At 41.9% G+C, this 144,179-nt stretch overlaps 6 protein-coding genes and 1 pseudogene across 7 annotated transcripts; 5 read left to right on the top strand and 2 right to left on the bottom strand.

The window, feature by feature from the left end:
• Positions 1–1,163: 1,163 nt before the first annotated feature.
• Positions 1,164–2,108, top strand: LOC101975103 (vomeronasal type-1 receptor 4). Its single transcript, XM_021721127.2, has one exon. It carries the CDS (start codon positions 1,164–1,166, stop codon positions 2,106–2,108), a length of 945 nt encoding a protein of 314 aa, XP_021576802.2.
• A 9,427-nt stretch (positions 2,109–11,535) lies between these two features.
• Positions 11,536–13,846, top strand: LOC101975386 (vomeronasal type-1 receptor 4-like; annotated as a pseudogene).
• Positions 13,847–28,058: 14,212 nt separating this feature from the next.
• Positions 28,059–98,061, top strand: Ppp2r1a (protein phosphatase 2 scaffold subunit Aalpha). Of its 2 annotated transcripts, none has more exons than XM_078033043.1 (15): positions 28,059–28,223; positions 39,993–40,083; positions 43,478–43,578; positions 44,643–44,875; positions 45,631–45,778; positions 45,897–46,052; positions 48,092–48,206; positions 48,313–48,383; positions 48,996–49,130; positions 52,650–52,823; positions 53,140–53,200; positions 53,837–53,991; positions 54,905–55,047; positions 57,327–57,418; positions 96,212–98,061. In XM_078033043.1, exons 1-15 carry the CDS (start codon positions 28,146–28,148, stop codon positions 96,226–96,228), a joined length of 1,770 nt encoding a protein of 589 aa, XP_077889169.1. In that variant the 5' UTR covers positions 28,059–28,145; the 3' UTR covers positions 96,229–98,061. The 2 variants fall into 2 exon arrangements, with proteins under 2 accessions (XP_077889169.1, XP_005341840.1); XM_005341783.5 differs by lacking the exon at positions 96,212–98,061 and adding an exon at positions 57,537–57,989 and having other exon boundaries at positions 28,060–28,223.
• LOC101975671 (vomeronasal type-1 receptor 4) lies at positions 75,836–76,788 on the bottom strand. Its single transcript, XM_005341801.4, is given in 2 exon segments — positions 75,836–76,071; positions 76,074–76,788. Coding segments are annotated over 2 exon segments (933 nt in total). The 5' UTR covers positions 76,771–76,788.
• On the bottom strand, positions 89,748–90,863 carry LOC144371004 (vomeronasal type-1 receptor 4-like). Its single transcript, XM_078033066.1, has one exon. It carries the CDS (start codon positions 90,752–90,754, stop codon positions 89,804–89,806), a length of 951 nt encoding a protein of 316 aa, XP_077889192.1. The 5' UTR covers positions 90,755–90,863; the 3' UTR covers positions 89,748–89,803.
• A 24,094-nt stretch (positions 98,062–122,155) lies between the features above and the next one.
• LOC110597241 (vomeronasal type-1 receptor 4) lies at positions 122,156–123,233 on the top strand. Its single transcript, XM_021721241.3, has one exon. It carries the CDS (start codon positions 122,258–122,260, stop codon positions 123,152–123,154), a length of 897 nt encoding a protein of 298 aa, XP_021576916.2. The 5' UTR covers positions 122,156–122,257; the 3' UTR covers positions 123,155–123,233.
• Positions 123,234–127,855: 4,622 nt separating this feature from the next.
• On the top strand, positions 127,856–128,811 carry LOC101967657 (vomeronasal type-1 receptor 4). Its single transcript, XM_005342838.2, is given in 2 exon segments — positions 127,856–128,306; positions 128,309–128,811. Coding segments are annotated over 2 exon segments (954 nt in total).
• The last annotated feature ends 15,368 nt before the right edge of the window (positions 128,812–144,179 follow it).

Genomic DNA, 144,179 nt, shown 5'->3' on the forward strand with positions numbered 1-144,179 from the left:
TTTCCATTTTTAAATATAAAAGTTTTCATGCCTAACTTTGGTGCTTTGGGTAGGTGGTTTCCATTGAAATACCATTCCCCAACCTTGCTTCCTGGGAAGAGTTATACCTGGCTAGATATTAATGAACTCATATGTAACTTATTCAATAAGTGAATATTTTATATTTAGACTACACATTTTTATTCCAAGTTAATTCTTTGTGCCCCAAAGCTGAGGATGTGGCCTGTGAAATGGGCAGCATTTATGTGATGAGGGCCATTGAGCTTGTGTTCCTAATACACAGCCAAGTGAGTTACAGGGTAGCTGTCCTGATGTGGAGCCAGTCCTGTCTCATTGCAGGTGACTCACTGTGGGACAGGTGTCTGCTATAGTTCCCTCAGTGCACCTGCAGTTACTAAAACATCTAAAGGTTCCCCCATAATTGCTGTAGCATGTACAGGAAATAAAACTTTACAAAGAAATGGAAACATCAACATAAGAAGCTACAAAATATGAGTTTAGAAGATATTAGAAATATACAAAAGTAATAGTAAAAAACAAGCTAGAATGATAGAAGAACCCACCTCGTTAGCTTTAGGAATGCTTGGGGATTCATCTACCCTCTCTGTAAACAGTCAGCCAGTTTCAAGACCCCTCTTGGCACCTGATCAGAGTATGCATATGGACAGAGACTTCATCTCTGTGTTCATAAATTCTCCTGGTTGTCACTCAAAGCCATCTCAGCACCTGCCTATACTTGTGAAAGAATCACCATGTATTGCCTTCATAGGTGGAATTTATACACACTTCATGCCTTAACTATTTATACAAACCTCATTAAACCCTGCTAGTGAACCAGTTATGGTTGCACACACCTGTAATCCCAGGGACTCAGGAGGCTAAGGCAAGAGGATTGAGAGTTCAAACCCAGCCTCAGCAAATTAGCGAGGCCCTACGCCACTCAGCAAGACCCTATCTCTAAATAAAATTTAAACAGGGCTGTGGATGTGGTTTAAGTGTCCCTGGGTTCAATCTCTGGTACAAAAGAAAACTGATAATGAAAATAAAACCTTAAGTAAAATTTCACAGTGGGAATGCTGGATTTTGTTTGAGAGGACACATGCAGCCCAGGCCTCCTGTTCCCCTGCAGGACCCTCCAGCTGGGAAACCAAGGAACTGGCAGGATGGCGGCCAGTGATGTGGCTCTAGGCATCATCTTCCTGGCACAGACTGTGGTTGGAATTCTGGGCAATTCCTCTCTTCTCCTCCATTACCTGGTCCTTTACTTCACTGGGTGCAGAGTAAGACACACAGACTTGATTCTTCATCACTTGATTGTGGCCAACTTGTTAGCTCTCCTGTGTAGAGGAGTTCCCCAGACAATGGCAGCTTTTGGAGTGAAAGATTTCCTCAGTGATTTTGAATGCAAGCTGTTTTTCTATCTTCACAGGGTGGGCAGGGGTGTATCCATGGGCAGCACCTGCCTCCTGGGTGTCTTCCAGGCCATTAAGATCAGTCCTGGTGACTCCAGGTTGGCAGAGCTTAAAGTGAAAGCTCCCATGTACATTGGCTCCTCCATATACCTGAGCTGGATCCTATATCTCCTTGTAAATGTTATTTTTTTTATGTTCATGACTGGGAGAAGAAGCAACAAAAACTTCACAATTCTAAAAGATTTCGTATACTGTTCTAGTGTTCGTCATGACGCAACCACAGACTCACTGCATGCAGCATTGCTAACCTTCCCTGATGTCGTGTGTGTGGGGCTCATGATCTGGGCCAACAGCTCCATGGTGCTCATCCTGCACAGGCACAAGCAGAGAATGCAGCACGTTCATAAGTCCAGCTCCCTCAGGTCCTCCCCTGAGTCCAGAGCCACCAAAACCATCCTCCTCCTGGTGAGCACCTTTGTCTCCTTTTACACACTTTCCTGCATCTTTCAGGTTTGCTTGGCTATTTTGTATAATCCCCACTGGCTGCTGTTAAACACATCTCTGTGGATCTCTGGGTGTTTCCCAGCTGTCAGCCCCTTTCTGCTCATGAGCAGAGACTCCAGTGGCAGTAGGCTCTCCTTTGCCTGGAAAAGGAATAGGAAAACCCCTGGGCTGGGGATGTGGCTCAAGCGGTAGCACGCTCGCCTTGCATGCGTGCGGCCAAACAAACAAAGATGTTGTGTCCGCCAATAACTAAAAAAATAAATATTAAAATTCTCTCTTTCTCTCTCTCCCTCTCTCACTCTCTCTTTAAAAAAATATTTATTAAAAAAAAAGAAAACCCCTGATCTGTGATGCATATGTCATCTGTAAGGTTTTGCTCAATTTTTACTTGTATTCATTCTTTACCACAAAATTGTAAGAACAGTTATGCTAGGTCAAATCTCTTGAGAATACACAGCATAGACACTGGATATTAAAAATGTGTGCATATGTACCTCATGTGGGTGTGCACATGAGTTCCTGGCCATGCATTTCACTTGAATTATGTTTTCTATCCATCAAGCAGTAATTCTGGAAAGTTATATTTAACAAATGTAAATTTAATATTTAAAAAACAATGCCAATTACAACAATGGAAAAGTACTTTAGTGTGAAAACATTTTCTTTGATTGCTTTTATATTCCAGTTGTTAACTTATTGACATATGTGGAATGCATTTTTATTGATCAGAATTTCTCTATATGTCTTAGCTATGTTTTCTGAAGTATCAAGGCAAATCTACTCAAACAATATTTGCCTTTAGTAGGTAAAATCTTTTTATATATTTCACATAATATTGAACATAATAGGAAACCATTGTCAAGTTAAGAAACAAGTAGTATTTAATTTTCTTATTTGATTTCTGCTGTCTTATATTCAGAATGCTGTTGCATCTTTTCAAAACATAATCGTGATGTTAACTTATTTAATACATTTACTGTATACTTTGGCAATATATAGTATTTAATTTTAAATTTAAAATTACTGATATGTATCTTTAAAATATTTTTATGTACAAGTCCAGCATGCATTACCAAAAGAAATTTTGCAAATTGAACACATACCTTTGCATATAGCTCCTTTGTATAAAGACATTATGCTTAGTGTCTTTAGCATCTTCAAGAGTGACCAGCGTGTGACATCTAACAGTTCAGTTCACTTTCATCTCCTTTGTATTTTATAAAAATGAATTAGTTCAGAATAAAATATTTTATAAGTTTTTTAAAAATATTTTTTACTTGTAGTCAGACACAATACCTTTATCTTATTTTTTTTTAATGTGGTGCTGAGGATTGAACCCAGGGCCTTGCACGTGCTAGGCTAGTGTTCTACCACTGAGCCAGAACCCTTTCAGAACAGACCTGAGAAGACCTTAAGTGTTCACTGTGGATTCATCCCCATCTTTGGAAAGACAGCCATGTAATGGTTTGGATGTGGTATCCCACAAGAGATCACCTGTGAGGCAATGAAGGAAAGTCTGCAGGAGAAATGATTGGGCTTAACCTAATTAGTGAATTAATCCCTGTTGGGATTAACTGAGTGCAACTGGAGACAGGTGGAGTTTGGCTGGAGGAGGTGGTTCATTGGGAGCATGGCTATGGGGTACATATTTTTTTTTTATCTAGAGAGTGGAGTCTCTCTCTCTCTCTCTCTCTCTCTCTCTCTCTCTCTCTCTCTCTCTTCTTCCTGATCATCAGGTGAGCTGCTTCCCTCCACCACACTCTTCCACCATGATGATCAGCCTCACCTTGAGCCCTAAAGAGTGGATCTGCTGTCTATTGATTGAGACCTCTGATATCAGGAGCCCCCAAATAAACTTGTCCTTCTCTACAGTTGTTCTGGTTGGGTCTTTATCATCACAGAAGTGAAAAGGCTGACTAAAACAGACCACTACAAGAAAAAATGAAGCCAGCAAATTCTGGGACCAGTGAGAACATAATTTCAAGAGTTATTGCATTATTATATTCATATGTCTAGTTTTCAAATGCAGTGAAAAGGCACATATAGGAACAGGAAAGTGTGATCCATTCAAAGTGCAAATAAACCAACAAAATCCACCCTGAGAAAGGCCATAAGGTGGAACAAGCAGGCAACAACTTTTGAAAAACTATCCTTAAAATGTTCAAAGTACTAATAGCAAACTTGCAGAAACCCCTCAAGGTTATGTATGAATGAAATGGAAATGTCCATAGAGAGACCACTAAAAGAAAAAGACACCAAATAGAAATTCTAGCCTGAAGCAATGGTGTACACCTCTATTCCCATCAACTCAGAAGGCCGAGGTAGGAGTACAGTGAGTTCAAAGCCAGCCTTAGCAAGCTTGGCAACACCCTGTCTCCAAATAATTTTTTTTTAAAAAGGCTAGGGATGAGGTTCAGTAGTTAAGTGCCCCTGAGTTTAATCCTCAGGGAAGAAAGAAAGAAAGAAGAAAGAAAGAAAGAAAGAAAGAAAGAAAGAAAGAAAGAAAGAAAGAAAGAAAGAAAGAAAGAAAGAAATTCTGCAACTGTAAAGTTAAATAATCAAAAACTTCAGCAGATGGATAGTGAGATTTAAGCAGATAGTATAATGAGCAAACTTGAAGATAGGAAAATAGAGTTTTTTAAGGAACAGTAAAAGGAAAGATTGAAGAAAAGTGAACAGAACCTGTCAGGTCGACTATTATATGCACTGTGGATGCCCCAGAACAAGGAGAGAGAGGAAGAGGAAGACAGAGTATCCCAAGAAATAATGGCTACAGACTGCCCCAAGTTGATGCCAGCCACAAGTATAAACCCAGGGCTAAATGATCTAGGGAAAAGGCAGATGTGGGGTGTGGAGGGGGAAACACACTAGTTGTTGGCAATCTGTGACTGAGAGCTGGAATTTCTAAGGAGAAGAAGACACAGGAACTGGGCTGAAGTCACTGGGCTTGAAACAAAGAGTCCTAAGAGAGGACAGAATTTGTTGCGTCTGTGGAAGATCAGGATCATCAGGCTGAGGTTCCTGGAAATGCACAGGGTTGGAGTTGGCAGAAGGAGGAATTCACAGTGGGAGCAGAATGGACATGGGGTGGGGGGAGTGGAATCTAGAAGGGCTGGGTGCCGGCCAGGAAATGAAAATGGCAGTCAAAGAGTTAGAGGGAAACAGGGCACAGAGAGACCTTGAGCATGAATAAGGGTGGAGATGACAGGGCTGGAGACGCATCTGCCAGGGGCCTGTCAGTTCACATGTGAGGAGGTGGGGGGTTCCGATTTCAACATACAAACTTTGAAGGTACACAATTCAATCCATAGAGAATTGCAGATTTATGCCATGTGATCGCATATTCTCAAACTGCAGACGTGACTCTTCAAGATGAGGAGAAAGGGACTAAGAAAGCATGATCCTATTTCTCAGGCAAATACCAAGTCCCAAGTCAGAATCTTGCCCTCTCTGCATCAGAGATACTGAGCCCAGACAAAATGTTAGGGATGGGTATGTGTGTGTGTGTGTGTGTGTGTGTGTGTGTGTGTGTGTGTGTGTGTAGAGCAAATTCAGGTAAAAGAGCATATGTATCTCAAAAGTGCAGGAGTACATACCTTAGTGATGAAAATCATTAGTGCCAAAGATCAAAATAGTATTGATCGCAGAATAAAAAATGGCAAACATGTCTTTCATTTTAAGAATGCTTCACCATTAAATTTTTTTTCTATGTGTATTTTTATATGACTTCCTTGACTTACCACAATCTAGCAGCTTATCACAAAAGCCTTGTTTATGGCTCATAGATCAGAAATCTGAGGGCATTGCTTCGCCCTCCCATTGCAGTATCAGAAGGCTGAAATCAAGGGTCTTGAAAGCTCTGTTCATAAGACATTGGGCAAGCATTCACTTCTCAAACCTTTTAGATTGTTGGAAAAAATTTATTTCCTTCTATAAGAGGACAAGGACACCCACATTCGCCACTTTTATTCAACATAGCACTAACAGGCTTACACTGAGGAATTAGGCAAAAGGTAGAAATAAAGAGCATCCCAATTGGGAAAGAGGAACTAGATGGTCATGCAAGAACATGGATAAAATTGGAGGTCACTGTGATAAGGAGAAAACTGAACGTTTGCACACGATTGGTGGAAATGTAAATTATGACGGCCATCATGGACATCAATGCAGAGCTTCCTCAAAAAATTAATACAGCTTACATATGAAGAGCAATCCCACAGCTGGGAACTTACCTCAAGGAAATGAGGTGGACTCATTGGAGGCATTTCCGTATTTATGCAGCACTGTTCACCATAGCCACAGAACAGAAACAAGCCAAGAGTCCATCTACTGAAGAATGGATAAAGAGAACATGGTACCCACACATAGTGAAAATCTATTCAGCATGAAAGTGGATACAACCCTGTAACTTTCATGAACAAATGACAGTATTGGAGGGCACTATGTTCAGTGAAATACAAGACACAGCAAGAAAGGTAGCACACGATCTCAATGTCAGGAGGGAAATGAAAAGGTGGCTCCACAGCTGAAATGATCCTAGTAGTTCTGAGGGTAAGAGAGGTCACCAAAGCCCAGACCTTCATCTCGGGGCCAGCTGCTTCTCTGCCTCAATTCTGGCTCTCCATACTTCACACTGAGCCCACCGTGTCCAGAGGGAAAGAGTCAGGTGAGTGTTTTGTATTTCCATCTGGGAGGCAGAGTGGATAATGACAGGCGGTCTGGCTAAGTGCTCATGTCTGCAAAAGGGATTCCAGGGTAGAAGCAGTCCCCATGCAGAGAGGGACAAGCAGAGGAATATTCCCGATCCCTGGGCTCAGCTAGCGGGGGGAGGTAAGGGTCTGAGAGCCTACACCAACCCTTGATGGCGTCTCCCAGAATTTAACACTGAGGAGGTTTGCTGGCGACTCATCAAGTGATGGAGGGTTGAGATTCCACGGCTTACGTGGAATTTATCTGTTGTTCCAATTAGCCAACATGAATCAAAGGGCAACTTGACAGGATTAATAGTATTATGCTTATCTTGCCTTAATGTATATAAAAGAGTAAGGATGAAACCATGTGATTTACCTAATTTCCTTCTTAAGTTGAAATCATTTGTGCAATGAGAAATGTGTATTTGGAAATATACTTCTGCATAAATGGTGCAGATAGCAGAGACAGTGGTTGTCATCTGCTGAAAAACCTGTGCTCTTCTGCACCCATATAACCATGTACACACACCTGTGTCCTGTGACCTATCTAATACTCATCCTTCTGTGACCTATCCTACGGACCTCGACAGCCCCCCCACCTTCCATTACTTATACAAAACCTATCATCAGGATCCTTCTTTTTTTCTGTGATAACTACTTCCAATTCCAATATCTTAGGCTATTCCCCATGGCCTCTAAGCCAATGCAACCAAATGTCTAATCTTTAATTTTCAGGTAGAAATAAAGAGCATCCCAATTGGGAAAGAGGAACTAGATGGTCATGCAAGAACATGGATAAAATTGGAGGTCACTGTGATAAGGAGAAAACTGAACGTTTGCACACGATTGGTGGAAATGTAAATTATGACGGCCATCATGGACATCAATGCAGAGCTTCCTCAAAAAATTAATACAGCTTACATATGAAGAGCAATCCCACAGCTGGGAACTTACCTCAAGGAAATGAGGTAAGTTTAATTTTCAGGAATCCCAACTCTCAATTCAAATCTCAAACCAATTACAGTCAATCCCATTATCCTCCATTTTGCTTCAGGTGCACTGCTCTTTGTATTATTATTTCTTTCATGTATGCATGGTCCTAAGTCAAGACACCTTCCTGGGTTTCACTGGTATCTTTTTATATCCTCCAGTCATACCACAGGGTTGTAAAAACCGTACCCTCATAATTAGTTGTAAAATCTGGAAGTGAATATCTTTTTACCGGGATTTTCTGATGTTTCTCTTGTTCTTCTTGGTTGTCACAGCCTTCTTAGCTCTCTCCACCTACTACCCCCCCACCTCCCTCTGACCTGTGTCTAATTAGTCTCCCTCTAAGGTCTGCTGCCTCTACTCAAACTCACCCTCTCTTTTTGACACTCTAGGCCTGTTTGGACAAATACTTAATCCAGGACATCCTACCCCATGTGTATTTACAACTCACCACCAAATGTATGCACAAGTGCCTCAGAGACCGTGAATCTTCTAGGAGTATTAGGAATCAGTGACCCTCAATTTGGTTCCTTCCTACTCCCCTTCCACAGGAGCCCCTGAATTCCCTTGTAACCATGCATGCCATGACTCTGTTGCCTGGAAGACCCATGTCCTTAATATCCCTTAGCTCTTTGCCTCCTAGGCTGAAACCCAGCCATACACCTTAACTTTTTCTAGATATTCTATAACATTTTGCCCTTCTTACCTCTACCCACCCTCCTTGTGCTCTCTCCTCAGCATCCCAGGATCCTTAACACCACTTGTCCCCCGTATTAGTCAGGGCTCTCTAGATGAACAGAAACATGGGATGGGTACGTAGGGATAATTGGAAATGGGGACTTAATAGATTGGCTTATAAAACCAGAGGCTGAAGAGGCCCAGAATGGCTGTCTCAGGCTGGAGAGCTGGAGGCACCAGGAGCTCAGTCCAAGAAGCTGCTTAGTCCAAGAAGCTGCTTAGTCCAAGAAGCTGGAGCCTCACAAAAAGGAGGACCAATGATACAGCCCCAGCCCAAAACCAAAGGCCTGGAAACCCCTGGGGAGTCGCCAGAGTCCACTTTGGAAGAGGGAAAGAACTGGATGCTGATGTCCTCAGGCGACCACAGCAGCAATGGAAGCGCCAGCTCATGAAGAGTGGAGCCTGAGCCTGCACCTGCATCTGCTTTCTCCTTCCTGCACTGTCTTTGATCCATCCAGGTCCCCAACCTGTTGGACTGTGCGGCCCACATTTTGGGTGGGTCTGCCTTGCTTTGCTGTCCTATGTGCCAGTCATTGCTAGAAACACCCTCATTGACAGAGGGAAGTCTCTTAAACAGATCTTAATCCAATTTAGTTGACAATTCAGATTAACCATCACAGCCCCATGTCCCCTTGCCCATGTCCTCTTTCTTCCCACTTCTAACACCATGCAAAGTAACTGCCCCAAACTTGCCTGCTTTCCTACCACAGGCGTGGACCTGAATTATAAGCCTTACAGCAATGATTAAGAGGATGCATTGTAAATATGATCCTTGCGGGCTGGGGCCATAGCTCTGCGGCAGAGCAGCTGCCTAGCATGTGGGAGGCACTGGGTTCAATCCTCAGCATCACATAAAAATAAATAAAGACACTCCATCCATCTACAACTACAAAAAAATGAATAAATAAATATATATATATATATATATATATATATATATATATATATATATATATATATATATGGTCCCTGCAGGGTTGGAGGGATTTCAGTAATAGAAGGGGTACCTTTTCTTTGGTCACCCCTTGAGACTGTTGCATTAGTTTTAGTAGCACCAGCCCATGTGATAGTTACAGAATTGGTACATCTTGCCTGTAAAACCATCTCATCCTGCCACTGCCAATGGCAAAAGACCCTTGAAAACATTCCCTGTTTCTTGTATGGATTTTTTTTTGTTTACCCTTCCTGTCAAGAATGGGTAGAAGATATTTTTGGAAGATAATATTGGTAGAAGATATTTTTTCACAAAAATGTGGTGTGAATTGGCATTGAATTGTGCAAATGATCAAAATTAATAGACACTTATTTGTACTGATGAATCCCAGGGCTTTCAAGGTGAATTATTAGCATTATTCTCTCTCTATTTGTGTTCATTCTAAATCCTTCACACATGTTGTCTCATTCTATTTCTATCCTATACCTTCCATGATGGTGCCTCTCATGAAGATAAAGAACGGGAAGCCTTCACACCATTGCTGCTACAGGCACAGTGATAACTGCAGGTCTGAGGGGAGGGGAGGTCACAGAGTCAGAGACCCGTATCTCCGGAGCTGGCCACCTCCCTGCAACACACATCCTGGTCACAGAGCTCTGTGCACTAGGATCACCATTCTGTCACTGAATTAAACACTAATTTTCAATGTTCGTGAGGATTTTCTTCTTAAATGAATCTTCTGCTCAGGCTCCATGACAAGAATCCTCATCTAAATCTTCAGGATTTCTAGAGCTGGACCCACAATCTCTTCATGCTTGCTGTAAAGACGACATAGAATTTACAGAAACCCTCTAGTCCTTTGTAGAAAGTGTCATTGAACAGTGACTGTCTGAGAAGAATTTTCCTCTGGTTCTGGGAATGATGCAATTCATGGGGACAGTAACTGCACCAATTCTGAAACCATCTGTGGTCTATGCTGATGGTGAGGCTCTTTCCCTCTTCTACGTAGTGAGGAACGTGTAGGAAATAGTGAACATGATCATTACAGTTTCCGTCTCCACCTGTCACATGAAATATCTTCTTGTTTTCACCTGATTACACATAGTCCCCTGATTGTAGTAAATATAACATCAAGCCTAGGAGTTTGATAGTGGAAGAGGGATGAGTGTTCAGGAAGCAGATAGGAGATTTCTTCACCTTCTCAGTTTTTCTGTGATTCTGAATTTACTCTAAATTAAAAGTCTGTGAAATATATTCATTTGGACAACAGGTGATAATCTGATATTTGAATTTTTAAAACCACAAGACCTTCTGCACATTTGCAAGATAGCACACTGGACTCCTGTTGTAATATTATACACCAAAAATTCAGCTTCTTTGAAATAGTTGTGCTTAAGCAGGTACTAATAACACTTGAGTGTATCACCTGAAATCAATAACAACTTTTTCTACCTTGCACTCTTTTATCACATGTTGGTGCTTTATGTCTCAAAGCTTAGGACATGGCATGTGATCATTACCAGTCTTTTCCGAGGGTGCTCTTGTGCTTGCTTTCCTAACACAACCAAGTGAGTACTGTGATAGCTGTCCTGACGTGGAGGACATAACTCATACTGCACATAACTCACCAGGAGACAGTGCCTGCTGGATTATAGTTCCTTCACAGCTTCTTCAAATTAATACAAAGTCTCAATGTTCCCTCCTAATTGACATTGGCCTGGAGAATAATTATTTCCAAGCAAATCAAAACGTGTTTCAATGAAAGCTCAAAACACCAGCAGTTTAGAATATGATAGGCATGTAGGAAAGGAAAAGCTTATATAGAACTGGATTCTTTGAAGAAGGCTGCTCTTGAGCTTTAGAGAAGCCTGTGGTTGACTGTACTGTCTCAGATACCACTCGGTGCCAGGATCCTGCACCAGCCCTCACAGGAGTATGACAGTAGACAGACACTGCACCCCTGCACCCCTAAGCTCTTTGTCATTAGGCAAAGCCATTTCAACACCTCCCTCATGTTGTGAAGATCCACGTGCTGCCTTCACAGCAAGGATTTATACCCACTTCATGATTTTAAAAACTGACACAGGCCTCATTAAAATCAGATTGTAATGGAAAAATATGAATCAAATATTCTGAGTGGGAATTCTGGAGAGTAGGGCAATGCTCGGTTTTGGTTGACAAGACACATGAGCCCAATCTTCCTGTTCCCCTGCAGGACCCTCTAAATGGGACAGCAGGGAACTGTGTCCCAGTGATGTGGGACAGGATGGCAGCCAGTGATGTGGCTGTAGGCATCATCTTCGTGGCACAGACTGTGGTTGGAGTTCTGGGCAATTTCTCCCTTCTCCTGCATTACCTGGTCCTTTACTTCACTGGGTGCAGGGTAAGACACACAGACTTGATTCTTCAGCACTTGATTGTGGCCAACTTGTTAACTCTCCTATGTAAAGGTTTTTCCCAGATGTGGAAGCTTTTGGAGTGAAATATTTCCTCAGTGATGGGGCTGGAGATGTGGCTTAAGCAGTAACGCGCTCACCTGGCATCTCAGGGCACTGGGTTCGATCCTCAGCACCACATAAAAATAAATATGTTGTGTCCACTGAAAACTGAAAAATAAATATTAAAAAATTATCTCTCTCTTCTATCCTTAAAAAAAAGATTTCCTCAGTGATTTTGGATGCAAGATGCTTTTCTATCTTCACAGGGTGGGCAGGGGTGTATCCATTTGCAGCAACTGCCTCCTGAGTGTCTTCCAGGCCATTAAGATTAGTCCTGAGGACTCCAGGTGGGCAGAGCTTAAAGTGAAGGCTTCCAGGTGCACTGGCTCCTCCATGTACCTGAGCTGGGTCCTGTACCTTCTTGTAAATGTTGTTTATCTTATATACATGACTGGGAGAAAAAAGCAACAAAAACATCACAATCCTAAAAGATTTTGGATACTGTTCTGGTGTTCGTCATGACACATCCACAGACTCACTCTTGGCAGCATTGCTAACCTTCCCTGATGCCCTGTGCGTGGGCCTCATGCTCTGGGCCAGCAGCTCCATGGTGCTCATCCTGCACAGGCACAAGAACAGAATGCAGCACATTCACAAGACCAGCTCCCCCAGGTCCTCCCCTGAGTCCAGAGCCACCAAAACCATCCTCCTCCTGGTGAGCACCTTTGTCTCCTTTTACACACTTTCCTGTATGTTCCAAGTTAGTTTAGCTGTTGTTTATAATCTCCACTGGCTCCTGGTGAACACAGCTGCAATAGTTCCCTAGCTGTCAGCCCCTTCCTGCTCATGAGCAGGGACTCCAGTGCTTCCAGGCTCTCCTTTGCCTGGATAAGAAATAGGAAAACTCCTGATGTCATGATGAACATGTATATTTTAAGGTTAGGCACAATGCTTGTTTATTATTAATATCCATAAAATTATAAGCACCTTTGCATAGTCATATAATATGAGAGTGGTGATTTTTATACATATGCATGTTTATTAGAAACATCCGTATGTAAGAGTGTGTATGTGTATTTTTGACATGAGCATGTATGTATGCATTTAACTGGGATTATACTTATTATCTGTCAAGTAAAAACTCAGGAAAAGGATATGTAACAAATGTAAATTTCAGATTTAAATATAATACTAATCGTAACAGTGGCAAGATACTTTGGCATTACATTGTGTATAACCAGAAAAATGACATGTTGTGCTCTATTTGTGTACAGTAAATTGAAATTCATTCTGCTGTCATGTATAACTAAGTAGAACAAATTTTAAAAATAAAAATAAATTATGTTATTATTCTCACTAAAAAAATACTTTGGCATAAAAACTACTTTCTCTTATATTTTCCTGCTGTTCTGGATGATTTAGTTATTAAAACAAGTAGAATGTTTTTCATTTATCTACATACATGTTTGTTTCTTAGCTTAGACTCTTGAAAGAAAAATCAAAGTGACCATTATCAAACAATATTTGCCTACAGAAAGGGAAATCAGATTTATATATTCCATATAATATTGAAATGGGCAACAATGATCTACTAACACTCTCTTTATGACGTGTGTTATTTTGCAGTTCCTCTGTTGGTTTCAGAATGCTACATTTTATCCTTCCAAAACATAATCAGGCCATAAATTTATTTAATTGATTTACTATCCACCTTGACATTATACAACATTGGAAGTTAATGTATTTTTGTTGCAACTGACTTTTAAATCCATTGGTATTTGTAAAAATTTTTTTTTGTATAAGTTAAGCATTCCTTACTAGTGAAATTTCACAACATGCAGGTCCTATGTGGGAAAACAATGTCCAGATGACTCTCTCATAATTGTCCCCAAGAGTGACCAGTATGTGACATCTAACAGCATAGATCACTTTCACCTCTTTTATATTTTATATATGTTGGGAAAAGTATAAACGGCAGCCGTACCCCAGAGAAAAACCCTAACATGGCGCCTAAAGACCTCTTCTTCCTACCTTCCTCTTTTCTGCAGTGGCGCGAAAAGTTCCCACCCGTGTGAACTCTCCTGCCAGCGCCAATTTCAAATCTCGCTGGCAGGGAACCTTAGCCCCAATAAGAACTAATTCCTGGGCTCCGGAGCTGATATCTGGAAGAACTTGCCAATAAATGGGTGGCCTGCCATTTATCTAAGCCCTACCATTTCCCCCTTAGATCTATATAAGCACATAGCCTTTTGCAATAAAATTGGAATTCTCCCAGCGAAGTGTCTTTGTGTGGGGAATTCTTTCAATATAAGGGAATGGTTTGCCCTGAACTCTTTCATATTTGACTGAGAGAATTTCATGTGCTTGAAAATTTGTATTTTTTTCATGTTGTTGGTGACAGAATTCAACTGAAGGAATTTCAAACAATTAATTCTAGCATTCCTCTCTTGGTGCACAGGTGCGCTAGTTTGATTATGATTTATGTTTTTCTGCCCTCATTTCCATGTGTTGGAAGCTTTGTCCCCAGTGGGATGTGTTAGGTGGTAGGATTTTTGAGAAATAGAGGCAAGGAGAAGGGACTTGGGTCCTGGGGCAGTCACTCTTGAAGGGGCAAATGCTGATCTCCTGGGGCATATCAGCTCCCATGAGAATGGGCAGTCCTACAGTGAGTGCAGGTGTCTCCTCTGTCTCTCGCTCCCTGACTTGCTCTGTGGTCTCTTTCACATGTGCTCCCACCATAGAGATTCCATCTGCTGTGAGACCCTCCCTAGAGCTGAGCAGATGCTGGCACCATGCTCCTGAATCTCCAGAACTGTAGCTAAATAAATGTATTGTCTTTATCAAGTATCTACCCATAAATATTTGGTTAAAGCAACAGAAACAGATTAATACAGCATGTGAGTGCCACTCAGCTTGGAGGATCGTGAGCAGCACTGGCATAGAGGTTCCTCAAGAATTTTGATGATACTTGTATGAGTTCTGTTGGTACATATATAGTGGGGCCCTTGCTAGTCACAGTTAAACACTTACTAGCTCTAAGATATATTGCTAGGGTTTGCCAAATGTTTGCATAAGTTTCAACCCATTGGGTGCTCCTATTTTTAATTTTATGGTTTTGTAGGAGAAGAAAATACTTTTATTAATCATAATGTAACACTGGTCCACATTATGCTTTGAATATAGCCCTTGCTGCTCTGCCACAGCAACTTATTTTTTAAAAGGTCGAGTTTCTTTCTCTTTCTCTCTCCCTGCTCCTCCCTAATCTCTCCCTCTCCCTAATTTTAGGGAAAACAAGATTATCTTTCGTCCTCCTTTTAGGTAGACTTATCTGTACACACCCACCATAAGAATGAAGTAATTGGCCTTGGAAACTGGGAATATAACCCAGGGACAGTAAACCACTGAGCCACATCCCAGGCCCTTTTTATTTATTTATCTATTTATTTTGAGACGGTGTTTGCTAAATTGTCTAGGTCCTCTCTAATTGCTATGGGTAGTCTTGAACCTGCGATCCTCCTGCCTCAGCCTCCCAAGTCGCAGGGCCTACAGGTATTTACCACTGCACCCTGTGTTGATCCTGTAGATAGTCTCTTGGGAAAGATCTTGGAGTTGGAGTTGGTTTGTCAGAGGAGAAGTATATGGAAAAAATTCTGTCTGCACAGGCATTTATAGGATCCCACTATAAGGAGTCTGAACAGTCAGGAACTAAGTTGAGGATGCACACAGGCGCTGCCTCTGGAGTACAAGGTCCTGCCTCTGGTGTTCAAGGTCCTTGATTCTCAGCCTGGCCCCAGGTAGCTTCCAATCTGCTCCCTGTGGATCAGGGATGCCAGCCCTGGGATGGGGAATAAAAGTCTTAGAAAAGCTGCCTGGGATGTGGAAAAATGGTCAGAGAGAATCTGACTTCCAGCCCTGACTTTCAGCCCCCTTTGCTGATGGGATTTAGAGGCTGCTGGCCACAAAGAATGTGGCAACACTTTCAGCACTGTTTATAACCTGGGCTAGTCTCCTCTTTTAAGGTCTAACGGGACACCCCATTTGGCCAGGAGATGTCCATCACCAGGGCAGAGCAATTTTGCTATGACAGTACCCATCAAACTAAATGTATGGGGAGACTGGGAGGATAAACAACTGCACCCAGAAAAGATAAAAGCAAACTAAGGTCAACCCACATTTTGTTGGCAGCATCTACAAAGGGATCTTCAAGGAAGCCTAAAGAAAAGGATGGAAAGGGCCTCCCCCACCGCATACCAATATGTCTAGCCTTAAAAAAGAAAAAGAAATGCTCAAAGGAGTCTCTGGGTACAAATGACAGTGGGGAACTCACTTAAAGCATTGTGATAATAATAAGGGAGACTGGTTAGAATCAAAAATATCCTGTGCTCCAACTCCTTGAATGCAACCTTGGAAAAAAAGACCAAGGCATGGCTTTTGTTCATGTCAGATTTTCTGATCCCTCTCCTGAGAGAAAATTTTTTGTGTGTGAATTAAATGCACAGATAACATTGATAACAATTATTTCAGAGTATGAATTTAAAAAGGGTCTAAAACTAGAAAAAAGATATAAGAAGGTTGTAGACATAGAAATATATTTTAGTATGGAAAATTAGAAGGTTAAAAAAATGTTTCTGGATGAGAAGAGTTTTGTATGGCCAGGTAATATTATGCTAAAATCCATGATGAAAGGGAGGATAGAACTAAGGATGGAAATAAGCGTAGTGTGTGAAAGTAAGTTGCAGAGGTTTGTAGTACATCTCAAAAAGCTTGTGTGTTTGTGTGCTTATATTGGCTATTTAAATTTAAAATTTAAAGCTATTTAAATTTTAACATACTAATATGAAGCATAGTCTGAAACATTGATCTGCTCTTATCTATTGAGGTAATTTTATTTTTATCTGTAGATTTTATTATTTAGAAAACTAAGTCTTAAAGGAATTAGAGTTTGTATTTTTTAAAAATATCTTTTTTTTTTTTTGGTTTTAGGTGGACACAATATCTTTACTTTATTCTTATGTGGTGCTGAGGATCGAACCCAGTGCCTCACGCAGAGTAGGCGAGCACTCTGCCTCTGAGCCACAACCCCAGCCTGAGTTTGTATTTGTTTTAAAGTCTTGGGGCTGGGGATGTGGCTCAAGTGGTAGCGCGCTCGCCTGGCATGTGTACGGCCCGGGTTCGATCCTCAGCACCACAAACCAACAAAGATGTTGTGTCCGCCGAGAACTAAAAAATAAATATTAAAAATTCTCTCTCTCTCTCTCTCCTCTCTCACTCTCTCTTTAAAAAAAAAATAAAGTCTTTCAAATGATTACTTCATAATTGGTTAAATAAACAACAGTTATTTTAGGTCATGAAAATATAGTTATGACTTAAACAGGGGATAATATAGTTATCCCCTAAATATAAGTGACTAGATATATGTATACATCTGAGAACTATATCTGTCTTAGCCTTGTCTAAGTGTCATATAAAAGTTTATGTAGATTTACCATGAAAGTAAGTAATACGTGATCTCCTTGATGCATTTCATCTGACATAGAAGGGCCACACTGCCATTGGAAGACCTGGCTTATATCTGTTTGCCTTGACTAAGTCTATCTTTGATCATTAATGCTTTTCCAACTGTATAAGATTTAAGGCTATCCTTTGATTTTTTGCTGGTATTGCTAACCTATGCAGACCTGTTATTATTGTTACCAGTTCTGTGATCAGACCAGTCCAACCTTCTAAAGAAGACAATTTCTAAGATTTCCAGGCACTTATGTTATGTTGTTCCATTATCATCTAAAGGAAACAGTGTTGCTGGATTTAAGGTGGACACAATTTTAAAATTGACATTGGGGTTGTCCAATAGCATGGCTTGGTATCTCCCTATTCTCCAGCTGTTAACCACTAGCTACCCTGCTGTTCTAGACTTGTTGAAGGAAAAACACAGGGATGGGTTGTCCTAGAGTGACTTTTCAGCCTCTCTAGTAAATCACAAGTGGCAGTAACTGCCCACGGGCAGGCAGGGCATCCCTTTCGCCGTGTGGTTAAACTGTTTTGACAAATAGGCCATTGGCTGTGATGTCTCACAGTGTCTATAAGAGAACTCCAAGGTCTATACTTTATTTCTCATGCACATATTATCTGAATTCCTTTGATAAGTCAGGTAGGTCCAGGGCAGTACCTGTCATGAGACTATATTTTAACTCTTCACGCAGCTTGGTATTCTGGGGTCCAAGTCCTGTTTATGTCCCTTTCAATGCCTTATACAAGGGTTTTGTTATTAGTCCAAAATTAGGGATCTAGATACAGTAGAATCTTGCCATTCCTGCATAATTGCCTCTGGGTCCTCAGTTCTCTAAGTTTCAAGATAGCATGTTTTCAACCTGACATCAAACTTTAGGTTTCTTGGCTAATTTGGAATCCTAGATGAGTGACTTGTTATTTGCAAATCTGAGCCTTTTTAGTGGACATCTGGTGTCCCACACACCAGAACACACCTATTCCTGCTATAAGCTCCCTTCCCATACTGTGGGAGTCCTATCTCTTCTCACTTAAGAAGATTCTGCTCCGTGTATTCTTCCCTTCTATTATTGTGCATGGATTTTATTCTTCAAATTTGTAAGACAAGAACCCAGAAAGAAATTGGTGAAGCAGAGAGCCTAGTTTCATCTCAAAACTCCAACTTCAAAATGAGGGAGTTAAACTGGGTGTGGTGGTACAGCCCTCTAATCCCAGTAGCTTCGGATGTTGAGGCAGGAGAATTACAAATTTAAGGACAGCTTCAGCAATTTAGTGAGGCTTTAAGTAATTTAAAGAGACCCTGTCTCAAAATAAAAAGGGCTGAGGATTCGGCTCAGTGGTAAAGTGACCCTGGGTTTAATCCCTGTACTGAAAAAAAAAGAGAAGATTATCTTTTTTGATGTTGGCAGGAGGAGGTTCATTTGATGAGTGGGGGATCTTGCCGGATCTAGCAACACATAAAATGCACCATCCTGGATACTGGAGACATACAATTTAAGGATCAATACACCCTCTTTCTGTGCCACAGCCACATACACCGGGAGGAACTCAGCACATGGGAAGATGCTCCTCCGCTTCCCACCACACCAGGGAGACACAGTAAACTCCTGCAGGAAGCCTGCAGGAGACATCTCTGACTCCTTTCTTTGGGCCTGGTCTCCCTGCTGGTGAAGCCCACACAGGCTGCAGCAGCGGGGAGCTGGGCAGCACTGGGCTCCCTTCAGGGCACAGCCTGGCCCTGACCGAACTGAACCACAGCACAGCCCCCCTAACCTCTCCTGGGATCCCAGGCTGAACTCAGCCCCCAGGATGGAGGACACAGGTCTTTGGTGTCAATGCCAGAGACAAGTCAGAATTACCTAGTTATGTTAGATATTCCTTAAGCTTGGTTCCCACCCTGACCATAAAAATGGGAATTTCTGACAAAAGGACATAGAGAGATATTTTCAGAATGTCTCAGCACTCCTATGAGAATCCAGGGTTGAGCACAACCAGGGGGGCAAGTCACGTTCACCTCCCGTTTTCTGCCTTCTCTTTGAAACTTTGCCATCAATCCAAAAGGAAGAAAGAAACAGGCAGCAGCTGCTGTGTGGATAAAGGTTTGGCAGGGTGTGGCTGCAGTGTGACTGTAGCTGGGGAGTCACAGGAGTCTCCATGGAGCAGGTGATGTCAGAACAAAGACCTGAAGGGTAGGCCACCTGCAGCCCAGGGGCCACAGAAGGCTAGGGAGAGGGACAGGACCCAGTGAAGTTCCTGAGGCTGGAGAAGCTTGTGTCAGGAAAACGAAAGCGGCTTGTGTGGCTGGAGGTGAGTGAGCAGGACACAGAGGCCCTGGGGAATCACAGCAGGCCCAGGTCTTCCCAGTTTTTGTCTCCATACCTTAAAAGAATTTTGGACATCATGTGTTTTCTTACTCATTTTAAGGGAACATACAATTTTTTATCACATAAATTAAAACACTTATAAATAATTGAACATCATCTGTATGCTAAATACGTAAAATGCAGAAGGCTGCCCGGGGAATGCACATGAGTTAACTCAGGAAGTCACTTTGGATATCTGCAAATGCAGATGGCTAGTAGACACCTAAGCAGAGATGTCCAGGAACCCAATGGACACAGGACCCTGAAGTCCAGGGAGAAACCAGGAGAAGAGGAGAAAAGGAAACACGTACGTGTTCTCAATGTCATGAGATGAGCCGATCTGGAGAGAAAGTGGGTATAGACGGGATGAGAAGGGGTTCAAGGACTCAGCCTTTGGGACATTCCATATCCAGAGGCCATGGCCAAGAAGAGGGTGCACTGATTCTGAACATTTAGGATTGACTTCCAAAGACTCATGTTACCTGAGGAAGAATCCCAGAGAGTCAGTGTTCAGGAGACACCAGCAGAGGAGACTGAGGTAGGAAGGAAATCAAAACTAGTAGAAAGCTATTGTCAGGAAAAGAAAAAGAGAGAAAACTAAATACCGGATTTAGAAACGGGGGGTGAGGGTGGAGCGGGGGGGGCCACTGGTGACTCTGAAAAAGAAAGTATCAAATGTGAGTGGGACACATTGCTGCACTCCTGTAATCCCCGTGACTCAAGAGGCTGAGCCCCCCCCCCCCCCAAAAAAAAGAGGCTGAGGCCAGAGGATCACAAGTTCAAGGTCAGGCTCAGCAAATTAGTGAGTCCTTGTCTCAAAATAAAATAGAAAGGGCTAAGGATGGATCGCAGTGGCAGGATGCCTCCCCTGCATTTGTGTAAGGCCCTGGGAGAAAGGAAAGAAGAAAGAATGGATAGCAGTTGTGAAAGCTTGATTGGAAGGTCCAAGTGAAAATTGGAGGCAAGAATTGAAGACAGTATAAGCAAATTTTTTTTGTCTTAAATGAAACAGAAGAGGTCTACTTACTACAAGAAAAAACATAATTAATACCTCCCAATAATATCCTCATAATGCTAGGAAACCCTGCAAACCCCAATAACTTGTGAATCCATAAAGGTACCAACGAGGTATAATGATCTTGGTTCCAACATAGGTACCATCAACATCTGCTAATTCAAGAGAAATGAGGCACATACTCAATGAGACCCTGACATCACCAGAGGAAACACTCCAAATTGCCCTTTCTGTCTGCCAAAATGTATCTGAACCTTGAATTTCATCTGCAAACACTTCAAAAGAACAAAGGTAACCCCTAAAATGATCTCTGAGATTTTCCCCTTACTGTTTCCACAAGTTTCCTACAGAAGCCACCACATGGAGTCCATGCTGTGGTGTGTCTGTAATTCACCTTCTCAGGGTTAAAGTGCCCCTCCTCCTGCTGCCCAAACTCCTTATAGGCTCAGCTTAGGTCTTGGTTCTAATGAAATTACAGGATGACTTTTCTCTCTGCCTAATTTATCTACTACTTCATTCCTCAGGTGTGACCATGAATTTCCTGATTCACCTGCTGCATGTATAGCTCAGTCTGAGCTAAGAAACTATAGCACTCCAAAACAATCCATGCAACCCACATCCACCCACGAACCCACTTCCAGGTGCACCAGCCACATCTGAGACATTTCTTCCTTTCAAAGATCCGAAAGAACAAGTTCCAATTAAAACCAGTAGGCATAGGCCAAGATGACCTAGTGTTGCCTTTAGGTCTTTGGCATGTCATTATAATAGTAAAATCCACTCCCCCTCCACCATGGGTTTTGCTTAGGGTACCCACGGGTGAGACCATGCATCATAAGGACTTAAAGATCTGATTCAATCCTAATGTCAATCAAAAAGTGGTACTTGGGTGAGACTCTCTAGAATCTTCCTTAAGATGGATAAAACTAGGAAACAAAGGGGGCATTATTTAAAATGTTATTTAAATAACATCTATTTTTCTCCTAATCCCCTTTTTCCTCCCAAGTCAGGCCACAGAGATTAGAACCCCACTCTCCCAAAGCCAGCCATAAAACCTAGGAATATTACTCCCCCCACAACTTTTTGTGTAAGAGTTGACCATAGAGAAATTCTCTGACCTACCTTGTTTGATAATGGATCATAAGACCCTCATTCCAGAACAGATTCTGCTTTGTATCTGGGAGGAAGGATTGTCACACAGAGAGACCAGGCCTTTCTGGGTTTCCCTCTTACTCTACTACCATTAGATTACAGCCTTTGTTCAGTCACATTTCCACACAGCTACCTGCTCGTCATTGAGTCTAAGTGTAAAAATAGTTTGAGACTTTGGGTCTTAAATTTTGAAGACTCCATGTCATGTAAAACTGATTAAATAAATGTCACGTTTTCCTCTTGCTGACCTTTTGTTTTACTAGTGCTAGCTGTGACTCTTAAAATAGGTGGGTTAGGTGTCAAGGTCCTGTCCCCCACCCCTGCAGCCCCCCATCCTTGACCTCATTGTGCCTTCTATCCATAACCCAAGCTGACTTTCACTTGCGTTCCCCTTCAGGGTCAACCCCAGGACACAAAAGAGGCCGTAGAACCGCATAGCCCCTGGTTGGAAAAAGGACATAGAAGGAAAATTGAAGACACTGATCTGCTTTTTCAAAGAAAAAAAAAAAGAAGGTCCCTTGTTACTTCAGGCGTTTTTTTAGCAAGCCCTCCAAAGAGGAATGTAGGAGCCCTAGTTACATGTGATAAGATTAGGAGCAAAGGAATGTTGTAAGAAAGGAGAAGAATGGTCCCCTGATAGTGAATTCCTGCAAGATTAGACTCTGAGGAATTAGTGTGAAAAATAGGAAATCCACTGGTCCATTTTCAGAATATAGTATTTGGCCTTAATTGGTTCAGTTATAACCATTTTAGTTATAGCCCTTCCCTTTGCCCACCCCAATTTCAAAATGAGCAAATCACATAGATTATAACCACAGCTCCTCCCGTCAGGGCAGGGGGACTGCCTCCCCATGTGTGCTGGCTCACTGGACTCTCTCTGGGGGACACTCTTCTGTAGAAGAATGATTTTTGGGGGCAGGGCTTGCTGACCCACTTCAGGGCATGTGTTTGATTTCTTGTGGTACCTTGATATTTCTAACATCATGACACAACATCTAGCAGAATATGCTTATAATAGGAAGACTCACCTTTGCATCATGATTTCCAGGTACACATGACCTCGTATGCAGTAAGTCCTGAGAGAATCCCATTGCACCTGTGATTGTGCTGGTCAGGAAAGGCGGAGTCCATGACTCAAGAAGTTCCCCAACAACACACCCACGTCAGAACCTGAAGTTCTAACTACTACATCTCATGCCACCTGCCGACTGGCAAGACTCATCCCAGGCCACCACTGTTCAATTCTGGTGGCCCTGCAGACCACACCAGGGAGGACTGTCTGGGGCTCTGATTCCTTCCCATACAGTCTGCTTTCCAAGAGGCTCAGGCCCAGAAGGTGGCATCCTCAGAGACTTGGGATCTGGAGCCCATGGAAAGGGCAGGTAAAGAGGCGGCCCCAGGACAGCCAAGGACTGAATGGGCAGGATTTTAGAGTTCCATGTTTGACTTATCCTGAGAGATAAAGATAGAAGACTGCAGCCCAATTCTCAAAGTCCTCTCTCTATGCCAAGGGAAGATTTTTCTTATTCATGAATGCACCATTTTTCTCCATCAACTCATGAAGGTCTGTATTCTTTCTCTATTATTCCTTTTACATGTATGTATATGTGCGTGTGTATGTGAGTGTATATATACATACATACATATATACACATATATACACACATATATACATATATACACATGTATACACACACACACACATATATATATATGTGTGTGTGTGTGTGTGTGTGTGTGTGTACACGATTTTTATTCCTTAGGGAACTCAAAGAAGAAAGCTGATATACATGTGAGCCTCAATTGATTTTTCAGTCAATGGTCCTCTGCTGTGACCCACCATGAGCATCATGCTCCATGAGATAGGATTCTTCTCCCTGAGACCACAGTGTCTTTCTTTCCCCTGTGATCCGAGGCTTCCAGAGGTTCTTCATTGCTATGCACATCAACACCTTCACAAATACAGCCTTCCTAACACAGGAAGGTGGCCTATGAATAGTCAAGGTTGGACCCTTCCTTTGCAGGGATCCTATAACCACTTAATAACCTCCTCCAGGACCACTAGAATAGGCTAGAATGTTTCCCAGAGCTATCTACAGCACATACAAACGTCAAAAGTGTAGGACTAAAGCTCTATTCCTCACTCTGATCCCCATCCTGCCCAACCTTATTCTCTAGAAGAATGACCTTCACCCTTTCCGAGAGTCTGATCTCAGATATCTCTTAGATGATGTCCATGACTAGGTATGACGTGCAATAGGCAAACATAGCTTTTTCTGGTTGCAGGATCTAGGACTCTCTTAAATATTTCTGATTTCCTCAAATACTGGTTAAAAATTGATTCTTCTCTAGATCGTAGAAAAACAGAAGCGCCAACCCACACAGCAAATATAGAATTTATATAGAATTTATGCCCCATGGAATCCAGCTTGAGTTCAACTATGGGTGCTAAATGTCCTCAGAGCAAAGAAACAGTTTTCTGATATTTGAAGTACACTTGCTGGCACTGTTGCCTGGAGCTTCCAAATGAGTGGCATGTTCCTGACGAGAGTTCTGTGGCAGCATCACAGAAAGAAGAAACAGCACAAAGAGTTCTATAGGGTGGGAAAAGAGATTAAAAGGAGGTCCCATCCAGCCTGGGTTACCAGGCCTCACGTCTGAGGCCTTTCACTCTTCCCTGGGCCTTCTTTTGTCCCATGTCCATCCTCATATCAAATGTAGTCCTTGGTAGAGCTCCATTTATTCTACATGTAACCCAGATACCAGATGGTCCTAGCATCACTATTGGAGAGTTAAGAGTTTAACCCTGCCAGTATCAGTACTGAAAATCCAGAAATATTCTGCAAATTTTTGTTAATTCCCAAATATTCAGAGTCTTGGATCTACCATGTCCTGTTTGGGCTTCCCTGTATGATACACTTTTACTTTAACTCAGCCCTTTCTTCTGGTGTACCTCAAAGAAACCACTTCCATAGATGCCTCCGTGAGCCATTTGGCTGCCTCCTGGGGGCCGAGATCCATCCAGCCCCAAGGGAAACACACCAATAACTTTAGTGTAATCACTTTTCTCCAGAGCCCTTCCTGGGCTGCTCTGCCAGTTAAGGAATCACAGTTCTTTGCTCTCTACCTATGTAGCCTCTCATCCTGCTATCCCACACTTCTCTCCTCTGCTCCATCTCACCCATCTCTGCTTCTGTAGTCTCCATTTTTGTAGATAAATTCTTGTCTCCCAAGTCCATTCCCTAGTCTGTATGCTTGAACCCATCCTGATCTGGTGAAAAGTGAGTCGTCTACTTTAATGCAATCCAACCTTTTTTTTTTTTTATACTGGGGATTGAACCCAAGGGTGCTTTACCTCCTAGCAACATCTTTTTACTTTTGGTTTGATACAATATTGCTGAGACTGGCCTTGAACTTGTGATCTTCCTACCTCAGCCTCCTGAGTCACTAGGATTCCAGGGCTGTACCACCATGCCCCACTACAATTCAAACTCTTAAAGAAAATTAGTTATATACAGCATTACAGTATGAGTTTTCTGTTTTGTTTTAAAGACCACTTTCTTGGGGTATGTTTGACATATAAAAAGTCATAGATGTTAATGTATATAACCTGAAGGGAGGTAATTTACTTCCATAAAACTATTATCACAATATTATAAACACACTTAGCACCTTCAAAAGTTTCCTCCCACTCTCTTCATTTTCTTGAGATTTTTTAAAAAAATTTCTGTGGTAAAAGCACCCATACAATCTACCTTCTTAGCAAATTTTAAGTGTATAATGTAACATTGTTAATCAATGCCCTACAGGTACAGTACCTCTCCAAAACGTATTTATCATGAATCACTGAAATCTTGTACCCTTTGATAAACGCCTCCCCATCTCCCCCTTCCTCCAGATCCTGCCAACCATCACCATTCTCCTTTCTGCTTTTGTGAGTGTAACTAATTTAGGTTCCACTTCTAAGCAAAACCATACAGTATTCAACTTTCTGTGTGTGACATTTCAATTTGTGTGTCTTTTCCAGGTTCAGAGATGTCCTTGCAAATTCCAGAATTTACTTCTTTCATAAGGTTGAATAATATTCCCCATGGTGTGCACATACAGGTGTGCTCGTGTGTGTGTGTGTGTGTGTGTGTGTGTGTGTGTGTGCGCGAACACTTAGACCCGTCTTCATGTTCACTGTGACAATGAACATGAAGTGCAGGTATCTCTTCAAGGTACTGATTTCATTTACTTTGGATATTTACTTAGAAATGGGATTGCTAGATCATATTACTGTTCTCTTTTTAACTTTTTGAGAAATATTCATTCTGTTTTCAGTATTAGACTTATCTTTTACATTTTCTTGTTTGTGATGTTTTTGTTGCTCCATTAGCAAATCATATGCACAGGTAGAATGATATTAACTAGCACATTCAGAGCCTGACACAGGGTATTGGAGATGCTTAAGAACATGGCAGATTTTAGTTTTAAGTTCTATCAATTTATCTTTTACCATTGATTCAACAAATTATTTTTTAATTTAATTTCTCTTTTATTTTAAGTTCTATTAATCTGGAATTCCTGGGGCTGATCATGATCAACTGACAAATACCCATGATACTTAAGGTAGTACCAATGGAAATGCTTCTGATCACTCTAAGAACATTGAACAAAGAAAAGGAATTCTAAAATGAACAAGTTATATCAAGATGGGGGAATAGCCATTCCAAAGAATTAATTTTTTGTTGTTGTTTTGGTATCAGAATTGAATCCAGGGACTGAGACACATCTGCAACCCTCCCACCCCCATTTAAATTTTGGATTTTAAGACAGGGTCTTGCTAACTCACCAAATTGCTGAGGCTGGCTTTGATTTTGAGATCTTCCTGCCTTGGCCTCCTCAGCCACTGAAATTACAGGCAAAGGCCACTGTGCCTGGCAAGAACTTTTTTTAAAACAATTTTAAAACGCAGTGTTTTGTCTACACATTCCAAGTGGGAAACTTCTTTCTTCTATTTTTGATACCAGGCACTTGACCATTGAGCCACATCCTTGGCCCTTTTTATTTTTTAATGAATTACTGGGTCTCGCTAAGTTCCTCAGGGCCTCACTAACTTGATGAAGCTGGTTTTGAACTTGGCAAATACTCTTCCTTCAACCTCCCAAACCGCTGGGATTAGTAGCATATACCACTGAGAAAGGCGCCTAAGTGGGAAATTTCTTAAGGGCAAAGGAACTATTTGAAACTATTACACATATATTTTATATATTTTCCTAATTATAGATAAATACTAAGTTTTTTTTCAGCATAAGAGGAAAAAGGAGTATAAACATAAAATTGGAACATGGCAAATGAAGATCCCATAAGTTTTCATTTGAATTGGCATATTATTAAGATGAATTCATGATTAGAAATGTAAATGTGCAATTTATAAAATGCACATTTCCCTGAACTAGCAACTGAGAAGTCTAGATTTGATGGACAACCTACTAGCAACATACACCCTAGCCCCCAAATGCATTAGCTAAATAACACTCACGGTTCAAAGGAAATAGGGCTTCTTGAAGAAATGCATGATCTATGATAGTTCAAGGACTTTACTTCTGACAATAAGCAGCCTGTCTTAGGGGAGGGGCCTGAAATATGTTTGAAACGAGGGGAGGCAGGGAAGGGGGAGATTTTCGCAGAAATCTGGCGAGTGGTCAGGAATGGCACTCCGAGAAGAGTGCAGCTTGGGCAAAGAGGCTTGTTGGCGTGAAAAGGCAAGACTACTCCGGCAGCTCTAGTTTTCACCCATCAAGGGTGAAAGGGGAGTAGGAAGCGCCTAGGTAGGGGCTTGAGCGCCAGCAGGAGAGAACAGGGTTTCACCCCAAGCTGGGCTTCTACAAAAAGCAAAGACTTTCCCTCGCCCTCCCGCACAAGGGCGCCGGGAGGCGGTCCTCCAGCCAGACGAACCGCAGCTAAGCCATCCAGGACCCGCAAACCTGCGGGCCTCCACAAGACAAGCTACGCCTGCTCCCAGAGTTGCCAAAGGACAGACCCGCCTCCTCCCGCTCCCGGGTCCTCATTGGTCAGAAGCAACTGCTCGTCTCAGCCGTTGTTAGCAGCGACGTAGGCGGGTACAATCTTGGTCGCTAAGAAACCCCGTACTTCCGCTTCCTTTCCCCTATGGTAGGCTCGGCAAGCCAATCTCTTTCGTTCGCTCAATGGTAAATGGGCAGTGGGCGGGACTTCACTTGCCCGGACCAAAGAAGGGCGGGCTTGGCGTCCCGTAGCGCGGCCAATGACTGTGGGGCAGCCCCTGTAGAGTGGCTCGGGCGCCCCCACGTCTTCCTTTCCTCCTCCTCCCAGCTCTGCCCCTCCCTAACCCCGTAGCACAGCGCTGGCCGCAGTCTGACAGGAACAAGACGGAGCCAAGATGGCGGCGGCCGACGGCGACGACTCTCTCTACCCCATTGCGGTGCTCATAGATGAGCTTCGCAACGAGGATGTTCAGGTCCGGAGGCTCCAGGGGACTTGGGGAAGACGGGGAGGGGGTCACCGGGGCGCGGGAGGCCCTCGCGGAGAGGGCTGAGCGTTCGCTGGGAGTGGCGGAAGGAGACGGGGGCCAATCAGCGTCCCGCTCTCAACGTTCCCGGTCGCCGGACTCCAAGAGACGGCGCCCTGGATTGGGTGTCGGCCCGTGGAGGGCGGGGGCCGGCGAGCCTCGAGGGTCCCGGGCCGCCGCGCGCTCCGCAGGCCTGGGATGGGGCGCCGCGGTCAGGGCGCCTCGGTGATTGGCCGCGGCCCAGAGTGCCCCGGTGGCTGGGCTGGGCGCGGGACTGGCGCGAGGCGGGCCGGGGGTCTGGGCAGCGCGGGCAGCTGGGGCCTGAGAGCGAAGGCTGCCATCCCCTTTCCTGTTCTCCCTCTGCGTCTAATTTTGGTGTAGATCCCCGAGGGGAGGAAGGCGTGAAAGCACTCCACTCCCGAGGGTAGGACTGGCCAAGTTCAGGGGTGATTCACGCCGAAACCCTGCTGCCCCCCGCTGCCCCTTAGCACAGTTTCCTTAGAGGACTAACATTTCTGGTGAGTGGGTCAGGGTGCCCCAGGCCCCTAATCCAGGCCGGCTTAGGTTTGAGCGGGTTTCAGACTTTGGTCCACCTCCCACCCTCCGAATGACCTTGTGCACGTTATTTCATGGCCCTGGGCTTCTATCTTCCATAAAATTGGGGCTAATAATAGTCTTCCCTTTATTGGGAGGTTGTGAGGAACTGAATCCGTAAAATAGAACGGTGCCTGGGTGCTTGGAAGGGCCCAGTAAATGTCACCTATATTATTAGGATTGGCAATTGAAGAGGTCCATCCTCTAGTTAGGCCTGTTTCCCCTCTTATGAAGTTGTGCCAAGTGCACGGGGAAACCTGCTGAACCTGGCCCTGCCTTCTAGGTTCTGTTGTCAGGTAGAGTGCACTTACACATCCTGACTCTTCCACTTCTTGCTGATTGACAATGGGCAAGTTAGTTAATCTCTTTGAACCTTGGCTTTCTCTTTTCTCAAATGTGGATAAATATCTAGTTAATTGGACCACTGTATGAATTAATTTGTTCAGTGAACACCTGCCATGTATAGTGTTGGGCATATCATGGTCACACCAATTGCTGTCAGGATACAGGTATGTAGCAGGTAAACAGAACTAAATATACAGTATCATTAACATGTAGGAAATGGTGAGAAGGAAACAAATGGGGTGATGTGATAGTGAATCAGCAAGTATTTGTTGGGCCTTTACTCTGGGCACTGAACTGGATACTGTTGTATAGCAGAGGACAAGACAGACAAAAACTTCTGGCCATGGGAGTTTACCTTGTAGTAGGGAAAACAGACAATGGACATTAGGTGAAATGTATGCTGTATTAGTTGAGGATATGTATGTGTGTTGGAGGATGTGATTTAAAGCATGGTCAGGGGAGGCTTTGATGTTTGAGCAAATACCCTACCATGAAGGCAGGGGAAGAATCTGTGGGGCTTTCTGGGCAGAGAGCACAGCAAGTACAGTATGGGGTGGGGGAATAGGCCAGTCAGGGAAGGTGCTTCTGAGGGTGCATAGTTGAGGATGGGACTGGATGAAGAGCCTCCAGAGGGAGCAGACTGTAATGGCTGTAGTTCTCATCTTGTGGTGATTTTGCCCACCAGGGGACATTTGGTGATGCCTGGAGACATTTTTGGATGTCATACCAGGGAATTGCTGCTGGCCTCAAGTGGGTGCAGGCAGATGCTATTAAACATTCTGCATACGTGGGACACTGACCCCAAAGCACAATAAAAAAATAATCATCCAAAGTATCCTTAGTGCTAAGACTGAGAAAAGCTGATTTATGGGAGATTTGCCTTGAGGCAAGAAGGAGCTAGGTTATCTTTGGTTGCTGTAACAATTGCTATAAGCTTGTGATATTATAGATCACAAATTTATTGTCTTACAGTTCTGGAGATCCAGTCTGTCATGGGTATCACTGGACTTAAACTCAAGGTGTGGTCAAGGCTGCATTGCTTTATGGAGACTCTAGGGGAAAATCTAGTTTCCCTGTTTTTCCCCACCTTCGTAAGCCTGTCACATTCCTTGGCCCATGACTCCTTTCTCTATTTTGAAGCCAGCCACATTGCTTCTCTCCAGCCGTTCTACTCACATCTGCTTCTGACCACAGTCAGGAAAGGTTCTCTGTCACTCTCAGATAATGTCTCATCATCTCCGCATCTCAGCATCCTTAACTTTGATCACCTCTGCAGAATCTCTTTTGCAGTATAAGGTAGATAGATACTCACGGGTTCTGGGATTAGAACAGGGATATATTGATGGATCTCATTCTGCCTATCACAGTTACTATAATTAGAAAGTAGAGATTGAGGGGGAAAATCATAGGAGATTGAAGATGGTTCTAAAATATTTTCTTTTTGCTTTAGTTTTAAGTAATTAAATTTTTTTGTTACTTTTTTTTTCCTTGAGGTTTTTGAAGGGGTGCTATTCAGCAAGTATTTATTGGAGTACTTAACTGTGGGGACACAACAGTGTACCATGAGCAAAAAATGCTTTCGTGGAGCTCATTTTTTTGAGGCAGACAAGAAACCAAGTTCAATATAGAGAATGGTAGATGGTGATCAATACTATGGAGAAAAATGAAGTAGGGTTGGGTTTGGAGGAGATTGGAGAGTGTGCTGCATGGAGTTTTATATAGGACGGCCTGTGTAGGTAACATTTGAGCACAGAGGAGGCAGCAGGCCCCATGGATATCTAGGAAACAGCATCCCAGGCAGAGGAAATTAGTGTAAAGGCCCTAAGGCAGGAGTAGGTAGAAGGCGTTATGGATCAGAAAGAAGGCCATAGGAGCCAAGGGAATAAGCTGTTTATGATGTGAAATGACGTTGGAAGAGGAAGCTCAGGTCAGACCTTGCAAGAACCTCATGAGCCATCTTTAAGCCTGGGCTTGACAAACAGCTGCCTGGCTGTATGCTTGCTTGCTTTTTTAAATAAAGTTCTTTTTTATTAATTTTAAAACTCAGATATACCCATATGTATATTTACTATCTGTCTCTCTGGGGGGGAAAATGTCAGTTTCTGACTTAAACCATCACTGTCAAATTACTGGATGTTTGCCTGTACAAGGTGCTGTACAAAAGAATCATTTTTATGTTCTCATTGAATCTCACAACTTTGAAGTAGATCCCTTGCTTGTCTACATTTTCCAGATCGGGGAAACTGAAGCACAGTAAAGGGAAACAACTTGGCCAAAGCCTTGAAGCTGAGGCGTGAGACAGTACAGGATACTGGAAAGAACATGGAATACCAAATCCTATAGTCTCAACACATTCTTTTCAGGAAATATTTATGCAGTACCTACTATGTAGGAGATTCTATTTCAGATACCGCAGATACAGTAGGGAGCTGCTGTTCTTGTGGCGTTTATACTTTAGTAGGGAAGACAGATGATGGATCAGTAATGTGATGTCAGTGGCAGTGTTTGCTAAGAAGGAAAACAAGGTAGCAACAGGGAATAGAGCAAACCCAGGGCTGATGTTTAGGTCAGGGAAGGCTTCCCTGAGAAGGGATGTTGAGCAAGGCCTTGAATGAAAGGAAGGAGAATGAACAGGTGAGGGAAGAAAATCTGGGCAGAGAAAAAGTAGGTACAGAGGCCACAAATGGGAACACATTTGATGCATTCAGAGAGCAGCAGGAAGGCCCACGTGGCTGAAGTTGGGTGAATGGGAAAGTGGTGGGATGTGGGGACCGAGATGAGGCTAGATTAGGTGAGGCCTTTGAGCAGAGGATCAAAATGTTTTAAAGGGTCCTTCTGGCTGTTGGGGCAGGAGATGTGCAAGAGCTTATGAGAAGCCATTGCAGAACACAGGACCAGTGTTAGCACATAGATGGGGGAAGATGGTTGGATTTGGGACATGTCAAGCAGGACTGATGGGTTGCATGTGGTATGGTGGGTGCTGTAGAGACAGGAAGCGAAGATGATGGAAGTTTGACCTCAGTTCCGCCAGTTTGTTCTGTGTGTCCCTATAGTAGCTCCTGTCTTTGGGCCCAGACCCCTCATCTGTAAAATGTGTGCACTCTTGACCTCCACAGTGCACACTGGCAAAGAATCTGCATCTGCTGGTTGTGGGGATGCAGTGGAATGGGGGTATGGTAAGTGGCTGCCTAGCAGATGTGGGAAGGTGCAGAGGTTTAGTTCTTCATGCTCTGCCTGCCATAGATTCACTAGGTTTACATGTCTTGTCCAAGCCTCCCCACACAAGCCGGTTCCAGGCAGAGGCCAGAAAGCTGTGTTGGCAGTGTCTCAGCTGGTGAGAAGTACTGCTCACATCTACAGTAGAAGCCAGCAATGCTACACTGTATCCTGCTATACCCAGGATAGCCCCTGACGACCAAGGACTACCGAGCCCCAAAGGCTACAGTGCTGAGTCAGAAAACCCTGCTATGTGCTGCACAGTGTGCTGAGTACTTGGTATGTGTTAATCAAATCCACACAGAAGACTTTAGATAGGTAATCATTTTCTTTCCATTAATTTTTTTAATCATTAACTTTCAAAAATACATAGAGAAAGTAATACTAGATACCTAGCTGCAGCAGTTTCTGCAATATTTGCCACATTTCTTTCACCTGTTTATCTCCTTTTTCCCTGAAGTATTTTAAAAATAAATTCTAGGCTTCAGACATTTCCTTCTATGTTATTCAGTATGCAACTCTAAAACAACGTACACTTTTATAACCACACTGCCGTTAACACATCTAAGTTAACAGCAATTCTTTGGTATCATTTGATTTTCCTGATTGTTTCAGAAGCATCCTTTTGTAGTTGGTTTGATTTAAATCAGATTTGGCAGTGAAATATAATTTAAACCAAAATTTAAAGTCTGGAATTCTTCCCATTTAATAAATAAGGATACTCTGCCCGTATCGTACAATCTAGTGAGTGGCAAAACTAGAATTAGCCAAGGGCTCTGGGCTTGAGGGCACATCCACCACCCAGCCTTGGCCTCCCTGCAGAGAGAGTCTTGCACATCAAGGTTCAAATTCCAAATTGGCTTCTGTACAAGTTACTCAACCCTTTGGGTCTTTGGTTTTCTTCCTTTTTAACGCACTGGTTCTGGGCATAGAACCTAGGACCTTTGGCATGCTAGGCAAGTGCTCTATCACTGAACTACATCCCCAGCCCTAGGACCTTGGTGTTCTTGTTAAATGAAAAAAGGATGCATCAAGGTTTTCCAAATGAATTAGATTATTATATAAAGACAGAGCAGTTACTAGCCATCTTCTGAGACATTGCAGAATTCCCCTGTGTCTACATCTTGGAAACATGGTGTTCCAGATTTGGCTTCTTTTTATGGAGTGTCTTGGGATTTGGTAAAGCAGAACATAGAAAAGGAGTTTGCCCTCTAAGAGCTTACAAATAAGGAGTTGGAAGAGGGCAGTTGCGAAGAGCACAGGTTCAGTCTAGGCTTTGCCACAAATTCACTGAGGGACAGTTTCCCCTCTCTGTGCCTCAGTTTCCTCATCTGAGGAAATGAGTGCAGAGTAGTGTTTGCCTCTTCCTTTGCTATGAGAGAGAACACATTTAAGTGTCTAGTTCTGAACCTAGCACATAGAAAGCACCCTGTAAATAGTAGCTGGGGTTTTAAAACCTTTAAAATCTTTGTGTGTGTGTGTCTGTATTTATGGTGAAAAAAACAAAGTTTAAACTAACCAGCTGGACTAGTTTAGATGAGTTTGATTGTTTTCAGCACCCAAAGCATCACAATCAGGAGCCAGCTGAACATAACATTCCTTCTGGCTGTCAGGGCTGGTCAGCCTGTTGACCTTGGCCATGTGGTGTAATAGAGCTCTTTTCAGCATGGCTTGTCTAGTGCTCTTGGCCTTGACCTCCAGAGTACACACTGGCAACAGAGCAGTGCCTCCATCTGCTTCATGGTAGAGTCCTTGGTCAGGAAATCTTGGTGGATGCCGTCAGTGTGCTTCTGGGCGGGGGTGGGGTGTCTGAGGATACTTGGGCTGCCTGAGGGTACTTGGGCTGCCTGTGGAACTGCAGTGTCTTGGGCCCCTGAAGGTGGGTGTTATGCGGGTGTGTGGGTGTGACTGTTGAGGCCTTTTGGCTCTACCTTTTTGACTTTCAGAGCCTTTGCTTCAGCCTTGGCAGAGGCAGGAGCTTCCTTGTTTGCTTTTGGTACTTGCCTAAAGCTCTGTTTATGTTTTTCAGTAGGGCCAGTTCTGTACTGGATTCTAGTTCAGGAATCCTCATTTGGTACCAGTCCTGACCCTTATCCCAGAGACAGGTTGTCTTCCAAATGGGGGAACATGCATGTGTGTAAATAATCATAATGCCAACCAAGCAAACTGAGAAGTGTTCCTAGGTGCTGTGGCTTCCAAGGGGGTAGGGAAATTACTCCCCCGCTCTGCTTTAGTTTACTTTTTTTCTTTCCCCTGTTTCAGAAAGTACATGAGAATAATAACAGGCAATATTAAGTGCTTATTATGTGTCAGGCTCTTCTCTGTTGTCCTTACTTTATCATCCTAGTGAGCGTAGGATGTTAGGTCTTATATTTTTCATTTTACAATGAGGAAACTGTAGTTCCAAAATGCCTGGGACTGGCATGAGGATCCTTAGCTAGTAACTGGTGGAGCCAGAGTAGACTCAATGATTATTAAAAAAAAGAAAAGAAAGAAAAAAAATCGGTTGCTGCAGAAATAGAGGTCACATTGGCTGTTCTCACTTTTCAGTGATGATTCTAAACAGTCATCAGATGGGTGCTTAGTATTTCCCACACACATCCACCCACCCACATTATTTTTATTTAAAAATTTGGTCCTTCATGGAATAAGGAGGAAGGATGCATAGACTTTAGGGCTTTCAAGTGGGGAGACATTCTGTCATTCATTGAACATTGTCAAACCATACACATCCCAGACACATCCCATCTCCATTGTTGGCCACCGTCTTTACCAAAGCAACTGTTTTGAATATATTCCTCTGCATATACTAATATCTGTATTATGTTTATTTTACCAAAATTAATCCTGCGAATATTTATTGGGTACTTCCTCTGTACCAGGCCCTGCATTAGGTTCTTGGAGCAGAGTGAAGAAGGCAGAGTCCCTTTGCCTTAGCCAGGCTCATGCTCTCGGAGGGGAGGAGAAACAGTAAACTAGCAAGTTCATGTTGGGGCATGATAGAAGTTAAGCTGTGCAGAGTGCTGGGGTGGGTGCTGGGATACTGTTGTGTGTAGGGTGGTTACCAGGTGAGGTTGAGCAGAGACCCCAGGAGGTGAGGGAGGAGCCCCGGGCCACATGGGGGAGAATTACCAGTCCAAGGAAACAAGCCAGCAAGTGTGCAGACCTGGACTGGGAGTGGCTGTGGGTTGTTTGTTGGTTGACTACTCTCAAGGAAGCCATTGCCCGAGGTACTCAGGGAGCAAGGGGGAATGTGGATCAATAGATAGGCACTAGGTCAGCCAGAGTAAGGCTGCTGACTTTTTATTCGGATTGTGAAAGGAAGACATTCTGTGTGTGGGATCCTGTGGAATCATACTGCACTCACTCATTTCAGGGAAGGCTCCATGGGTTGCATGTGAGATGAGTCCTAGAAGTGGGTAGTGTTTCTGCAGGTACAAGCAGAGGGAAGGAGGATTTTATTTTTTAGATTTTCATGTGCTGGGCTTTGTGCTGAGGCTTTTGGAGACAGGTCTTTGGTAAAAGTACAGACATGGAGCCCAATGTGTGGACTGTGGTAAGTGCTGGCGGCAGCACACTTGGAAGACAGTACCTAAGGAAGTTCTTTTGGGATATGACATGATGAAGAAACAATAACTTCTGTCAAGAATGCTGCAGGAAAACCCAGTTGAGATTGGTTTAAATAAGGAGGTTCATTATTTTTTCTCATAAACAAGTTCAGCAGTTCAGGAATATCAAAGAATTGGGTCAAGCACACCACTCTTGACCAGCTTTATGATCACAGGGTGGCCATAGCATCTGCTGTCCTTGGAACCACAGGGAAAGAAGGGCCAGCCCAGGACATAGAGGGACTTACTTACTTCCTCCCTTGAGTCAAGGAGGGGTTCTTTTTTGGACTCCCCAGCAGACTGCCCTTAGATCTAGTTCACAACTAGGCCATGTGCTGAGTCAGTTGGGATCAAGTTTAAGACGATAGGAAAACTCTAAGTAATGGGCTTAAATGAGCTTGAAGTTTATTTCTGACTGATGATTAAAATGTCTGCTGGTAGTCCAAGCTGCTGTGACACTCCATGATGTTAGGTTTCCACTCTCTTACCATTAGGGTCCCACTCTCCTACCATTGTACTCTGCATATTCTTCCCTTACCACCACCTTCTAGGTTACTTCAAGGCCCTGAGATGGCTGCTGAAGCCCCAGACATTATGACCACATTCCACACAGGAAGGAAGGTGTCGCCCCATTTTACTATAAACACACTTCCCAGAAGTAGCATATACCATTTTCACTTGGGTTTTACTGGCCAGATGTTGATCTTTAGTAGCACATTCAGAATTAAGGTGACTTGGAAATGTCTTTTCCAAGGTGGTCTTGTGCGTAGCTGAAAACCAAGGGATGTGAGCCACAGTATAACCAATGCAGGCAGGCGCTCTTGACCTGGGGCTCATCTCTGATCTCTAGGCAGACCCATGAATTTGAATGGGAAAAGTAACTTAATTTTCACTAACTTCTAACTTACATCTAACTTTCCTTCTATTGGAAGTGTATTATGACAGAAGACTTATAAGTAGAACCTGTCACCAGTGGGAATCACAACATATCCCTATTTTATTTTATCTGTTGTATGCATCGTTTAATATTATTTATGCTTACCTCTATTTCAAAATTATGTCAGTGTTAAATCTACTTACGTTGGACACTGCCATCAACTTCCCTCCCCCTAGAAAAAAGCAGAAACTTTTGATACTGGTAGAGAGCCTGCGGCTGGACTGTGTCTTGGCTCTGCTGCCTGTGGACTGTGTGAGGGTATTCAGCCTCTCTGTGCTTTGTTTCTCTGTCATCAGATGAGTGTCCTGTGTCCCTTCGTGGGGATGTGAGGGTCAATTGAACTTGAAAGCATGCAGGACTGGAGCATAATAAGCATTATGGGAATAATTTGCCATCATTATTTGGTGGGCAGTTGCCTAGCCGCCTCCTGTGCACTTCCCGATTACTCCAACAAAATTAGGATGCTGTCAGCAGGGGGAGGTGCCACAGCTGCTTTTACTGATCTTTCTCTGGTGCTGGGGTATTCTAGAGAGTGTGTCACTTTGTACTCATGATAACCTCCTGAGGTTCCCACTTCCAGGTAGAAAAAATGAGGCTCAGAAAGGTGGAAAATTTTCCCAAGATCCTACAGCTTATGTAAGTTTAGCCTTGAATCTAGGTGGCCTGCTCTGAAACACCACTCTGTTCCACCTCTGTCATGCAGTCGTGAGCCCTCTGCCTGAACAGACCGGAGGACATTATTAATAAAACCACAACTAGAATGTCCAAGGACAGCTCTCCATTGTGGGAGAGGACTGGCTCTCCGAGCCTGCCTCTTGGGCATCCCTTAGGTACTGTGGTGTGGAGATTGAGTAACGCTGCCTGGGCTCTGCCTGTGGCCTCCTTGCTTTCCAGCAGGTGGCAGCCTCTCCAAGTCAGCAGCCTCACCTGTAAAATAAGTATTCTAGAGACAAAACCTGTGAGCACAGTTCTGGGGTTGTATTGATTATCCATGTCGAGCTTTTAGAAGCACACAGGATACAACTAACAGATGCTGGTTGGTACCTTTGCTGGAATAGTTATGGTGATTATTGTGATTTGCCCTGCCACCATCCCATGGTCCTCAGGCTGCTGCTCACTTGAGGCCCCAGCCCACGTTTGCCTTTCCCTAAAGTCCAACTGAGAGAACTCAGATCTAGCTTAAAGACAAAGTGAGGAAAGCAGGCAGCTAGGGCAATACTCCCCACTGTATTTTATGAAAAAGTTCAGACATGAGAACATTGAGAAATTAGTACAAGAGTCAGCAAAGTGCAGCCTGTGGGCCACATTCAGCCACTACCTGCTTGCACAAGTGTGCTTTTGTTGGAACTCAGCCATGCTCGTTGGTTTATGGAATGTTGGGTTCTGTGGCTGCTCTTGTACGGTGAGGGTAAAGTTGAGTGTTTGGGACAGAGATGGGGGCTCTGCAAAACTGAGAATATTTACTGGCAATTTATAGAATGGTTTTGCTAACCTCTTGGCTAACACACTGAGCAGCTATATACTTAGCACACAGATTTGGTGATGGATTATTTTTGTCATCTTTGCTTTTCTATCATTTCATAGGTCTGTCTCTGTGTACATCTTATTCTTTGGTAGAAAATAAATTGTGGGTCTTTCAAGTCTTCATCATTAGGTTCTTTTATTGCCAAGAGGCATGATCTTGTCACAGTCTCTGGACAGCCTTGAGAGACTCACCCTTGTGGAGATGGAGAAACTCAAGGGGAAGGTTTCAGTCATCCTGCCCCAGAGTGGCTGGTCTGGGCCTCAGTTGCCTAGGTGGAGAGGGTGTCAGTGGTGCTTCCCTCCCAGGCTGAGAGGCTCCATCGAGGACCCAGCACATAAATGCTTTGAGAGTGACCTGTCATGTGTGTTAACCAACATATCCGTTCTTTAGGGCTGCTGCAGCAAATCACCAAAAAGAAGGTGACTTCAGCAATAGATTTGTCCTGTTACTCTTTGGAGACCAGAAGTCTAAAATCAAGGTGTCAGCTGGGTTGTTTCCTGTGCAGGCTCTGAGAGTTCTGATCTAATGCTAGACTGGGTGGGAAAACCCATCAAGGCCTGTGTGCTCAGTGCTCTCAGCCGCTCTCAGCCTCTGTGCAGTATTCCTTTCTCCAGGGCATGGCCAGGACCCATTCTGAAGTGGGGGGGGGGGGGGCTATGATCCACTGTCAGATGAGGAATTCCAGAGAATTCCATTATGGGCAGCTCCAAATCAGATTGAGGAAGGTTACAGTTTCTGTGACCCACCTTGAGAAAGAGAAATTCTGGTGTCTATGACCTGCCTTAAGGAGGGAGTTATAAGCCAGGAACCGTGGACAAAAAAGAAAAATATGTATTGTAATATCATGGGCCACTGGCCAATCCACCGTGCTAGTGGTATATTACTACTGCTAATGCTGTTGTTCATAGGAATGTTCATAGGAATGTTATGGTACTTTCAGCATCACTGTTAGCTAGCAGCTTGGGTTTAAATGCCTGCTCCAGGCCATCTTAGCTCTGTGACTCTGAGAAAGCACTTCTGCTCCCTGAGTCTGTTTTCCTCCATAAAGGGGGACTTAGAATCTAATTCTGACCTCAAAGGGCTGTTGTGAGGATGAAGTGAGATCTTAGTGAGTGCTTAGTGTAGGACCTGGTCCAGAGTAAGCTTACTGTACCAAGGCTGCTGTGGTCCAAGGGCACGCACAGCTTGTCATATGATACTGAGTGCGAGAGCGGGTCCTGCAGGGGGAGTGGTGTTGGAGAAGCAGGTGCAGTCTTGAGAAGTGCCCCTGAGCAGTGCTGGGCTTGGTGAGACCCAGAGGGTGCTCTGGCACTTGTTGCCTCTGCTACCATTGTTTTTAATGGTCCATTCGAGGCCGAAGAACACTTGGTAGATCATGACTACATTACTGCTGAGCATCTTTATATGTAGATGTTTCTAGAAATTGATTGTTTCCAGAATTGCCTTGAGTTTGGGATTACTAACTTTCTCACCTTTTCTTGTTCTCTGGTTAGCTTCGCCTCAATAGCATCAAGAAGCTGTCCACCATTGCCTTGGCCCTTGGGGTTGAGAGGACCCGAAGCGAGCTCCTGCCCTTCCTTACAGGTAAGGAGGTAGACTCCTGGGACCCTGGTGGAGGGTGACTACTGGAGGTAGTTCCTCCTAATTGAGATGGAAGTGCATCGTAGATTTCACATACTGTGTCTGCTTCTTTGGAGTGAGGACAGGAATTCAGAGGAATCAAAGTGCAGCCCTACTGAGAGAAGGTCTGTGGCGAATGGTGGTAGGCTGGCAGCGGGGTCTAGAGACACAAGGAGCTCATTCTGCATTGTGGCGCCAACTGTTATCTGGTGGCTGTACATAATTTTTTTTGCGGGGGGCGTACCATGGATTGAACTCAGGGGCACTCGACCACTTAGCCACATCCCCAGTCCTATTTGGAGACAGGGTCTCACTATGTTGCTTAGTGCCTTGCCCTTGCTGAGCTGGCTTTTAAATTGCAGTCTTTTTGCCTCAGTCTCTCAAGCTGCTGGGATTACAGGCATGCGCCACTGTGCCTGGCTAGACAGTTTTCCTTACTTGACTCTTTTTACCTTTTTAAAAAATTTTTCCTAATCAACCATTGGGATAGTCATCCCTGCACTATAGCACGTGAGCATTAGAGATTAATGATGATTACTAACACTTAGGATACGCTTGCCATGTGCAAGTGGTGTCTAGACTGCGTTGAGTGAGATGGAATTAGTTCTCATGAAGTGTTCATAGTGGTACCTGTACTTGTATCCCTTTCCCTCGCCATTCACTAGTCTTCTAGCAGTGCCAGTCTTCTAGCAGTGCCTTATGGCAGGTAATACTACTGTCCCCATTTTGTAGATGAGGAAACTGAAGTGTGGAGAGGTAAAGTAATTCATTTGCCCAAGGTTGTACTATTAGAGAAGGAATGATTATAGTTATTCTGTCTCCAAACTTGACAGCATTTGTTAATGACCAGTAACACAAACTTGGGGTCCCTACTACCTGATTTCAAATCTAAGCCCTCCCACTTTCCAGGTGTGACTTGGACTTGATATTCCATGTTTCCCACCCTCAGATTCATGATGTGTGAGTGGATGTAGGAGTATAAGGCAACATGAGGATTGAGGAAGGCTTCTACAAAGAGCCTGTGATGGCACTCAGTGTGTTGTCCGTGCGCTTATGCTGGTGGTAGATTGCTTCCATACCTGCCGTCTGTGAAGATGTGTGGGAATTGCCCAGCAGTGTGTCTGGCACAGACTGGATCTCAGTTGATAGTAAATCCTCTGGTGTCACTACTTACATGACTTTCTGAACTTTATGTTTAATACTAGTTAAAATTGCAAACTGAAGGTTTAGAGAGCTGTCATTGGAAGTGTTTCCTCTCCAGTCATCTCACCTGGACCTAGTGATGATCCTGGGAATGGAGGACACCAAGACTGTTATCCCTCCCTTCCAACGTGGGGAAACAGGCCAGAGCAGGTTCAGCCAGTTGCCCACAGTGACACAGCTATGACTGAGGAGCGCAGGTGTGTGAGACTCTGAACACCACCTGAGGAGTAGATGTCTGCTTGTGATGGTGAGCCCAAACCAAGTGGCTTCCACTGTGAATTGTTGGAGAGACTTGAAAGCACAGACTACTGAGATAGGAACATCTCCTGGAGCAAGGGGGTAGCTGCGCAGGATAACATGGGTCAAAAGGTTTAGAGAGTGAAGTGGAGGGCCTGGCTTGAAACATGCAGCTGGGAAAACCTACTGTGCTCACTCCCCCTCCTTACCTCAGTTACCTTCTCTATAATGGGATCTACAAAAAGCACCTAACCAGAGTTGTCGGGAGGATGAGGTACTTCTCATATAGCCCACTGTGTCTGTGAGTGGGTGGTGTGAAGGCAACTGCCACCCCACCTCCACTCACTAGCAGGTGAGTGTGGTGAGTAACCAGTGAGTGGAGGTGGGGTGACCGAGGTGACCAGAATGAGGGATACAAGGCAGCTTTGGTTTGATTTTGCTGAAACAGGAGGTTTTATCCTATAGAGGAGGGCGGAGCACCATTGTAGATGGCTGCTGAGAGTGGAGCAAATTAGATGTAGAAGCACCTCATGCACATGCAGAATTTGTATTGAGGGTTGGGTGGAGGAAGAGAAAGACAGCTGGAGATGGTGGTTAAGAGCAGAGACCCTGGAGTCTGTCTGCGCGAGTTCAGTCCTCCCTCAATGTGCTTTGTTTCCTCCTGTAAATCAGTGATGTGTAAGCCTCAGTGAGAAGCCTCAGTGAGTTTTATGCCTAAGTATTATCTTTGTTATGTGGTGAAACCACACGTAACGTTATAATGTTAATAATTCAAGTGGGAAGACGAAGGGTCACAGTAATGTGGGAGCCATAGACTAAAGAGGTCTGGTGATTCAGAGAGGGACTTTTTTGAGTTTTTGGAGTCCCAGGTGATGTCATATTTTTCTGCTTTGGACTTCAAACTACTGGAAAATGTTTGGAAGGGCAAGTGTCAGGTACTCTGCGTTTTTCAGAAAAGGTGGTGGTGTTTCAGACAAAATATGCTTAAAGCCCTCTCTGAGCTCAGTCCTACAGAAATTCAGAATCATTGTTATGAGAGGAAAATCACCACATAGTTTTTGGCTAAGGACAAAATACTGCAGACCAGATGTCTTAAACATCAGAAATTTATTTTCACAGTTCTGGCAGCCGGAAGTATGATATCAAGGTTCTTTCTCCTGAGGTCGCTCTCCTTGGTTCCCAGATAGCAAGAGTCTAAGCTCAAGGGTGTCTAAATGCTGATGGATGCCAGGGACATCGTACTTTCTGCCAGTGATAGCAGGCCCCACTGCCTTGGGGAGAAACAGCCTGAGCTCAGGGAGCAAGGCCTTTGGGTTAGTTATAGGCAGGGACAGTTTTCCCATTCCAGAGTCAGTCATTCTTTCAGTAAATCTGAACAGAGCTCCTCTGCTGGTCTTTGGCAGGAGTGGGTATGTGCAGGGGCCAGCCCCGAATGAACACAGCCTGTGGTGATAAAGGCAGCATGGGACACAGGGGGAGGGAACCCAAGGAAGGGGCCTGGCTTGGTCTAGGGCCATCCTGAGATTCCTGCAAAAGGTGATAGCTGAGCCAAATCTGAAAAGATGGAGACGACTTTATTAGGCAGAAGAGGAGGAAGTTCCTAGCAGAACTTCCTGGAAGTGCTTGACCCACACAAGTAAGTTTTCATTGACCAAGTCCTGCACTGTATATATATATATGGTCTTTGCTGCTCATGAGAGGCAAGAGTGACTGAGCTCTCTTTTTGGGAGCAGGAACTGAGAGGCTCAGTGGCTGATGTGCTTCTCCCATTACCCACACCTAGCAAAGTGCAGGCCTGAGACTGGGTGCTGACAGTATAAGAAGCAGAGTGGAGCTTCTCTGTTCTGAGCTTGGGTTACTGAGGGGCTGGGGTTGGACTTGGGGTAGAACTGTAACAATATCTGTCTTGACCCCACAGACACCATCTATGATGAGGATGAGGTCCTCCTGGCCCTGGCGGAGCAGCTGGGAACCTTTACCACTCTGGTGGGAGGCCCAGAGTATGTGCACTGCCTGCTGGTGAGTCCGGAAGTGCTGAGATCCTCTTCCCACCTCTCCCTCCAAGTCTGACCTGTGGTCCTTCCTGTCAGGTCCGGGAAGGGGAAGATAGAGGAGAGGCTGGGGACCACCTCAGAACAGACAGGGCTTGACAGCACTTTAGTCATCAAGTCAGTAGTGGTATGTGGTATGGTATTACTGAAGGGGCACTTGCCATCCACACTGTTCCCCCGACACCTGACTAATGCCAGGGTTTGGAGTTGGGCTGGGTTCTACCACTTGTTGGGTGACCTGTAAGAAAGTTATTTGATTTCTCTGTGTCCTCTTTTATGAAGTAGGAATCATCAAACCCTACATTATAACTGACTTGAGAATCCCATGTCATAACATTTGGCACAAAGTACTGCAGTTGTCATTATCACTGTCATGTCTACCCTTTGGATAGCGAGAGTCTCTTAATAGATGAACCCCGTGGAGCACTAGGAAGTTGAGCATCCCAACAAAGTCACACAGCTAGTAAGGGGGGATTCCAGGGCTGTCCGTTTGAGTTTCTGCCAGACCCTGCCCTGCTTCCTGCCTGTGTGTCATTATCCTGGTTGATGGAACACAAAGGGGGTCAGATACTAACAGGAGCTGCAGTTGAGGAGGTTTTAGGTCCTAGATTATAGCAGTTGCCAGCTTGGACAAGTAACTTAAGCTATCTGTGCCTCAGATTTCTGCTCTTTGAAATAAGGCCAATATCAGGACCTGTTTCACACAGTTTAATGACACAAGGACCCTGCTTCAAACACACAGTAAATAGGTGTTTCTACTCAATGTCAGTGAAGATCGTTGCACCTGGAGAGCAAAGGACAGGTGATACCCTTTCCTAAAAAGTGCCTAGTATAATTTTAAGATTGATGGGTCCCAGTGAATATCTTTCAAGGGCCATTCAGTAAGAGCCTTTAAGGCTCACTGGATGAAGGATGGGATGGGGTGATCAGAGATGGAGTTTCAGAGATGAGTCCACCTGGAAGCGCGAGGTGGGGCTTCCGAGCTAGTCTGCAGGGAGGGAGCTGTCCAGTGACCTCATGTTCTTGCCACAGCCACCCCTCGAGTCGCTGGCCACAGTGGAGGAGACAGTGGTGCGGGACAAGGCGGTGGAATCTTTGCGGGCCATCTCACACGAGCACTCACCCTCAGACCTGGAGGCCCACTTCGTGCCGCTGGTGAAGCGGCTGGCGGGTGGCGACTGGTTCACCTCCCGCACCTCGGCTTGTGGCCTCTTCTCCGTCTGCTACCCCCGAGTGTCCAGTGCTGTCAAGGCAGAATTGCGGCAGTGAGTCCCTCCTCTTCCTCCCTTGTCAGCAAGCCTCCCTGTGAACTTGGTTCTCTTCTCTTGAGCCTGAGCCCCTGTGGGTCCACCCAGGGCCCTGATAATCCCAAAGCTCTCCTAGCTTCTCCCCTCAGAGAGGCCTGTCCTTGAGAGTGGTCTCTGGACACCATGGCAGTAAATCCACAGACTCGGCCTCAGTGGGAGTTCTTCCTCCTATTGGCTGCCGAGAGGATTTAAAAGAATTGTCACAAATAGATGCTTAGAGTAGAATCTGGCACATGGAACACTCGATGAATGATGTCTCATGTTCCCTCGGGCCTGTCCTCAGCAGGCCTGCCCTCAAGTTTTGACCATCTCTATCACGCCTCACATTGCTGCCCCATTGCTCATTCCATGATGCTGGCTCACAGCTGTGCACACATGCTGAAAGGTGTGCGTTACTCCCCACACATCTCTGACATAATTGCTGCTGGAAAATGAGATCCTTCAGTGGCATTTTGGTTCAGCACTTTATATGGCCTTTACCATGATTGTGAGCTCTTGCCATTGTCTGTGGATGTGCTGTGTGCAGACAGGCCCTAAGTGTCTCAAACATGTTGAAACCTGGTGCCAATCCATGTGGGAGGAACTGTTGCTGTCAGCCCCACGTGCTGGGGCTGGGGAGATGAGAGGGGCCATCACTTGCACAGTCCCCCAGCCAGAATTAGCACTAGGGATCCTAGAGTTCCCCCTCCTAAGCCCCATTCTGGTCACCCCAGGTACTTCCGGAACCTCTGCTCAGATGATACCCCCATGGTGCGGCGGGCCGCAGCCTCCAAGCTGGGGGAGTTCGCAAAGGTACTAGAGCTGGACAACGTCAAGAGCGAGATCATCCCCATGTTCTCCAACCTGGCCTCTGACGAGCAGGTAGGTTTGCCCCCTGACCCCCTGTCATCCCTGCTTCTGGTGAGCCCAGTATCATAAAGGGAATGCCAGGGCTCAGTGGGGCCCCTGCTGCTTCCCACTGCTCCAATCTTTTCCCCAGGACTCGGTACGGCTGCTGGCTGTGGAGGCGTGCGTGAACATTGCCCAGCTTCTGCCACAGGAGGACCTGGAGGCCCTAGTGATGCCCACCCTGCGCCAGGCTGCTGAGGACAAGTCCTGGCGTGTCCGCTACATGGTGGCTGACAAGTTCACAGAGGTAGGTGAGGTATTGCCCACGTCCCATGTGGGTGAGGAAATGGGTTCCCCTCCAGAGGGATGGGCTGCTGAGAAATAAAAGCTAAGAAAAGTAGTACTTCGAGATAACCACAGGACACAGAAAAATAGTTTCAGAATGGGGCCAGCGACGGGCCAAGCTGACCAGAAGAGTTCAGCTTCTAACAAAGAAGGGAGCCGTGCTTGCTTTATTTATATCGGAATACATCAAAGACTTTGGATAGAAGAAGTTCTTCACCAAAACAGGATAGAGGTGGGGGCAGGTAGGCCACTCAGTTCCTAAGGGGTCCTGCCCATCTCTGGTGCTGTTCAGGACCTTTTGGCAAAGCAGAGCAGGAGTTCGCTTGCATTGGGGTCTTAATAGGGGAAGTGCCACTATAAGTCCCCAAATACCAGATATATCCGCTCGCTGGCTCAATGCTGAAAAGGTCGTCGTGCATTTCACGGATGGCTTCCCACAGTGAGGGGCTGTTGACATTGTCCTACAGAAGGGAGGACACAGGGGACAGGGCAAGGGATGTGTAGAAACTGGAGGTTTTCATTAGGTGAGCACATTCTCTCAGGTGTTGGAGCAAGAAGATCTCTTGTGATCGACCTGTTGAATCCCACTACACATGCCAATCCTGGCTGGTTGCTAGGGCAACTGAAGTGCTATAGTGAGACATTCTGAGGCCAAATTCAGAGTCCAAGGAAGAAAGTGTGTTCCTATTTTCATAGAGCTTTCTTCTTCTTCCTTTTTTTTTTTTATATAAAAGAGAAGACATAGCCCAAAAGTTTAGTTGGTTAGATTGACACCACCAGCAGACAGAATAGGGACAGCAGCCCAGAATAGTGCTCTTTGGCTGAGTACCATCTCTTTCCTGGGAGTCCTTAGATTGCAGTGAATTTAGCACATTCCTGACCAAAGGGGCTGGTCAGCCTAGGTGGGGGGAAATTGATAGTGAAGTGTCAGAGATGTGGGGCAGAGGGGGAGGTAGAGGGGACCAGGAAGCATTGAGGAGCGAGTGCTTTAGCTGGTTGTGCTTCAGCTGGTTGTGGAGGATGAAAGGGTGAGAGAGAGCTAGGGAGGGATTGTAGCGGGAGTGAGTAGGAAGATTCAAGGCTGGATCTTGGACCCAGTGCAGTAGAGATGGGCAGGGTCAGAGCACACACTCTGCTTGCCACTCCACTGTGGGCTTCCTCTCCTGTGTTGCCGTTCATTTACACTCATGACTGTTGGAGGGGTCAGAGCCTCCGGTACCATTTCCCTGGCTCTGTGAAGATGCTAGGAAAGGTGACCACGCAGACATGTGTGTACAGCCTGTGAGTCAGCGCCTTCCTGTTCTTGTCGCCTGTGCACGAACAGCATACACCGGGTCGGGACAGGGCTTTGGACTGCTTCAGCAGTGCTTGGCTCCCAGCAGACAACAGATATTTGTTAAGTGAATGAAAGGCGACATTTGCCCGGGAGGCCTGACAAGGTTTTCACTTATTTATTCCCTTCTTGGTAATGAACCATCCTGCTTCCATCTGTGTCTTTAGGAACCAACTCTGAGCAGAGTGCATGTGCCAGGAGACAGGCAGATTTAGTTTACTTCTTCCCTCAGTCTTTATTGTTTAATTTTAATTATAAAAGTAATACCTGTTTCTGGTAATCAGTCTTAAGAAAATAAAAATCATTAATTAAAGGATGGGAGCCACTATGTTATTAGAATATTTCTGGAGTAGGTAACATAAAACCATATAAAATAACCTGAAGGATAAGGAGGGCTGCTGTTATCTTTAATGTAAGTAACACCGTGAAGTACATGCCCTCATGGGCCTCACTTTGGTTCTGAAGAAGCTAAGGTTCAGAGAGGTGCAGAGTTTTATCCAGGGTCATTTGGTGGTGCCGGGATTAGAGCTCAGTGAAGATTCTAGTCTCCTTGCTCAGGCCCCTGATTCTGGCGCCTTTACTTTGATTTTACCCATTGGCCCACAATGGCTGTCCAATAGACCCTCTCACTCTCCCCTTTCACTCACCCCCTTTCTCCCTATCCATAGCTCCAGAAAGCAGTGGGGCCCGAGATCACCAAGACAGATCTGGTCCCTGCCTTCCAGAACTTGATGAAGGACTGTGAGGCTGAGGTGAGGGCTGCAGCCTCCCACAAGGTCAAAGGTTGGTGCTGGTGACCAGAACTCAGCAAGGTGGGTGGGTGTACTGAGGGTTGAGAGCAGGAGTAGGACATTGGGTCTCATCTGCCCTCCTGCTCTTCTCACCACAGAGTTCTGTGAAAGCCTCTCAGCAGACTGTCGGGAGAATGTGATCATGACCCAGATCTTGCCCTGTGTTAAGGTGATGGGGAGCTCCGTGGGAGGGACAAAGAATATGGGGTGGGTTGGGCTCTGGGGGCTGCCAGACACAAGCTACGTTCCCTGCCTGCTAGTGCCACACTTGGGTTTAAAGCAATTGGGGGTTCCTAACTACAGACAGAATCTGAGGCTTGGAGCAGGGTGCCATACCACAAGGCCAGCCTCAGCAACTTAGTGAGACCCTATCTCAAAGTAAAAAATGGAAAGGACTGGGGATATGGCTCATGGCTCAGGAGTAAAATGCTCCTGGGTTAAATCCCCAGTAACAACAACAACAACAACGAAAACCAAGATTCTGCAGCTCAGGGCTGACTTTGGCGACAAGTGCTGGCAGTGAGAGTCCTCAGAGATGACTCTAGTTTTGTCATCCAGAGAGCTCTGGGATTGGGGTGGGGTTATTGGAAACAGGCCCATCAGCTCTAAGCAGTGGGGACATGTAAGAAATTAGTTTGCCCTGTCTCTGAGCTGTCTATTTCTACTAGTGAGCAGGGCAGAGGAGCGGCTGTCTCAAGAGCTTTTTCAGAGTTGGTGTCTACTTGGCCATTGCCACTGCAGGGTGGCCTGATGCTGATGCCTCCTCCCTTCTCCCTCACAGGAGCTGGTATCAGATGCTAACCAGCACGTCAAGTCAGCCTTGGCCTCCGTCATCATGGGCCTCTCTCCCATCTTGGGCAAAGACAACACCATTGAACATCTCTTGCCCCTCTTCTTGGCTCAGCTGAAGGATGAGGTAAGGATGCCCAGAAGGAATTCAGCTCCGGGTTTGCAGAGGTGACAGGCTGGTGGCCCAGCTTGACCAGAAATCTACTAGGACCTCTGTAGGCATTCAAATCTCTGCTCAGTTTATTGTTTGTGGGCACAATGATCTGTGTGTTCACTCATTCTCGCATCAGGCTTTGTTTTGTATGTCCCGCACTAAGTGTTTGGTCCTTTTCCTGGGTATTGGGAATACAAATGAGGAAGAACAAGTCAGTTTTGATCTTTGACCTTCACAAACCGGCAGCAGAGAGGGCAGAAGGGCAATACCCATGTACAGCATCCAAGGTGCTATAGGTGCTGAGACAGTTGGGTCATGTTTTTTAGGGCTCAGGTGAAGATGCTGTAATAGAGACTTTAAGATACAGTGACTTAAATAAGACGGAATTATTTCTCTCACAGTGAGCCCACACTGGTGGGTTAGCCCTGCTGACTTCGACTCCTGTTGGGTCTGAGGTGAATGCTCTAAGTTTTACTGTCTCCCAGCCCCCATGAAAAGGTTGACACCTGACAGCAACAGACCTGGTCCTCCTAGGGACAAGACATTACATCTGCTCACACCCTGCATGCCCCATTATCCAGAGATAGTCGTGTGACCACTCCTGACTGTCCAAGTGGCCAGGACCAGAGAAGGCAAGAGGGTGATAACTGGAGAGATCGTCAGTGTGACTACTAGGAAAGGAGTTTTGATTTGAAGCTGTGGGCAATTGGCAGAGCTGGGAATTATCTGGGTGTTAGAATAGAACCCTGAGGCCAGTGCGAAGGAAGTAAGGTGGCCAAAGGAAGTAAGGTGGCCGGAGGGTGCAGGGGAAGCCACATGGGGGTGACTGCAGGGGTCAGGGAGGGGCCAGGCTGGATCAGTGGTCCCGTTTTATTTGGGTCATGTTTACCTCTAATGGAGCACTTTGATGACATTACATAGTTGCAGTTTCTGACACATTCATATGCACATTTTCTCAGACTTGGGTGAAGATGGCCACATAGGTGTTCCTACTCCAAAAGTCTTTTTCTGAAGCAGGAAGGAAAGACAGATCAGAAGCTCTTAACATATGATTGTGGATTTTTTCCTGAGAATAGTCAGTCTTCAGTTTATCTCTGTCAGGCTCAGGTACCAAAGAGCTGTTTAGGGGAGACAAGGTAGAAAAAAGCAGAAGGGTTATGTTTGACTTAAAACTGCTGGTGGAAGTCATTTCATTAAAAGGTTTTTCTTTGGTAGGAGGAAACCTCGGGGTGGCTCTCCTGATGACATGATAGTCCGAGCTTTTGTAAACTGTTGCATACAAATCCCTCTGAAGGAAAGCTGGGGAAACTTTCAGTAAGATCATTTATGTCAGTTTATGATCACACATGAACACTGTTTCACAGAAGTTCCAAGGAAAGCACTCTAAGAGGATAGGGAAGTCAACAAGCTGGTTAGCACCAGAACACTTCCTCCCTTCTGCCCGAGTGTTTGGAGTTAGAAAACTGACTCTCCCCCAAGGTGGGGGATCTTGGTTCTGAGACTTCTTTAGCCTTCAGACTAGGTAGCAGAATACTAGCTTCCATCCCTGATGGAAAATCTTGTCATTTTGGTAAAAGGGATTCATATGCTTTTTACATAGGAATTGTTGGAGAACCTCTTGTGGGCTTTCACTTTGGGGGTTCCATATAAGGCCATCTTGACCTCCCATTGACTGCTAGTCTCTATTCATTTCTTGCTATGTCTGGGTTCGTGAGTCCATCCTCATGTTCAATGGGTTGCTGCAATAGCCTGCAGAGTTTAGATGAGCTGTTCTGTTCACATTTCCTGTTTAATGCAGTGCAGGGATTCAGATTGAAGTCTTTGCTGATTCACAGTTGCGTGGGAGAGAGACCAGCTGGGTTTCCATTGTCTTCTCCCAGTGCAGTTGTGAGGACAGTGTTTAACTCACCTAGCAGTGATGTGTGGCAGCACACATGGAGTGTTCCCAACCAGGCGGCTCCCCTGAGCCTGAGTGGTCGGGATTTCATTGGCAGTTGGTTGCACAGGCCAGCAGCACTTGTGACTAACCTTAGTTACGTAGTCCCCAGCCCCTCCAGAGAGCATGCTGATGCCAAGGCCTCAACCGTGGATCACAGTGTTAGCACAGACTATCTGGAGTAGCCCAAAGTAAACCAGGACGCTCTTGCCTGTCAGGACATCCCAGGGGCTTAGAGGTTTCTTCCCAGGAGCTGGTCAAGGGCCAGACCTTTCTCTGAATGTGCAATGTTTGAATAGCCTTGACCTGCTGACTTTACTGCACACTTACTAAGTTGGTTCACTGGTTTGTTTCAATGCTTGCTTCTTTACCCCACACTTCTAAGGGAATATAGAGAAAAGTAGCTCCGTGTCTGCCATTCAGGAGTATGTAATATAGGACAAGGATCTAGTAGAGCTTCTGTATTGAGTAACAAGAACTAATTGTGGCCAGGTGCAGTGGCACATTCCTGCAGTTCCATTGCTTGGGAGGCTGAGGCAGGAGGATCACAAGTTTGAGGCCAGCCTCAGCAACTTAACAAGATCCTATCAAAGTAAAAAAGGGCTGGGGACATAGCTCAGTGGTTAAGTGCTCAAGTGTTCAATCCCTGGTATCCAAAAAAAAAAAAAAGAGAGAACTTTATATGTCTTTTTTTTTTTTTTTAGACAGATTTTTTTTTTTTTGAAAGAGGGAGAGAGAGAGAATTTTAATATTTATTTTTTAGTTTTCGACATCTTTGTTTGTATGTGGTGCTGAGGATCCAACCCAGGCCGCACGCATGCCAGGCGAGCGCGCTACCGCTTGAGCCACATCTCCAGCCCCGAGAGAGAATTTTTAATATTTATTTTTTTTAGTTATCAGTGGACACAACATCTTTGTTTGTATGTGGTGCTGAGGATCGAACCCGGGCTGCATGCATGCCAGACGAGCAAGCTACCGCTTGAGCCATATCCCCAGCCCTATATGTCTTTTCTTATAAATGTATTTGTATGCTTTATGGATATTGATGGATATATATATATGCCATTTGGGACTCAAATGGGCAGAGAATAAAAGCAACAGCAATGATAAAAATAAGCTCCTACACATTAATCCTTTTGTGTGCTAGCAACTGTGGCCCCTCCTTTACTCTCAGTAGCTATAGGATGCACTTTTAATGTCAACAGTTTGATACCCACAAAGGACCCCTTCCCAGAAGCCACAGCTAGCAGGTGGCAGAACCAGGTTTAAAATCATGCCTGCATTACTCTTGCTTTTGTTATAACATTGTAATCTCTGCTGTGCTTCTTGCAAGCTCTCTCAAAATGGCTCAACATGTCTTGAGGTGATAAGATTTAAAAAGCTGCATCACCTGCTAATAAATGCTGCTTGCCCTGTGTGCCTTTACTATAGGGCCAGGAGCTGGGAAGGCCCTTGTGAGATGTTGGTTGCGCAGAATTGGTGCTTTTATTCTCTTTTTATGGGTCCTGAGTTGAGTGCACAGAGCATTCTTTCAGAACCTCCTGTCCTCTCCACAGTGCCCAGAGGTGCGGCTGAACATCATCTCCAATCTGGACTGTGTGAATGAAGTGATTGGCATCCGACAGCTCTCTCAGTCCTTGCTCCCTGCCATTGTGGAGCTGGCTGAAGATGCCAAGTGGCGGGTACGACTGGCCATCATCGAATACATGCCCCTTCTGGCTGGACAGCTGGTGAGTGAGGGGTCTCAGGGTCTGGCAACACTGCCTGGGGTGGTAAACTGCCAGGGTCTGGTAAAGTGTGCAGGGCTGTGGTGGTGATGGCATGGAAGCTTGCTGCAGGCCGTAACAACTGCCTAGGAGTCGGAGGAACAGACCCAGGACACAGGTCCTTAGTTCATGTATAGAGCTCAATGAAGGGTGAAGGGAAAGGGCACTTCAGGTGAGGCTGAGAAGTAGCCAGTGTCTGAGATGTCTATAGTTTCCCTGGGGTCTCTAGCACCTCGCCCTGCCCACTCTCCCTTGAGCCCTGTCTCCTTTGCTCCTGCAGGGGGTGGAATTCTTTGATGAGAAACTCAACTCCTTGTGCATGGCCTGGCTCGTGGATCATGGTGAGTCCCTCCAGCAGGGTGGCAGGAGGAGGTGAAAGCTCCAGCAGGGGTGGATGGAAGGGCTGGGGCCATGCCCGGACACCACATGCTCACATGGATCCACTCGCTTGCTGTTTAGAACCCTAGAGAAGTACAGGCTGGGACCGGGATATAACAGGGACTGCTTGAACCTGTTAAACATGAACACCACTGGGCAGACTTGGTTTTGAATCCCACTCTCTTGGCCTGGAAGCGTAAACGAGTCATTGCCATTCTGTGAAACATGAGACTTCTCAGTCTCTCAAGGCAATTATAAGAATTGCTCGTTGTTTTCATTAATAGTGGTAAAAAATAAAAGTCAGTGTTTATCTCTGCCAGGCACTGTTTGATCTATTAAGTGCTTAATGATTTGCTTGGGCAAATGACGTCTCAGGACCTTAATTTACCCTTCTGTATATTGAGGCCAGTACCTCTTGGAGTGATGAGGAGATATTTGTGTGAAAAGAAGACACTAGATAGAGCATAGTGAGCCCTTTTTTCTTTCTGGCAAAGTTGATTGGCTCACATGTGGCCTGGTACCAGACATTGCTGAGTAAGCAGTAGTGTGTAGGGTGTTACGCCCCTTGAGCACTTCACCTCCCTCTCACCCTGCTATAGTCTATGCCATCCGTGAGGCGGCCACCAGCAACCTGAAGAAGCTGGTAGAGAAGTTTGGGAAGGAGTGGGCCCATGCCACTATCATCCCCAAAGTGTTGGCCATGTCTGGAGACCCCAACTACCTGCACCGCATGACTACACTCTTCTGCATCAACGTGAGCACCCCACCTACCCATCTGTGCAACAGAGTGCCTGGGAGAGGAGGGTGGAGGAGGGCCCCCAACCAAACAGCTGGCATGGAAATGGAAGAATTGACAGAAACCCACAGATCCAGGGACTGTAGGCTGGAGGACTATCCATCTCTCAGGGCAGGGACTTGCATAGTGGGAGACCTAGGGTTGGAGAGACCTGTTTAACATGAGCAGCACTCTCCAAAGTGTTTTGAGCACCCTCTTCTTTCCTACTGTGTAGGTGAGTTTATTTAATTTTGACACAGGGGCTAAGCATGCAGGCTCTAGACTCACACCTAGGTTTAAATTCTGCCACTCATAGGCTCTACACCTTGAGAAAATTATCTAATCACTCAATGCTTTAGTTTTCTCACTAGAAAGGCTTGCTGCTGGTAGTCACAGTCCCTAACTCCTCAGGTTGTGATGAGTTGTACATAAGGGGCTTAGAGCAGTTGGGACACATGTAGGAAGTACACTTATCTATTCATTTTCATTATTTTGATTATCTTATGCACTACTATATTTATGTATAAATTATACACATGGCTGGAAAGTCAAGAATGGGATTTAGAAATAAATATAAGTGTTCTCATAATTTCCTTCATGCCACAGTTTAAAAACCACTGAATGAAGGAGAGATTTCAAGGGTTAAGAATCAAGGCCCATCCCCATAGGACAGACCAAGAACATGCCACAATGTTAGGGGATATGCTATAGTGGTAGGGAACCTGGGAGCTTCCAAAGGGTAAACCACTCTTAGTATGGTCTTCTTGACCCAGATGCTGCCCGGCATCCCTCTAGGGCCTGATGATCATTTTAGTGGCCTACAGAGGACAGGGAACATAGAATTTAGCCTTAACTTCACGTAATAATCCCTTTGTCACTCGCTGGTCCCCAGGTGCTGTCTGAAGTATGTGGGCAGGACATCACTACCAAGCACATGTTGCCCACGGTCTTGCGTATGGCTGGGGACCCAGTTGCCAATGTCCGTTTCAACGTGGCCAAGTCCCTACAGAAGATAGGGCCCATTCTGGACAACAGGTGAGGCCTGGGTGCTCCCTCACACTAGCAGGGCATGTTAATCTTTGACCTTTGAAGATGGAGCCCAGGGTTGAAGTCTAGCACCGCTTTTGGCTTGTTCTGTGGCCCTGTCCTCTCCTCCTTTGCAGTATGTTTTCTCAAGTTTAGAATGAGCATTCGTGTGACCTGCTTCACAGAATGGAAGGAAAGAGGAGAGGGTAGCACTCTGTACCAGCAACCAATCATTAGAAAATGAAATTAACAAGTATTTACATATAATATATATACACACATACATATATAAATCTCTGTGTGTGCATATATGTGTGTGTGTGTGTGTGTGTTATGCATGTACTTGTATAATTAATAATAGTAGAATAAACATTAAATGAAAGATGTGAAACACCTGGTAAAATCTATAAAACATTGTTCTAAGAAATTCAGGGAAACCTAAATAATATCTGTGCATGGAACAATTCTCCAAATACATCTTTAGATTTGGTACAAGCCCATTAAATTTCAGCAGATATTTTTTGTGGAAAATTGACAGGATGATGCTGGAAATAACATGGAAATGCAGAGATCTGAATTAGCCAAAGCATTCTTAAGAATGAAGTTGGATGAAGTATTCTACCAGATTCCAACACTTAGGATGCCACTATAATCAAAACAGGTGTAGATTCAAGGACGTTCATACAGCACAGAGGATAGGGTGGAGGCGGAAGAGCAGACGGATCGGAGCTGGTGTAGCAGCAGATCCCAGTGCACTTCGGTGGGCAGTGCTCATGGTTTCAAAAGTGGTGGCTCACTTGGATGTCCACATGTAAATAAAAGAACTTGTCTCAGAGTATAAGCAAGTTAACTTGAAGTGACAGAGCAGAACAGAAAGACAAATAGATCTTTAGAAGAAAATGTAGGAGAATATATGTCTTCATGACTTGGCATAGGAAGAGATTGATAAAGGGCCTTCAGTAAATGAAGAATTATTTATTAAAAGTTACATTTCAAAGTGAAATGGAAAACCCCTGATTAAGAAGGAGGTATTTGCAGGATTCACCCAGAAAACTTGTGTACAAAATAGTAAGGTGAGGGAAGCCCAAGAAAGACAAAGGCAAAAAGACTTGAACTTATAGTTCAAAAGGAGTGTCTCCAGATGGCCAGAAAGGATATGACAGGGCATCAGCATCATTCGCCATCAAGATAATGCATGACATGGTGGTGTGTCCTGCCCAGACCAGCTAGTCCGTGGCTGGGTGTGGATCAGCAGGATGGCTCACTGACTGCCAGGGGCGATGGAAGGGGCCATGTGCTCTGAATGATGGTGGGCTGAAGTGAGGCTGGTTACACCTGAACCCTGTGTGCCACCCCTTGTTACCCTAGTCTGTGTCCCAGAGGAGACAGACAGATGCTGGTGGTAGCTTTGCAGGTAGCAGTGGCAAGGTAGAAGCAACCCAAGTGCCTGTCCACCATAGAGTGGACTCATTGGGGCTTATTCATGGGGCTGAAAACTCACCCAACAGTGAGAAAGCAGACCCTTACAATGACACAAGTGACTCAGACATCTTGTTGAGAGAGAACCCAGACCCAGGAAGATACACCATTTATTCAAGTTCAGAAATAAGCAAAACAAATCCTTGATTACATGGGAGGAAGGGGAGTTCTCTGTCAGCCAGGAGAAAACAAATGGGATGTGTACACCTTATTTCTTACCTTTCATTTGTCTCAGAAATCTTTCTTCATTCCCCAAATTACTGATTTTCAATGAAGGCGCATGTCCCTGGGCCCAAGTAGGTGAGAGTGGATTTCTCTGCTGAGCTCCTGCAGGGCCAGGAACTCCCCAGCTGAGCCTCTTGTCCCACGCCTTTTAGTTATTCCCAGTTTGGACTGTGTCTTTTCCTGATTTAAGCTCTCCATGGGCGGGAATCAAGAGTGATGTAACACTGTGTTCACACATAATACACAGGGGCCTCGGTGAATATGTGTCTCACCCAGCTGCTCAGTTGAGACTCATGGGTTCTCTGCCTCTTTGCTCTACGTTCCCTGACAGCTCTGATGTTCCTTTTCTGGGCCCCTGAGATGTCTGTCCTTGTTTGTCACCTTTCAACCTTCAGAGTAATTGTATCCTGGGCCTCAGAGACTTCTTATTTGTGTATGGGTATTTCCTCGGCTCTGGAGGCTTCCCCACTTGGGTTTTGGAGTGTGTGTGTGTGTGTGTCTGTTTTTGACTCTTACTCAGGAACTCTCTGCCCATCTGTGGCCCCCAGATACGCCTGGCTTACCTCTCGTCTCCCTTCTCCCAGCACCCTGCAGAGTGAAGTCAAGCCCATCTTGGAGAAGCTGACCCAGGACCAGGATGTGGATGTCAAGTACTTTGCCCAGGAGGCTCTGACTGGTAAGGCCTTGAAAGCATATAGAGCCCCAGTTCACAGTGGCCTGGGAAGAGGGAGATGTGGCAGTTGTGGGCAGAGGGAGAGCTGTGGTTCTGAGTCTTGCCTGTTCCTTTTTCCCAGTTCTCTCTCTCGCCTGATGCTGGAAGAAGAGCCCACACCGGCTTCTGGTGTCCACCCTCCAACTCCCCTAAGTACCTCCTTTGGGGAGAAGTAGAGGGCCACTGACTGTCACTCCCTGTGCATGGTCTGACCCCAGGCCCCTTCACCCAGCACGGTTCCTCCTCTCCCCAGCCTGGGATGACTTGTCACTGTCCACCTCCCAAGGGGCTGGGGGAGCACAAGGTAGGACAGGGCAGCAACCTGGGAGGAAGGGGCCACACTTGCCCACATTGGGGGAGAGATGTGAGCATCCCAGGTCACTGGCTCCTGCTGCTGTAATGGGGACCCCTTCCCATCTACTTGTCCACTTCCCTATTTCCCATCCCCCAGTGGATTTTTTTGTGTCAACTCTGCCATTTTTATTTTATTCCTTTTTCCTTCTTTTCACAGAGAAATAAAGGTCTAGAAATAGTCCTTTGGTCTGAGTTGTCAGCATGGAGGAGGGGGTGCCACCTCAGGGCCACAGACTATGCCCTTCTCTCTGGGGGGAACTAGTCCTAGAGCCATTACAACAGGTGTCTCTAGAGTGAGAAGTGTTCCCCGAGGTCCACCAGCAGTGCGTTGGCCTACGGGCAGCGGTCCCCTCATGATGTCTGCCCATAGAGTTCTATGCTGTGGTTGACTTGTATAGATGCTAGCAGTACATTTGTTGCTTAAGAGCAGCATAGTCCTTAGTTTTGTGCTCTGTAAAGTGGGGGTTACAGTTGTGCCTAGGTTGTAAGGCCAGTTATGTGTGCCTAATGAGTTAGTTCCTGTGAATTAAGAAGCCCTGTGTTGCACATGATGTGCAGTCAAGACTGTTTTTAGATTGCTGCACACCCTGTGCACCAGGCCCTACATGCTATGGTGTCTTGGGTTTGGGCCCTGTCTTTGAGCCTCAGAGTAGTCAAAGCTAGAGCAGTAAGCAGTAAGGGGACTTTAGTGACAGAAGCATTTGTTCTCAATCTCTGCTCTTCTCCCCCTCTTAACATGGAAGCTCTTGAGTTTTAGCTGGGCACGTGACTGCCTGGGATCGAGACATTTCCCAGTGTCTGTTGAAGTTTGGCGTGGAGTTGTGACTACATTCTGGCTGGAAAGGTGTGAACAAAAATGGTATATGTGGCTTTTATGAAATGATCCTTGGGGGTGAGGAGGGGAAGGCATGACCCCCACCTTCCCCTGCTTCCTGAACTCTGGGATGTAGATACGATGGCTGGAATGGAGACAGGCATCTTAGGCCAGAAGATTACCTATGGAATGTAGGCCTTGCAAGGCCGAAGAGCAAGACAAGAGCCTGGGCTCCTGATGCTGCAAACAGCCAGCTGGCTGGTATTGGTCACAAGGAGGGGCTGCACTCTTAATTGACTGTTCAGAGATCTTATCACTTGTTGGTCATCTAAATCCTAACTGATGCAGGGAGGGGCCCAGAGAGCCCCAGAGGAAGGAGCATGGCACTTGGATGGTGTGTATGTGTGGAAGGGTTTCACAGAGCAAGGCCCTTGGTCCTGGAACTGGCCAGGATGGGCTCCACTGTCCTCCTGTCCTCCCTGCAGGTCTGAATCAACAGCTGCACAACTTCTCTCTAGTGGCCACTTTACAGCACCACACATAAGCTTGGTCTTCTTTTTGGATGATTCTGCTTCTTTGACTTTTTTGCCAGAAACTTCTATGCTTGCTTGTTCTACTAGTCTGACTCACACCACTTGGGTCAAAAGGTGAGGTTGTGGAGTTATTTGGTGCCTTTAGTTAATGAATAGAGGTTCAGGCAGAGCCCTGGCACTGTCCCCTCAGGCACAGGAATTACTGCAGCTTCCCAGAACAGATGAGGATCACCAGGTGATTCCTGTTTACACCAAGGACACAGTCCTGCTTATCATCAGGATGGATGGAAGGAAGACACCAGGCTCATCTGTCTAAGAGTGACAGGCCTGGAAACCTCCCTTGGTGGAACCTGTGTGCATCTCTGCTGAAAGTGCTCTGCTGCGGGAGCCCCCTGAGCCACGCCTCCTGGGCTCAGGTCCATCGGTTTTTGCTGTGGGTGTCAAGCTGGGGAGGGGGATATTTATGTCTTTCTCCCTGGGATGGCTCTTTTCTCCTCTTCATTCACTTCCCATCCCAACCTCTTCCTCATTTTGCCTCCTTTCTCCTGAGAGAACATGTGGTAGTATCACAAACATTCCTGTCATTCATGGAGGATTCCTTGGCATTGCACTGTAGCCATCAGCTGGGGACCAGGCTGTTCCCATTGGGAAGGGAATTTTTTCCTCTGATACCCATCTGAGAAAAGTGTCAATGTCAGGTTGACCTGCTTCTAGATAGCAGTGTTTTATAGCTGACCCTTTAGCAGCACCTGCCATATTCCTAGGCCTTGCCCTTTTCCCCCCCAGGATCCACATCAAAAAAGTCTTCAAACATACATTCCCAGTCAGTTCTACCTCCTGATTAAGTCTCTAAACTGTAGAAAATGTCTCCTGTTCCCAGGACAGTATTCCTGTCTCCAGGGCTTTCTTTGGAGCAGGCTGCCTTGGGAAGGGAGGACATACACAACACTTGCTCATATCAAGGGTCAGTTTCATGTCCTGAACTTGGAAGCCAATTCTGCTCTGTGGCTGGAGAGGGGATGTGAGTGCTGCTTGAAATTATGGAGAGAATCCTGCCAGGTCTGCAGGTCCTCTTTTTCTTCCTGGCTCTTAGGCCTACCCACTGCTTGTTCTTCCTTTGGCCATAGTGTCCGGTGTTGAGATAGCTGAGGTTACTACTGACATACCAAGCACTATAGCTCTCAGACTGTTTGTCTGCACAGTAGTTCTGCGATAGGAAGGGGATTTAGGAATGTGAGAACATTTCCCTTTGGTGCAGGAAAGTGCCCACAGTGCATAGCAGTGTTCTATGGCTACCCTCCTTCCCTACTCAGGGAAAGTCCCCTTTCCCTGCTCTTCTAGAATGTGCTCAGGGTGGAACCTCATGTCATGCTTAGGTGAGGGAGCAGATTACAGCTTATCAGCTTCCACAGGGCAGGGCAGCTATTCCTCAAGATGACTCAGATGCACAGCTTTCTAACCCACTCCTCTGATTAGGGTGTAGCCATTACTAACATTGGAGATGCTTGTCCCTTACCCTTTCTGGAGATCAAGTGGGAGGGAAGTCCTCAGAAGCGGGTAGCTCCAGTGACCTCACAGTTCTCTAACATTTGTCATTGAGGGAGAAAGGGGAGGGTGGCTTGAGCCAAGTCCTGGGGTGAGGTCTTTGGATTTTCTTGTTTCAACAAGTCTGAATATTTCTGTAGAGGGTATTTTTTTTTCCAAATTACATTTTAAAAAATACATGTATTCTAAAAATAAAACCTGAGCAGCTGTGCATTAAGTTAACTAAAATGGAGAAGGATGTGCTATGCCAGTGTCGTTCTCCCTCCATGGCCTGGGCAGCATTTCAAAGCAAGGGTGGGCTTTGGTTGTGCTCCAGTGTGACCCCATTCTTGACCAAAACCAAGCTCCTGGATGAGCCTCTACTGCAGAAGTCTTGGTGTGGAGGGTGTCTGATAAACAAGTATTGCAGTTGCCTCTTCCATGAGGATCCTGGCGGCTCTGCTCTAAGCCATGGAAATACTCTGGTATATTCCCAGGAGCCCTCCACTACACAGATGGACTGTGAACTTTGGAAAAGCCCCAGGCCTCACTCTTACAACCCAGACTGGTTTCCTCTAGGAATAGAGGTCTGGTGTCTCCTGAGAGGCCCATCTCAATGTGTCTCTATTCCTGCCTAACTGATTAATATGGGCAGAGGAACAGGCAAGGGCAGACTGTACTGGGGACTAGTTCTAGCGTTCCCTTACCTGACATGAGTTTCTCAAATGTTGGTAGAAATAAATTCATCTCAGTGTGGCAGAGAAACAGGAAAAGCCCCACTTGGTAAATGGAAAATAGTCTGCTACATGACATCTAGTTGAGTTCAGCCATGACCCACTGGCCAATGGCAAGAAGTTATGTCAGTCTTTTCTCTATGAACTTCACCCACGTCAGGATGACTTAATTTAGGAGTTGAAATGGATTCTTTGAGTATTCCTAAAGACAGATTCACAGTTTGATCAGGTTCATCATCCAGGCATCCCCAGTATTCAACTTGGGTTGATTGGTAGATGACCCAGACTATATACAAAAACCATTTACACACTTATACAAGGATGAAAATGTGCGTGTGGACACTCACACTCAAGTACACATGGAGCCTTGCTCATACAGTCCCTTACATACACAGTTGGCAGCACATACTTGGCATGTACACACTACTTGTAATCATACGTAGTCACCGTGTGTGTGTGTGTGTGTGTGTGTTTGTGTGTCTTGACATGTCATATATAGTAGTTGTATCTCCAGACCTCTGGTTGCCAGAGAAGAGGGCCCATCCCATCACTTGTAACCCTTCCACCTATACAACTTACCAGGACAATATTCATAAACACTATGTTAGCTTTGTATAACTATGATGAAAAACCCAAGATAATCAACTTATAAAGGGAAAAGGCTTATTTTGGCTCACAGTTTTGGAGGTTCCATTTTGTGATCCATTGACCCTAATACTTTGGCACTGTATCCTGGCAGCAGTGTGTGGCATAGAAAAACCACCCACCAACCAGGAAGCAAACAGGAAGACAAAGGGCCAGAATCCCAAGATTCCCTAATGGTCTCCAGGGACCATTAGGTTCCACCTATTAAAAGGCCCATCACCTCCCAGTAGCACCATCCTGGAAACTAGGCCTTTAATGTGAATCTTTAGGGAGCTTCCAAGTCCAAACAATAGCCACAGCCTGAAAAATCAGTGAGCATTACCACCTAACATTGAGACACCTTGTAAGAAGGCTGTGGCGTTTGGAAGAGAGAGGGTGCTTGGGTGGAGGATACCCGGGTACAAAAGGGGCAGAGTGCTGATAAAAGTGGTGCAGAGTCTGGGCATGGCAGCATAGAGAGCAGGAGAAAAGGACCTGAAAGGATAAAAGCCAGATGGTGTGGCAGAGTGGTCAATGTGCATTGCAGGGATTGAGGGCATAGGGGAAAGTGAGGACTTTGTGAGAATTAAGGAGAAAATGCAGATGAGATATTGAGCAAAAGTGGTAAAGATCAGTGGTTTGTGAAAGTCACAGGAAACCTATCTCAGATTTAGCAATCAGGTGTTATAGGAGAAGGGGAATATGGGGTTGGTGGGTCTTAGAAGTAGGCAGTGGTCCAAGGAGGTTAAAAGTCTGAGAGGAGGAGGTTGAACCACAAGGGTATAAGAGGCTGGGCAAGGGGACAACAGCATAGGTTAGAGGCTGGGAGGGCAGGGGGGCAGGAGTTGCCAAAGCAGCCAAGAGAAAGTGTCAGGGGTCAGAGTGGGCATATTCTGTTTTGTTTTCTTTTCGTGGTGTTGGGAATTGAGCCCAGGGACTCACAGACTAAGCAGGTCCTGTACCACTGAGCTACATCCCAGTCCTGGGGAAGTAACCTAAACAGAACAAAAAACGTGAGATACAAAGGAGAACTTGTCAAGTTTAAAATTAAGAGCTTTCTCTTGGTGTGAAATGCATACAAAAATTTGGGAATATTGGAAGTGTTTTCTAAAACTGAGGTGTTCTAGATCTGTATATATGTGCAAGCTGGAGACCCAACACTTTCTTCTATATGTGAACCCAACAGAGAGCACTACTGTGTCTTTAAAACATGAGGTAGAACTTTCATGCCAGCACTACGGATGATGCCCCAAACTGAAGCCCCACACGGGCATCAAGGGAGGGATGATTTATAGCTGGAGTCCCATACAGTGGAATCCTGTCACTAACTGTGAAAATGCAGATAAGTTCAGAAGCATGTAAATTTTAGCTAAATACTGAAGAGTTATGCAATGTGATTTCATTTACACAAATTATAAAAGAGAAAAAAAGAGACTTATGTAGTTAGCTGTCACACAGTGGTCACCCAGGGACCATGATGGGAGAGGAGTGAAGTGGCATCAGTGAAGAGGACCTTGCTGTCTTTTTTGACATAGGAGCTGCATGCAGAGCTGTGTTTAGTTAAGTTAGTCAGATCTCATTGAGGAGAACTTTCACAGCCCGTGCATAAAATTATTTTATAAAACATGGGCAATTAAAAACTGAAAGAAGGTAAACAGATTAGTTTCAACAACCTTATATTGTCAATGTCGAGACTAAAAATTCTAAATGATTTACCCTATGACTAGTTTTCAAAAATATGCTGTAATTTCTGAGTGGTAAATATTTACCATCAAAGAAACAAGGGGTAAAATGTGGAATTATGAAAGTAATTTACACAGAAAAAATAGAATAAGAAAATAAAACAAGTGTCATGAAGAGCGCAAGATCTGTAGGTAAATTCTACCAAAGGATGTCTATGGTTATATGAAGATAAAAGACCAACTGCTCTTTTAAAGTCAAATACTATTTGATTGTATTTATTTGGATAGGTTTTCAAGAGAAAAGGCTGAGATAGGAGGCCTTATGGTACAAGGGGAGCATATCTGACTCCAGAAAAAGCTTAGATAAAAGAGTAGAAGTAAATAGATGAAAGATATATTTATTACATTGTAACCAGTTAATCAACTACAATGGTAAGATTGACATCAAATAAAATGGATTTTATGGTAAAAGAGATTTTTGTTGTTTTATGAGTCTTTTAAAATTGGAAATTTTTACTTCTGTGAAAATTTCTTAAATTGCTTCAGGGACAATCAACATCTTGACGGTACATGAATGAAAACATATGCAAATATACATGGGAATACAGTATACAAATGTGTGTTTTTGTGTGGCTATAGCCATCTTGACAAAGTAACTGATTTAATATTGCACTAGGAGTCTGTGTACAGGCAAAGCAAGGTGCAGAAGCTCTGGAGGCTCACCTCATGAGTGAAAAGGGGCTGAAAGCTGGCAGTCGCCCAGCAGTATTGTACCTGTGTTCATCAGGAATAAGCTGGGATTATAAATAACACCCAAGGAAACTTGAAAGATGCAGGAAATTGTATAAAAGACAAAGGTGCTTATCAGTAGAAGGATGGTTTTGTGTCATCATGGAATGTTAGCAGTGCTGCATGCAGTGAGGTTAGGGTTTTATCATGATGAACAGAACAGTTTCCAAAATTGCTTAGGCTGGTGATTTTTTTTTTTTTGTTACTACTATATTTTTTAGTAGTGTACATAAGAAAGTGAATGTTTACAAGGAGGTACAGGATCTAGCTCAGCATATGGAGGGACCCATGTAACTGGAAGCTTTCATGTTAAACTCTGCCAACCTGGAGTCCCCAGTAGTGATTGAGATGGCCTGGAAATGTTGAGGAGGCAGGTGCTGCACATGGACAAACCTCTACCCACCCTGTGAAGAAAGAAAAGTAGTTTCTATGTTTCAAACTAATGCTGCCACTGTCTGGGGAGCTCATCTACACAGGAGAGTTAACAAGTTGGCCATAATCAAGTGCTGAAGAATCAAGTCTGTGTGTCTTACCCTGCACCCAGTGAAGTAAAGGACCAGGTAATGGAGAAGAAGGGAGGAATTGCCCAGAGCTCCAACCACAGTCTGTGACAGGAAGATGATTCCTACAGCCACATCACTGGCTGCCATCCTGCCAGTTCCCTCCTGTGCTAGCAAGAGGGTCCGGCAGGGAACAGGACTGGGCTGCTCCTGTCCTGTCAACTAAAACCCAGCATTGCCTACTCACAGGAGTTTCTGCTCTGAAAATTTACTTTCATGTTTCTTCTTTTAAGGCTATTTCTAAAATATTTTTATGTGTATCTAAAGGCATTAATTGTGAATAAATCCCTGCTATGAAGGCAGCACATGGTGACTTCTTGAGTCTTCATGACAGAAGGCAGGCACTGAGATGACTTTCCAAAGAGGAGGAGAACTTGAGCACACTGGTTAGGGATCTAGATTTGTATTCTTATTAGGGACAGAGAAGGGTCCTGGAACTGGCTGAGGTGAAACAGTTCAGTGAACCACCAGGCTTCCCTAAAGGCTCAGACAATCCAGTTCTATATTTACTTTTGCTCTTCTACATTCCTTATGTATTCTAAACTAGTGGTATTTTATAACTTCTTATATTAATATGTTTCCATTTGCTTGTAAAGATTTATTGTATGGACTGGGCCGGGGTTGTGGCTCAGTGGTAGAGCACTCGCCAAGGATGTGAGGCATTGGGTTTGATCCTGACACCACATAAAAATAAAATATTGTGTCCATCTACGACTAAAAAATTATTTTAAAAAAAGGTTTATTCTATAGACCAATATCAATTGGGGGGGACATTTAGGTGTTTTAATAACTGCAGGTACACTGAAGGAACTCTAGCCCTGCAGGCACCTGTCCCATGGTGAGTTAGCTGAAGTGAGGCGGTATTGGCTGCACATCGGGACAGCTACTTCATGGTTGTGTGTTAGGAAAACAACACAATGGCACCTATTACAAGCATTGTGTCACAGTGATATATCATGTCCTAAGCTTTGGGACATGTTGCAACAACTGGTGATGAAAGAGTGGAGGGTAGAAGAAAATTCTTACTCTCTTCAGATGATACTCTTATGTGTTAACTAATAACTGACTTAAGGACAACTAGATAAAGGAAACAAGGTTGATCACTGATATTAGAGTAGGAATCCTATATGCAAACTGTCATATCCACGGCATGAAGTCTTGTGATTTAAAAACTTGAAGTAGTAGATTTTTGTCTATATTGTACATGTAAGAACACAAATACGGCTGTCTTTCAAAATGTACATATTGAAGAGGACTTCTTTATTTAGAACATATTTAGGTTAAAAAAGTTTAACACAGGTAGAGATTTCCTACATGTTTCCTGCACACTGCTAGCCTTCTCCTTATATGTAGCAAATGATGCATTTGCTACAATCAGGTGAATATTTTTTAATCAGGTAAAAACAAGACATCCATCTGATAACTGGTATTGCACACCTGTAATACTCATGCTATTTTCTTGAAATGTTACTTTCCATGTTAAGTGGGAAATGGCCTCACCATAGTCATAGAACACTGATGGTTTCAGGATTGGTACAGTTACTGTGTCTATTCTGTCTGTACCCAATGTAGACAAAACATTGTATTCCAGCAAACATCACTCAGATCACTTTCTACACAGGACTAGCAGATTCCTGTTAAGTTCTTGTTATAAGAAGCCTAAGTGACTATAGATCCAGCCCTTGAAATCTTGCACATTTAGGCTAGGTTTCCTCTCAGGGAGGCTGAGCAGCAGTCTGATTTTGAGGCAACACCTTCACACATCTTGAAAATCAGTGTTGTTTAATCCAACAAACTGTCACTAAAAATCACATTAAGTAAAATTAGGAGCCATCAGGGATTGGTGCATGGTCTGCCACCCCATTTCTCTTTAGAGCGTGAATCCATTCAGAAATTTTTCTTTTCTTGAGTAGCTTTAATATTTACCATGTGCATTCCAGAATCCTTTTTTTCTGATATGATCACTTATTCAGATTCTTAAAATGGATTTTCTATGACAATCTGCATTTCATACTGACATTGGAAATACTCACCTGGTTATTTATTTTACTAGGATGTTGATCTCAGAGCTGAGGCCTCTGTGACCAGGATGTGTGCTGCAGGGAGGCAGCCAGCTTCTGACGTGGGTCTGTGTCTGTGACCTTCCCTCTCCTTGGACCAATTAACCCTGATCCTGCAGCAGTAATGGGTGTGTAGGCTTGGGGAGCTGAGGACACTGCTGAAAACTTTCTCCCCAGGTGACACTTATCAAAAGTAATCATATGTTTTGGTAGTACCTCTTTATTTAAATTAGAGCTCTATATTTGTACATAGTAGTTGGGTTCATTTCAACAAACTCATACATGCATGGAGTTTGATTTCAGCTCATGATCCCTCTCCTTCTCCCTCCAGTCCTCCATCCACTCTTCCATTCTCCTTCCTCTACTAGGCTTCTGTTTACTTGCCTTGGTTCTTTCTACCTGTGCATAAAGATGAAATTCCCTGTGGTGTATTTATATATGCACACAGTATGATTTTTTAAAAATTCGTTCTGCATTGCCTCCCCTTTCCCAACTGTCTATTCTATCTATCCCTCTCTGTTATCCTGTCCTTCCCTCCCTCTTTCCTTTATTTTACCCTACCTTCCACATGTCAAGTTTCTGAGTTTGGCTTCTTTCATTCAGCATGATATTCTCCATTTTCATCCATTTATCAGTAAATGCCATAATTTCATTTATTTTTATGCCTGAGTAGAACTCCAGTGTGTGTGTGTGTGTACCACAATTCTTAGTCCGTTCATCTATTGACAGGATTTGGGTTGATTCTATAGTTTAGCTATTGTGAATTGTGCTGCTGTAAACATTGAGGTAGCTATTTCACTGTGGGATGCTGATTTTAGATCTTTTGGGATAATATCTTCGTAGCATCTCTTAATAGGATCCTGGAGAGTTTGGAGATACTTTTACTTCCAATAATCTGTGGTTACTGGAAGCAGACAGCATCCCACACCACGGAAGCACACAATACTGAGGTCTGTTATGTGTAGGACTGGCAGTGAGCTATGCATGTTCATTGTATTCTTTGCTTCCTTGAGTGGTTTTCTACCTCAAATTTAGTTGCTTCCTATTCATTTTCCTGAGTGGCACCATTCTTTAAGCTATAGGCAAGAAATAGAATGAGACAAAATACCTGGGATGGATATAAAAACTCACATATAAAAGAATGTGATGCTAATAATTCACCTTGGAAGCCATTGGACTCATCTGCACAAATACAAGTTAATTAATTTGGACTCATTTGTACAATTCAATGCCAATTCATACAAAATATTTTTAGGGAAATATACTCTACCAATATTAACTCCCATTACTGACAGGAAGGAGAAACAGAATTGTATTCATACAAGTAACAGCATGTTCTAAATGGGACCCTCACCGATGACAGCAGCAGGATCAGATGCTTTGACAGGCCAGATACACCATTTCTATAATGATAATTTGAGAGCCTCAAAGAGTGGCCACAGAAAAGGGGCCCTTTATATTATTTTTGATCCCGTCCAACCCTACAAGGACAATATTTATAGTAAATCATCTTAATAAATGCTGTGAGTTTGGCCACTTAGGTCAAGACCTAGGATATGAAATTGAGAATGTTTTAGGCATTAATACTACATAGATGTGAGACAGAACCAGTAAAAAAAAGAGGACATGATAAAAGAGATACATGGGGATAAGGTGGTGGTGCACATCTTGGGATGCTAACAAACAGAAGAAGAAAAGGGGCAATGGTTGTTAAATGTCCAGAAGGAGTTAACACGAATGGCTGGCTTTGAGGCCTTAAATGGACATGTATTACTGGACAATGTGTTACTGTGATACTCTAATTATAAGAAATTGAAAAAAATTGGAGGAAGCACAAGCAATAAAATGGTATCTCACATTAATGGATCAGGAGAAGCCACATTATTAAATGTCCATACTACCCAAAGTGAACTATAGGTTCAATTAAATCTCTCTCAAATCTCCATTGCAGTTTTTTTTTTCACTACAAAAGACCAAATCTATGATTGGAATGAAACCACAAAAGCTTATTAAAAAAAATAAAAGTGTGAGAACACAGCTAGAGATGTCATACCTTATCATACTATATAACAAAGACATTCTAAGGAAAGCATACAGGGATACCAATGAAATAGAATGCGGGACACCCAGAGCAGGGTCTTGCTTACATAGTCATCTACAGATGGCAAGAACATGCAAGGACGTCATAATACTCTCTTCAATAAGTGCATTTTGAAAAACCACACATCCACATCCAACAAATGAGATTGGATCTTTTTCTTCTATGGTACATAAAAACCTCTTTCAAATGGATGAAAGACTGAAATGTGAAATCTGGCACCATATAACTCCTAAAAGAATGTGGGATAAAGGACTATGTTATTGTCCTTACAATGTTCTTTCTCCATAAGGTACCAAACTTTGGACTATGAGAAAAACTGAACAAGTGGAGCTACGTTAAAATTAAAGGCTCCTGTGCATCAAAGGAGAAACCAGCAACATTTCCCCACTCCTCTCTTGCTGCAGTCTTGGCTGGGCACAGAATCACGAGCCACCACAGCTTTGTAGATTCAAGCAGCAATTCTTTATTCCTGAACTCACACCGGCCTCTACAAACACGTTCTGGGGAAATCCAAGTTCTGTCCACACAATTCACATCCCAAAATGCTTTCTCTCCACGAGAACTCAGCGGGAACTCAGGCAGCAGGCACGCCCTATTCCCAGCAGCAATAAACTTAAACCTCGAACTTCCCTAAAACCCATATTGTCTTAAACCAGGAATGCCCTAAACTTGTCTTAAACCCAAGGACGGGATACTCCCTAAAACCTGATCAGCTCTAAACCCGGATCTGCCCTGGTCCTTGAGCAAGGTCACCTTACTAAAGCATACATGCAATGTCCCAGCGAATGTCCTCTAAGCAACATGGGGTACGCTGGCAAGGAAATTTCGATGCGTCAATCCTACTTGGCAATGGCCCTCAGCACTCTCTTTGTTTTATTGTTTTTCTTTTACTGTTTGTTAAAATATTTCTTATGGTAACAATACTTAAGATTTATCATCTTACCAAATATTTAAATGTACAGCACATTTCTATTGACCATAAATCCTTGTTGTAAGGAAGCTTTCTAGAGCTTATTTATCCTGCTTGACTGAAACTTTATGCCCACTGATCAGAACTGCCTTCTCTCCAATCCCCTAGTTCCTAGCAACCACTGTTGCTAAGAATATAGCAAAATTAAGACACACTATGAGTGGGAGAAAATTCCAGAAGGCAAAATATCCTATGGAAAGTTGATATCTTCATGACAGAAGAAGTTCAAGGGTAAAAATAGGAATAATCCCATTACAAGTGAGTGAAGCACTTGAATAAAATGTTCCTAGAGCACATAGCTATGTGTAAAGGAGATCCACATCACTAATCATGAGAGGAATGCAAATCTAAATGACATTGTTATATATCCTACGCTGTTAGGATAGTTCTGGAAGTTCAAAATATACCAGTTGGTGAGAATGTTAGGGAATACAATCTTGGTACATATTTTGGTAGGAAATTCATAAGTCATTAAAAAAACATGGAATTTTTCTCAAACAGTGAAAAACAGAAATAACATGTGATCCACCAATCTTACATCAGGGTACAGAGCCAGAAGTCATCTGCACTCCCACACCATTGCAGCAATATTTACACAGCCACATGTGGAAACAAAAACCCTTTCATTTGCAACATCATGTATATGTCTGGAGGTTACCATGGTAGATGCAGCATGCCAGACACAGAACACCAAATGCTACACGATCCCAATTCTGTGCAAAACCTAAAGCTGTTGAAGTTAAGGAAGCAGAGAGTGAAAGGAGTCAGCCAGCAGGCAGTGTGGGGAAGTGGGAGAGGATCATCACCAGGTTCAGATTTTCAGCTAAAGCATGAGTGAACCCTGAAGACTGAATGCAGAGCATGGTCAGTGTGTGTTTAAGGATGGCAACAATATATATACAAACATGTACACTGTATATATACATACATGTACATACACATGAACTGTACATATACATGTATTACCTTGAATGTTAATGGCCTAATAAGCTCATCAATCCAAAGAAGTAGACTGGCAGATTGGATTTTTTAAAAAGACCCAACAATATGCTGCTTACAAAAGACTCATAAGAAAAGACATATATAGACATGAAAAGACATTAAGGTGAAAGGTTGGGAAAAAACATATCATGCACATGGGACATGTAAACAAGCAGTGGTTTCCATCCTCATATCAAATAAAGTAGACTTGAAGCCAAAGTTAGTCAAAGGGGATAAAGAAGGCCATTGCAGACTGACTAAAGGAAACAGACATCAACAAGACATAACAATTATAAATATATGTGCCCATAACTATGGAGCATCTACATTCATCAAACAAACTCTTCGCAATCTCAAGAGTCAAACAGATCACAACACAATAATAGTGGGCAACTTTAACACACCTCTTTCACCACAGGGTAGATCATGCAAACAAAAGCTAAACAAAACAACAACAACAAAAAATTATAGAACTCAGTAATGCAATCAATAATTTAGATTTAACAGACATACATAGTTCATTTCATCTATCAATGAGGGAACACACTTTCTTCTCAACAGCACATGGCTCCTTCTCTAAAATAGACCATATATTATGCCACAAAGCAACTCTAAGAAAATACAAAAAAAAAGAATAAAATAAAAAATAAAGATACTACCTGTATTCTATCAGATCATAGAATGAAACTAGGAATCAATGATAAAGTAAAAATAGAAGCTACTCCAACATTTGGAGACTAAATAACATGATACTGAATGAGCAGTGGATAGCAGAAGACATCAGAATGGAGATAAAATATCCTAGAGGTAAATGAGAACACCAATACAGCATATCAAAATCTCTGGGTCACTATGAAGGCAGTGGTAAGAGGAAAATTTATTGCATTGAGCTCATTCATCAAAAGAATAAAAAAAAAGTTAACAAATCAATGACAACATTACATCTCAAAGCCCTAGAAAAATAAAAACAAATTAACACCAAAAGTAGTAGAAGACAGTAAATAATTAAAATCAGAGCTGAAATCAATAAAATTGAAAAAAAAAATAAAAATTGACAAAGCAAAAATTTCTTTGAAAAAAATAAATAAAAATTGATGAACTCTTAGCCACACTAATGAAGAAGGAAGAAATTATTAACATACATGATGAAAAAGAAAATATCACAACAGACATTATTAAAATACAGAAGACAAATAGAAGTTATTTTGAAAACTTATACTCCAATAAGAAATAAATCTTGATGATACTGACAAATTTCTAGAGACATATGTTTTACCCAAACAGAATCAGGAGGACATATACAATTTAAACACATTGATTTTAAACAATGAAATAGAAGACAGCATCAAAAGTAGTAGAAGACAGTAAATAATTGATTTAGGAATTAGGAAAACTACTTCATTTACAATAAAAAAGTTGATTCCCAAGTATTTTCAAAAAAATACTTGGGAATCAACTTAACAAAAGAGGTAAAAGGCCTCTACAGTGAAAACTACAGAATGCTAAAGAAAGAAATTAAAGAATACCTTAGAAGATGAAAAAATCTCCTCTGTTCTTAGATAGGAAGAATTAATATTATCAAAATGATCACACTAACAAAAGCACTATACAGATTTAATGCAATTCCAATCAAAATCCCAATGACATTCTTCAAAGAAATAGAAAAAGCAATCATGAAATTCATCTGGAAAAATGAGAGACCCATAATAGCCAAAGAAATACTTAGCAAGAAGAGTGAAGCAGATTTACTACTTACAGATAGATAAGCAAGGGGCAGCAGAAGCTTAGGATGCATTCCAAGCTTGTCCACAGCACTCACGAAGGCTCCTCACAGAGGTCTTAGTTTCATCTGAACGTGCTCCACTTACACCACAGCTGGAGGACCCCAGGAAGTGGTCCTCCCTGGGTTTTATGGCCTAGAATCACATGACTCACTAAACCCTTAAAGGGTGTCCTGATTCCAGGGAAAATTAGAACCAGAGGCTGTGCTGTTCCATCTAGTCCCTTCCTGTCTTATCGTGTTACCTTCTCAGCACACTCTACAGTTATCCTGAGAACTACAAATGAAAAACGTGCACTGTGAAAAGGTGGTTCCAAGGTGACTTGGAGAATGGTTTGTAGTCACTCCTGAGGTTATGATCGGTTACATGGGGTTTAAAGATGGTACTAAGACAACGGATTGCCTGATCTCAAGAAAGGGGATGCTCAAATAATCTGGTTGACCTAGTGTATTTACATGGCCCCTTAATGCAGAAGGCACAGAGTGGCAGCTGAAGAGACAGTCAGAGATCAGAAGCATGAGAGAGATTTTTCATATTATTACTGACACTGAAAATGGTAAGTATGTGAGCACTCAATGAATCTGTGAGAAAGAAATGAATATTTTAAATTAATTTATTAATTTATTATTATTAGTAGTAGTAGTAGCAGCAACAGTGTCAGGTATTGATTCCAGTGGTTCTTTACCACTGAGCTACTTTCCCATCACTTATTTTTATTTTGAGTAAGGATGTTGCAAAGTTACTTATGTTGAGGCTTACCTTGAAATTGTGATCCTCCTACCTCAGCCTCCCAGGCCACTTAGGTTACAAGTGTACACCATTCTGCCCAGCTAAGTTTATTTATTTTTATCTGATTCTTTAAAAAATGTACATATTTATAAGGTACCACAGGATATTAGAATACAGTGTGCATATTTGTCAATCTTCAAATCAGAGTAAGCATATTTATTTCCTCAAACAGCTAGAATAACTCATGGCAAAAACTCTCAAAATATTTTCTCAGACATTTTAAAATACAGAATATCTTATGACTAATCAGAAAAAAATATTTAATGCAACATTTTCAGAACACATTGAAATTCATTGTTTGCTTCTTTAAAAAGACTTAAATCACTATCAACACCTAAAAAGCTGATTCTGATAGTTCGCTGATGTAAATTCTCAAGGTATGAATTGATGTCTTTGAAGAAAATGAAGAAGAACTTCTCATAGGTTTTATATTAGCATACTATGTTTAACAGAATATAAATTATTAACTCTAAAAAAGGACATATCAAATGATATTTACTAAAATAGGAGAACCTACTTGGTGGAAATTCATACAAACGTTTGGTAGACTCTTTTATCAATATATCCTAATGCCAAGTAGGTATAAAACTTGACCCCTGAATGCAGCATGACACACACACCAACAGAAATTCATATAATTATCATCAAATCACATTGTGAACCTGCATGAGAGTTGTCATCATGATACATTATATTTATGTTTTTCTGTTGCAATAACCAAAACCTAAGTCTGGGTAACTTGACAAAGAAATTTGTTTCACTGAAGTTCTGGAGAGTCGAGAACACTGTGCCAGCCTCCACTCGGCTTGATGAGGGCCTCACAGCAGATGGAATCACAATGGTGGGAGCACTTGCAGAAGAGACCACAGAGAAGGACAAGGAGCAAGACAGTGGAGACAGCTGCACTTGCTGTAAGAAAACTCATTCTCGTGGAAGCTGATATATTCCATGAGATCATCATTTATCCCCTCCAGGGTGACCTCCCAACCTTCTTCTCCTTGCCTTCACTTCTCAAAGATTCCACCATCTCCAACACTATCACACTGGGGGCAAGGATTCCCACACATGGAACTTGGGGGAAAAATTCCAATCATATCCATACCATAGCACTCATGTGTCATGAGAGGAAGGACAAATTATTTGATATTTCTGCAGTAGAATTCTATCACTGACCACATGTGAAAATACAAACTTTAATGCTTATCAAATTTTCAAAGTCAAATATAAAAGTGTTCATGCTAAACAGTTCCCTTTATAGAAAGTAAAAAAAAAAAAATGAAAGTGATCTATCTATCTAGATGTCACATGCTTGTCCCTCTTGAACATAATTATAGTACAGGCATGAAGACAAAGAAATTTGACAAAAAATTGATAGGATTGTACTTTGATGTGTGGCTGAATGCAAGGCATAGTGTGTGTTCTTTATAAAATATAATTGAGCAATTTATGCCTGAATTGTACATAAGACCATTTTGAAGGTACATAACAGTAATTTAAAAACCATTTGTAATGATAAAAAACAGTACCTCATGTCATAAATATAGATTCATAGTAGACAAATGAAAAATTCATTCAACATCTTCTAACAGAATAAGCCAGCAGAATAGCAAGAAAATGTGAAAGTTGATTTTATGTGAAATCACTTTGAAATAGTTCCATAGTTATTAAATATAAAATTCACATTTGACACATAAAATTTTACGGAATTATCACTTGATGGAAAATAACAAAGTGAAATGCATGCGCACATGCTCGTATTCACAAATGCACATACAAACTCACATGCACACATTTATAACATATAAATGTAGGTGTGTAAACCACCACTCAGGTGATATGACTAATCCAGTGCTTATATTTTTGTGGATAAGAATGAGTAAACAAGGGCTGGGGTTGTGGCTCAGTGGTAGAGCGCTTGCGTTGCATGTGTGAATCCCTAGGTTTGATCCCCAGCACGACGTAAATAAATGAATTAAATAAAGATATTGTGTCCATCTACAACTAAAAAAAAATTTTAAAAAAGAAAGATTAAAAAAGCATAAACTGTGCAAAACTTTACAGTTTACATGTTCATAAATTTGGGATTTAAAAAAATTTTATACAGGCAAAACAGAGCCGGGATGCACTGGAGTATCTGCTCATGAGTAGGAAGGGGCTGACAGCTGGAAAACACCCAGAAACTATTGCAGCTGTGTTCACCAAGAACCTGCTGGGATTAGACAAAAGAGTCACACAAACCTGAAAGATGCAGGAAAGTGTGTAAAAAGATGCAAAACTGCTCACTAGGAGGAGGATGGTTTTGGTGGCTCTGGTCTCGGGGAGGACCTGGGGGAGCTGGTCTTGTGAACATGCTGCATTCTCTGCTTGTGCCTGTGCAGGATGAGCATCATGGAGCTGCTGGCCCAGAGCATGAGCCCCACACACAGGACTTCAGGGAATGTCACCAATGCTGCAAAGAATGAGTCTATGGTCATATCAGGACGAATGGCAGAACAGTATCCAAAATCTTTTAGGTCTGTTATTGTTGTGTTGCTCCATTTTCCAGTCATGTATATGAGAACAATGATATTTATAAGCATATACAGAATCCAGCTTAGGTGTATGGAGGATCCAATGTACCTGGGAGCTTTCACTTTAAGTCCTGCCCATCTAGAGTCCTTCGGGCTGATGGTGGTGACCTGGAAGACACTCAGGAGACACATGATTACAATGGACACACCCCTGCCCACCCTTAAAACATAGAAAAGCAGTTTGCATTTAATATTACCAAGGAAAAATTTGAAAATGAAAGATGCCATTGTCTGGAGAACTCCTTTACACAGGATAGTTAACAAGTTGGCCACAATCAAGTGCTGAAGAATCAAGTCTGTGTGTCTTACCCTGCACCCAGTGAAGTAAAGCACCAGGTAATGGAGGAGAAGAAAGGAATTGTCCAGAGCTCCAACCACAGTCTGTGCCAGGAAGATGATGCCTACAACCACATCACTGCCTGCCATCCTGCCAGTTCCCTGCTGTCCCATCTAGAGGGTCCTGCAGAAAGAGGAAGCCTGGGCTGCACATGTCCTTTCAACAAAAACCCATCATTGCCCACTCTCCTGAGGTTCCACTGTGAAAATCTACTTAAAGTTTTTCGTTTACTAGGCTATTTCTAAATGGTTTCTATACATTTTTAAAAACATGAATGACGCACCCTTTGCTGCTATGTAGGGAACACATGTGGTGAGACTTCATGGATCTTCAGAACCTAGCTAGGTACTGGGATGACTTTCTATAATGACCAGGAACTTGAACCTTCAGTGGTTAAGTGTCTATCCAAATTCAAATTCTGATTAGGGACATGGAAAGGTCTTGCAATTGGCTGAGTGGAAACAGAGATTTCAGTGAACCACCATCCTAAACGCTTTTTATCTCTGTTCTTCAAACAATCCAGTTCTATATTTACTTTTGTTTTTCAACATTCCTGTTATATGCTAAATTAATAGTATTTTATAATTTCTTATTGTAATATGTTTTGATGCTTACAATGACTATAGAATACTATACACCAATATATATTATTAGGAAATACTTAGATATTTTAATATCTGTAGATGCACTGAGGGAACTAAAGCACTGCAGATGGCTGCCATGTGGTGATTTATGTGCAACAGGCAGAGCTGACTCTACATCAGGGCGGCTATCCCGTGAGTCACATGGCTGTGTGTTAGGAATAAAGAGCAACAGCACCTATCACAGGAATTTGTGACAACCTCATGCCATGCCAAGCTTCAGGACACAAGGTACCAACACCCGATAAGAGAGTGTAGAGTAGAAACAAAATGTTATTGATTTCAGATGATACATGCATGGGTTAGTTAACACCTGAGTTAAGCAAAACTGTTAGCAAAGAGCAAGATTGGTGAGTGATATTACACTATGCAATGTGGCCAAGGTACAGACTGAAGCCTTGTGCTTTTAAAAAACTGCAATAATTAATTTTCAATTTAGAGATCAAATTAGTAGATTAATTCTTTAGCACAGTTTTATGTTCATGTAAAACTGAGCGGAAGGTGAAGAGATCTTCCACGTGCCCCCACCAAAATGCAGGTCTGCTCCACGGTCATACCCTAAACCATTGTGCATTAGATACCATGCAGAGAATGTTTTTAAACAGAAGCAGGGTGATAGACATCTGGCAGATAATGCTGGAATACCATGATAATTTAGCTCCTTTTTCATACAGGTTGCTTACCAGGCTAAGATGTAAGTAGGCTCACCATTACCATAGAGCACTGATGGTTTCAGGACTGTCCGCATTAACTGCACCCTGCCCAGAGTCACAGAAAACATTCAGCTCAAGCATCACCATCAATCACTTCCCACACAGGGCTAGAGGATTCCTGTGAACTTTCTACCCCATACAACAGGCACAGAAAGACTCTTGGTCCATCTCTAGAATCCAGGCTAGGATTCTTATCATGGAGGCTGAACAGGAGACTGATTTTAAAACATTCTCCTTCTGAACCTTGAGAATCAGTTTTCGGTTTTACTTAGATTAAACCACACCAATCACTGTCAGTGAGGATCACATTAGTTAAATTAGGAGCCATAAGTAAGGAACTGGGGCTGGGGTTGGAAACCCATTTATATTTTCTGTCTTGAGTCCATTCTTCAGTAAGTGTTCTACTTTCTCTGTGGCTCTGAAATGCTCTTGGATTCAATCCAGAGTTCCCTGTTCTTACGTGATCACTTACCCAGACTCCTGAGATGGTCTTCCCTCCAGATGCTGGTCTCACACTGCCATTGCCTTACTCAGCAGGCTTTCTCTTTACCAGGATGGTGACCCCAGTGCAGAGGCCTCTGTGAATAAGACACCTATTGCAAGGAGGCTGCCAGCTTTTGAGATATGGGTCTCATACTGTGACCTCCCCTCCCCTCAGACCTGGTGTCGTCACTGTGCCTCTAGTAGCAATGGACATACAGGTTTGGGAACTTGAGGACACTGCTGAAAACTGTCTTCCCAAGGGACACTTACCAAAAACAATTATAAGTTTTCTCATAACCTGTCTTAAGGGGATCCAGAGTGTTTGGAGTGGCCCTTCCTTATCCAGGGTCCCTGAAGGTGGAGAGGATCTCACTTGGAAGGGGCAGGACACTGATGTCTGTCTTGTGAAGGACTGGCAGTGAGCTATGCATATCCTGTTGGATTCCTTGCTTCCCTGAGAAGTTTTCTACCCCAAACCAAGTGACATCCTGTTCTTCATTTCCCTGAGTGGCACCATCATTGAAGGTATTAGCAGAGAAATGGAATGAGTGAAAATACCTGGGAAGGGTTTTCAGAGACACAAGTAAAAACAGAATATGATGCTGATACTTCACCTAGGACGTTATTGGACACTTCTACACAAAAAACAAGTCAAGTTATTTGGACTCACTTGCATAATTTAATGACTGTACCTAAATTTTTAGCAAAATATAATTTTACCCCCATCGGCCCCTATTGGTGACAGGACCCATAGCAGAAACAGAGAAGCTTGAGAAGTTTTTCACATACATAAAAACCCCAGGGTAAGATTGTTTAGTAGGATGTTTGTATAGATCAGACAAGCAGTCCTAGTTACTTAAGAACATCAAATGGTGCTGAGCGTGGTGGTGCAGGCCTGTGACCCCAGTGCCTCACGAGGCTAAGGCAGTAGGATCTCGAGTTCAAAGGCAGCCTCGTCAAATTGAAGCACTAAGCAACTCAGTAAGAACCTGTCTCTAAATAAAATACAAAATAGGGCTGGTGATATAGCTCTGTGGCCAAGTACCCCTGAGTTCAATCCCCAGGACCTCCCAGAAAGTCAGAGAGTTACCTTTAAAAATTGTGCACCATTTTTTATGTGCAGGATTTTCAGTAATTAGTGCTTTGTTGCTCTGGTAAGAAACAGGAAGTATTAGTTGAAATTGACTCTGTCTTTTATTTATTTTATTCTAATTAGTCATAAATGACAGCAGAATGCATTACACTTCATATTACATATGTAGAGCACAATTTTTCATATCTCTGGTTGTATACAAAGTAGAGTCACACCATTCATGTCTTCACACATGTGCTTAGGGTAATGATGTCCTTCTCATCCCACCATATTTTCTACCCCCATGCCCCTCCCTTCCCCTCCGATCCTTTTGCCCTATCTAGAGTTTATCGATTCCCACAAGTTCCCCACTTACCTGCATTATAAATCAGCATCCTTATATCAGAGAAAACGTTCAGCATTTGTGTTTTGGAAGGATTGGCTAACTTCACTTAGCATTATATTCTCCAACTCCATCGATTTACCTGCAAATGCCATGATTTTATTCTCTTTTAATTCTGAGTAATATTCCATTGTGTATATATGCCAAAGTTTTTCTATCCATTCATCAATTGAAGTGCATATGGGTTGGTTCCACAATTTAGCTATTGTGAAATGTGTTGCTATAAACATTGATGTGACTGAATCTCTGTAGTATGCTGTTTTTAAGACCTTTGGATATAAACGGAGGAGTGGGATAGCTGGGTGAAATGATGGTTCCATTTCAAGTTTTCTAAAGATTCTTCATACTGCTTTTCATATTGACTTAGCCAATTTGCAGTCCCACCAACAATGTATGAGTGTGCCTTTTCCCCACATCCTCGCCAATACTTATTGTTGTTTGCATTCTTGATAACTGCTATTCTGACTGGAGTGAGATTAAATATTAGAGTAGTTTTGATTTGCATTTCTCTAATTGCTAGAGATGCTAAATAATTATATATATATACATATATAAATTTCTTCTGAGAAGTGTCTGTTCAGTTTCTTGGACCGTTTATTGATTGAGTTATTTGTGTTAAGGTTTTTGAGTGATTTATATATCCTAGAGATTAGTGCTGTATCTAATGTGCTTGTGGTAAAGATTTGTTTCTCATCTATAGGCCCTCTATTCACATCACTGATTGTTTCTTTTGCTGAGAAGCAACTTTTTAGTTTGAATCCATCGCATTTATTGAATTTTGGTTTGAATTCTTGCACTATAGGAGTCTTATTAAGGAAGTTGGGGCCTAATCTGACATGATGGAGATTTGGGCCTACTTTTTCTTCCATTAGGCACAGAGTCTCTTGTTTAATTCCTAAGTTCTTGATCCACTTTGAATTGAGTTCTGTGCATGATGAGAAATAGAGGTTTAATTGCATTTTGTTACATGTGATTTCCAGTTTTCTAAGCACCTTTTGTTTAAGAGGCTATCTTTTCTCCAATATGTTTTTGGTGCCTTTGTCTAATATAAGATAACTGTAGTTATGTGAGTTAGTCTCTGTGTCTTCTATTCTGTACCATTAATCTACAGGTATATTTGGGTGCTAATATCATGTCATTTTTGTTACTATTGCTCTATAGTATAATTTAAGGTCTGGAATAGTAATGCCACCAGCTTCACTCTTCTTGCTAGGGATTGCTTTAGCTATTCTGGGTTTCTGATTTTCCAGAGGAATTTCATGATTGCTTTTTTACTTGTATGAGGAATTTCATTGGGATTTTCATTGAGATTGCTTTGAATCTATATAGTGCTTTTGGTAGTATGGTCTTTTTGACAATATAAATTCTGTCTATCCAAGAACAAGGTAGATCTTTCCATCTTCTAATGTCTTCGTTAATTTCTTTGTTTAGCGTTCTTAGTTTTCATTGTAGAGGTCTTTCACCTCTAATTGATTCCAAGTATTTTTTTTTTTTGGATTTTATTTTCAGTCTATTGAAAATGGCGTGGTTTTCCTAGTTTCTCTTTTGAGGATTTGTCACTGGTATATGGGAATGCCTTTGATTTTTAGGTGTTGATTTTAAATCCTGCTACTTTGCTGAATTCATTTATTAGCTCTAGAAGACTTCTGGTAAAATGCTTTGGGTCTTCTAGGATAGAATCATATTATTGGCAGATAGTGATATTTTAAGTTCTTCTTTTTCTATTCATATCCCTTTAATTTCCTTCATCTGTCTAATTGCTTTGGCCAGTGTTTCAAGAACTACGTTAAATAGAAGTGATGAAAAAGGGCATCCTGTCTTTTTCCAGTGTTTAGAGGGAATGCTTTTAATTTTTCTTCATTGAGAATGATGTTGGCCTGGGGCCTAGCATAGATAGCTTTTACAATGTGGAGATATTCTCCTGATATCCCTAGTTTTTCTAATGTTTTGAACATGAAGGGGTGCTGCATTTGTGAAATGCTTTCTCTGCATCTCTTGAGATGATCATTTGATTTTTATCTTTGAGTTTATTGATGTGATGAATTACATATATCAATTTCCATGTTTTGAGCCAACCTTGCATCTCTGGGATGAACCCTACTTGATTGTGGTGCACTATCTTTTTGATATGTTTTTGTATTTGATTTTTCACAGATGTACTTGTCAACTATACCTTGGGGGAAGCTGGGCAGTGGGGACGACTCTATATCATCTCCCCAGATCCTAAAACCAGGCTAGGGCTGATTGCCTTCTGTTGGATTTCCCTAGGGGTATGTCCTGAAATGCACACTCTGCTCCTCTTTTGCCAGGTCTGAAGAAGGGCCAGCTCTCTAGTGGAGAAGCTTTCACTCACTCTCCACTGGGGAGTGCTCAGAGAGGGAAGTGAGGCAGGTGGAGCGTCTGGAAAGCTTGGTGGGCAGTCGGGCTGGCCCATGGACGAGGGGCCCCATCAGCTGTGGGCAGACCTGCAGAGGAGCCCTCACAGTTACCAGTAGTGCTCAGAACTTCTCATTGCTGCTCACACTCTCCTAACCACTCACTGCACCTCATCCTCAGTGTTGAAGGTGGCACAGGAGGAACAGGACTCTTGGTCAGTGGGCCACCAACTGTTTATACATTTTTCTCTCCCCCATGGAAAAACAGGAAGCCTTCACTGCTGTGCCCCGCTGGGGAAGAAGAATAAATATAAAGGGGAAATGGAATTTCTTAACCCTGAAGACTGGCTATTTTTGTTTGTTTGTTTTACTCCTCAGTGGGGAGTTGACAAAAATCAAAGCTTTTTCAAGAGATTAAGATTAAAAACCTCCTATTCTGCAATCTTTGCTAAATCACTTCACCTAATGTGTTATATTTTAAAAATGTCAAAACAAACAAAAAGACAAAACCCACCCACACACACACACAAAAAAAAAACACTTCCACTGTGTTCGTGGTGGGATTTTAAAATTTTGAGATATAAAATTTCTTCAGGAGCAAGTACTAGCTGTGGAGGAGCCCTGAGCTCTGATATTATTGAGAACATTTTGGAAGAGGAAAGAAATAAAAATAATCAAAATTGACGTTGTCTTTTTGACTTATCAGAAACATCTGAGGCTCTTTCTGGTATTATAAGAGAAAAGAATTTTTATCTTCCTTCATACTTTTTGAAGCTATTGCTCATCTGATACTACCCACCTTTCCAGAATTAAAAAAAAAAAACCCTTCTGCTAAAAATAACAAAACAAACTGTAAAGCAGCTTTGAAAGTCGAAAGCTTCCAGATTATAAGAGAACCACTAGGAAATGACAGTTTATGTCAGAAAATCTAATTTTGTATTTTTAGCTTTTGTATTTTTTCCATGGAAAAATAAATTCCATGCATTTTGAATTGAGGCATCCTGCACTTGTTTGTCACTTGTTTTCTGATAAATGGCAATTTAAAAAAATAAGTAATACGTGAGTGTCTAATTCAGATTGTTTGGGTAGTTCTAAGTGGGTGCTATGATGCATAAGCAGCATTTTGAAAAAATTTTCAAGACATACTGTCCATATAGAGTGATTCAGTTTTGTACCAGCTGTGATGTGCTTACCATGTGGTTGTTCACTAGGAAACTTCCACACAATGTGCATATTTGGTGATTTTCCAATCAGGCTAAACATACCTATTTCACAGTATACTTTATTACATTCAGGTTTTCTCTTCACTTTGCATTGATTTTTTTTGTACAGGGTGTCATTGTTTGTCAGCATGTGGACACTCAATTTCCCCTCGACCATCAGTTTAAAAAGTCGTCCTTTATCCAGTGCAACTTCTTAGCACTGCTGTGGAAGGTCAGTTAGTTGGCTATGGAGGCCTGAGCCCACTTCTGGGCTCTCTATTCTGTCCCACTGGTCTGTGTGTCTGACTTCATGCCAACACCTGGCTGTACTGATTCCTACAGATTTGCAGTGTATTTTAAAGTCAGGTTGCGTCACGCTATCTGCTTTGTTCTTTTTACTCAAGATTGCTTTGGGTATTCTGGTACTTTCAGGGTTCAAATAATTTTTTAAATTATTTTTAATAGTTATGTGAAGTCCAATGGATATTTTCATAGAGATTGAATTGTATCTGTAGATCACTGAAAATATCGTGGACACCTTAACTAAATTCATTTTTTCTAATCTATTTATATCTGATGTCTTTCCACAAATTGCATCTTCTTTAATTTGATTTTTTTTTTTTTTTATTGATTGTTCAAAACATTACAGAGCTCAAGACATATCATCTTTCATACATTCGACTCAATTGAGATTTGAACTCCCCAAATATGAATTCAGCAAAGTGGCAGGATATAAAATCAACACGCACAAATCAAAGGCATTCCTGTATATCAGCAACAAAACCTCTGAAATGGAAATAAGGAAAACCACTCCATTCACAATATCCTCAAAGAAAATAAGATACTTGGGAATCAACCTAACAAAAGAGGTGAAAGATTTATACAATGAAAACTACAGAACCTTAAAGAGAGAGATAGAAGAAGATCTCAGAAGATGGAAAAATGTACCCTGTTCATGGATAGGCAGAACTAACATCATCAAAATGGCGATACTACCCAAAGTTCTCTACAGGTTTAATGCGATGCCAATCAGAATCCCAAAGACATTTCTTGTAGAAATAGATAAAGCAATCATGAAATTCATATGGAAAAACAAAAGACCCAGAATAGCAAAAGCAATTCTAAGCAGGAAGTGTGAATCTGGAGGTATAGCGATACCAGAGCTCAAACTGTACTATAAAGCAATAGTAACAAAAACAGCATGGTACTGGTACCAAAACAGGCAGGTGGACCAATGGTACAGAATAGAGGACACAGAGACTAATCCACAAAGTTACAACTATCTTATATTTGATAAAGGGGCTAAAAACATGCAATGGAGGAAGGATAGCATCTTCAATAAATGGTGTTGGGAAAATTGGAAATCCATATGCAACAAAATGAAATTGAATCCCTTTCTCTCGCCAGCCACAAAAGTTAACTCAAAATGGATCAAGGAGCTAGATATAAAAACAGAGACACTGCGTCTGATAGAAGGAAAAGTTGGCTATGATCTACATATTGTGGGGTCGGGCTCCAAATTCCTTAATAGAACGCCCGTAGCCCAAGAGTTAATAACAAGAATAAACAAATGGGACCTACTTAAACTAAAAAGTTTTTAATTTGATTTTTAAAATCCATGTTTTAAAGTTTTCAATTCTTGGGTCAAATTTATTTTGAGACCATTTTTATAGCTATTGGAATGATATTGCTTTCTTGATTTCCATTTCATATAATTTGCTACTCAGTTTTGTGTGTTGATTTACATGCAGAAACTAAAATTGTTTATTAGCTCTAGTAGATTTTGAGAGTCTTTTGGTTTTCCCATATGTAAAATTATCTCATGTGGAAATACTGGCAGTTTGACTTCCTCTTGCCCAATTCAACTGCTCTGTATTTCTTTCTTTTGCTCAGGTTAGTCATAGCAGCACCACCACTTCTTGCTACCAATTTCTGTTTTAGTCAGATTTTTATTGCTGAGACCAAATACCCAAAAAGAACAACCTAGAGGAGGAAAAGTTTATTTTGGCTCATGGATCTCAAGTCTCAGTCCACAGGAGGCTGACTCCATTGCTGTGGGTTCAGGGGGAAGCAGAACACATGGGGAAGAGTGTGGTAGAGGGGAGCTGCTCCTCTCATTGTAGCAAGGAAGCAGAGGGACAGGGAGAGAAGGAGGGGCCACAGGGAAGGTGAATCAAAAATGAATTCCTTAGTAGTAATAAATTAGATAATTCTGCATTCTGCCATTGACTGCAGAACAAATTGACATTGAAGAATGTTTCAAAGAAATGCTCCCAATAAAAGAGGAAGCAGTGGTGGCATTTCTTCCAAAACTATAGCCTCCTTCTCTCCAGACAATTAAGACCACTATTCCTCCATGACACGTGTTCATGTGGAAATGTGTTAAGCTTGGAGTAAGTACAGAACTCAGGTAATAAGCTAACTTGTAATTTCAGTGAATATTTTCTGGATGGATCTAGGAAACCTGGCATCTGCACACTGCACTATTCCTCAGCCCTTAGCCACACTTTCTGATCCACATCTTATAGCTGGGGGCAATCCCTCTGTGACTTCCCAGGGCTGGGGTAGGTGCTCCTCAATGACATCTGGAATGTCACCCCAGGAGCAATCGTGTTTGCATGCACAGTAATGTGCAGATGGTGAAGTCTAGTCAGGAAGACAGAGTGCCAAGGCTCAGGACAGTAACAAAATGGTATTCTACCTTGGCTGATGAAGCCTGGCAGCAGGAGAGAGCCCATGGCAATGGGAGGCACCACAGAAGAGCAGCACCGAGGAAGAGCCTGTGGGCCTCAGCAGGGATTTTCTTAAACTGCCTCATCCCTTTTGCTGGAGAGCCTTGAATTTTCTCCTTCACTCCTGGGGATGCCAGCAGCCAGGTTGGGAGAAGATGTTGTCATATCATAAAGTTCCCATGACTTTTCCAGACACTCACATCAAAACAAAACAAAAATTGACATTTGACTTTTACTATATGTAAGACCATCTCACATGGAAACAGTGACAGTTTGACATGCTATTGCCCATTTTGAATGCCCTTTATTTCTTTCTCTGGAATTTTCACAATCATGAGGCACTGCTAAGACTACTTTATACAAAAAACAGGAGAATTTTGGCATGCAGAAGTTAAATGTGTGCCTGATTTTATTTTTATCTTTTTATCAGTGGTAGAGGGTAGTCTTAGAAGTGGCTGAGTGGTAATAGACAGTACCATAAACCACCCAACTTCCATCTAACTAGTGAGTGGATTGTACAAATGATCCAGTTCTCTCTCTCTCTCTCTCTCCCTCTCTTTCTTTTTTTTTCTGTTTTTTTTTTTTTTTTGGTGTGGTGCTGGGGATTGAACCCAAGGTCTTGTGCATGCAAGGCAAGCACTCTCCCAACTGAACTATATCCCCAGCAGCAAGTGATTCAGTTCTATATTTAGTTTTGTTTTATACAGAAGTTACCCTAGAGCCAGTGCTACATGGGAAGAAGATGTGCATGTAGCTGTGGTGAGGAGACCTAGTGATGAGGGTTAACAGATGAGGAGGACCCTCTTACAGCCTCAAGGCATCTGCAGCACCCTCTGTCTGCCTTCTTTGACACAGAGGAGGGTGTGTAGAAAGACCAAAGTGCACCTCACACAACATCTAGCTTATCCTAGAGGTAAACTGGCTCACCTATACATGTATGTATGACATGTATGTTTGTGCATGTTCAAATTAATCCTATTGGACACATAAGTGGGAGGATGCATTAAATGAAATCAGAAGTTATTTAAAGGTGTTTTGTGTGTAGAAATTGTTCAGGACCATGACTTTAACCTTTATTGAGTGAAAACTGTAGTTGAAAAAAGGAATTGCTAAAAGAGACATCAAGTATGTTATTTTTTAAGTCATTTGCAAGAATGGAAACTAGTTTTATGACCTGCTTATAGGTAATAGAGATAGTAGAAATGTAGTTCTAAATGTTTAACAAAGCAATCCTAATCCTGCTGATTGCTATCATCATAGATATTAGTTACCTTTCAAACTATCTCTTTACATTGATTAGGAATAAATGTCAATTGCTATTTGTTTTTGTTTTATTTATTATTTTATTTTTGCATAATATTCTGCTCAAGTTAGTCTACAACATCAAGAAGTGCCCTAATATGTAATCTTTTTCTTTCAAGTTTATCTGAGAAATGTAAATGTTATAATAGCATTATTTATCCTGACTCAATTCCAAAATGATTTCCTATGATTCTTCATGTTATAATTATTAAATGCATTTTTCCTTCTTTTTAAAAAGCATAATGGTAAAAATAGGAGGAAAAAGTGGGTTGAAATTAATACAAAGACTGTCAACCTCTTAGGAAATTTATCCTAAAGGTACATACGTGTAAACCAAGGGCATTGCTGTACACATCCCCAGCTGAGATGCCCACAATCACCGTGTCAACACATTGTAGAACATGCCTCCCAGAGCTGATCCCGTGCTCCACACACAAAGACTCTCTCATGTTGTACTGATGTCTTTCTGCTGCATTAACCAATCGTCTACAACTGGGTTCTGTATTAGGGATAGGGTCACTGATAGCTTCATGAGTGTGTCATGCTGTGGCTAGGAAGTTTCTGTGCTAGACACAGAATGCCTGGTTGCTGGGAAAAATTCTGTTCAGAGACACAGAAGGCCTAGCTGCTAAAGCAATGTCCTGCATGAGGAGGCTCTTTGTTAGAGTCCTCTCAGCCCCGACCTTGATCTCAGGCACACAGATCCTGGGAATAAAGGAACACCAAACAATAATGTAGTTGTGGCAATAATAACCTAAATAACCTATCAATATAAATAAAGCTTGGCAGTTTGGCCTCTCTGCCTTTCTGCCATCTTTCCTGCCTCAGCTTCTTGTCTCTGTCTCTTTTTATTTACCTTAAAGGATTCTGATAAAAGAATTTATTTAGCTCACAGTTCTAGAGATTCAAGAGCATGGTGCCAGCATCTGCTCAGCTCTGGTGAGGTCCTCACAGCCAGCTGAATCACAGTGGTGGGAGCATGTGCAGAAGAGACCTCAGGGAAGGACAGGGGTACCAGAGAGTGGAGACAGCTGCAGTCTATAGGACAACCCATTCTCCTGAGAGCATTACAGTATACTCCAGGAGACCATCACTTATCCCTTTAAGAGTGACCTCCCCAGGACCCGACTCCCATCTCCTTGCCTCCACCTCTCAAAGGTTCAGACATCCCAACACATCACACCAGAGCCAAAGCTTTGAAATCATAAATCTTTATAAAAAATTGTATCCAAATCAGAACACGAGTACATCAAGAAAGGAATGTTAAAATTAACTGTTTGAAATTCCTGCAGTTTATTTCTATTGTTGATAACAGGTAGAAATACAAATTTATAATTTTATGGGATTTTCAAATCAAATATAAAAGAGTGCAAACTGAAGAGTTTCTGTTATGTACAACACAACAGAGGTGACTGTGTCAAATGCTGGTCACTTTGGGCGATATTTACAGGAAGGCAAGAAGAGTCATCTTAAAAGTCAAGGGTAGGTTTTTTTTTCACAAGCAGCTTCATGTGAGGTGTGCGGATGCTTTGTGTAATTTTGTTGAGCTATGCATGCCCAACTTGGTCATAGGAATGTTTTAAAGATATATATCAGTAACAAAAATACATGATTTTAGTGTCATATAATGCCAATGTAAACTGTAAATGTATAAATAAGTCTGTGTTCTGATAAGCTTTCTAGAAAGCAAAACGTATTATTATAAAGCATCACAGTGAAAATAAAGATTACTTAATGTAACCTGTGTCATAAAGAAGATGTTATACAATTGCATCCCAGTATGTCCAATTTTATATGAAATTTAGAGGCATAATATTACTGACAAAAGATGAAGATTGTTTGACAAAGTTTACCTTGTTATTTTCCCCAAGAGACATAGCTAAGACAAAAATAAAAATAGATAAATAAAAAAATAGCCCATTTGATTTAACAAAATATCACCCAGCATATCAGGAGGAAAAACTTAAAGTCTTAAGGACTATTACATTTAAACAGAAATTTACATTTGCTATATATAATTTTCCAGAAATATTATTTGATGGCTATAAACTTAATTCACACACACACAAATATACACGTGCACTCATATATAAATACAAGTGTGTATATATAAACCACATTCACAAGTGACATCACTGTGCATAAATTACTCTTTCAATTTTGTAGGTAATAATGGATAAAAAAAATTAAGAATTGTTCAAAAACTAACAATTCACATGTTCCTCATGGTAACAGGGTTTTCCTATTCCTTATCCAAGTGAGCCAGAGCTCGGATGCATTGGAGTTTCTGCTCATGAGCAGAAAGGGGCTGACAGCTGGGAAACATCCAGCGATTACTTCAGTTGTGTTCAACAGGAACCAGGTGGGATTCGAAACCAGAGCCAGACAAATCTGACAGATGCAGGAAGTTGTGTAAAAAGAGACAAAAGTGCTCACCAGGAGGAGGATGGTTTTGGTGGCTCTGGACTCAGGGGAAGACCTGGGGGAGACGGTCTTATGCAGGTGCTGCATTCTCTGCTTGTGCCTGTGCAGGATGAGCACCATGGAGCTGCTGGCCCAGATCATGAGCCCCACGCACAGGGCATCAGGGAATGTTAGCAATGCTGTAAACAGTGAACCTGTGGTTTTGTTACGATGAACAACAGAACAGTATCCAAAATATTTTAGACTGGTGATGTTTCTGTTACTCCCTTTTCCTGTCATGACCAGAGGAAACATAACATTTAAAAAGATGTACACAATCCAGCTCAGGTGTATGGAGAAACCAATGTACTTGGGAGATTTCACTTTAAGCTCTGAATACCTGGAGTCTCCAGGGCTGATCTTAATGGCCTGGAAGACACTCAGGAGGCAGGTGCTGCCAATGGACATACCTTTTCCCACCCTGTGAAGATAGAAAAGCAGCTTGCACCCCAAGTCACCGAGGAAACCTTTCATTCCAAAAGCTGCCATTGTGTGGGGAACTCCTCTACACAGGAGAGTTAACAAGTTGGCCACAATCAAGTGCTGAAGAATCAAGTCTGTGTGTCTTACCCTGCACCCAGTGAAGTAAAGGACCAGGTAATGGAGGAGAAGAGAGAAATTGCCCAGAGCTCCAACCACAGTCTGTGCCAAGAAGATGATGCCTACAGCCACATCACTGGCTGCCATCCTGCCAGTTCCCTGCTGTGCCATCCAGAGGGTCCTGTAGGGGAACAGGAGGCCTGGGCTGCATGTGTCCTGTCAACAACAATTCAGTATTGCCCACTCCCCAGAGTTACTGCTCATAACATTTAGTTCACATTTCCCCCTTTTCATCATGTTTTCATGTGGTTTGTGTGAACAGCGAAAAGTATGAAGTCTATAAATTCCTGCTATGAAAGTGGCACATGGTGATTCTTGAATCTTCATGACATGAGGCAGTCACTACAGTGGCTTTTCATAATGACCATCAGAACTTCAGTACACAGAGTTTAAGCATCTCTCTAAATTCACACTCTGATTAGGAGACTAAAGGGCCTTGAAGCTGGCTGAGCAGAAACAGAGACAGAATAGTACACCACACATCCCTAAAGCTAATGAGCAGCGTTCTTTAACCAGATTCATTATTTACTTCTGCTTTTCTGAATTTCTATTATCTTTAAACTGGTTGTATTTTTTAAATTTTTTTTATTGGTTGTTCACAACATTACAAAGCTCTTGACATATCATATTTCAAACATTAGATTCAAGTGGGTTATGAACTCCCAATTTTTACCCCAAATGCAGTTTGCAGAATCACGTCGGTTACACATCCACAATTTTACATAATTTCCTATTAGTAATTTTTGTATTCTGCTACCTTTCTCCAACTATCCCCTCTCCCCTTCCCTCATATCTTCTCTTTCTACCCCAAAACTAGTTGTATTTTTATAACTTCTTATTGTAAAATGTTTCTATTTGCTTGTAAGATATATATTTGTGCATTGATTGATATTGATCCAATATAAATGATGAAGGAACATTTAGATATTGTAATAAGTGCCAGTGTCCTGAGGAGACTGTAGCCCCACAGGCATCTGTCCCATGGTGAGTTACCTGCAGGACACAGGACTGGCTGCACATCAGGACAGCTACCCCATGACTCAGGTGGTTGTGTGTTAGGAACACAAATTCAATAGCCCCTATCACAGAATTGTGTCACATTCCCAGGCTCTGTCATATGTCTTCGGATATTAAGCAGCAACATGGGTTAAAAGATTATACAATAGAAACAAAATATTCACTAATTTAAACAGATACATATGTGATGTGCGTTAATTAATTACTAAGTTAGGTAAAACTAGTTTAAGGAAGCAAGTTTGGAGAATGATATTATAGTAGGAGTTATCCATTGACATATTTGTGCCTTTAAACAGTAGAATTGCTGCACCCATTTGAATTCGTGAATTAAAATGACTTCATTGTTTACAGAAACTTTATATTCAAAGAAATTTGAATGCACAGTGAAGAGCTTTTCTACATGGCCCCTGCACACCCAGCCAGCTGTCCTGTCAAATTCCTAGACCAGAGCGTGAATTTACTACAATCAGGAGAATATTTCTTAAAGGGAAAAAATATATATATATATATATATATACTTGAAATGTGGTGTTGGAGCCCTTTAAAAATTAAGTTCATTCTTACATACATGTTTCATTCCACATTAACGAAGAAATGACCTCACCATAATCATTGAACACTGATGGTTGCAGGATGGGTACAGGTACTGTCTTCATTAGCTGCACCACACTCAGAGTCAGAGAAAATGTACTGTCAAGCATCCCCATTAGATCACTTCCTACACAGGACTAGCAGATTTCTGTCAATTTGTCCCATTCCATATAATAAACATGAGAGATTACAGGTTTATCTCTAGAACCATGAAGATTAAGTGTAGCATTAATGGAACCTGAGCAGCTGAGTGATTTTAAAACAACCTCCTTCTGCACCTTGAGAATCAGTTTTCATTTTCACTTGAATTAAACCACGGCAATCACTGCCAGTGAGGATCACCTTAGTTAAATTAGGAGCTACAAGAGATTGGGGCTGTGACTGGAATCTTATTATATTTCCTGTCTTGAGCCCAGTCATCAGCAACTATTCTACTTCATGTGTGGCTGTGGCTCCTATAGGGCTAGATCCAGAGTTCCCTGTCCTGATGGGATGACTTACCCAGACTCCTGAGATGCATTTCCCTGGAAGATGCTGCTCTCAGACTGAGGTTGCCTTACTCACCAGGCCCTTTCTCTTCACCAGGACGGTGACCTCATTGCAGAGGCCTCAGCGGCCACAATGTATGCTGCAGGGAGGGGGCCAGCTCCTGAGATATGAGTCTGTGGCTCTGTGACCTCACCTCCCCTGGGACCTGCAATTATCACTGTGCCTGTAGCAGCAATGGGTGGGCAGGTTGGGGACCTGAGGACACTGCTGGAAACTTCCTCCCCAGGTGACACTTGGGAAGAACAATTATAAGTTTCTTCATGCCATGGCTTGAGAGAATACCGGGGTGTTTAGAGAGGCTCTTCCTAATCCCTGATCCCTGGAGGCATGTAGGGTCTCAGTTGGAGAGGGCAGGAAATACTGAGGTCTGTCTTATGAAGGACTGGCAGTGAGCTATGCATTTCTCATTTCCTTGCAAATTTTCTACCACAAATCTAGTTGCTTATTTATTTCCCAAGATTAAACCATACTTTTAGCTATTATCAGACAGATGGAAAGAGGTAAAATATCTGGGAAGTTTTTAAAACAGATACAAGTGAATGAAAGAACACATGCTAATGATGCAACTTGCAAGTCAGTCATTGGACTCATCCGCAAAATGTTAATCAATTATTTTGGATTTTCTTGCATAATTCAATTCCAATTTATATCATAATTTTATGAATACATATAGTCTGGCAATATGGGAGCCCATGAAGGACAGGGGGAAGAAACAGAACAATACCCATACAATTAACAATGTAATAATAGTCTCCCTCACCAGGGCCAGCAGCAGGATCAGAGGGTTTGACCAGCCTGAGCTAACATTTTTTGTTGTTTTCATTTATACGAGAGCCACTAATATTAATTCACCAGCCTCAGGGAATGAGCACAGCATAGGAGTCTCCAACCCTGCACAAACAATATTTACAATAGGTCATTTTAATAAATGCAGTGAGGTTTATCATTCAGGCAAACTCCTGTGTCTGGAAATCAGGTGTGTTTTTGGCAGTGATGCTGGTGTTAGATAAAAGGGGTAAAAAAGGGAACATGGAAAAGGGGCAATGGGGACAGGATGATGGTGCAGGGCCTGTGAAGGGGAGGGCAGACAGTGAAAGAGAGAAGGAAGACATGAAAAGAGAAAAAGTTAATGTGCACTGCTGAGTGTGAGTGTTCAAGGGACAAAGAGCTACGAGGTAACAAGACATAGGGTTCACCAGGTAAAAGAGACAAGAGGTGCACGGTTACGTGGGAATGAAGGTACTCCTGGGGTGGGGTTCCTTGAGAGTTTAGAATTTATGTGATGTCTCCTAAAGCCACTCACAAATCAGACTGTCAGAAAACTCAGTATTCAAGCAAGCAGGAAAGCAAGGATGCTATCAGACTGCATATTTCAAGGCTGGTGTTTACCCCCTAACACCTGAGGACAAAAGCTGGACCTTATATTGAGTAAGGTTATTTCATCACTAAACAAGTCATTTGGACAAAATTTAATATTTTTTTGAAGAAAACTCTGAAAGAATGGAAAACTGAGGTAATGTATGTCAAAATGATAAGGACACATGCCACAAGTCTCCAGCTCACAAAATACACAATATTGAGAAGTCAAGAACTTTCTATGTTAAAGAACCAGCCAAGGACGTTCATCATCACCACTTCTGTGTAATATCGTACTAGAAGTCCTATAAAGAGAAGTTTGAGAAGGAAAGAAATAAAATGAATACAAAATGGAAAGGAAGAAGTAAAATTTTCTGTTTTAAGATGATGTTATATATCTACATGCATTTTATATATATTCCCAAGACTCCATTCAAAAGCTTTGAGAAGTAACAAACATTACAGTGAACTCAAACTGCAGTATATGAATTAATCATAAAGATCAGTGTTTCTCTAGCCCAAAAAGCAATCTAAAAAGGAAATCAATTAATAAATCACATTTACAATACTCTCAAGTACAATAAAATACTTAGAGATAAATTTCATCAAGAAGATGAATGATCTGCTTACTTCAAATTATAAGATATTAACACAAGAAACTGAAAGAGATGCAAATACATGGAAAGGCTTTCAATTTACATGGATCAGAAGAAACAATATTATTACATGTCCATAACCTAAGTGATTACAGTTTCAATGACATCCCTCTCAAATATCTCTGGACACCTTACAAATATGGTTTCTTCCAATCCATGAACATGGGTTGTCTTTCAACTTTTTGTGTGTCTTCTTTAATTTCTCTAATCAATATTTTATAGTTTTCATTGTAGAAACCTTTCACTCCTTTGGTTTAATTTATTTTTAGACAATTTTTATAGCATTGGAAGTGGGATTTTTTCTTGATTTCCTTTTTGCATAATTAATCAATGGTATATAGCAATGCTACTGACTTTTGCATTTAATTCATATCCAGCAATTTTGCTAAATTTGTTTAATAATTGCAATTGTTTTTTCCCAATATCTCTGAGTTTTACTCTACATAAGGTCATATTGTTACGGTGGTTCATCTCATACTTTAAATATATTTTTTTTGTGTGTTGCGGCCACCAAGGCTTATTTTAATAGGGGCATTTTTTTTCTCTATTCCCTCTCTCCCTCCCTAACAGGATTATGGAGACAAGATTATATTTTCTTATCCTTTTTAGGCCTAGTTATCTGTCCTTGAGGGCATACCCACCACAGAAATAGATGTAGGAGGATCTGTCTCCCAAATGAAGAAGTGAATTTCAACACACTACCAGGATTCACCTGGGACCTCTGCTAGGACACTCTTGGATTAAAGCTTTTGAATGTTCTTTTAAAAACCCTACATTTCCCCTGTGCTTCTCCTTTGCTGGCAAAGCAATACAACTTTCTTTTTTTTTCCACAAAAAATTGTTGAATTGAATGGCACTGGAGACAAGGACTGAGCTTTATGTAACAATATAATATGCTGACAATGACATTTTGAGTTCCTTTTTCCTATTTGGATGTCCTTTATTTCCTTCTCTTACCTAATTGCTCAGGCTAGGATTTCAAGTACTATATTGAATAAAATTAGTAAACGTGGTGATCTATGTCTTCTGTCAGAAGAAATAAATTGCTGCAATCTACATTAATTTTTCTTCTACTAAATCTGTAGAATAGAGTGAGGCTGGACAAAATGTGAATTTGGCCTTGTGATATCCTAATCAGAGTACCCACCCTAGCCCTCAGATTTCTGATCAAAGAATGATTAGAAAATTAAGCCTTCTCTTTGAATTTGCTAAGAAAATCAAGCTAAGGTTGTAGGAATCATAACAGTCATACAAAAATACGTACAGGGAAATACTTAATGGTAAAATATTTTAAATTTAATATCTGGGCCAATATGTTACCATAACCCATGATTGATTCTATTTTGATTGTTGGATGTAATAATTGTCATAGTTACAATGTTTCTTTCTTCTCTTGCAGTTTCAAGATGTATCTGAAATCCTACAATAATCTGTCTGCTGTCTTCTAACTATGCATCAAGTGAAGTTTCCATTTTAGTGATTGTATAGCTACAGAATATATTTCAGAATTTTTTTTTAATGGAATCTTATTTGACTTTGGCATTTCCTTGAGGGATTTCTGTAAGCCTTCTTTTGGTATTTAGAATATTATAAAGATAGTTTTTGAAAAAAAAATTTCTCTGTTAGGAATACCATACAACCTTTCTCTGGAATAATCTTTGTTGACGTATGTATTTATTTGTCATTTAAATGGACCACTTCCCAGTTCATTTATATATAACTTGATTATTTGATTATTATCAGAGTACCCAGCCTACCCCTCAGATTTAAAAAACCCTACAATTTATTATTTGGTTTAAAATTGGACATATGAATATACTATAATATCTCTAGAAAATATATTTTACCCTTTCTTCAGAATTTGCTTGTTTTGGTTTCAGTTTTGCTACTCATAGGCTGTCTTGCTGAATGATGGATTTGACTGAAGGTGTAAACTTAATGTCTTTTCACGTTTTTCTCTGAGATGATGCCTTTTGTGTTCTGTATATCACTGTGTATGGAAGTACTTTTAAATATCTTCATCTGACTTTAATGCTTTCCAACAGGGAGAAAGGGGGAAAATGAGAGGGAATAAGAGATGATAGATAGATAGATAGATAGATAGATACATAGATAGATAGATAGGTCCCCTTACATCCCAGGGGCTGATAGGAAGTGTCTTGAATGATTGGGGAGGGTGTGACCTTGAATGACTTCCTCTGTGTCAGTAGCTCCTGACAAATAGGGCCAATAAACACTTAGGGCACAGTTTCATGACATTTCACACATGAAGCTCTCAATGTCTGAAATTAATATTAATTTAACCCTCAAACTTTCTGTTGGAAGTTTCAAACCTTCAATTATTTTAGATAGACTCTGGAGAATCATTACATCCCACAACTGGAACACTGCAGTCACTGTGGATGGGAAGAAAGATTCCTGGTGCTTCCTACCTACAGACTTCCTAAGAATCTCTCCCACTGAAGACATTAGACCTCACAACTGGCCTAGATTGTGTGGTGCCCAGACATTGATAAGACTGAGGGAGTCAGAAGAGGAAGAAGGAGCAGGAGACTGGACATAACACCCCTGGGGGTGTTATTTCAGGAGGGAAGTGGTGTTAGCCTGGATGAGGCAATGGCACATAAGAGACAGAATCAACATTTTCAGTACATATTGAATTTTTTGTTTTCTTTTAAAAACAGGAATCAGTACTAATATGTAAGAGAAGTTAATTCTGGAAGGTCTGCTTATGTTAATTTTATTGCCTTGAACTGCCATTGAAGAAAATGAAGGAGAAAACCTCAAGAGTCTCAAAATATAAAAGTGTTTCACAGAATAAATATTATTGAGGGTAGAAGGGGATGTATCCAATATTATTTATTTTAAAATTGTGTTGAGAGCCACAGCCAAAGGGGCCCCAGCAAACTTCCAGCTGCCAGCAAACTTCCAGCTGCCGGCTGATGATTGGCTCACAGCGGCCCCAGCCACATCTAGCTGATTGGCTCCTCTGCGGTGATGTTCATTGGGCTGTTTCTCTGCCCTTTCAGACCACGGAGCTGCTCATTGGGGGATTTCTTTGGCTCCACCCACGCGAACTAGCCAATCGGCCTCAAGAGCAGGAGGATGGTGGGTGGTGGTGAGGCTTGTGTGGGGAAAGGCTTGTGGAAGCCGGTGGTGGCAGTTGGGTTCTGAGGGATTTTTTTTTTTTGAGGAGCTCTTTTGCTTGGCGTTTGTAGTTCTAAAAATAAAGTTAGTTTTTTTTGACAAGTGGCTCCTGAATTGTGACCAGCCAGACTATGGCATTCGGTGGCCCGTACGGGGAGCGACTGAGGGTAAGTAAACTGCTCGCCCCCAAGGGCAGGGGGAGAGGATGGGTAGCCATTCTAAGTTTCCTCTTTTGTTTTGCTTCATTTTTGTTTTAACTTGCCTGTCCTCGGAGATGAGTGAGAGGGCAGAAAAACCGCTCACATCTGAGGAAAAACTATTTGTGTCTGAGGAACAGATAGAGAGAAAGGACGGATGCATATGTCAGGAGGATAGAAAGGCTATAATGAATTTTTGTTGTTCCATTTTTATTGGATTCTGTCTCGGTTTGTTTTGGTGTTATCTTGCTGGGTTGTATTATACTAGAAATATGGGATCAGCAATTAGTAAAAAACAAACCGAAAGAGTGTTAAGTAAATTGTTAGAGCAAGGAGGCTTCCCAGTAAAATCGAGAGCAGTCAGGGCATACGTTGATACAATACAAAAATGTAGCCCATGGCTTTTTAAGGAGGAGTTGTCAGATATATCACAATGGAACCATCATGGTGAATATTTAAAAACAATAGAAAAGAACAGCCCAGGGACTCTGCCAGTTGGCACATTGCCATTGTGGACCAACATATCTGGTTTGCTTAGTCCAAAGCCTTCAGTTCAGACAAAGGTAGAGGAAGGAGAAGACATATTGATTCAAGTAAAAGAGAAGGTCTCTCAAGTTAGTCAGAAAGAGGAAAAGATTCAAGTACAAGAGAAGGTCTTTCGAGCTAGTGAGACAGAGGAAGGAAGTTTAGAGCAGAAAAAGCTATCAGGGGAAAATTTACAACAGGAGGACTGCTAATAACACCTTTCTATCAGAGAGCGAAAGTGTCCAACCAACAGCACCACCTCTACAGGAGACTGCTACTAACAGCATTCTATCACCAGAGGGCATAAGTGTCCAATCAACAGCACCACCTCCATATGCTAGGAGACTCCCAACCCCCGCAGTTGATAGTTGGGATCCTGAGACAGGATCTCAAGTATGCTCTGTAGTTGAGGTAGGAGGGCAGCGAATTCACCAGGGTTTAAATTTCAAATCAGTGAAGGAGCTAAAAGAGGCTGTAACAACCTACGGTCCTCAAGCACCCTTCACTGTAAGCTTGGTCGATTCCATTACCAACTTAAACATGACACCAGCAGATTGGGCTAATGTTTGTAAAGCTGTGCTAACTGGAGGACAATACCTGTTATGGAAGGTTGCCAATGAGGAATTTTGCAAGGAGTCGGCTAGGCGAAATGCAGCAGCTGGCTGTCCTCAGAGAAATCTAGATATGTTGTTAGGAAAGGGACCTTATGAGGATCGGCAGCAACAAATTGCATATGATCCTGGTGTATATTTACAAATTGCTGCAGAGGGGGTTAGGGCATGGAAGACTTTACAAGGACATGGAGGTTTACAAGGTCAATTATCTAAGATAATACAAGGAGCTAATGAACCTTATGCTGAATTTGTAGATAGGCTTATTCAAACAGCTACCAGAGTTTTTGGGAATACAGAACAAGCAATACCATTAATAAAACAACTAGCTTATGACCAAGCGAAACGTTGGTGCAGAGATATCATTAGACCATGGAAACAGGAAGATTTAAACACATATATTAAATTATGTAGAGACATTAATGAACAAGAGCAAGTCATGGCAGCTGCAGTAAAACAGGCTTTAGATGCCAGAGACATTAATGAACAAGGGCAAATTGTGGCAGCTGCAGTAAAACAGGCTTTATATGCCAGGCCAAGAACATGCTACAATTGTCAACAAACAGGACATTTTAAGAGGAATTGCCCCATAGGAGGAGGGTTTATCAAAACTAGGTATCAAAGGAGTAGAATACCGGGTATTTGCCCACGATACCGTAGAGGGAGACATTGGGCTAATGAATGCCGTTCTCAAACCACAATAGAAGGTACTCCATTATATTGGGCTAATGAATGCCGTTCTCAAACCACCATAGAGGGTACTCCATTATCAAAAAACGAACAAGGACAAGGTGTTTATCCACAATATCATGGACAAAAGCATCGGGCTCCATTGCCAAAAAAATGGACAGGGGGCCCCAATGCTCCAGGACCCCAAACCACAAATATACAGAGCACTGGAGGAACCCAGCAACCCCAGCAACCCCATCAGGGTAGTGCCCAGGACATCAGATCCCTCATCAGACAAAGCAGAGGGAGCACAGGGTTGAACATCTGTGCCTCCGCCAGATCAGTACTAACTCCAGAGATGGGAGTTCAAATTATTCCCACAGAAGTGAAAGGACCTCTTCCCAAAGGAACAGTAGGCTTATTATTGGGACACAGCTCTTCTACTCTAAAAGGACTTTTGATAAGTCCTGGGGTAATTGATCCAGATTATGAAGGTGAAATAAAAATTATAGCCAGTTATCCAAAGGGTATATCAGTAATTTCACCAGGAGATAGAATAGCACAGTTACTAATAATACCAAGCCTACATGATAAATTTTCCAGTCATGTTGTAGAAAGAGGTTCCAAGGGATTAGGCTCCACAGGGGTAGACTGGGCTATGCTTTCTTTAAATTTAGATTCTCGCCCCATGCTAAAACTAAATATTCAAGGACATGAATTTAATGGGCTACTGTATACAGGTGCATACCTTAGCATCATCTCTCGTCAAGAATGGCCATTATAACAAGCCACTCAAAAACTTCAAGGCCTAGGAGTGGCGACTAATCCCAATAGAAGTGCAATGGTATTAGGTTGGAAGGATCCTGAATGATGTGAAGGAACTATATAGCCATATGTATTTGATCATCTTCCTGTAAATTTATGGGGACGAGATGTCTTAGATCAATTAGGTTTGACATTAACAAATAATATCAATCAAAATGCACCCACTATTATGGCTAGACAAGGTTTTAGGAAAGGAAAAAGATTAGAAAAACAAGAACAAGTTATAGCAGCACCAATACAAATAAATCAAGGAACAGAAAGACATGGGTTGGATTTTCACAAAGGGCCACTGAGACAATAAAAATTACATGGAAATCAGAAAGACCAGTATGGGTTCCTCAGTGGCCCTTAATTAAAGAAAAGTTACAAGTAGCCCATGATCTGGTCAAACAACAATTAGTGGAAGGACATATACAACCTTCTGTATCTCCCCATAATACTCCCATTTTTGTCATCATAAAGAAATCTGGTAAATGGAGATTATTGCAAGATTTAAGAGCCATTAATAATGAAATGATCATTATGGGACCTGCTCAATCGGGGATTCCTCAATTGTCTGCTTTGCCAAAAACTTGGTATATTTTAGTTATAGATATTAAAGATTGTTTTTTCTTTTTCAATTCCAATTCATCCTGAGGATAGTCCACGTTTTGCATGTACTATCCCTGCACTAAATCATGAAGGTCCTGATCAGAGATATGAATGGAAAGTACTCCCTCAAGGGATGGCTAACAGCCCAACTATGTGTCAAATTTATGTTAACAAAGTAATCCAGCCACTTAGAAATCACAATCCTGAGCTACAAATATTTCACTATATGGATGATATATTATTAGCACACAAAGCTAAAAACACCTTGCTAGAATGTTATGCCACACTTACAAACTTATTAAAAAATTATAATCTAGAGATAGCAATAGATAAAATACAATTACATTTTCCAATTAATTATTTAGGAGTTCTATTATCCTCAACCATGGTCCGTCCACCAAAAATTCAAATACGAGTAGATCAACTCAAATCACTTAATGACTTTCAAAAGTTATTAGGAGACATAAATTGGATAAGGCCTTATCTAGGTATTCCAACAGGAGAATTGGGACCTTTATTTGATATCCTAAAAGGTCCATCAGATCCAAATTCACCCCGAATGTTAACGCCTGAAGCAAGAAAGGCATTAAAAATCATTGAAACATATATGGAAAATATGCATTTGGATAGAATTGATATAAGTTTGCCTTTATTATTTATTGTACTACCAAAAAATATTCCTACAGGAGTATTTTGGCAAGAAGGTCCATTATTATGGATACATTTATCTTATTCTCCTAACACTATTCTCACTAGGTATCCTGAGGCTGTAGGACAATTAATACTCAAAGCAATAAAAAAGAGCAAAGGCAGTGTTTGCAATTTCTCCCAATAAAATTATTAGCCCATATACTATGAATCAAATTGATGAATTAAATTTTCATAAAAGGTTCCATGTCAATGCTAATACTTTACAAAAGCGTTTTAAAATAACGAAGGAACAAGCTAGACAAATAATAAAACAATGTCAAAATTGTGTGACCTTTTTACCACAAGTTAATCTAGGAGTCAATCCTAGATGATTGATACCTAACCATATTTGGCAGATGGACGTCACACACTTGCCAGAATTTGGGAAATTAAAATATTTGCATTTTACAGCTTCTTCTGGATTTTTGATGGGTTCCCTTCATGCCGGAGAAAAAACTAAAGATATTATAGCTCATTGCTTACAAAATTTTGCCACGGTGGGCATTCCAAAACAGTTAAAAACAGATAATGCCCCTGGTTATACGTCTACCTCTTTTAAACAATTTTGCTCATCATTTGGCATTACTCATATAACAGGAATCCCATACAATCCACAGGGACAAAGCATAGTTGAAAGAGCTCATCATACTATTAAAATGTACTTATTAAAGCAAAAAGATGGAATTGGGAAGGGGTATATATTCCCCAAAGATAAACTTAAAATAACCCTTTTTACTCTAAACTTTTAAAATTTGGATTCATCAGGACTTAGTGCTGTGGAAAGGCATATGTGTCCAAAAAATGTACATAAGCCCAAGGTACTTTGGAAAGATCTTCTAACAAGACAATGGAAAGGTCCTGACCCAGTAATTGTCTGGAGTCGGGGGTCTGTTTGTGTGTTTCCACAGGAAGAACAGCAGCCAATTTGGATTCCAGAGAGATTAACCAAGGTCCTGACCCAGTGATTGTCTGGAGTCGGGGGCCTGTTTGTGTGTTTCCACAGGAAGAACCGCAGCCGATTTGGATTCCAGAGATATTAACTAAAGCGATTTCTACAGACCAAAAAGAAGATGATTTAGCGCAAATCCATAACAGCTGATATCCAAAACTCCAATTTGGCTATCCTTACATCTGCGACAGAACCAGGATGTTTTTTCAATATCTATTTTATTATTGTCCTTTCCCATATCATGAAGTTCTATTTTGTTTTTTGAGCTCATACAGACCTAGGTTAATGTTTTGCTGATAAGTTCTATTTTTTTTGACTATAGAGTTTTTAAACATTGCAATGAAGATTTCACCTGTAAAAAGTTATAAGGCCTATACTATTATGTTATGTGTTGTATGTATTATATTATGTGTGCACACTTGTGTTTTGTGTTATATGTTTGAATGTACATATGTCCATATATCATATATGATGAGCGCTCATGAAAAAAATGGATCCAAATTTTTTTTTTATATTCACGAGATTTAAATGGTTTAATTTAAATTGGTAAATAACTGTTAAGAATTGTTTTAATATGTAAACAAAAAAGGAGGTTAACATATCTGTTTGTTTACTTTCACCTTTCCTTTTCATTATATTTAATAATTCTCTTCAATATAATGTAAATTGTTAAGAAAATTGTTTTCTTTAATGCCTTCTGGAATGTTACATAAGTTTTTCTTTAGCCATTATTGCCAGAATTCCTATCTTCATCCCTGTGCCAGTGAAGACAAAGATAAAACTAATCTACAATTTCTGCAATAGCCATCACTGAACCGCTTACAGAACTTGCCTAAACTATGTGTCACTTGTATGCATTGTGAACTCACTTGTATGCATTGTGAACTATCTGTTGGTGGAGCGACTTGTGGTAGTGTTGGGGTATTTTTGCTGATGATATCATTGGTGGTACAATTTTTCCAACAAGAGCCATCAATTGGCTTGGTGTATCTTTCTCCCTTCTGCTTGTCATGATCATTCAGCTCAAATTTGGGGGCCAACAGAGGTGAGGCAAAGAACCTCACCCCCCCGCCAGTACAAAGACCTCTCCACAGGTGTGGCTGTATACTGGACCAGTAGTTAATGACGGGTAAGATCCAATTACAATGGTACCAACCTAAGACAGGAGGCTGACGCCCTGAGGTCAGCTCATCCGAAGACGGGTAAAGACCATATGTAGTATTGGACAACCTAAGGCAGACATGGTTCATAAGCCACATGCTTGTTGTTTAAACAGAGAGGGGGAGATGTTAAGAGCCACAGCCAAAGGGGCCCCAGCAAATTTCCAGCTGCCAGCAAACTTCCAGCTGCCGGCTGATGATTGGCTCACAGCGGCCCCAGCAACATCTAGCTGATTGGCTCCTCTGTGGTGATGTTCATTGGGCTGTTTCCCTGCCCTTCAGACTGCCAGCTGATGATTGGCTCACAGCGGCCCCAGCAACATCTAGCTGATTGGCTCCTCCACAGAGCTGCTCATTGGGCTGTTTCCCTGCCCTTTCAGGCCACGGAGCTGCTCATTGGGGGACTTCTTTGGCTCCGCCCACACGACCCAGCCAATCGGCCTCAAGAGCAGGAAAATGGTGGGAGGTGGTGAGGCTTGTGTGGGGGAGAGGCTTGTGGAAGCCGGTGGTGGCAGTTGGGCTCTGAGAGTTTTTTTCCTGAGGAGCTGTTTTGCTTGGCGTTTGTAGTTCTAAAAATAAAGTTAGTTTCTTTTGACAAGTGGCTCCTGAATTGTGCCCAGCCAGACTGCAGCATTCTTTCAGCTGCCTGCTGATGATTGGCTCACAGCGGCCCCAGCAACATCTAGCTGATTGGCTCCTCTGCGGTGATGTTCACTAGGCTGTTTCCCTGCCCTTCAGACTGCCAGCTGATGAAATTGCATCTCCTTTGTTGAAATTCATAAAATCATTTTGGGAAGCTGATTGACAATGCATATTAAAGCCAAGTAGTACAAACATGACCCGCAAGGGCACTATGAAACACATACCCAGCAGAAACATGTTGCAGGACCTACACGCAGTGCTCATCATGGTACTCCAAACTGAAAAGACGGTCACATTTTATTAATTTTTTTTTCTGTTGACATAACCATATGCCATAGTGTCAGCATCTGTCCAGCTCTGGTGAGGGCCTCACATTTGTAAGAGTTGCAATGGTGAGAGCATGTATAGAAGCCCTTATGGGGCAAGATAGGGAGCAAGGGGTGACAGAGACATCTGAACTTGCCATAAGAAAACCTATTCTTGTGGGTTTTCACACTCCAAAAGGCCAGCATTGATCCTTTGCAAGGGTGACTACCCCAGGACCAAACCTCCTTCTCCTTGCCTACACTTCTCCAAGGTTCCACCACACAAATCCTCACACTGGGGGCAAAACACCCAACACATGAAACTCAGAGAGTGGGGAACTCATCATATTCACCCACAATATGTGTGCATCAAGAGAAGAATGTTTAATTATGGGATATTCCTGCAGTTGAATTCTGTCACCCAAAATGTGTGAGAAAATTAACATTATAAGATATGAGATTTTTCAAAATCCAATATATTAGAATTTATACTGGGATCTTTTATTTGCATAAAGTAACAAAGATGTAGCAGTTATCTATGCTGTTAGGTTCACATACTGGTCACTCTTGGGGATATTTATGGGAGAGGCAAGAGGAATCATCTTCAAGACTGAAGATACTGTTTATCCATGTAGGAGCTGCATGCACTGGTGTGTGTTCTGTAAGCAAAAATAACTGCAACAGAAAGAGACCTCAACAGATCAGCAAGCTTTCTTTATTAAGCAGTGGCTTGAATGGCATATTTTCAGGGGGGAAAATGCAACTGGTTACAAGGGGGGTCTGTTTTATATTGGTTTTAATGAGAGTTAATCATAGCAGAATATTCATTGTGACTTAATCATTAGAGACTTAAAACATGCTAGTTGGGCCACCAGGAAAGTAGTTGTGCAGGTTCAAAGTCTAAATCAGGAAAACAGTTGCAAAAAAGTCTGCTGTTAATTGGATGGAACTCCAGAGCCCAGAGCACATTTTTTACCTTCTCCACTTAAGATCCACATCCTCCTTTCTCCCTGGGGATTGTTATTCCATGTCCTTCATTGCGGCAGTCTGGCTGGGCAAAATTCATGAGCCACTTGTCAAGCAGAAACAAACTTTATTTTTAGAACATACAAGCCTCACCACAGGAGCTCTTCAGGAATTCCCTCAGAGCCCAACTGCCACCACCGGCTTCCAGCGAGCCTCTAAACCCCTACTCCTCCTGCTCTTTAGGCCAATTGGCTGGGCCACATGGGTGGAGCCCAAAGAGTCCCCCAGTGAGCAGCTCCATGGTCTGAAAGGGCGGGGAAACAGCCCAATGAGCATCACCGCAGAGGAGCCAATCAGCTTGCAGCTGAAAGTTTGCTGGGGCCACTATGAGCCAATCCGCTGGAAGTTTGCTGGGGCCCCTTTGGCTTTGGCTCTCAACATCTCCCCCTGTCTGTTTAAACAACAAGCATGTGGCTTAGGGACCATGCCTGCCTTAGGTTGTCCAATACTACACATGGTCCTTACCCATCATCAGATGAGTTGACCTCAAGGCGTCAGCCCCCTGTCTTAAGTTGGTCCCATTGCAATTGGATCTTACTTGTCATTGACTACCTGTCCAGCATACAGTCACACCTGTGGATAGGCCTTTGTACCAGTGGGGGTGTGAGGTTCTTTGCCTCACCTCTGTTGGCCCCCAAATTTTAGCTGAACGACCATCACCAGCAGAAGCGGGGAGGATACACCGGCTCCTTTTGGAAAAATTGTACCACCAATGACACCATTAGCAAAAATACCCTGGCACTACAACAAGTTGCTGCACCAACAGATAGTTCACAATGCATACAAGTGATACATAGTCGAGGCAAGTTCTGCAAGCAGTTCAGTGATAGCTATTGCAGAAGCTATAGTTTGGTTTTATCTTTGTCTTCACCGGCACTGGGATGAAGATAGGAATTCTGGCAATGATGGCTAAAGAAAAAAATATGTAACATTCCAGCAGGCACTGAAAGAATGCAATTTTCTGAACGATTTAAATTATCCTGAATAGAATTATTAAATATAATGAAAAGGAAAGGTGAAAGTAAACAAACAGATCTGTTAACCTCCTTTTTTGTTCACATATTAAAACAATCCTCAACACCTATTTACCCAATTTAAATTCAACCATTTAAATCATGTGAATAAGAAAAAAAAATATTTGGATCCATTTTTTCATGAACGCTCTTCATATATGATATATGGACATACACACATACAAACATACAACACAAAACACAAGTGTGCACACATAATATAATAAATACAACACATAGCATAATAGTAAAGGCATTGTAGCTTTACACAGATGAAATCTGCATTGCAATGTTTAAAAACTCCATAGTCAAAAAATACAATTGATCAGCAAAACATTAACCTAGGTCTGTATTTGCTCAAAAAACAAAATAGAACTTTATGATGTGGGAAAGGGCAATAATAAAATAGATACTGAAAAAAAATCCTGGTTTCATTAGCCTCCAGGTGTGGGAGAACCACTGTCGCAGATGTAAGGATAGCCAAACTGGAGTTCTGGATATCAGTTTTTATGGGTTTGAGCCAAACCATCTTCTTTTTGGTCTGTAGAAATCGCTTTAGTTAATCTCTCTGGAATCCAAATCAGCTGCTGTTCTCCCTGTGGAAACACACAAACAGACCCCTGACTCCAGACAATCACTGGGTCAGGACCCTTCCATTGTCCTGTTAGAATATCCTTCCAAAGTATCTTGAGGTTATATACATTTTTTGGACACATATGCCTTTCCACAGCACTAAGCCATGATGAATCCAAATTTTAAAAGTTTAGAGTAAAAAGGGTTATTTTAAGTTTATATTTGGGGTATATATATACCACTTCCCAATTCCCTCTTTTTGATTTAATAAGTACATTTTAAGAGTGTGATGAGCTCTTTCAACTATGCCTTGTCCTTATGGATTGTATGGGATTTGTGTTATATGAGTAATACCAAATAATGAGCAAAATTGTTTAAAAGAGGTAGAAGTATAGCCAAGACCATTATCTGTTTTTCATTGTTTTGGAATGCCCACAGTGGCAAAGTTTTGTAAGCAATGAGCTATAATTTCTTTAAGTTTTTCTCCAGTATGAAGGAAGCCCATCAAAAATGTGGAAGAAGTATCAATTGTAACATGCAAATATTTTAATTTTTCAAATTCAGGCAAATGTGTGACATCCATCTGCCAAATATGGTTCAGTAACAGTCCTCTAGGATTGACTCCAAGATTAACTTGTGGTAAAATGGTCACACAATTTTGACATTGTTTTATTATTTTTCTAGCTTGTTCCTTAATTATTTTAAAATTCTTTTGTAAAGTATTAGCATTGACATGGAAGTTTTTATGAAAATTTGTAGCTTCTTCTAGTGTAGAGAAAATATGTATGTCATGTGTAGTTATATCTGCTAATTCATTGCCCAAACTAAGGGCTCCAGGTAATCCTGTAAGTGCCCTGATATGTCCTAAAAAGAATAGATATTTTCTGTCCCAGATTAGATTTTGTATAGTGGAAAACAAAGAGAAAACAGAAGAGGAAGGAGAAATCCTACCAGCATCTTCAAGGGATACTATAGCATTAACTATATACTGACTATTGGAAAATAAATTAAATACAGAATCTTTAAACATCACAAAAGCTTGTAATACTGCATTAAGCTCTACCTTTTTTTATTTTTCTGAACATATTTTTATATAAAATGTAACTATTTGCATACTGCATTCTTATCTCCTTTTCCAATATTTATAACAGAATACAAAGCAGGAAATGCATCTTTGATATTTTTTGCTTGATTAAATTTCTACCTTAATACCCAAATGATCAAATATAATGATAATGAAGATGATTACTATCATTATTACAGCAAACTGCTTCATGCTTTTGAGAAATGACACCATGAAGAAATAGAGTGTACTATTACCACACTGATTCTGCCTTGTTTGAATTTATGCCTTATGCTAACAAGAGTTTTACAGTACATACAGGATTTTATGCTGCCGGACTTTTGGCAATAGACTAATCACTAGTATCTATCAAACCTCACTTGTGTAACTTTTAAGATATAACCCTAAACAAAAAATACTATAATAATCTAAGAGCATGATGATAATGAATATAACTATTTATTGACAATGGCTTTGAACTAATAGTTTAAGAAATATAAAATGATGTCAGATCATAAAATCAGATATCCCTCTTGGTATCTTCATTTAAATGTATTGTTTTTTTATTCTTTTTTTAATTGATTGTTCAAAACATTACAGAGCTCATGATATATTATCTTTCATACATTTGACTCAATTGAGTTTTGAACTCCCATTTTTACCCCAAATACAGATTGCAGAATCACATCTGTTACATACTCACATTTTTACACAATGGCATATTAGTGACTGTTGTATTCATGTACCTGTAGCAGCAATGGGTGTGCAAAGGACAGTGCTGAAAACTGTCTCCCCAGTTGACACTTACCAAAAACAATTATAAGTTTCTTGCTAGAACCTCTTAAGGGGATTCTGGAGTGTTTGGAGAGGATCATAATTATTTATGGTCTTTGGAAGAAGATCCTTACCTACAGAGGGGTCAGTAAGTTCTGTGGTCTGACATGTGAAGGCCTGGCAGTGAGCTATGCAATCCTATGGCCTTCCTTGCTTCCCAAATCCAATTTCCTCCTATTCATCATTTGCCCATGTGGAATCATCTTTTAAGCTATTAGTGGAGAAATGGAAAGATGAAATAACCAGGGAGAATTTCAAAACAGACAGAAGTAAAAGGAAAATGTGATACCAAGCATTCAACTGGAAATTCAGTGGACTCATCTGTGTAAACATGAGTTAACCAATCTATACTTGCTTGTAAAATTCAATTGTAATTCATATAAAAATTTATAGGGAAATACACTCTATCTACATTGATCCTATTAGTGACAGGAAGGATAAAAATTATTTATACAAGAAATGGAGAATGCTGTACAAGGTCCCTTCCCAGTGTGGCATCAGATGATTTGAGAGGCCAGATCTACCACCTGTGTAACTACTAGATTCACCCCTGCTACAAACATTAATTCCAGAGCAACCAAGTGTTCCCCCTTTCTATTGTTTCTATTTTCTCCAAATCTGCAAGAATTTATTGCAATAAATAGATTTGAAATTTGCTGTGAGCTTGCCCATTCAGGTTGAGACTTGTGGTTAGAGTGAAGTGGGTCGGGCAGTGAGTGCACAGGTGTGAGGGGGAGGTGTGAGAAAGAGGACACAGGGGCAGGGCATGGGGAGAAGGTGATCCAGTGGTTCCTGGGGAGGTGAGGAAGAGAAAGGGAGGTGGGTGGGAGGGAAAGGTGGTGAAATGCAGAAGGAGTCAGCACATAGCTGGGCTTAAGCACACAGGAGCAAAGTGCTACTGGATGAGGACACAGAGCCCCTTTGACACTGCAGACATGGGCTGCATATACTTATTTTGGTTTAGATATGCGTTGCCCCAGGGAAGCTCATGTGTGAGTTATTACAGGAATATTCAGAGGTGGAATGGTTGGGTTTTGAGTGCCTGAACCTAATCAGTGTATTGATCCACTAACAGGAACTACCTGGGTGGTAACTGTGGCAGGCAGGGTGAGGCAGGCAGGGGTGGTTTCTGGGGCATGTCTTGGGGCTTTTATTTTTCTCTGGTGAGGAACAGTTTCAGTCTCTCTCTCTCTCTCTCTCTCTCTCTCTCTCTCTCTCTCTCTCTCTCTCTCTCTCTCTCTCTCTTTCTCTCTGCTTTTTGATTTTTCTGACCTTCTTTCCGTCTCTGCAGACTTACATCATGAAATGCTACCGCATCTTGGGTCCAGAGCAATAAGTTGGTCATCTATGGACTGAGACTGGTGAAACCCTGAGCGCAATAAATTTTTCTCCTCTAAAATAGTCTTTGCCAGGTCTTTTCATCACAGCAGTTATGGGGTTTGGGTGTGAGACAATGCAAATTTAGAAGAGAGATTGATTATGAAAGACTTAGCCCAATCAGTGACTTAATTTCCTGATGGGTTAATTGAGAGGTAACTCAAGGTAAGTAGGGTGTGGGTCATTGGGGGCTTTCCTTTGGGGTATAAAATGGAGGAGGATGGGGTTGGCAGAGACGGTTTGAGGTTGAATTGAGAATTGAGGATTTCTTTTTTATCTTACAAATGGAGTCTCTCTTTACTTCCCAATCATCATATGAGCAGCTTCTTCTTCCACAGTCTTGCACCATGTTGTTCTGACTCACCTCCAGCCCCAAAGTAAGGAGCTGGCTGTCCAGGGCAGAGACATCTGAAACAATTAGAGCTGACATCATGTTTTTTCTTAATATTGTTCTTGTCAAGTCTTTAGTCACAATAGCAAAAAAGCTGAATAAAATAGCAGTAAAATCCTTGTCTAAAATGGTTTTCTTGGGAATAAAGGGGATCCTGGGGATGGGGTGTGAGTGAGAACAATACTAACGGTAGGTGTTTGGCAACGTTAGAAGATGTAAGGTCTCTGAGCTGTTAGTAAACAGGATTGAGGGTGGGCTTGCTGTCCTGGACTTAAGTAGAGGCCATAAACAGAGTGGCTGTAAAGGGGGCAGAGATGGGGGAGAGATAGTGGGTCTTAGAGACAAGTTAGACACAGGGCATTGAGGGAGCTGGAAGGGCATGCGTTGAGAGAACTAGGGAGGCTAGGAGAACCACAAATAGCAAAGACCTCCTTAAAAGGCAGACTCTTCTAGAGTTCAAGGCTAAGAGTGAGGAGAAGTTGCTCCACCCATGTGGCATAGCTGGAGGACAAGCAGAGACACCAGAGAAACCAAGGGTCATGTCCTAACTGACCCCACACATGTGTTAAACACAGAGCACTGTCCCCAGGAGAAAGATGGAGGAGGTTGGGGTTGGCAGAAGTGGGTTTGAGGTCGAATTGGGAATTGAGGTTCCTGAGGTGAGTTCAGGATTAAGGAACTCTGCCCTTATTTTCTGCTCCAGTGACCTAACTTCAAGTCTGTCAACATCGCAGTGTTTATTGATGACAGTTAGAGCATTTGCCCTGTCACCACCTCTCTGGTCAGCTGTTCCTTCTCTGCCCTCTTTCTGGTCTGTGGTGGGTTCTGGGTCTGCCCATTCATCTTCCTTCTTTGCCTCTATTTCTATCTTTGCCTCTATTTCTATCTTGTATATTAATGACTCAGGATATTTCTACCCCTCCATTTAATACATTGGAGTTTTAAAATTTTTTCATGTTGACATAATTGAGAGGAACTGGCTGGAGAAAGGTCAGATCCCATTCTTGCTCAGCTGATTATGTACTTTTTCAAACCACCTCACACACTGCCTACTGTGCACCTGACACAATTCCCTGAGGGCCTGGTCCAGACAGGGAGAGTCCCTGAATGCCAGATCCCATGGAGTTGTTCAAATCAGTCACTGCCCATTGCCCTGAGAGCTTTCGGACCCCCACCCTGGTTACCCTACTCAAGCCATCCCCATCTTACTGTTACCAGGTCTCTAGAAACAGCTCCTCTGTGGTCCCCCCACTTCCTCTCCATGGCTGCAATAAATAGAGAGGATTAGATTATTCTTCCATCCAGATGTCAGGGGCTTGCATCTTCCCTCCATCTTTGAATCAAATAGATGATAGGCACCTTCTCCCCTGTTCTTTAGTCCCTCGTGAACATTGGGTTTCCAGCACCATTTCCTACCCCTGCCCATTGGTGACGTCAGCCCATGGTCACCTTTCCCTTTTCTCCTTTGTTCCTCTGACTATTAATCTCTTTACCCCAGACTCAAATGTCTCTCACTCCATTTCTTTGCACATCCTGTTTTAATTGTGCCCTCAAACACCTGGAGCACATAGGAGACAAATCACCTCTTAACCCTGTGTGCACTTCACCCACTGCCATCTCTCCCTATCCCACTGTCTACCCACCTGGCCTTACCCTCTGCACCTCAGGTGAGCACGGGACTTCCACTTCCTGCACTCTCCCATCTATCACCATGTCACCACTCTCAGAAATGGCCCCACAATTCAAATTGCTCACCACACCACCCACATTGATAGCAGTCATTGGTCTGGTAAATACTGTGTATGTAGAATATTTCCCTGCTGTGGGGCAGTGGGATTGGGTGGAATATAAAGGAAGGACGTGACCACCCTTTCCCTGGCACTCACTGGCTGATATGCATAGCTTCATACATGTGCAGAGTTACTGAGCAGCACACAACCACCTGCCATGGAAGGACCAACATGTGAAAGTGGGTGCGTATGTGACTCTTGTCTGCTGTTTGCTTGTTGGTTACCAGGGCTCCACTTCATGCTTTGAGTAGAACCCTGCTGCTCTGCCACTGTGACTCATTTTATTACTGACACCTCCTCTTCCTCTTCTCCCTGTTCCCCTCCCTAACCATGAGGAAATCAAGGTGAACCTTCTGCACATCCTAAGAACAGTTACATTTCTCAGCTCATGGGGACAGGAATGAGGGAATCCAGACTCGGGAATACAGTGGAGAATTAAGCAATGACTGTCCTTAAGGCCACAAATGACCATGACTCCTGAAGGCACAATTAGATTGTTGCCTTGTGTCTCCTCTTTAAAAGCTCAAGGTTTTCCTGGCAGTGAGACTCAGCCTCTGGGCTAGAAGCCTTCTGCATTTCTCCTTTACCTTCAAGGCATAATTTTTTTCTTGCTCTTGTCAAAACCTTGACCTCGTTATTGAATTGGAATCAGTGATAAGGACTGAGGATAGGACCAAGCTCTTGGTGTCAGTTGCGCATGAAAGTGAGATTGGGGAATGAGGGTGTGTAGGCATATAATTGGGTCCCTAGAGAATGTCAGAACATACTAGGGTCTTACATATTGATCTGAGTGTGGAAATGGATTCGCTTTTGTGTTGTCCACCATGTGGCTCTATTCCATGATACGTGAATGGAGTGCACACTGAAGAATTAGCCTAACATGGTGATGTTGGCAGGCCAGGGAGATAAATGTGCAATCCAGATGAAATGGAAATTTGCAAATGTGTGTAATGGACTCACAGGATAGAGTCACTGCTTCATTAAAACTTCCTCTACGTCTTTCTGCCTCCTCCAAGTGGTGTTCATACTCACATGATCCTTCTACTGCCTGAGTCCTGTCAGTGATGAACAAAATGCAGATTTCCGGGGAAACATGCTCACTTTGCTGTAAGAGAGCCTTCAGGAGAGACAAGGAGGTGGACTGAAGTGGAGAATCAGCTACCTCAGTGAGGTCAGGCCTTTGCCTTTAAGCTACCAGGCAGTGGTCTCCCGGCCCTTGATCTCTCATTATTGAGTGGGGGGGGTGCTGTGTTTGCTTGGTCCTTGGCCACCAGACACTCTTAGGATGTGTTCTGTGCTGAGTTTGTAGCCATGTGGTAAATGCCAGCCTCTGGAGTGGCTGAGGCTAAACACAGCCACGTGGACAGCCAGTGACAGGCTCCAGGAGCAGTTCTGGGCACCAAGGCCTGGGTGAGCTGCCCTGGTTGACAGAATCCAGAGGTGCTGGGAAGCAGAGCATCTGTGACCCATAGGGAGGAGGATGGGAAGCTCCACACAGGAGCCTCTCCTGGACTCTGCCTGTCAGTGTCTGCCCTGGGCTGGCTGAAACCTGCCTCACTAACCTGCAATGAATGGAAATCCTGGGCACAAGAGTGTTCTGTGGATGTCATGAGTGCTTCTGGGGAGTTTTGGAGTCCAAGAGTGCTTGAGGGAACCCCCAGACTGACAGATGGGTCAGAGGTGATTGTTGTCTTTTGTTTCCTGTGTCCCTCAACCTCTCCTTCAGCATAAAACCCTCATGGACAAATGGACAGTGGGCATGGTTTAAGTTTTCAAAACCAAAGGATTGCTTTTGACCATGAAAATTCACCTTTCCCCCTTACTTCCTTAGTTACCTGTCAATACAAATTTTTTTAATTTGCCTGCAAAAGTATGTGTAACGATTCTGAAAAACTTTTAGTGCTGTGGATTGAGGCGGTGGCATCTGCTTGTATGAGACTCAATAAATATGATCCTCTAATGCTGGTGAGTTTGTGACAGAGTGTCATAAACATTTCTGTTCTAGTGATACACTTCTGATTGGACTACCTACCACCGCTGGGGTAATATTCATAAAGTAATTTTCCTACAATATTTCATATCATAATATTGAAATTAAGTCATATTCAATTATACAAATAAGTCCAGGGCATTCTAAATCATGACATTATATTTTTGCTTTTCCTTTTATCTCATTAGACATCCTTCTCAGATTTCTCCCATTTTACTTATGTATATATGTATTTATTTACTTTGTCTTCTTCTTTTCTTTTTTTTGAGAATCAGAAACTCAAATATCTGAATATTAAGAATTAACAACAATTAGGGTAGAAGAACTCAGGCAAGTCTGGAGTCCAGTGAGGCACATAAATTCTTGGCACGTCCCTCATCGGTCACCCCTCAACATTTTCTGAACCTTCCATATGAGACCCTATGAGCCTCCAGGGATCATGGAAAAGCAACAACCTCTCTCAAAATCCTCCACACTTATTTTCAAGTTACTAACAAGAAACTCATGATTGCCTTAGTAATTAGCAAGTTAGAAAAATATTTTTCAACAGTGTTCTCAGGCCTGCAGTTTCATTGCTTCTATAGGTGAAGTGATAATTGCAGTCCTGAGGGGAAGTGAGGTCACAGGAGCACAGCCCTTTATCTCAGGGCCCAGCTGCCTCCCTCCCTCCATGCTGGCTGTCAGGACCTCACACAGAGCCCAGCAACTTGCAAACATGAAGCACAGTGAGTGTTTTCTCTTTCTGTCTCTGAGGCAGAGTGTGTAAGGAGGGAAGTTTGAGGAAGAGAATTTGGGTAGATAGATTCAGATCCTGTGTACACAGGGAGAGGAAGAATTTTGGGGTTATGAGCTGACTTAGTAACAGGGGTCATGTCCCTAACCTGGTGTCAACCCAGGATGGCTCCAAATGGCATGTAATCAAGTCCTCAGTATGGCCAATAATCCCGGATGTTGATACTGAAGTCTGGTTGTGTAGGTGCTGAAGCACTGTGGTAGTTAAAGCACCCTGCTGTCCACAGTACATCATGGACCAAATCATCCAGTATCATTGTAGCTGTGTTTACCATGCCTTTACACCCACAGTAAAGATGAGGACGAAACCATGAGGATGTCCTAATGCTGAACAGAAATACAGACCAGCATCCATTTCTGATCCACTGAGATAGAAATTGTGTCTCCACTGAGTCACCTATTGTGTGAGGCTCGTGGTGAGAATTCCTCCCCTGATGAACTTGGAATGCACCAGGTAAGGGAAATATCTTCATGAGTGTTGGACAGTGGTTGTCAGGACCAAAGGTACTCTGTGTTGTTTCCTCTGGTTTGTTAATGTTTTCATCTTAACCCAAGTCCCTGGCGTGTATTGATTTGTGTTTCAATCCACACAGTGCCCAGGAGTTCGTGGTCTTCATATTCCATGTGAATCTTTCTTTTGTCTTTCAAAACGTGCATTTGTTTATCAGAAGTTCAATAAGTGTTGGTAAATATAAACTTTTAGCATGAAATTGCTAAGGACTTAATTTTTAATCCTCTTTTATCAGCTATTAGTATTTAATGTGTCATGGTTTAGGGAAAAATATTTTTCAATAATTATTTATTCTATATTATTTTGATCTACTATAACTTTTGCTTTTATTGGTGCATTATAGTTTTTGTTGGTTCATTTTGACTTAACCATGCATGCATGGGGTTTAATCAGCTCTGTATCAGTCCCATGTGCTTCCTCTTTCTCTCCCCTTCTCCTTTTCATTTCTCTTTGACAACTGTACTGGTTTTCCTTTTATTTATCAATTTTACTTGGCCCTTTATAGATATGCATATAGGTGGAATTCATTGTGGCCTATGTATGCATGGACATAGTGTGGTATTGTCAAATTCATTCCCATTTCCTCCCTTCTCTGTCCCTTCTCCCTGCCCCTTAATCTGATTCTCCTGTCCCACCTGTCTTGCCTCATAAGACCCCTTCCCCTGATCCCCTTACTTCACACTAGCTTCCACCTATGAGAGAAACCATTCACCCCTTGATTTTCTGAGTCTCTTATTTCACTTAGCATGATGCTCTCCAGTTCCACCCACCTACTGGAAATGCCATAATTTCATTCACTTTTATGGCTGAGTAAAACTGCAGTGTGAATATTCACCCCCATTTTCTTAATTCTTTCATCTCCTGATGGGCACCTTGTCTGGTCCATAACCTGGGTATGATGAACAGCTCTGAACTGAATATTGATGTGCCTGCACCACTAAAATAGGTGAGTTTTGTTCTTGTGGATAAATACCAAGGGGTGGGATAGCTGGGTTATATGGTGGTGCCATCTCTGATCTTTTGAGAAATCTCCATACTGGTTTCCAAAGTGGTCGTACTGATATACAGTCACACTAACAGTGAGTGAACCACCTCCCCCACTTACCTTCCAAGATTTATTATTGTATTCTTGATGATTGCCGTTCTAACTGGTGTGAGATGGAATGTTAGTGTACTTTTGATTTGTATTTCCCTGATTTCCAGGTCGTTGAACACTTTTTTTTTTATATTTGTGTGCCATTTATATTTCTTTCTTTTTTTTTGGAAAATGCCTCTTCATTAACCCATTTATTGATTTGATTATTTGAGTGAGTTTTTTATGTTTTAATAGGAATTGAACCCAAGGGCACTTAGTCTGCAACCTATATCCTCAGACCATGATTAATTTTGAAATTGGGTCTTTCTAAGTTGCTTAGGACCTTGCCAAATTGCAAAGTCTGAAATTGAACTCCCAATCCTATTGATTAACCTTCCAAACTGCTGGGATTATGGACTTGCATCACTGCACCCAGTGGATACTTGTTTTTCTTGTATTGTGTCGTTTTTACTTTTGATGATACACATTTTGAATTCTTCATGTATTCTGAATGTTAACCCTTTGTCAGAAGTGAATCTAGCAAAAGTTCTCTGCTCTTCTGCAGAATCTATCTTCATGATCTCCACTGATATTAAGAAGCTTTTTAATTTGATGGCATCTCTCTTGGTTTTATTTCTTGAGTTATGGGGTCTTAACACATCTTAACCTGACGTGTCTGCACCTATATCTTGCAATGTTGAGTCTATTTCTTGTTCTAGCAGTAGCAAAGATGTTAGTCTAATTCATAAGTCTTTCATCCACTTATTTGAGTTTTGTTCAGGTTGGAGATAAGGATCTAATTTTATTCTTCTACACATGGTTTTCCATTTTTCCCAGTTCTATGAGTTATGAAGACTCTCTTTTCTCCAACATATATTTTGGCAGTCTTGTCAAGTATCAGATGCCTGTGACTCTGTGAGTTGGTCTCCTTGTCTTCTATTTCATTGGACTTCATATCTTTTTGATGCCAATATCTGCTCTTTTTCTCCTATAATTCTGTGGTATAATTTGAGGTACAGATTTATGATTTGTCTAGGACTAGTCTTGCTCCTTATTGCTTTGGCTGTTCTGGGTCATTTATTATTTCATGGGAATTTTAGGACTGTTTTCCTAGTTCCATGGAGAAAGTTATTTGGTATTTTGATGAAGATTTCAAGGAATAATGTTTTATAAAAATACAGAAATTTTGACAAAATTATTTCTGCCTATCCAAGAACATGGGAGGTCTTTCCATTTTCTAAGGTTCTTTTCAATTTATTTCTTCAGAGTTCTGTACTTTTAATTATAGAGATCATTCACCTTCTTGGTTAGATTTATTCTTAAGAATTTTTTCCTTGAGGTTACGTGAATGGGATGGTTTTCCTGATTTCTTTCCCTGCAGCGTCACTGTTAGAACATGGGAAAGCTATTGATTTCTGAACATTGATCTTGTAACCTCCTACTGTGGTGAATTAATTTATCAACTTTAGAAATATTCTGGTGGATACTTTAAACATAGGATCATGTCACCACCAAATGATAATTTGACCTCTTCTTTTCCTATTTATATCCCTTTAATTTTATTCTCTTCGATTCTACTGCCAAAATTTCAAGGATCATATGGAATGGAACACCCTTGCCTTGTTCCTGATTTTAGAGAAAATACTTTCAGTTTTCTTCCTTTCACGATGGCTTTGTTACTGGAGTGGTCTTTCATGAACGTTATGATATTAAGTCTTCTTTCCCTAGTTTCCCGAGTGTTTTTAACTTGAATGGATACTGCATTTTGTTCAAGCCACTTTCCTTTTTTTAAACTTTCCATTATTTCTTACACAAATGGAGCACAACGTTTTCATTTTCTGGTTGTACATGATGTAGAGTCACACATTCATGCAATCACACCTACAAGTATGTACACATAGGATAACAATGTCGCTCTTATTCCATCATTTTCCCCCTCCCTCCCTGTCCCTTCCCCTCCGTCTTCTTGTCCAATCCAAAGTTTCTCCATTCTTCCCTTGCCACCTTCCATTATGGATTAGCATCCTCTTTTCAGAGAAAACATTTAACCTTTGGGTTTTTGGATTGGCTTATTTCAGTTAGCCTGACATTCTTCAACTCCATTTATTTATCTGTAAATGCAATAATTTTATTCTTCTTCAAGGCTGAATAATACTTCATTGTGTATATATAAACCAAAGTTTCTTTTTCCATTCATCTAATGAAGGGCATCTGGGTTGGTTCTTCAATTTAGCTATTGTGAATTGAGCTGCTATAAATATTGAGGTGGCTGCAACACTGTAGTATACTGAATTTAACCCTGTCAAAGCCTTTTTCTATTTCTGTTGAGATGATCCTGTGATTTTGTCCTTAATTTCTCTTTAGGTAGGGAATTACATTTATTGATTTGCATATGGTAAACCTCCATGGGTCCCTGGTATAAAACCTGTTTGTACATGGTATATTACCTTCTTGAAGTATTTTTGAAGGGAATTTGCTAATATCGTACTAACTACTTTTACATCTGTGTTTATCAGAGTTATTGGTCTATAGATTTCTTTCCTTGGTATTTCTTTGTATGATTTTGCTATTAAGATTATAAATTCTTCATATAACATAAAGTATCCTTCCTTTCTACTTCATGAAATAATTTGAGGTAGTCTGATGTTAGTTCTTTTTTAAAGATATAGTAGAATTCAGTGGAGACTATCTGATCCTGGGCTTTTCATTATTGAAAAGAGTTTCATAGCTGATTCAATTTCCTTACTTGATCTTGGTATGTTTATGTTTTCTCTGTCTTCCTGGTTCAATTTGAGCAGGTCATATATGTCTAGAAATTTGTCAATGTTGTTGATTCTCCATTTTAATAGAGTATAGCAGCTGGGTGCCGTGGTGCATGCCAGTAATCCCAGTGACTCAGATTCTGAGTCTGGAGAATTGCAAGTTCAGGGTCAGGTCAAGCAACTTAGTCAGGCTCTAAGCCACTTAGTGAGACTGTCTCAAAATTTAAAAAAATAAAAATTGCTGTGGAGGGCTGTGGAGAGAGGGAGGGAGAAGGAGAGACAGAGATAGAAAGAGAGGGAGAGGGAGAGAGAGAATGAATCAATATTCAATTAGTTTCTAATCATCCTCTGTAATCCAGAATTGTCTGTGGTGATAGTTCCTTTTTTCTCTTATTTTGTTGATTTGGGTTTTCTTTTTATTTTGGTGAGATGGCGAAAGGTTTGTAAATCTTTCCAAAGAGTCACCTCTTCTTTGTTCTATTAATCATTCGTATTTCTCTTCTTCCTTTATTCTTTTTTGATACCAGGGATTGAACCCAGGGACCCTTAACCACTGAGCCACATCCCCAGCCCTTTATTTTTGTTTTTATTTTTAAATCTAGAGACAGGGTCTCACTCAGTTGCTAAAGGCCTAGCTATGTTGCTGAGGCTGTCTTTGAACTTGTGATCCTCCAGTCTCAGCCTCCAGGGCTCCTGGAATTTCAGGTTTACATTACCATACTATGCTGTATTGCTTGTTTAATCCTCAATATCATTAATTTTGGTTCTGATGTTTATAATTTGAATTGTTTGAATTCTGATGATTTCATATAAGTTTGTTCTTCCTTTTCTAGGGTCTTTATTATTAGCATTTGGGATATTTCTAATATTTTTTTAGTGCAGGAATTCAATGCTATACATTTTCTTCTTAGAACTTCATCTTAGAACTGTCCCAGGAAATTTAGTGTGTTTTATTTCTGTTCTCATTTATTTCTAAAAACTTTTTATTTCTTTCCTCATTTATTCTATTATTAATCCCTCACTTAAAATGTATTTTTCAATTTCTGTGTATTTTTATGATTTCTATGTATCATGCTGTTGACTTGTAGTTTCATTGCATTCTGATCTGATTGGAATCACAGGATAACATCACATTTTTTTTTGTATTTGTAAGACTTACACAGAAGAATGGAAAATTAAAAGTAACAAAGTAAAGGAGAATGCAAGGGAAAATAGTAGAATTTGGCTGTCACAGAAGACAAGAGGGAAAATAAACCATAGAAACAGACAAATGAAAACAACAGAAAACAAACCCAGATTACTTATCAAAAACCTAATTCTCATAGACAAGGCAAGGAAAGATTTTTTTAAAAAATGATAGACATTTAAAAATGCCACAAGTGAGGGGAAAATAAACAAATATTTCTATGTATACATGTGTATGAACCAGTGAGCACAGCAAAACACATAAAAGAGGAATAAAACAAAAGAAAAAAGATAATGAAAAAGTAAGGACTCATTTGCACTGAGGGGATCAAAATAGTTCTCTTTTTCAAAATGACTATAAAATAGCAGTTTATGCTTCACATGTTGAGTTATGCTTTCTCTCCACTGCACTCACTTTCCATTGCTTCCTACAGGTTATCATCACCTGATTTTTAAAGTTGAATCTTCTAAGAAGATAATCTAGGAACTACCCCCTATTCACATGAACATCTCGATATTTTAACAATGAAAGTTGTACTTGATGTAAAATACACACCCACAGACAGGTACTGCAATATTTCCCAGGCTGAGTTTTAATGCCCAGTGCAAAGAACACTTATGCCCCAGCCTCCTAAGGAGCTGGTGACTACAGGTCTATACCTCTGGGCCTCACTACAAAATTTTTAATGAGTCATTTTGTTCAAAGGAAGAACGGTTGCAATCATTCAAAGGAATAAGTGCTGAGAGAGGGAATGGGCTCCAGAGACGTGGCCATGGGACTGATGTTCTTATCACAGTCTGCAGTTGGAATCCTGGGAAATTTCTCTCTGCTTTATTATCATTTAGTCCTTTTCTGCAACGAGGGCACATTAAGGTCCACTGATTTGATTCTCAGGCACCTGGTCATAGCCAACTCTTTGGTCATTCTTGGCAGAGGAATTCCCCAGACAATTGCAGCTTTTGGGTTGAAGTACTTCTTCAGTGATTTTGTATGCCAACTTATTTTGTACATTCAGCGGGTGGGCAGGAGTGTGTCCATTTTCATCACCTGCCTCTTGAGCATCTTCCAGAACATCACCATCAGCCCCATGAACTCCTGTTGGAAGGATCTCAAAGGAAGAGTTCCCAAGTACATTGGCTTCTCCATTTCCCTCTGCTGGATCCTGTACATGGTGGTGAATTCCATTTTTCCTCTCCATGTGCTTGGCAAATGGAACAGCAAAAACCTGACAAAAAAAAGATATTTGAGGTACTGTCTTGACATTGGTCCTGACAAGATAAAAAACTCATTATATGCAACATTCTTTGTATTTCCTGAGGTTGTCTTTTCCTTGCTCATGATCTGGTCCAGTGGCTCCATGGTTCTCCTTCTGTACAGGCACAAGCAGAGGGTTCAGCACATTCACAGCATCAAAGGTTCCCCCAGATCTTGCCCTGAGTCCACAGCCACCCAGAGAATCCTCGTCCTGGTGGGCTCCTTTGTGAGTTTCCACACGCTCTCCTCCATATTAAATATTTGTGTTACCCTTCATTTTAATCCCAGTTGGTGGTTGGTGAACACCAATGCCCTGATCTCCATGTGTTTTCCCACTGTCAGCCCCTTTCTTCTCATGATCCATAACTCCATTCTATCCAGGCTCTGCTCCTAAGGAATATAAAATTCTTAATTCTGAAATAAGTATGTGAATAGTATGTGTTGAGACAATGTGCATTTGTTTAGTCATTCTTCATGCTTAAATCACCAAGTCAAAAACTCTGAAATAGTCACTTGTCTTTCTATTCTAAACTCCAAAGGACATTGGTGTACTCAGGTGTGTGAATGTGGGAGCTACATTCATTGTGGAAGGAAGTAAAGCTGATTGTGTTCACGCTGTTGCTGTAGATTGTTATTGGAATTCATATAGATGGAGGCAGATCCAACAAAGGTGTTTCCAGTCCTTGAAAGTTGGTTTAATCACAATGACTGAACAAGTGGTGTACTCCTGAAAACATTTGAGAGAAGAAAATACAGTGGTGAATTGAGAGATGGATAAAGGAGTACAACAATTATCCATGCATTTATCTCAAATGTTCCCATCTTGTGGAGAGCTTTTGTTGAAGAGTGAAACCAGATCCAGAAGTTATCTGGGATAGATAAGATGCAGGGGAGTGTTAATACTTAGAAATTTTCTCAGCCTGGAGCAATTATCAGAAGGAAGCTCTCTCAATAGTAGTTGCATAAGTGTGGAAAATGTAGTCATCTATTCAAAGGTGTCAAAATACAAGCAATATAAAAAACCCAGGGAAAAACCCCGCTCCCTCTTAGTCCACAACACTGCCAAAACCGACCCCATTTACAACACAGTGCAAAAAATATTAAGTAAAGAATTTAGAAAGTTTATACTTTACAAAAGGAAGGAACTAAGAGATAAAATATCAAACATGAAAGATCATTTCAATAAAGAGATAAATTATGTGAAAAAAACCCATGAAAGACTCAAAAAATCAATATAAAATTTTCATAGAAAACATCACCAATATATGACATCAAAAAGGAGAAAGATGTTCTGTTCCCAAACATAAAATATATAATCTAGAAAATAAATTTAACAATAAAGAAAAGATGCATAGAAATCATGAATAGAATATTCAAGAAACATACCATTAAGAGACCCTTCTAAAAGTCCTTGGCATAGATAAAGCCCAAGATGAATATGCTATTATCCAACAAGGGTGGAGAGGTGGTCAGTAGAGGTTAAGTGGATTAGACACAGGAGAATGAAGGGAAGGGAGTGGGCATAGGAATAGAATAGACAGTAGCATGAATCTGACAACTTCCTATATCCATATATGAATACACTACCAATGAAACTCCTATTCACTACACTCACAAGAATAGTATCCTAACTAGAACAAATTATACTCCATTTATGTATAATATGTAAAATACACTCTACTGTCATGTATATCTAAAAAGAAAAAGAAAAAATATACTACAAAGTTTGCATAATATCTTCAAAGAAATTGTATGAGGAAAGTTTTCAAATCTTAGGAATGAGGTGAAAATCCACATTCAAGAAGCATTTTAAATTCCAAATAGATAATATCTAAAATATGGTCTTCTTTATAACACATCAAATTAAAATTCCTAACATAGAAAACTTTGTTAGAATTTTGAAAACATGAATATAAAATGACACATCTCATTTAGAAGTACAGCAATTAAATTTTCTAGTGATTTAGTATCCCAAAACTTAAAGCCATAAGGATCTGAAAAATACGTATAGATAATAGGTATATTATTTAAAATACATAAAGATAATAGGTGTTATAATTTCTATGTCAATAGAAATCTATAGTTCAGAATTGTTGATAACAGAAACTAAAAGAATTCATAGCCACTAAGCAAGCATTAAACACAGAAGAAATGAAATTAGAAATCACTAACAAGACAAAAACAGAGCCCATTTAAGCTGGAGATTAAATAATACATGTATGAATGAGTAATGAGTAACAGATGATAACAGAAATCAAAATGGCAGGAAATAAAAATCATTTTCCTATAAGAACATGAAATGCAAGTGGTATAAATGCTTCAGTCAAATATGTAGACTGGCAGTTTGGATTTTGAAAACCCCCAACCATATGCTGTGTACATAGACTCAAAATAAAACACCCACAGAATGAAGTGAATGCATGAGAAAGGATAGATCATGAAAATGGAAACTGGAAACAAGCAGGGGTAGGTATTCTCACATCAGACAAAATAAACATCAAGCCACAATTAATCAGAAGAGTTAAAGAAAGTGATACACTGGGAAATAATCCAAAAACAACATATTGTAACTATTTATGCCTCAACAGCAGTGCCTTTAAGGACATAAAATAAACCCTTCTCGATATTAATAATCTAGTAGACCACAAGACAACAATTTTGGGTGATTTCAAGACAGCCTCACACTGGAGAGATCATCCAGACACAAACTAAATGAAGGTTCTTCACAACTAAAAACCACAATTAATCAAACAATCATTTAGAAAATATTTCATCCATCAACAACTGAATTTCTTTTATTCTCAGTGTTCCATGGTACATACTCTAAAATAGATCACATTTTAGGGCACAAAGCAAATCATAATAATTAACAAAAATAGACATAATTTCTGAAACTCTTAGAAGATTAAAGGAGTTCCCATTTTCTTGGGTTGGCAGAATTAATATTATAAAACTGCCCATACAACCACAACTGTTTTACAGATTCAGTGCAATATCCACCAAAATATCAATGACATTCTTCCACAAAGAGAGTGACAGAAAAAATTCTCTTCAAGAAATGAGATAACCTTTCAGAGCTGTGCTTAATGTGGTTGATTCTGAAACATCTGAGGATGACCACTTCTCAGTCATTCTCTCCAAAGGTGTCTCTAAGTACATGGGGGTTTTATGTGGAAGCACAGACCCCAGAATTGTGAGAACACATTTTGTTTGTGTCCTAAAAATTCCGCAGAGTATATTCATGGGCCGAAACTTTCTATTCAGTGTCTAAATTCTCAATAATTCCTGAGAACAATTTTATAATTCTGTACTATAAAAGTAGTCTCTTCCTGGATTTTCACAAATATATGATGTGGACTGTGGCATTCTTTTTATTGTCATCTATGTGGGCAGAACAGAAAATGAGACCCCCAATATATTGAGGTTTTAATGATTCTCTGTCCATCTCTATAGGCTGTTGATAGTAATCACCCCTGAATATTTGGTTGTCAAATGAAATAGTAGAAACACCATGAAACTGTATTATTGTGGTTATTCTCAGTGATTTCCATTTGAGTTCCCATCTAGGCCTCTGACTGAGCAGACACCTGCAGCAGGTCAATACATCCAATGAATGACCTTTCCCCTGCTCACTTTTTTGGTGATTTTACTTTTGGAAGAAGTCAACATACAGCAATCATAAGTGCATAGCTCAGTGGAATTTCACAAATGAAACACTTCTCTGTGCAACAAATCAAGAAACACAGTATTGTCCGATTCTCAGAAGACCCTTTGTACCTCTTTCAACCAAAAGCCCCCAAGGAGAGTTCTCCTGGGTTGTTTGTAGGAGTGGAATTGTGGGAAGGAAGCTTTTAATCTGTTCTAATATTTCCAAGTTGAAGTAACTTTTACCTGTATCATACTTTAATCAAATGAATTCACACAGCTGAAGTATTTTATGTTTCGCTTTCTTTTCAGTCCTTGTGATTTTTGTGACTGTGGTGTCTGCATTCAATGACATTGTGGTATGGGATTCCACTGTGTGAATATCAGTTAGTTGACTGAGTCATTCTGCTGTTAATTGATACACCTGAGTGGGCTTCAAGTTGAAGCTATTATGACCATTCCTGGGAAATAAATTCTGGAATTTGTATTCTATGCTATAAATAGAAATTGGACTGGGGAATACACATTCCAGTGGCATGGTGCCATGTTGGTTATATCAGTCTACCTTAGAAACCACCAAACACTTTTGTAAAATATCTGTACCAACTTCAGCATACATTGCCATTGCATGAGATTCCTAGTTAACTTTCACAATGTCAAAACTTGGTATTCTTGATATTTTTATTCTAGTTTCTGTTCCTGTGTGGTGATAACAGGGAGTGGTCTTAAGAGAAGCACCAAACATATTCCGCTTATGTTTATCATTGAATAGTGTCTTTTCTCCTGTAGGTTTTGCTGGAATATGTTGCCTATTTTATTGTGTTGTTCTGTAAAGTCACTGCCACTGGACTCTTCTCACGGGATCTAGAGTATGGCAGTGATGAGAATAAGCTTGTAATTAATGTGACCTAATTTGTTATTTTAAATATATATATGCTTAAAGGGTTTATGCTCTTCAATAAATATCATTATGCCCAAGACCACAGAAATATTATGTATCATGAAGTACCATTTTCTTTAAAATTTATATCAAAAATAATTTGAGAACTTATTCATCCTATGATGTGGATGGGGATTGAATTTGCCTGTTCTTCAATGTGACTAGCAAATATTGGTTTATTCTGGAAATTTTGAATCATGCTTTCTGTCCACTGTTCTCACTTCTCATTGCTTCTCCCATGTTATCACCTCATTATGTCTCGTGCTGAGTTCTCCATGAAAAATCTGGGAAATCCCCCCATCCATATGTGCATCTTGATATCTTTGCAATCCCACAGGTGCTCACAGGGAAAGTTACTCTTGCTATAAAATATACATAATATTCTGTGATGGGTGTCACTGTGTTTTCTAGGCAAGTCTCAAACTCTGACTGGAACAATAGTCCTGCGTTAGCCTCCAGAGGAGCAGGAGGCTACAGGTACACACCACAGTTCTGGCTACAAAAAGTTTTATGAGCTCTTTTGCTCAGAGGAATGATTGTTACCATAATGTAAAAAACAATGTGCTGAATGACGGAATGGCCTCTGGCAATATGGCCATGGGACTGATGTTCTTATCACGGATCATTGTTGGAATTCTGGGAAATTTGTCTCAGCTTCTTTACTATCTAGTCCTTTCCTGCAATGAGTGCACATTAAGGTCCACTGATCTGATCCTTAAGCACTTGAGTGTAGCCAACTGCCTCATCATTCTCTCTAATGGAGTTGCCAGTACAATCACAGCTTTGGGGTTAAAATACTTCTTCAGTGATTTTGGATGCAAACTTATTTTGTACCTTCAGCGAGTGGGCAGGAGTGTGTCCATTTTTATCACCTGCCTCTTGAGCGTCTTCCCGAACATCACCATCAGCCCCATGAACTCCTGTTGGAAGGATCTCAAAGTAAGAGCTCTCAAGTACATTGGCTCTCCATTTCCCTCATCCTGTACTTGGTGATGAATTCCATTTTTCCTCTCTATGTACTTGGCAAATGGAGTAGTGAAAACCTAACAGAGAAAAGAGATTTTGGGTACTGTAGTTCTGGAGGTCGTGATAAAACCACAGACTCATTATATGCAGCCTTATTTGTATTTCCTGAAGTTGTCTTTTCCGTGCTCATGATCTGGTCCAGTGGCTCCATGGTTCTCCTTTTGTACAGGCACAAACAGAGGTTTCAGCACATTCACAGCATCAAAGTTTCTCTCAGATTGTGCCCTGAGTCGAAAGCCACCCAGAGAATCCTTGTCCTGGTGGGCACCTTTGTGACTTTCCACACCCTCTCCTCCGTATTAAATGTTTGTATAACCCTTTATTTTAATCCCAGTTGGTGGCTGGTGAACACCAATGCCCTGATCTCCATGTGTTTTCCCACCGTCAGCCCCTTTCTTCTCATGATCCATAACTTCATTCTATCCAGGCTCTGCTCCTAAGGAATATAAAATTACCCAAACTGAACATAAACATATAAATTATGAATTTTTGCACAATGTGCAAATGTTTATTCATTATTTCCTCTCAAAACACTAATAGAGAAACTATGGAAGAGTGGCTTGTCTTTATGTTGTCAATCCTCAAAGGAACTGGGTTCCTCAGCCAGCTGAATAGGAGACCTGCATGCAATGGAGAGGAATGAAGCTGGTTATCCTCGTCCTGTGCAGAGCATCTTCCATGTTGCTGGAGGCCAACCAAATGCATCATTTTCTAGTCCTTCAAAGTCATTTGACTACAATAATTCCAGAAAACTCTTGCCAGAACCTAGTGCAGTGGAGAAATGAGTGGTAGATATTGTGGGCCAACAATTCTCATGTTTTACCTCCTGTGATTTTATCTTATGGAGAGATTTTGTTTAGGTGTTAAACCAGACTCAGAAACTTGCTATAATACACATGGAGTTAATAGATATTTTCCAAAAATGTATTGTTTGTATGTTTACAGAATGGAGGTGAATAAGAGGGAGGCCCAGAGTAGAGTAGGTTGAGAAGCTGCCCTGCAGGTTGGGGTCTGCTGCCATGGGCAGTGGAGAATGCCATGCCCTAGCCCTTGTGTATGCAGGCAAAGCAGTCCATGATCTCCCTGCATTGCTGAATTCACATACACTCCAAACCCTACACACTGCCTCCCTATACATGTCCACATGCGTATGATAAAGTTCAGGCTGAGAAGTATGGATAGGAACTTAACAGATAAAGTAGAACAATTACAATGGCAGGTACTAGTGAAAGTGAGGGGAATGTTCTCTGGTCTCTGGGATTCTCCATTTCATCTGAGCTCTATCACAGGTCCTGACCCTGGGATGGGCACTGCATACTTTTTTTTGTGCTGACCTAGCCTAGTTTGGAGGCTCCAGCTAAAAGCAAGGTGCTTCCCCATCTAGAACAGTCCATATGCCCTCACCAGAAGGCACAAGAGAAGCTTCTGTCATTTTAACTTAGCTAATCCACCCCATCTCTTCATTTCCAAGACTGCTGTGAAGGCAACCTCTGTGAAGTTAGAGCACAGTGAAACTCAGTGCTCCAGCAGAGAATCCATCCTGCTTAGCCCTAGAAAACACATCCATGGAGAATTTGGGTTCTCTATTTTTCTGGTACCTCAGTGATGAACTCATTTCTAATAGTTTTTCTCTATTTGACCTGATTCAGAACTGGATCATCATGTGACAAGTGCAACGCATGGAGCCCTTGTCAACAGCCACCAGCAGCAGCTGTTTAACTGTGCAACATGTAGGGAGTGACAGTGTATGACTGCATGCCACATGACACAGAGGGCACAGGGAAAGAGGAACCACAGGTACAAAATGGGGGCCCAGAGCCTGAAGTAGGGACATGAAAAGAGAAGAGCATGAGAGGCACAGAAGGTCAACAAGGGCACATGTTGTCGAGGGTGAAGTCAATGCCAGCCTTAAGGTTGCCAAGGGAGATGGCATGAAGAAAGCCAAGGGTTATATAGGAGCTAAGGCACCAGGAGCCAGGGCAGAGACTAGAAGGGGTGGGTAGTGGCCAGAGGCATGAATACAGTTTATGGAGGAACTGTGGGTGCCTGGAACTTGACAACTGTGGAGCTGAAAGATTTGGGGCTGAGGACACAGGGATTGACTGAAATGTTGGATCTGGGAGTAGATGCAGGGCCAGGGGAAGGAAGACACAGGTGACGCAGTATGCAGGAGCAGGTGGAGGTGAGAAGGGTCGGACTGTGGTCCTTGGAACAGGGAAAAAAAGGGAGAGTAGGGCAAACAGGGCAGAGGTGGAGGCTAGGTTAGTAATGGGTGAGAGGAAGGTGCATTTCCCAGTTCTCTGCAGCTCAAGACCCAAGCAGTGGGAGTACTGCTTCTCAGCGAGGTGGGTAACTGAGGAAATCCACTGAGATTCTCTAGTGGAGAGTTAGGTAATCATGGAGACACAGAAATCCAGAAACTGTGAGCACTGCACAAGAAATGATACCTTAGAGATGCCAGCTTAGCTGTGAATGCATGGCAGTGTTGGTGCCACCAGTTCACCATGAGCAAAGGGAGGAGGGAGGCAGAAGAGCATGTGGATAAATTTGGCACAGGAGAAGCTGTGGAGCAGGGAGGCTGGCCCAACCTGGCCAGCACAGTGCTCCAGGGGTCTCTGCTGTTGAGCAGGGCTTAGAGGAGAGCCATTGGACAAGGTTGCATGGCAGCTGACAGGGAGGAGTCTGGGATTTCATAGGAGGTATGCTGTGCTGTCCCAGCTAACACCACTGCTGGATCCAGAGTGAGCCTGGCTAAAGTGGAACCAGCACAGACCAGTGCACCCAGGTGATCTGGGCTGGGCAAAGCAATGGAGGAGGGGCTTGTTTTCCCTTTGCTTCTGGGAACTCATGCAACCAGCCAGGGAGAGACCAGAAACTTGTCAGGAGGCACATTTGCACATCAAATCTGGTCCTGGGAAGTCAAAATTCATAGCCATGGACTATGGGACCTGTAGGGGATGAGCTGCCCTATCCTGTGAGAGGAATTTGAGGAGCTGATGCTCAGAGGGTGGATCTGCCTAGCAATAGGAGACATGTGTCTGATCCTTCTGGAGTAAGTGCCACCCAACAAAGCCCCAAAGGATGGTCACAACTAAATTCCAAATGCTGAGTCTTCCCGGGTAGATCTCTGCATTAGCTCTAGCTTTGGGAGTGCACTGACCCAGTCCATCCAGACAAAACTTCATCTGGGGGTGCTCACCAGTGGTCCCCACACTTTACTGGGACAAGATGGCACAGGGAAGGGCAGAGCTATCACAAACAGCTCTATTTCCCAGCCACACATCCAGCGGTTCAGCGAGGGACAAAGAGATCACTTTAACAACCTCCATCCTTGGTCAGAGGGAGACAAAGCCCAGGGAAAACTGGAAAGGACACAAGAGTGTCCTCAGGGAGCTGCATCCCTGTGAACCATCTCGACCTCCGAGTGGAGAAAAGCTCCTCACTCTTCAGTCATTATTTCTTCCCATTCTTTTTCCTCCCCTGACCCTCCCCACTCTGTGTGTGCTCTTGTTGCACTGATTGGATCAGGGACACACATTCCGTATGTAAATAGGTTATATGAACATACTGTATTCATGTAAATTCTATGAGTCCACGTGAACACACGTCCATGTATTTTTCTTTCACTGTTGTAATTTTTCCACTCATTTCTTAGGTAGCCTTGTTTGACTTTAGAGGGTGGAGTCTTCCATGATATTTTTAAGCTGATGTTGTGGTTACTAGAACCTAGATGACGTAGCTGGTGCTGCTGTGGAACACTAGTGTTACTGTCTAGGGGTGCTGGGTTCATTGTCTCCATTCAGCAAGGAATTGAAACACAGGACACAGAGATAGCAAGCAAGAAGCAGGTTTGTTGCAAAAGTGACAGGGAAACTGTGAAGAGAAGGGGCCCCAGAGCCGGGAGTCCATTAGGGAGTTTTGGCCTCTTATTTTTATGGTCTCTGGAAATTCCCCCCACACACACACATTAAGACCCCTGGCTCTAATCCTTGAGCCTGCCCCATGAAAGTCCTGAACCCAAGCCTGTTTTGCCTCTGTCCATCTATGGAGAGGTGTGCCTTTATTTGTCAGCTCTGACAGACTTCCATGTGCATCTTTCTTTTATTGGTTGTTCAAAATATTACAAAGCTCTTGACATATCATATTTTATACATTTGATTCAAGTGGGTTATGAACTCCCGTATGCAGATTGCAGAATCACATCGATTACACATCCACGTTTTTACATGTTGCCATACTAGTAACTGTTGTATTCTGCTCCTTTCCTATCCTCTACTATCCCCCCTCCCCTCACCTCCCATATTCTCTATCTACCCCATCAACTGTAATTCATTTCTCTCCCTTGATTTTTTCCCTTTCCCCCTCACATCCTCTTATATGTAATTTTGTATAACAATGAGGGTCTCCTTCCATTTCCATGCAATTTCCCTTCTCTCTCCCTTTCCCTCCCACCTCATGTACCTGTTTAATGTTAATATTTTTCTCATGCTCTTCCCCCCTGATCTATTTTTAGTTGGTCTCGTTATATCAAGGAAGACATTTGGCATTTGTTTTTTAGGGATTGGCTAGCTTCACTTAGCATAGTCTGCTCTAATGCCATCCATTTCCCTGCAAATTCCATGATTTTGTCAATTTTAGTGCTGTGTAATACTCCATTGTGTAGAGATGCCACATTTTTTAATCCATTCATCTATTGAAGGGCATCTAAGTTGGTTCCACAGTCTAGCTATTGTGAATTGTGCTGCTATTATCATTGATGTGGCAGTATCCCTATAGTATGCTCTTTTAAGGTCTTCAGGGAATAGTCCGAGAAGGGCAATAGCTGGATCAAACGGTGGTTTCATTCCCAGCTTTCCCAGGAATCTCCATACTGCTTTCCAAATTGGCCACACCAATTTGCAGTCCCACCAGCAATGTACAAGTGTACCCTTTTCTCCACATCCTCGCCAGCACTTGTTGTTGTTTGACTTCATAATGGCTGCCAATCTTACTGGAGTGAGATGGTATCTTAGGGTGGTTTTGATTTGCATTTCTCTGACTGCTAGAGATGATGAGCATTTTTTCATGTACTTTTTGATTGATTGTATATCCTCCTCTGAGAAGTGTCTGTTCAGTTCTTGGCCCATTTGTTGATTGGGTTATTTGTTATCTTATTGTCTAATTTTTTGAGTTCTTTGTATACTCTGGATATTAGGGCTCTATCTGAAGTGTGAGGAGTAAAGATTTGTTCCCAGGATGTAGGCTCCCTATTTACCACTCTTATTGTTTCTCTTGCTGAGAAAAAAACTTTTAGTTTGAGTAAGTCCCATTTGTTGATTATAGTTATTAACTCTTGTGCTATGGGTGTCCTATTAAGGAATTTGGAGCCCAACCCCACAATATGTAGATCGGAGCCAACTTTTTCTTCTATCAGGCGCAGATTCTCTGATTTGATATCAAGCTCCTTGATCCCTTTTAAGTTAACTTTTGTGAATGGCGAGAGAAAGGGATTCAGTTTCCTTTTGTTGCATATGGATTTTCAGTTTTCCCAGCACCATTTGTTGAAGATGCTATCCTTCCTCCATTGCATGCTTTTAGCCCCTTTATCGAATATAAGATAGTTGTAATTTTGTGGATTGGTTTCTGTGTTCTCTATTCTGTACCATTGGCCCACCCACCTGTTTTGGTACCAGTACCATGCTGTTTTTGTTACTATTGCTTTTTAGTACAGTTAGAAATCTGGTATTGCTATACCTCCTTATTCACACTTGCTGCTTAGAATTGCTTTTGCTATTCGGGGTCTTTTATTTTTCCATATGAATTTCATCATTGCTTTATCTATTTTTACAAGAAATGCCGTTGGGATTTTGTTTGGCATTGCATTAAGCCTATAGAGAACTTTTGTTAATATCGCCATTTTGATGATGTTAGTTCTGCCTATCCATAAACAGGATATATTTTTCCATCTTCTAAGATCTGCTTCTATTTCTCTCTTTAGGGTTCTGTAGATTTCATTGTATAAATCTTTCACCTCTTTTGTTAGGTTGATTCCCAAGTATTTTATTTTTTTGAGGATATTGTGAATAGGGTGGTTTTCCTCATTTCCAGTTCAGAAGATTTGTCGCTGATATACAGGAATGCCTTTCATTTATACATGTTGATTTTATATCCTGCCACTTTGCCAAATTCCTTTATTAGCTCTAGTAGTTTCTTTGTAGACTCTTTTGTATCTTCTAGGTATAGGATCATATTATCTGCAAATAGTGATAATTTAAGTTCTTCTTTTCCTATCTTAATGCCTTTAATTTCTTTTTTGTGTCTAATTGCTCTGTCCAGTATTTTGAGAACTATTTTGAATAGAATTTTTGAGAGAGGGCATCCCTGTCTTGTCCCAGATTTTAGAGGGAATGCCTTCAGTTTTTTTCCATTTAGAATGATGCTATCCTGAGGCTTAGCATAGATAGCTTTTACAATGTTGAGGTAAGTTCCTGTTATCCCTAGTTTTTCTAGTGTTTTGAACATAAAGGGATGCTGTACTTTGTCAAATACTTTATCTGCGTCTATAGAGATGATCATATGGTTCTTATCTTTAAGTCTATTGACGTGGTGAATAACGTTTATTAATTTCTGTATATTGAACCAGCCTTGCACCCTAGGGATGAATCCTACTTGATCATGGTGCATGATATTTTTGATATGTTTTTGTTTCTGATTTGCCAGAATTTTATTGAGGATTTTTGCATCCAAATTTATTAGGGATATTGGTCTGTAGTTTTCTTTCTTTGAGGTGTCTTTATCTGGTTTGGAAATCAGGGTGATATTGGCCTCATAGAATGAATTTGGAAGTTCTCCCTCTTTTTATAATTCCTGAAATAGATTGTGGAGTATTGGTATTAGTTCTTCTTTAAAGCTCTTGTAAAACTCTGCTGTATATCCATCTGGTCCTGGGCTTTTCTTGGTTGGTAGTCTTTTGATGACTACTTCTATTTCCTCACTTGATATTGGTGTGTTTAGGTTGTTTATATCATCCTGGCTCAATCTAGGTAGTTCATATATCTTAAGGAATTTATTGATGCCTTCACTATCTTCTATTTTATTAGAGTATAGGGTTACAAAATAATTTCTAATTATCTTCTGTATTTCTGAAGTGTCCGTTGTGATGTTGCCTTTTTCATCCTGTAAGCTAGTAATTTGGATTCTCTCTCTTCTTCTTTTTGTTAGCGTGGCTATGGGTCTATCAATCTTATTTATTTTTTCAAAGAACCAACTCTTAGTTTTGTCAATTTTTTAATTATTACTTTTGTTTAAATTTCATTGATTTCAGCTCTAATTTTAATTATTTCCTGCCTTCTACTGCATTTGCTGCTAATTTGTTCTTCTTTTTCTAAGACTTTGAGGTGTAGTGTGAGGTCATTTATTTGTTGGCTTTTCCTTCTTTTAAAGAATGAACTCCATGAAAAAAACTTTCCTCTTAGCACTTCTTTCATAGTGTCCCAGAGATTTTGATATGTTGTGTCTGAGTTTTCACTTACCTCTAAGAATTTTTAAATTTCCTCTTTGTTGTTTTCTGTAACCCTTTGTTCATTCAGTAGCATATTGTTTATTCTCCATGTGATGTAGGATTTTTCCTTTCTCATTTTATTATTGATTTCCAATTTTATTCCATTATGATCAGATAAAATGCATGGTAGTATCTCTACTCATTTGTAATTGCTAATATTTGCCCTGTGACATAATATATGGTCTATTTTTGAGAAGAATCCATGTGCTGCTGAAAAGAAAGTGTATCTGCTTGATGTTGGGTGGTATATTCTGTATATATCAATTAAGTCTAAGTTTTTAATTGTATTATTGAGCTCTATGATTTCTTTATTCACCTTTTGTTTGGAAGATCTGTCCAGTGGTGAGAGAGGTGTGTTAAAATCTCCCATGATTATTGTGTTGTGGTCTATTAGACTCTTGAACTTGAGAAGAGATTGTTTGATGAACATAGCTACACCATTGTTTGGGGCATATATATTAATGATCATCAAGTCTTGTTGGTGTATTGTTCCCTTGAGCAGTATGTAATGTCCTTGTTTATCCCTTTAGATTAACTTTGGCTTGAAGTCTATTTTATTTGATACAAGTATGAACACCCCTGCTTGCTTCCGGGGTCCATATGAGTGATATGATTTTTCCCAACCTTTCACCTTCACTCTGTCTATGTGTTTTCCTATCAGATGTGTCTCTTGTAGGCAGCATATTGTTTGATCTTTTTTTTAATCCATTCTACTAGCCTATGTCTTTTGATTGGTGCATTTAAGCCATTAACGTTTATGGTTACTATTGAGATATGGTTTGTATGTCCAGCCATATTTGATTATGTATGTTACTTAACATGATTTGTTTTTCCTCTATGATTAGTTTTTCCTTTACTGTACTACCTCCCACTGTTGGTTTTCATTGTTATTTTTCATTTCTTCTTCCTGTAATGTTTTGCCAAGGATATTTGAAGAGCTGGTTTTCTAGCTGCAAATTCTTTTAACTTTTGTTTATCATGGTAGATTTTTATTTCATCTTCAATCCTGAAGCTTAATTTCGCTGGATACACGATTCTTGGTTGGAACCCTTTTTCTTTCAGCGTTTGAAATATGTTGTTCCAGGATCTTCTAGCTTTCAGAGTCTGTATTTTGAGATCAGCTGTTATCCTGATTGGTTTACCCCTAAATGTAATCTGCTTCTTCTATCTTGTGGCTTTTAAAATTCTCTCCTTATTCTGTATGTTGGGCATCTTCATTATTATGTGTCTTGCTGTGGATCTCTTATGATTTTGTACATTCGGTGTCCTGTAGGTTTCTTGTACTTGGGTTTCTTTTTCATTCTTTAAGTCTGGGAAGTTTTCTAGTATTATTTCATTGACTAGATTGCTCATTCCCTTGGTTTGGACCTCGATACCATCTTGTATCCCAATAACTCTTATGTTTAGTTTCTTTATGTTATCCCATAATTCTTGGATGTTCTGCTCATGATTTCTTAACATTCTCACTGAGCTATCTATGTTCTTTTCAAGTTGAAAAACTTTGTCTTTATTGTCTGAAGTTCTATCTTCTAAGTGTTCTACTTTGCTGGTAATACTCTTATTTGAGTTTTTAATTTGATTTATTGTTTCCTGCATTTCCAGGATTTCTGTTTGTTTGTTTTTTATATCCTCTATCTCCCTATAGAGTTGATCTTTTGCTTCTAGGATTTGTTTATGTAAATCATTGTTGAATTGATCTTTCATTGTCTGAATTTGCTGTATAATGTCTTTCTTGAGACTCCAGATTATCTGAAGCATGTATATCCTGACTGTTAATCTGACATTCCATCAGCTGCAGATATTACCTCATCTAATGTTGAATTGACCTGTATTGTTTGTGGTCCTTTCTTTTTTTGTCTCTTCATACTGCTCATGATTGTTTCTAGCTTTGTGAAACTGTTGTGTTAATGTTCTTCCCCTTTTATGTTTGTATTGTTCTTGTATAGCTCCCATAGCCCTCTTTTGCAGAGAAAGACAATGTTAACAGTTCCCAATATCAACAGTACATCATATAAGCACAAGTTTTCATTATTAATATATTTATAGTTAGATTCTAAGTCTATAGACATTGGTTTTAATTATTACTTAAGAATATATTCTTTAGTTTCATAAAAGATATACCATATCTGGTGGCATATAGAATACTTAATTTCAGACAAAGGATGTTATACTTAGAGGGAAAGGAGTGAGGGTATGAGGTTAAACTAACTTAGCACCTTTGGAGAACTCTAACCAATAGACTGGTAATTTATGGAAGAATGTATAGACTCAACCTCCTATCTGTATTTAGATAGTTACCCTATGTATAGATAGCAAAAGTTAGGAGATTGAAAGTGGGATAGAGGAAATACGAATGAAAAAAAAAGAAAAAAATAACAAGGAAGAAAAGAGAAATAAGAGAGAAGGAAAAGGAAAGTAAGATAGAAATAAAGAGAAAAAATGGGGGGAAGGTGAGGTATATGCAATTTCTCTATATTATATTATTTTGGTGATTTGGTTGTTCATGCACAGTTCCTGCTTTCACATATGTTGAAGTTGTGGAAGAGAGAGAAGAGAGAAAGAAAGAGAAAAAAAAGACTCTCAGAACACTGTTTTCCTTGCTTCCAGTAGGTGGCGCTGTCTATTCCTAGCTAGAGCCTCTGTATTCAGGGTGGTGGGTATAGCCAGTGTGAAAGGACATGAGCTTCCACCTGTATCTTCCCTACTCTAGTCTCTGAGGTAGAAACCAGGTGCCTGTACAGTTGTTGTTTTGCATTGATAGCTACAACCCCCAAAAGCTTGTGGTCAATAGTTTGAGTTATAGCAGCTAAGGGTGGGGGAGTTGATAACTGGGTACCTGGATCAGCTGCAAAACCATGCTGGTAGCCACACCCTCTTTGATGGGTATTAAGGGTTGATGGGCTTCCTCCGGACTAGCACATGGGGCAGGGCTGGGATTCCTCCTCCGGTCTGGCTTGGAGCCAGGAGGCTTCCTCCTCCTGTCTGGCTTGGCTGGTGCCGGGCAGCTGCTTCCATGTGTATCTTGGCCTCATCTCCATCTTTCCATCTCTTGGTCTCTCACTTTCCTTTCAGTAATAACTCCATAGGATGGAGTCTTCATATTTCTTTAAGTCTATCCTGACCCCTTGGTGCCTTTTCAAGGGTTGGACATAGGCACAGGATCTCACTGCGGCCTGGGTCCTGTCAGTGATGTACAAAATGCAGGTTTCCAGGCAAACATGCAGACTTTGGTGTAAGGGATCCTTCAGCACAAAGAAGTGGGCTCACGTGGAGAATCAGCCTTGGCCAAGTGAGGTCAGGCCTCTGTCTCTAGCTACAGGGCAGAGGTCCCCATGCCTTTGAAATTCCATGCCTGAGAGAAGGAGTTGTGTCTGCCTGGGTCTTGGTCACCAAATGTGTGAAGGGCGCTGAGTTGTAGCCATGTGGTAAATGCCCAGGCTCAGACCTCATCATGAGGACAGATTGGGTGGGGATTCAGGAGCAGCTGTGAGCACCAAGACCCAGGTGAGCTGCCCTGGAGGACAGTATCCAGGACTGTTGTCTCGTGTGGTGGGGAAGCAGAGCATCTGTGACCCACAGGGAGGATGACAGGAGGCTCCACACTGGGCACCTCTCCTGGGCTCTGCCCATCAACGTCTGCCCTGGCTGACTGTACCCGTGTCCCTTCCCTGTAGTGAACCATAACCAGGGGCCTAACAGGTTTCTATGAGTTCCATAAGCTCCTCTAGGTAGGCACTAAAACTAAGGGTGATTTTGTTAATATCCAGACTTGCAAATGGGTCAGGAGTGATGGTGTTACTGTGTGGCCTGTGACCCTAGAACCTCTCAGGTGGTATTGGGTAGAGGATGGAGGTCAAACCTGTAGGGACCAAGGACTGAGTTTTGACCATTATGTTTTCTGTTTCTTCAGCAGTGAACTTGGCCAATGAGTGTCCCTTATTTCTCTGCAGACACAAGTGTAGGTTTTCCAGGAAGCGTCCAGTGCTGTTGGATTGAAAAAGCAGTGTTTTCAAGGAGGGCAGGGGCAGATGGCAGTCAGTGTGGGTGATGAATGTTTCCCTCCAGGCAGAAACTTGGGGCTGGTACAATAGGAAAGAATAAAATGCTAGACCTTCAGGTCACTTCGTCCTCCTCCAAACTGTTCCCTGCCCCCAGGGAACCCTGTCTTCCACCAAAGAGTTGTCCTGAATGGCCCCTGGGCTGCTCCCCTGGTGGCCTCCTTCATGGTCTGGGATCACTTCATTTTTTGGTCCTTTCAGCTCTGGGTCTTGGAGGAAGGTAAGAGGCAAAGTGGGCAAAGACAAAGGAAATCTAAAACATGTAAAAGGGCAGGACCCCCCACTTCCTTGGCCCCCACTTACAACTTGGGCCTCTCTTCTGCCTCTATGGAGTCCCTGTCCCTCTCTGTTCTTTGTCCTATAAGTAAAACTTTCTGCACTTGCTTCAGCATTTTTCAATGTTTAATCATCAGCGCAGGAGAAATGGGTTCGTTCTCAACACCTGTATCTAAAAATGAACAAGGTTTCTGTTGATATTTTTTTCTTTCTTAATTAATTAAACTGCCAACAAAAGGATAGCAAGTGGGTAGTATAACTAGGCCATTATAAAAAAAGATGGGAATGGATGGTGTTTGTGGAATATAAGCAAACAACAGGCCAATAAACTCATACATTGCTGGTGGGATTGCAAGTTTGTGCAACCACTATGTAAAGCCTTATGGATATTTGTCAAAAAAACTTGGAATGGCCCAATTATCCCACTCCTAGGTATATAGCCAAAGGATTTTTAATCAGCATACTACAGTGATATGACCGCATCAATATTTATAGAGGCATCTTTCATAATAGAAAAGCTACAGAGCCTAATAGAAAAGCTACAGGGCCCTTCCACAGAAGAATGGATGAAGAAAATGTGGTCTACATACACAACAGAGTATTACTCAGCCATAAAGAATGACTTTATGACATTTGCCAGTAAATAAATTGATGGATCTAGAGAATAGGGCAATACACCAATACCAAAGTGAAATACACCAATCCCAAAAACCAAGTTCAAATATTTTCTGTGATATGTGGAAGGAAGGTAAGCTTTGGTGCCCTGAATTTGGAGGATGGGGGATTAGAGATTCCTCATTCCATCCTGATCCTCTGAGGAAGACACGTCTCTTGAAAACACTTGGAATCAGGAAACTTTGGCAGAAAAATACAATGATGGGGACTGTCCCACACAGACTGAGCATCTAAAGACAAATTAGGGGAAAAGATACTGCACAAAGAAGGAATTGGAGTTTCTGTCTTGAAAAGCTGAGCAAAGGGCATCAGGGACATTCAGTGCTAGACCTGCAGGAGAAGAGAGGCTCAGCAGAGGCATAAAGGAGAGTGGGGGGACTCAAGGCCCTGCTTCCTGAGGGTTGGGGCTTTTCTGATGTCCCTCTCTCTTTAATAGCTGGTCAGCTCTTTTGTATCTCCTCAACAAGTTGCAAATATCATGCCAAGCCCTGGCTCCTGACCACGTCATCACACAGAGGCTGGTTCTCACAGGCTATGGGTACAGCAGGCTGCATGCCAGAAAGGCTCCTGGCCACCTAATCCTCACAGTAACAGCTGTTCATCTGCCTGGTCTCTAGTGTGGCCAGACCCTGAGTCCACCATGTTCCTGGGAATTTTTAAACAGCTTATTGATGAGAAAGGCAAGACAGACACTCTTCACCAAGGGGTGATTGATCACAGAAGGAGCACAGCCCAGGGGCCCTGATAGTCCTTTCCAGGGGTCACTGTGGCAGGCTGCTGGGAGCCCCCCTCTCTGGGATCTCCTTGTAGTCCATCCTCTCTCACAGGTCTGAAGGTTGAGGTTAACCCTGAGCATTGCACATGCCTATGCTAGATGTTCTGCTTTTACTCGGACAGCTGCTGCTTACTCCGAGCTGCTGACTTCTGCACCTGGGCCACACATGGTCATTGCTGTGTACCACAGAGCACTGGTACTGCATGAAGTCATGGTTTAGCAGCTCATCTTTGGGAATCTCCAGGCTGCACTGGATCTTTCAAGACTACATGAAATATGGTGAATAAAATCTGAAAATATGAGTGGAGAGGGGTTACATCATAACCCAGGTGTCATCCTTCCAAGTGCTGGGGACAGGTTTTCTGTTCATAAGGCTTGAGCCCCTCATGCCCTCACTCAGTGCCCATCTGCAGATGCTCCAAGTGACCCATCCTGTTGGCTACTCTCCAACTGAGTCTTCCTTCCTAGTGACAAGCTCCATGGCCAAGGGATGGCCCAAGGCTCCCCCCACAAGGGAAGAGATGGGGAAGGAGAGGAAAGAAGACAGAATTAGCAAGACAGCCTCAAACACTGAGAGAAGCCTGGAGTCCAATGAGACACACAATTCTCTGTCCTTCATAGGTCACACCTCAATATTTCCTGAACCTTCCATATGACACCCTCTCAGCCCCCAAGGATCATGCAAAATCAATAGACTCTCTAAAATGCCTCAACAATTATTAAGAAGTCACTAACAAAGAACTCATAATCGTCTTAGTAATTAACAAGTGTGGAGAAGGTTTTTCAGCTTTGTCCTGGGCTCCCCAGGCCTGCACTGTCATTGTCTCTCCAGGTGAAGTGATAATTGCCGCCCTGAGGGGAAGTGAGGTCACAGGAGCACAGACCTTTATCTCAGGGCCCAGCTCCCTCCCTCCCTCCACGCTGTTGTGAGGACCTCACACTGAGCCCAAAACCTTGCACACAGGAAGCATGGTGAGTAGTATCTGTTTTTTTTTTTTTTCACAGAGGCAACGTGTGTAAAGGGGTAACTTTGAGAAAGTGCTCAGTTCTGGAAAGGATTTGGGGTTTATACAGATTTAGTGCCAATAGAGACCAGGGAGAGGAACATCTGTTTGATGTGTGCTTTGTTAGTAAAGGAGTCATGTGGCTGAATGGTTGCCAATTGATTTTGGTTCCCAATATTATTTAATAAAAGAATCCACTGATGATATTTCTATGTGAACAATACCATTGACAGTGAATTCTGATTTGTAAGCGGCTTAAGGACAACTACTTTGCTCTTCACATTACTTTAGATAGAACTTAGGATACATTTTGACTGCTACGATGGCTGTGTGTGTAATGTCTTCATGCCTATAGTAAAGAAAGACTGAATCCATTTGGATCACCTCACTTGGGGCTCTTCTGGAATAAAAGATGTTCTTTTCCAGCTCTACATTCCAATCACCTATGGGAGAAGGAATCGCATCTCCTCTAAATGCCTGTGCTGTGGTGGCTGAGGTGAGACTCTCTTCCTGCTATTCACAGAGAGAAGGTAACATTATAGTGATGAGAGATGGTCAGTGGTTATCAGAACCAAATGAATCTCTGATTTCCCATGGCTTAATAATATCCCAACATTAATCACAAACTCATGACATTTTCCTTTGTTTTATTCAGCACTGAATTCACATACTCCAGCTTCTACTGACGTACCTCTTATATTAAGTGTCTTCCAGAAATCCTGCTTCTTTACTGACAGTTTCACTAATGTAATTCTCAGGGAAGAGAAACTTTTAGCCTTAAATCAGTGAGGACTTCATTTCTACCATGAACTACTTTCTCAGATATCAGTACATCATATTTCATAGTTTATGAGCCAAGTAATATTTTTGAATAATTTCTTTATAGATTTCAGTATGTTTTTATTCCGGGAATGACAACAAATGGATATTTCTGCTGTGGAACTGTTTAGAGGGGATTTTCTTCCATTCATTTATCTTAAAGAGTAAAAGCACAGCATTTTGAAACATCTATTTTGTTTTCTCATAATTTTTCCTCCTCGTTTGTTTTTAACATTTTATTAGTATATTATAGTTATGCATAGTCATGTCAGAATGAGCCCCAGTATTATGTGTGCTTAGCATATAATTAGCTCCATTTAAGTCCTCACTGCTTTCCTGCCCCTCACCTCCTCCTTCTCCCTCTTCCTGTGTGGAATTCAAACTTGGGTCAGTCTTACATTCATTAAAAGTAGAGACAGGGCAATTTTGTGGGACGGCATGTGCATTTGTCAGTTTGAAATTGCTGGCACAGAGTTTTATATCTGATCCAGTAAGTGGACACCACCAGTTTTGCCACCTTTTCATAAATTTTAATACCCATTGCCAGTTCACGAGATCCCTGGCCTATCTTCATCCTTCCCAATTGTGATGCTTCCTACCATTTTAATTTAGATTCTGGTTAGCTTGTTCTTATACTGGGGAGTGGCTTCAATAAAAACAC

Source organism: Ictidomys tridecemlineatus, chromosome 15, assembly GCF_052094955.1.
Source record: "Ictidomys tridecemlineatus isolate mIctTri1 chromosome 15, mIctTri1.hap1, whole genome shotgun sequence".
Lineage (NCBI taxonomy): Eukaryota > Metazoa > Chordata > Mammalia > Rodentia > Sciuridae > Ictidomys > Ictidomys tridecemlineatus.

Bases quoted from the DNA above. Each gene is read 5' to 3' on its own strand.
- LOC110597241 (XM_021721241.3), top strand. From the start codon at position 122,258: ATGGGCTCCAGAGACGTGGCCATGGGACTGATGTTCTTATCACAGTCT.
- LOC144371004 (XM_078033066.1), bottom strand. From the start codon at position 90,754: ATGGCACAGCAGGGAACTGGCAGGATGGCAGCCAGTGATGTGGCTGTA.
- LOC101975103 (XM_021721127.2), top strand. From the start codon at position 1,164: ATGGCGGCCAGTGATGTGGCTCTAGGCATCATCTTCCTGGCACAGACT.
- Ppp2r1a (XM_078033043.1), top strand. From the start codon at position 28,146: ATGGCGGCGGCCGACGGCGACGACTCTCTCTACCCCATTGCGGTGCTC. The intron at 52,824-53,139 runs GTGAGTGAGGGG...TTGCTCCTGCAG, and splicing joins CCCTTCTGGCTGGACAGCTG to GGGGTGGAATTCTTTGATGA. The intron at 55,048-57,326 runs GTGAGGCCTGGG...CCCTTCTCCCAG, and splicing joins GGGCCCATTCTGGACAACAG to CACCCTGCAGAGTGAAGTCA.